The 104,594-nt window shown below is 43.2% G+C and overlaps 1 pseudogene; it reads right to left on the bottom strand.

The window, feature by feature from the left end:
• Window positions 1-12,273: 12,273 nt before the first annotated feature.
• On the bottom strand, window positions 12,274-98,368 carry LOC120050712 (annotated as a pseudogene).
• Window positions 98,369-104,594: the final 6,226 nt, after the last annotated feature.

The raw sequence follows: 104,594 nt of genomic DNA, 5'->3' as shown, positions 1-104,594 counted from the left end.
GCGATATAAAAAAACGTGCCGTCATTTACAGTCACAGGGAGTGCTATGTCATATACAGTCACTCTATGTACTGCTATGGAACACCAGCACTATAATACAACGCTCCAGCTACCCTAGTCGCCCGCGGGTTTAGCCTACTCACTGTACAGAATAACGGCTATTGTGCGATGGGAGCAGGGGCATTCACTCTGGTGATGTGTGGGTCTATTGGAGCTCATTTCATCATCACTACTACCAGCCACACAATGTCAACAATAACAACAACACCAGCCACCACCACAACTCATAAGCTTCCGCTCTTGTTATAGTAGGCCAAATAGAAAATAGCACTCTTTATCTCAGCATTTGAATGGGTGTATTTAACACTTGTCTGTTATTTTTAAACTTCCTAAGTGTGTCTCTTTCAATTATTGAAGGGGCATTTGTAACAGTGGGCTGTAGAGTGTCTGAAGTCAGAATTATACAACTGTGGAGATGGATAATTTATGGCATTTTCAGAATAGAAGTTCTCACAGTTCAACTGTCTCAAAAAGTGTGTATGTCCTGTCCTATATTCACAATGCTGGGAACACATCTTTCTCTTTGTGTGCGGGAGGAATTTCTTCAACATCCTGACGTTGAAGAGTCGCTGTTGTGTCTTCTTCACCACGGTCTCCAGGTGGTTTGACCATATCCGCTCCTCTGAGATGTGTACGCTGAGGAACTTGACGTTTTTGACCGCCTCCACGACGGCCCCATTGATGAGGATGGGGGCGTGCCCAGCCTGGTTCCTCAAGTTCACAATCAGTTCCTTTGTTTTACTGATGTTGAGGGAGAGGTGGTTTACCTGGCACCACGCCATCAGAGTGCCTACCTCCTCCCTGTAGGCCGTCTCGTTGTTGGCAATCAGGCCTACTACTCTCGTGTAGTATCAGCGAACTTGATAATGGAGTGGGAACTGTGTAAGGCCACACAGTCGTGGGTATACAAGGAGTACAGGAGGGGACTGAGGATGCACTCTTGTGAGGCACCCGTGTTAAGAATCAGAGTACAAATCAAATTTTATTGGTTACATACATGGTTACATGTTTAGCAGATGTTATTTTGGGTGTAGCGAAATGCTTGTGCTTCTAGTTCCGACAGTGCAGCAATATTTAACAAGTAATATCTAACAATATAACAACATATATGTCACGCCCTGACCTTAGAGATCCTTTTTATGTCTCTATTTTGTTTGGTCATGGTGTGATTTGGGGTGGGTATTCTATGTTCTATTATTTGTATTTCTATGTTTTGGCCAGGTAGGGTTCTCAATCAGGGACAGCTGTCTATCGATGTCTATGATTGAGAACCATACTTAGGTAGCCCTTTCTCCCACCTGTCTTTGTGGGAGGTTAACTTTGTTTGTGGCACATAGCCCTTTAGCTTCACGGTTGTTTTGGATTGTTTATTGTTTTTGTCGGCGTCATAATAAATAAAGGATGATGTACGCTCACAACGCTGCGCTTTGGTCTACTTCTGTTGACGGCCGTGACAATATACCCTATACACACAAACCTAAGTAAAGGAATGTAATTAAGAATACATAAATATATGGATGAGCAATGTCAGAGCGGCGTAGACTAAGATATTGTAGACTAGTATAGAATACACTATATACATATGAGATGAGTAATGCAAGATATATAAACAATATTGAAGTGACATTATTAAAGTGGCCAATGATTTCAAGTCTGTGTATTTAGGCAGCAGCCTCTCTGTGCTAGTGATGGCTATTTAACTGTCTGATGGACTTGAGATAGAATCTGTTTTTCAGTCTCTCGGTCCCAGCTTTGATGCTCCTGTACTGACCTCGCCTTCTGGATGATGGTGGGGTGAACAGGCAGTGGCTTGGGTGGTTGCTGTCCTTGATGATCTTTTTGGCCTTCCTGTGACATCGGGTGCTATAGGTGTCCTGGAGGGCAGGTAGTTTGCCCCTGGTGATGCGTTGTGCAGACCACACCACCCTCTGGAGAGCCCTGCTGTTGTGGGCGGTGCAATTGCCATACCAGGTGGTGATACAGCCCGACAGGATGCTCTCAATTGTGCATCTGTAAAAGTTTGTGCGGGTTTTAGGTGACAAGCCAAATTTCTTCAGCCTCCGGAGGATGAAAAGGGGCTGTTGTGCCTTCTTCACCACGCGGTCTGTGTGGGTGGACCATTTCAGATTGTCAGTGATGTGTACGCTGAGGAACTTAAAACTTTCCACCTTCTCCACTGCTGTCCCATTGATGTGGATAGGAGGGTGCTCCCTCTGCTGTTTCCTGAAGTCCACGATCATCTCCTTTGTTTTGTTGATGTTGATTAAGAGGTTATTTTCCTACCACCACACTCCCAGAGCCTTCACCTCCTCCCTGTAGGCAGTCTCGTTGTTGTTGGTAATCAAGTCTACTACTGTTGTGTCTGCAAACTTGATGATTGAGTTGGAGGTGTGCTTGGCCACGCAGTCATGGGTGAACAGGGAGTACAGGAGGGGGCTGAGCACACATGCTTGTGGGGCCCCAGTGTTGAGGATCAGCGAAGTGGCGGTGTTGTTTCCTACCTTCACCACCTGGAGGCGGCACATCAGGAAGTCCAGGACCCAATTGCACAGGGCGGGGTTCAGAATCAGGGCCTCAAGCTTAATGATGAGCTTGGAGGGTACTATGGTGTTGAATGCTGAGCTATAGTCAATAAAAAGCATTCACATAGGTATTCCTCTTGTCCAGATGTGATAGGGCAGTGTGCAGTGTGATGATGATTGCATCGTCTGTGGACCTATTGGGGCGGTAAGCGAATTGAAGTGGGTCTAGGGTGACAGGTAAGGAAAGGTCGAAGAGGTTATGTTGCCTACCATCCCCACCTGGGGGCGACCCTTCATAAAGTCTAGGACCAGGTTGCAAAGGGAGGAGTTCAGTCCCAGGTCCGTGAGGAGGGACTGTCAGTGTGTGGGTGTGTCTTGGCAATTGATTGTGTCTTCAGGGACGTGTGTGTGTGTCAGGGCTGTCATGCCTGTGTGTTTGGAGAGAGCTGAATCATACATAGCAGTCTAGGGCCAAACTCTCAGAGGGGAAGTGTGACTCTTCATGCGTCTCCAGCATTGTGTTTGTTTGCTAGTTTACTGGTGGCTGAGTCACAGAACAGTGTTTTCCCATAGGAGCCATCACAATACACAGAGAAAGAGAGGGAGAGAGATATGGAAACTTTCTTCTGTTTCGCTGCAAACACCCACACACACACACACACACACACACACACACACACACACACACACACACACACACACACACACACACACACACCCACACACACACACACACACACACACACACACACACACACACACACACACACACACACACACACACACACACACACTCCCTCCCTCCAACCCACCAGTCCCCATTTGTCCCCATTTGTCCCCTTGAAAAAAGCCTACCTAAAACTTTAGGTTATCAATAAATGTGTATTTTTGTGTGGGTGAACCCTACTCTCCTCTACCGAGCGCCCAACCTCCCCCTCTAAAATCCTGAGATGTCCCTTGTTGTACTAATCCAGTATGAGAGAGGGAGAGAGAGAGCGAGAAAGAGGGTGTGTGTGGGTGGACTTCTAAGCATGGCCAAAACATTAAACAGAACACCATGTGCTGACTGCCACCCTAAGACTCTCCCCCTCTCACACCTCCACATGCATGACCCACACAACCAATGGCCCCCCGCATTACAGTAGGTTAGCATTTTTTCCTCATGAATCTTGTTCTGGAGGCAGCTCTGCAGAGTGGTAACTAGCTGGCACAGACACAAAGTCATACAATAGGATTTTAAACCTAACCCTAACCTTAACCACACTGCTAACCCTAATGCATAACCCTAACCTTAAATCAAAAATGCAAATGTTTGTTTTCATGAATTTTTACAATTTAGCCAATTTTGACTTTAGCGGAAATCTAGCGGAAATCGCTCAGTTCTGCCTCAAGGACAAGACTAATAAACGTCAATCTGCCACATTACATGGAAAATGGTCCATTGTTGCGTGACGCCCCTCTCAATGATTAACAAACAAAAATAAATGCATGGTAATAGGTAACCTTTTTATAGGAATTTTAATTCTATGAACAATACATTTCCTGAGTTAATCATGACTTTCTCTCCCACTGACAGCTGAGGTTTGTGTCAGACCCAATGATGTGTATAAACTCTGGATGGCGGCAGGTACCCTAGCGGTTAAGAGCATTGGGCAAGTAACACCGGAAGGTTGTTGGTTTGAATCCCAGAGCCGAGGTGTAGGTGAAAAATCTGTCAACGTGCCCTTGAGCACTTTCCCTATTTGCTCATTTAAGTCGCTCTGGATAAGTCTGCCAATGACAAAAATATTTCTGCCGATTTCACAACCAACACATTTGACAAAAAAAAAACTAAAAAAACATTGTAAATACATTGTAAACCACTGAGGTGAATTCAGAATACATGTGAATTTTACAACTACATGTAAACCAATGACAGTCAATGCTTCTACCGGTACTTTTTTGTGTGTTTGCTTACACAAAATCCTGTGATTTGCTACACAAAGAACAACTTATAAAGCAATTGGTGATGATGGCAAAAAACCTATATGGAAGGGGAGAGAGGGTAGGAAAGGGATAGAAAAAGTAGCCTAGATGGCATAGAAAGAGGAAAAGGAGGTGGGTGGGTAACAAAGACAACCTAAACAATCATACAGTACAGCGCTTGGGCATGGACAAACTGCATCTGCCACACATCCTCCAATATGTTTCTGCCTTTCATTCCCTCTATCTCTCTCACACACACGGGATCCTTTCTAATCCTGATCAGCTGAAATAGAGGATGTATGCTTGGGAACCATATGGGCCTGAACTAACCACCCCCTCTCCACACATGCACACACACACACACACACACACACACACACACACACACACACACACACACACACACACACACACACACACACACACACACACACACACACACACACACACACACACGCTCACACTACAATGATAGATCACATGTTCTGCGCAGGAGTCCCATAGTATCTAAAATACTCATCACCAAAACAACATGTGCATAACCACGTGTGCACAGACACATGTGGAGCAGGGGCAACCCAGTTCTATAATCGCCTGCTGTGGGGGAATCCAATACAGCTAATTGACACCGGACCTTTTTACATAACCAACTGGCTAAGTGATGGTGGATGGTTCTAGAATTCCCAGAGCACAGCTCTTCATCTCGATGACTTTCTGTCTATGTCCCAAACGGTACCCTATTCACTATGTAGTGCACTATTTAGTGCACTATGTAGGGAATAGGGTGCCATTTGGGATGCACCCTATCTTTTACTCACAAGCTCTCTCCCTCTCTCATCCATAATAGGCTACTAATGTCCGCCGGGATAAAAATACATCCGATAAAGAACGTTGGCATACTAATGAGGATCACAACATTTGTTCTCGAGTGATTGATGACAAGTTGGCTATGATCCTGTAACGTCCTGACCAGAGTTCTTATGTGTTGTGCTTGTTTTAGTGTTGGTCAGGATGTGAGCTGGGTGGGCATTCTATGTTGTGTGTCTAGTTTGTCTGTTTCTGTGTTCAGCCTAATATGGTTCTCAATCAGAGGCAGCTGTCAATCGTTGTCCCTGATTGAGAATCATATATAGGTGGCTTGTTTTGTGTTGGGGATTTGTGGGTGGTTGTCTCCTGTGTCAGTGTTTGTGCCACACGGGACTGTGACGATTAGTACGTTTGTTGTTTTGTATTCTTGTCTAGTTTTCATGTCATTAAATTATGGAAACTTACCACGCTGCACATTGGTCCTCCAATCCTTCTCGCCTCTCCTCGTCCGATGAGGAGGACGACTTAGACTGCCGTTACAGATCCTTTCTAAAGGAGCCCCTCCCTCTCTTCATCTCTCCTCCATCCATCTCTTAATCGCTCTAAAGTGTGGTGTGCCTGTTCAGAGTCACTCTCTCTTCTGTCATCCGTTGCCGTTGCAGCCAGGGCGGTATGTGACAAGTACAGGGTGTCCCCTAGGACCTAGGTCACAGAGGTAACGTACCTACGCCAGCGAAATAGGACTCACTGGGGCCCTTGCTCCCTGCCATCCAGGACCTCTATTTCAGGTGGTGTGAACGGAAGGTCCAGAAAATTGTTAAAGATTCCAGCCACCCAAGCCATAGACAGTTCTTTCTGCTTCTGCACAGCAAGTGGAACCGGTGCATCAAGTCTGACACTAAGTCTTCTGAACAGCTTCTATCTCCTAGCCCTAACACTTCTAAATAGCTAACAAAATGATTACACACACTGAGTTGACCCTTTTTTGCACTGTCTCTATGCAAACTCAAAGGACCCTCTGCCAGGCAGAGACAGCAAGTGCGGTTCGTTGCTCCAGTGCCTTTCCGTTCACCTTCACACTCCTAGGCCAGACTACACTCAATCATAGGACCTACTGAAGAGATGAGTCTTCAATAAAGACTTAAAGGTTGAGACCGAGTCTGCGTCTCTCACATGGGTAGGCAGACCATTCCATAAAAATGGAGCTCTATAGGAGAAAGCCCTGCCTCCAGCCGTTTGCTTAGAAATTCTAGGGACAATTAGGAAGCCTGCGTCTTGTGACCGTAGCGTACGTGTAGGTATGTACGGCAGGACCAAATTGGAAAGATAGGTAGGAGCAAGCCCATGTAATGCTTTGTAGTTTAGCAGTAAAACCTTGAAATCAGCCCTTGCCTTAACAGGAAGCCAGTGTAGGGAGGCTAGCACTGGAGTAATATGATCAAATGTTTTGGTTCTAGTCATGATTCTAGCAGACGTATTTAACACTAACTGAAGTTTATTTAGTGCTTTATCCGGGTAGCCGGAAAGTAGGGCAATGCAGTAGTCTAACCTAGAAGTAACAAAAGCATGGATTAATTTTTCTGCATCATTTTTGGACAGAAAACTTCTGATTTTTGCAATGTTACGTAAATGGAAAAAAGCTGTTCGTCAAAAGAGAGATCAGGGTCCAGAGTAACGCCAAGGTCCTTCACAGTTTTATTTGAGACGACTGTACAACCATCAAGATTAATTGTCAGATTCAACAGAAGATCTCTTTGTTTCTTGGGACCTAGAACAAGCATCTCTGTTTTGTCCGAGTTTAAAAGTAGAAAGTTTGCAGCCATCCACTTCCTTATGTCCACTTCCTAATGTACAGCTGTGTGTCATCCGCATAGCAGTGAAAATTAACATTATGTTTTCGAATGACATCCCCAAGAGGTACAATATATAGGGAAAACATTAGTGGTCCTAAAACGGAACCTTGAGGAACACCGGAATTTACAGTTGATTTGTCAGAGGATAAACCATTCACAGAGACAAACTGATACCTTTCCGAATGATAAGATCTAAACCAGGCCAGAACTTGTCCGTGTAGACCGATTTGAGTTTCCAATCTCTCCAAAAGAATGTGGTGATCGATGGTATCAAAAGCAGCACTAAGGTCTAGGAGCACGATTAATCTGACACAATTAATCAATATTTCAGCTTTTATGACTCCTCTCTTTGGTTGGAAAATCGCTGTATGCTTTCTGTGACTAGTTGCTGACCTAACATAATGATATGTTCTGCTTTCGTCGAAAAGCCGGACACTGTGGTTGGATTAACGAGAATTTTATCATTAAAATGGAGTCTAATACTTGTATGTTTGAGAAAATGGAATTATGAGATTTCTGTTGATTGAATTTGGCTCCCTGCAATTTCATTGGCTGTTGGCGAGGGGTTTAACCAGTCCTAGACAGGTTAAAAGGTAATTTACCACCTCACAAGTGCAGTCTCAGTGCTATGATGGGTTCTAAAACCAGACTGAAGCACTTCGTATACATTGTTTGTCTTCAGGAAGGCAGTGAGTGGCTGCGCAACAGCTTTTTCAACATTTTTTGAGAGGAATGGGAGATTCGATATAGGCCGATAGTTTAAAAAAATATTTTCTGGGTCAAGGTCGGCTTTTTCAAGAGAGGCTTTATTACTGCCACTTTTAGTAGTTTGTTACACATCCGGTGGATAGAGAGCCGTTTATTATGTTCAACATAGGAGGGCCAAGCACAGGAAGCAGCTCTTTCAGTAGTTTAGTTGGAATAGGGTCCAGTATGCAGCTTGAAGGTTTAGAGGTCATGATTATTTTCATCATTGTGTCAAGAGATATAGTACTAAAACACGTGAGTGTCTCCCTTGATCCTAGGTCCTGGCAGAGTTGTGCAGACTCAGGACAACTGAGCTTTGGAGGAATACGCAGATTTAAAGAGGAGTCTGTAATTTGCTTTCTAATGATCATCATCTTATCCTCAAAGAAGTTCATGAATTTATTACTGCTGAATTGAAAGCCATCCTCTCTTGGGGAATGCTGCTTTTTAGTTGGCTTTGCGACAGTATCAAAAATAAATTTCGAATTGTTCTTATTTTTTTCAATTAATTTTGAAAAATAGGATGATTGAGCAGCAGTGAGGGCTCTTCGATACTGCACGGTACTGTCTTTCCAAGCTAGTCGGAAGACTTCCAGTTTGGTGTGGCGCCATTTCCGTCCCAATTTTCTGGAAGCTTGCTTCAGAGCTCGGGTATTTTCTGTATACCAGGGAGCTAGTTTCTTATGACAAATGTTTTTCGTTTTTAGGGGTGCGACTGCATCTAGGGTTGCGCAAGGTTAAATTGAGTTCCTCAGTTAGGTGGTGAACTGATTTTTGTCCTCTGACGTCCTTGGGTAGGCAGAGGGAGTCTGAAAGGGCATCAAGGAATCTTTGACTTTTGATGCTCCTTGGTTGGGGTCTGAGCAGATTATTTGTTGCGATTGCAAACGTAATAAAAAGGTGGTCCGATAGTCCAGGATTATGAGGAAAAACATTAAGATCCACAACATTTATTCCATGGGACAAAACTAGGTCCAGAGTATGACTGTGGCTGTGAGTAGGTCCGGAGACATGTTGGACAAAACCCACTGAGTCGATGATGGCTCCGAAAGCCTTTTGGAGTGGGTCTGTGGACTTTTCCATGTGAATATTAAAGTCACCAAAAATTATAATATTATCTGCTACAAGGTCCGATAGGAATTCAGGGAGCTCAGTGAGGAATGCTGTATATGGCCCAGGAGGCCTGTAAACAGCAGCTACAAAAAGTGATTGAGTAGTCTGCATAGATTTCATGACTAGAAGCTCAAAAGACGAAAACATATTTTTTTTGTTGTAAATTGACATTTGCTATCGTAAATGTTAGCTACACCTCCGCCTTTGCGGCATGCGCGGGGGAAATGGTCACTAGTGTAACCAGGAGTGAGGCCTCATTTAACTCAGTAAATTCATCAGGCTTAAGCCATGTTTCAGTCAGGCCAATCACATCAAGATTATGATCAGTGATTAGTTAATTGACTAGAACTGTCTTGGAAGTGAGGGATCTAACATTAAGTAGCCCTATTTTGAGATGTGAGGTATCATGATCTCTTTCAATAATGGCAGGAATGGAGGAGGTCTTTATTCTAGTGAGATTGCTAAGGCGAACACCGCCATGTTTAGTTTTGCCCAACCTAGGTCGAGGCACAGACACGGTCTCAATGGGGATAGCTGAGCTGACTACACTGACTGTGCTAGTGGCAGACTCCACTAAGCTGTCAGGCTGGCTAACAGCCTGCTACCTGGCCTGCACCCTATTTCATTGTGGAGCTAGGGGATTTAGAGCCCTGTCTATGTTCGTAGATAAGATGAGAGCACCCCTCCAGCTAGGATGTAGTCCGTCACTCCTCAACAGGCCAGGCTTGGTCCTGTTTGTGGGTGAGTCCCAGAAAGAGGGCCAATTATCTACAAATTCTATCTTTTGGGAGGGGCAGAAAACAGTTTTCAACCAGCGATGGAGTTGTGAGACTCTGCTGTAGAGCTCATCACTCCCCCTAACTGGGAGGGGGCCAGAGACAAGTACTCGATGTCGACACATCTTTCTAGCTGATTTACACGCGGAAGCTATGTTGCGCTTGGTGACCTCTGACTGTTTCATACTAACATCGTTGGTGCCGACGTGGATAACAATATCCCTATACTCTCTAGACTCGCCAGTTTTAGCTTTAGCCAGCACCATCTTCAGATTAGCCTAAACGTCGGTAGCCCTGCCCCCTGGTGAACAGTGTATGATCGCTGGATGATTCGTTTTAAGTCTAATACTGCGGGTAATGGAGTCGCCAATGACTAGGGTTTTCAATTTGTCCGAGCTAATGGTGGGAGGCTTCGGCGTTTCAGACCCCGTAACGGGAGGAGTAGAGACCAGAGAAGGCTCGGCCTCTGACTCCGACTTACTGCTTAATGGGGAGAACCGGTTAAAAGTTTCTGTCGGCTGAATGAGCGACACCGGTTGAGCATTCCTACAGCATTTCCCTCCAGAAGCCATGAGAAAGTTGTCCAGCTGCGGGGACCGTGCGAGGGGATTTATACTACTATCTGCTAAACCATGTGGGGTTTAGCTTGCTTGAGCCTGCTAACTGAGGAGTGTTAATTCACATGTTTCCATACATGTTTCATTTTAAAACATTTATCTTACAAAGGAGTTGTTTAATCTAATGGCTTAATTAACTGTACATGGAATTGTATTTGTTGTTTTTTTACTCATTTTTACAGGATCTCATCTTTACAGGATAATGCCATGGGCACTATCTGATGTGTGGAGACATTTCACTGCAGCTGATGTAGAAGGAACAGCTGTGTACATTTGCAAATACTGTGCCAAATCATATGTGAAGAATGCAACAAAGCTGCAGAATCATCTGGCCAAGTGCATAACGTTCCCTCAGCGATCACAACAAGCAACCTCTGACAAACTTCTTTCTACATCTATTCGAGGTGAAAATTATGAATCAGACACCTTATCGATAGTAACAGCTCATGGTCCTCCTGGAATCAGAAGTTTTTTTAACTCAATGGAGGAACGTAGTCAGAGAAATGCTGATGAATGTCTTGCTCGAGTTGTGTATGCAACTGCTTCACCTCTGATGCACACAGGCAATGTGTATTGGAAGAGATTTCTGAATGTTTTTGACCCAGCATACACCCCTCCAACGAGACATGCTTTATCTACTAATTTGATGGATGCAGAGTTCAACAGAGTTCAAGTGAACGTCAAGCAAATCATAGAGAAAGCAGGCTGTAATGCAATCATCTCTGATGGGTGGTCTAATGTTTGTCGGCAAGGAATAATTAACTACCTCAGACAGTATTCTACAAGAGAACAGACACAAGGGACAACAGACACACCGGTCTTTACATTTCAGATGAGCTTAAGGCAATCATCAATGACCTTGGACCACAGAAGGTATTTGCACTGGTGACAGACAATGCTGCGAACATGAAGGCTGCTTGGTCTAAAGTGGAGGAGTCCTACCCTCACATCACACCCATTGACTGTGCTGCTCATGCATTGAATCTGCTCCTCAAGGACATCATTGTACTGAAAACAATGGATACACTCTACAAAAGAGCCAAGGAAATGGTTAGGTATGTGAAGGGTCATCAAGGTATAGCTGCAATCTACTTCACCAAGCAAAGTGAGAAGAATAAGAGCACCAGATTGAAGCTGCCCAGCAACACCCATTGGTGTGGTGCTGTCATCATGTTTGACAGTCTCCTGGAGGGGAAGGAGTCTCTCCAAGAAATGGCCATATCACAGTCTGCCAATATGGACAGCCCCATCAAGAGGATCCTCCTGGATGATGTATTTTGGGAGAGAGTGGTAAGCAGCCTGAAACTCCTGAAACCTATAGCAGTAGCCATTGCATGGATTGAGGGAGACAATGTCATCCTGTCTGATGTTCAGAGACTGCTTGCAGATGTAAGAGTAAACATCTGTACTGCCCTGCCCACTTCACTGTTGCTCCAAGCAGAGGAAACTGCAGTTCTGAAATACATAAAAAAGCGTGAAGAGTGATTTGGGACTGGCTGAGTCTCTTTTATCTCTCCCTCCCTTTCCCTCTCTTTCCCCCCTCCCCCTCTCCTTCATTCACAAAAATACACACAGTCAGGAGCATGTCACTAAGCCCAGTAGACGTATCCCAGGCCCAACAGCATACAGGCTGGATTCCATCACAGTTTCAACCACCATCCTGTCTCCATTTACCAGTGAGGACACAACAGAGGGGCAGAGGCCTTCCCATTTCCATAAAAACATCCCTTGACCCCCGATTCCGATCTGTCCATTTGGTGCGCAGAAACCGTGAGACCGTATCATTGGCTAAACCAAGGGTGGTCATCTGTAGATCACATCTGAGATTGGCTCCTTGGGTTTCCGGCGGTGAGAGCCAGACAGGGTTCAAAGGTGAGAGAGGTGGTCCGGTGGTCCATGGCCAAATTGGAGTCGAGGTTAGGACGACACAGCCGGCGGAAACGCTACAGGTCAACAGGAGAGATGGACGGATTGTTAGTCACACACAACATATGCCTTAATGCACTGTACAGTATGTCTTATATGCTTAGTACAGTCTTGTGCACTGAATTACTGGCCAAACTATTCACTATAGCATGATGGGAAGGTACAAGTTATTTTCAAGACACACTAACTAATGTCTTGTGTAATCATAGGGTAAGTCACAGGGGAGATGGAGGTAAGTGTAGAGTCAGTCCACATAGTGCAGTGTTGGACGGTAGGTGCAAGAGTAACAGTTAATGTGGGAGTCAGGGTTATGGTAGGGCCAAGTGTAGAAGTTGGTTGTTGGTGTAAAAATGTCACTGTGTGACTGACCTGTGTTAGGCTGCAGGGGATGGTGGCCAGGGTGTAAAGTGCACAGGGGGGGCAGCAGGGAGACAGCGGGGAGGGTGAGGAGCCAGCCCAGAGTTGTGGCCCACCCCGGGGCTACTATGCCCTTCCCCAGGGACAGAGGGATCCAGCACACCAAGGAGAACACAAACGTCGCCTGGAGAGAGAGAGAAGGAGAGTTGCACACACAGATTGCTTGTCTGAATATGACCCAATGGATTCATCTTGGACCAGTGTATCAGTCTGATCCCTTTGTCGGGTAAGAAATGCACAGAGAAAAGTCACAACAACTAGATTCTGCAAAAAAAGGTAACCAAATAATTCACACAATTACTCACATGTGTACACAGATATACAATTACAGACACAATTGGGATATATAAAGTTCACAGGACTCTTCCCACACACAGTGGTCAAGGGTTAAAGGTCACTCACCGTGCACATGACTGGCGTCAGGTAGCGCCAGCACAGCTTGAAGAAGGGCAGCGGGCTGTAGCCAATCATGTGCTTAAGGTTGTCATTGAACCTGTCAGTCCCTAAGGAACAGGGCGAGGGGTCAGGGGTTATTACATGGTTCTGTGGTCAAGGCCTGGTTCTGACCACAACAGTGGTTGAACCATGGTTCTGAATTGTAAGGACCATACAAGGTTAATATGAAGTCCAGGCACAATCGTAAAGACTAGTAATTGAAAACTAGAAAATGGTCCTAGAGACCCCAAACCACTTAAATCGGAGACCCATATAAGACGGTAGAACCGTAGAACAGGATCTCGTCTAAGGTCCTGAATAATCCACCTTTAAATCCCACGGAAGTAACGACCATAGAGGAACCACTGGAGACCTGACCGCAGTCTAAACAACCATGGACAAACGCCATTTCCACAGCTCTCCACGGGGATGCTCAGAGAGTAGTAAAGCATGGCTACCTCAACTCTCCCAAGTGCATTCGGGAAGTATTCAGACCCCTTCCCTTTTTCCACATTTTGTTACGTTTCAGCCTTATTCTAAAATTGAGTAAATTAACTTTTTCCCTCATCAATCTACACACAATACACCATAATGACAAAGCGAAAACAGGTTTTTAGAAATGTTTGTACATTTACATAAGTATTCAGGCCCTTTGCTATGAGACTCGAAATTGAGCTCAGGCACATCCTGTTTCCATTGATCATCTGTGAGATGTTTCTACAACTTGATTGGAGTCCACCTGTGGTAAATTCAATTGATTGGACATGATTTTGAACGGCACACACCTGTCTATATAAGGTCCCACAGTTGACAGTGCATGTCAGAGCAAAAACCAAGCCATGAGTTTGAAGGAATTGTCCGTAGAGCTCAGAGACTGGATTGTGTCGAGGCACAGATCTGGGGAAGGGTACCAAAAATGTCTGCAACATTGAAGGTCCCCATGAACACAGTGGACTCCATCATTCTTAAATGGAAGAAGTTTGGAACCACCAAGACTCTTCCTAGAGCTGTCCGCCCGGCTAAACTGAGCAATCGTGGGAGAAGGGCCTTGGTCAGGGAGGTGACCAAAAATCCGATGATCACTCTGACAGAGCTCCAGAGTTTGTCTGTGGAGATGGGAGGACCTTCCAGAAAGACAACCATCTCTGCAGCACTCCTCAGTGAAAGGCACATGACAGCTCGCTTGGAGTTTACCAAAAGGCACGTAAAGGACTCTCAGACCATGAGAAACAAGATTCTCTGGTCTGATGAAACAAAGATTGCGTCACGTCTGGAGGAAACCTGGCAACTTTAATACGGTGAAGCATGGTGGTGGCAGCATCATGCCGTGGGGATGTTTTTCAGCAGCAGGGACTGGAAGACTAGTCAGGATCGAGGGAAAGATGAACGGAGCAAAGTAAAGAGAGATCCTTGATGAAAACCTGCTCCAGAATGCTCAGTACCTCAGACTGGGGCGAAGGCTCACCTTCCAACAGGACAACGACCCTACGCACACAGCCAAGGCAACTCAGTAGTGGCTTCGGGACAAGTCCCTGAATGTTCTTGAATGGCCCAGCCAGAGCCCGGACTTGAACCCCATCGAACATCTCTAGACCGGGCTCCTGAGTGGCGCAGCGGTTTAAGGCACTGCATCTCAGCACTAGTGGCTTCACTACAGACCCTGGTTCAGTCCTGGGCTGTATCATATCTGGCCGTGATTGGGAGTCCCATAGGGCAGCGCACAATTGGCCCAGCATCGTTACAGTTTGGCTGGGGTAGGCCGTTATTGTAAATAAGAAGTTGATCTTAACTGACTTGCCTACTTAAATAAAGGTTAAATATTTTTTTTTTTAAAGATCTGAAAATAGCTGTGCAGTGACGGTCCCCATCCAACCTGACAGAGCTTAAGAGGATCTGCAGAGAAGAATGGGAGACACTCCCCAAATACAGGTGTGCCAAACTTGTCGCTTCACACCCAAGAAGACTCAAGTCTGTAATCCCTGCCAAAGATGCTTCAACAAAGTACTGAGTAAAGGGTCTGAATACTTATGTAAATGTTACATTTCAGTTTAAAATGTTTTATACATTAGCAAAATGTTATAAAAACCTGTTTTTGCTTCGTCACTATGTGGTATTGTGATCCGTCATCTATTTTAGAATGAGGCTGTAACGTAACAAAATGGAAATAGTGAAGGGGTCTGAATACTTTACGAATGCACTGTAGGCACACATGTATGAAGCTAAACGCATGCAGAAACACACGCGTGCTCACACACACACACACACACACACACACACACACACACACACACACACACACACACACACACACACACACACACACACACACACACACACACACACACACACACACACACACACACACACACACACACACACCCACACTTCCCACTGCTTAGGAATCCACCAGAGCAGAGAGACAGCTCCAGTCCCCATCATCATTCCTATCTACAGCCCATGTCTCTACCTCCTGGCTAGGGCTCTTATCGTAAAACAACAATCGTCTCTTACGCTCTCAACTTACATGGAAACAAATTAAAGTAGAACACCCAAAATCCCTCTGCAGTTACACTGCAGATTTTCACCCTGGCTTTTCTGTGTCTGCGCTTGTCTATGCTAGAGACTTAGTGTTATAATTTGAGGCAGATCTATGCCTAGGCTTGTCTGTGTCTGGAGCTTTTGGGATGTTAGCGTTAGAATGTTAGCATGTTAGCGTTCGAAGAAGATTTATGCTCAGGTTTTTCTGTTCCCCGGAGTTTTTCTGTGTTAGCGACTTAGCGTTAGCATGTTATCATCTAAGGGAGATTCATGCCTGAGCTTTTCTTTGTCTATGCTTTTTGCGTGTTAGTATCTGAGGCAGCTACTGTGGGCTCCCTAGGGCCCCATGGCTGAGACTGTGTGGCGCAACGTTCAGCGGGAAGATTTAGGGGCTGGGGAGACAGTGACTCATTTAATAGGGCTGGCGCTGTCTCCACTACACTACAGCTCATACTGAATGTCTGCAGCCCGCAATAGACTACTTCAGATTCATATACTGTTGACCTGAGTAGGAATGTGGAAGGTAAGGGTAGAGGACAGTCAAGATTTGTGCATAGTTAAACACCACTGTTAGCTCACTTTGTGTGTATTTGCACAATTGAGAGAGAAAGCCAAAGCGAGATCTACAGATAAAAGAAAGAAAGAAAGTACTGTGTTCCGAGGCACACGTCAGAGGGTGTGTTCATTACAGGTGTACAGTGTTAAGTCTACATTCGGGTGAAAGATGTTGTGTTAAGGTTGTGATAAGGTATTTATTGTGCACAACCTCTGGACTCACTGTAAACCCAGCCCACGGCCACCGACTGGAAGATGGACAGGAGCAGCAGACTGGCCCCACTGCAGGAGTAGTGGTCATAGATCTGGAACACATAGAGACCACCCTATCCAAAGAGATTGAGAGAACATTACATCACAGATGTATCACCACATCGTAGATCTATACAATTGAAAAGTTAGAGGGAGATAATTGAATTGGGAGAAGACATTTGGATAATGCACTAATTGTAACACAGTGTCTAGCGGTAAGTGGATATGTCAACTAGTCAGACATTAGTTCAAATAGACAGACAGACAAACAGACAACCAATCATGTAGACAGATAGACAGACAGGCAAGCAGACTGACAGACAGTTAGCTAGCCAGCCATCCAGCCAGCCAGTCAGCCACCCAGCTAGCCATGTAGCCAGTCACGTAGACAGCCACCCAAGCTAACCAGCCAGTTATGTGGCCAGTAAAACAGACAACCATCCATTCACCTAGCCTGACGACTCACACTAAATGATTCTGCTGCTTTGCCATTCGCTACAGACTTTAGGGGCACAAGGGGCGTTTTACAAAACAAAGTAATCAGCGATTGGATCGTCTCTAATCAATAGAAGTATCAAAGCCAAAGACAAATTTTCAAACTGCCGCTTTACCCACGTGTGCTCTGGCTGTGGCCCAACCCATCGGTTTCTTGACCAATCAGACGGCCCTGAACGTGTTCGCATTCGGTGAAGGGTTGGGGAGGTACTCAGATTCAGACTTCCAGAGAAGAAACTGGAGAGAAACACACACAGTCAGACATACAGTCAGACAAACAGAGCCATACAACACAGAGTCAGACACTTATAGAAAGTATTCACACCCCTTGACTTTTTCCACATTTTGTTCTGTTACAAAGTGGGATTAAAATGGATATAATTGTACTTTTTGTCACAAAAATACTCTGTAATGTCAAAGTGGAAGAATTTAAAAAAACATTTATTAAACATTTATAAAAAAATAAGAGAAGAAACGAACGTCCATGGGCGTGGGGTAGCTCTTGGCTGGAGCAAGGAGTCTGGGTAGCCAGGCAATCATCTACTCACACATCCATTCAACCAGACTCACCGGGGTGACCATGACCAGGCCAACCAGGAAGCAGACGACACACACCATCAGCAGCAGCAGCTCTCGTCGATAACCGTAGGGTAGAGGTCAGTCACATAGGTCACCAGGGCCTCCAGGCTCACAAACTGGACAGGGGGTGGAAGGGGGAGGGGAACGGGGTAGGTTGGTGTGTGTAAGATGGTTGTTACATTGCAATGCTTGTCTGTTGCATACTGTGTGTGTGTCTGTGTGTGCCGGTGGATACGATGCTCGTTACAATGTAATTCTTATTTGTTATACACTGGATGCATGTGTGGAAGAGACCCTGTGTTTGTGTGTGTGTGTGTATGTGTGTGTGAGGGAGAAGCATCATGGCTACAGCCTGAGGGTATGCTATAAAGGCCAGCCCAGGGCCTGGAGAGAAACACACACAGTCAGACATACAGTCAGACAAACAGAGCCATACAACACAGAGTCAGACACTTATAGAAAGTATTCACACCCCTTGACTTTTTCCACATTTTGTTCTGTTACAAAGTGGGATTAAAATGGATATAATTGTACTTTTTGTCACAAAAATACTCTGTAATGTCAAAGTGGAAGAATTAAAAACAAATAAAACACTAATATATCTTGACTATATAAGTATTCACACCCCTGAGCCAATACATGTAAGAAACACCTTTGGCAGCGATTACAGCCGTGAGTCTTTTGGGGTAAGTCTCTAAAGCTTTGCACACCTGGATTGTACAATATTTGCCCATTATTCTTTTGAAAATTCTTCAAGCTCTGTCAAGTTCGTTGTTGATCATTGCTAAACAGCCACTTTCAAGTCTTGGAAAATATTTTCAAGCCGATTTAATTCAAAAATGTAACTCGGCCACTCAGGAACATTCAATGTCGTCTTGGTTAGCAACTCCAGTGAAGATTTGGTTTTGTGATTTAGGTTATTCTCCTGCTGAAATGTGAATTAATCTCCCAGTGTCTGTTGGAAAGCAGACAAAAAGGTTTTCCTATAGGACTTTGCCTATATGGAATCCTTAGTCCTCGCCCATAACATGCATACCCATAACATGATGCAGCCACCACCGTGCTTGAAGATTTGAAGAGTGGTACTCAGTGATGTGTTGTGTTGGATTTGCCCCAAACATAATGCTTTGTATTCAGGCCAAAAAGTTAATTTCATTGCCACATTTTTTTGCAGTATTACTTAAGTGCCTTGCATTCAGGATGCATGTTTTGGAATATTTGTTATTCTGTACAGGCTTCCTTTTTCCACACTGTCATTTAGGTTAGGATTGTAGGATAACTACAATGTTGTTGATCCATCCTCAATTCTCATATCACAACTAGGGCTGTTGCGGTGACCGTATTATCGCCCCCACCGGCGGTCACAAACTCCACATGACCGTTTAGTCACAGTAATTACACTTGTATACTATACTATTGACTGGGTTTATTGATACACCATCCAAAGTGTAATGAGTAACTTCACCACGCTCAAAGGGATATTCAGCATTAGCTTTTTTTTTTTTAACACTTCTACGAATCGGTGCCTTTCTTTGCAAGGCATTGGAAAACCTCTCTGGTCTTTATGGTTGAATCTGTGCTTGAAATTCATTACTCGATTGAGGGACCTTACACATAATTGTATGTGTGGGGTACAGAGATGGGGCAGTCATTAAAAATCATGTTAACCACTATTATTGAACACAGAATGAGTCCGTCGTGCAACTTATTATGTGATTCGTTAAGCACATTTTTACTCCTGAACTTACTTGGCATAACAAAAGGGTTGATTACTTATTGACTCAAGATCTCTCAGCTTTTCATTTTTAATAAATTTGTAAAAAAAAAAAAAAAAAAAAAAAAATCCACTTACATTATGGGGTATTTTGTGTAAATCAGTGACAAAAAATCTTAATTTAATCCATTTTAAATTCAGGCTGTAACAACAAAATGTGGAAAAAGTAAAGAGGTGTGAACACTTTCTGAACCCGCTATCTATACAACTGCACATGTTACACGCATATATTGGCATAGAAGGGGAGGTGGATAGAAGGGAAGAGTTCCCACAATAGATGAGATGTATACGAAACTGAAAACTATACATTTTTTTTCAAGCCTGATTCGTAGGTGTACTGGAGGACGGGTCTTATTTTTGTACATTCCTAATAACAGATATTTTTTTATGGTCCGGCCACCTTTTTGCATCACCTGCAGTTGAAGGCATTAACTTTAATCAAATCGCATTTTAATGGGAAAAAACATTCATTGCTACAGAATGTAGTAATTTTGTCAAAACACATATCAAATGAGATTTTGTTTTACTACAATGTAAAAACAATTTAAACTGAGCCATGTTGGTTTAAAAAGCTGACTCTTCCAAATAAAAATTGATCACAGAAGCAACCCCCCACCCTCCTGACTGGGCCACATCTGCATGTCCACACCCAGTTCCTGAGCCCTGAAGCCTAACACAGAGAAGATGGCAAAGCCTGCCAGGAAGCTGGTGGCACTGTTCAGCAGGCACAGGGAATAACAGTCCCTGGCAAACCACACAGACAATCTCAATCAATCACTGACTTCAAACTATGTATAAAAAAAATAACAATGAATCAATAAAACAATAAATAAATAAATGAAACAATCAGTCAGTTAATCAATGAATCAAATATCTGATCTGCTAATTAATCTATAAATTGATTAACGAGACAATGTTAAAAAGCACAAAATGGTAAGAAGCCTGTCTGACAGTCAATAAATCTGAATAAATTAATATTTCAAACAATACTATATAGCCCCATACAATTGATCAATCCAATCAATCAATGCAATCAAGACAGATCAATCAAAACAAGACATGAATCATTCCATAATGGTATAAAAAGATGGGATCATGCTCAAAAGAGTCTAATCAATTATCTTCATGGTCCGGTGTCAGCTTCAACTTTCAAAGAGCTGTCCAGCTACAAAAGAAGCCTGGGTCATGTTTATTGTGCACCAAACAAACCCCCCCCAAAATGACTGAAACAGGGAGGGACTAACTGGACCTGTCCAATAAGAAACGCACATTTTAGAATTTCTGTTGCAAAATGCTTTAAAACGTTTTCCATTATGTTCCCTAATGAGCACGACCCTGGGTTTGTAATTGCCAGGACCTGATTGTCAGTGTGGGAAACAGAAGGTGTGGGATTTAGTTCTAAGTGGGGTCTCTGTGTTTTCCTCGTCAATCCAGGCATTCTTTATGTAAAATATCTGGGGACTGTGAGTCGGGGATGCATCCTAAATGGCTCCCTACTACCTATTCCCCGGGTCAAAAGTAGTTCACTACATAGGGAATTGGGTGGCATTTGGAACAAAGGCAGGGAGTACCTTCAAAAGCAAAAGTTCTACAGATAAATTTGCCAAGTCATGAGATGAAAATTGAAAGGTGAAATTAATCCTTTAGTTTATTTGTATTGGTGAGCTAAACTGATGAAATTACTACCACTTTGTGTGTATTTGGTTTCTAAACTCAGCAAAAAAAGAAACGTCCTCTCACTGTCAACTGTGTTTATTTTCAGTAAACTTAACACGTGTATATATTTGTATGAACATTACAAGATTCAACAACTGAGACATAAACTGAACAAGTTCCACAGACGTGACTAACAGGGACTAGCAAGGAAGAAGCCACTGCTCCGAAACCGACATATAAAAGCCAGACTACAGTTTGCAACTGCACATGGGGACAAAGATCATACTTTTTGGAGAAATGTCCTCTGGTCTGATAAAACAAAAATTGAACTGTTCGGCCATAATGACCATTGTTATGTTTGTAGGAAAAAGGGGGAGGCTTGCAAGCCGAAGAACACCATTGCAAACCGTGAAGCACAGGGGTGGCAGCATCATGTTGTGGGGGTGCTTTGCTGCAGGAGGGATTGGTGCACTTCACAAAATAGATGGCATCATGAGGTAGGAAAATTATTGGGATATATTGAAGCAACATCTCAAGACATCAGTCAGGAAGTTAAAGCTTGGTTGCAAATGGGTTTTCTAAATGGACAATGACCCCAAGCATACTTCCAAAGTTGTGGCAAAATGGCTTAAGGACAACAAAGTCAAGGTATTGGAGTTGCCATCACAAAGCCCTGACCTCAGTCCTATAGAAAATTTGTGGGCAGAGCTGAAAAAGCGTGTGCAAGCAAGGAGGCCTACAAACCTGACTCAGTTACACCAGCTCTGTCAGGAGGAATGGGCCAAAATTCACCCAACTTATTGTGGGAAGCTTGTGGAAGGCAACCTGAAACGTTTGACCCAAATTTAACAATTTAAAAGGCAATGCTACCAAATACTAATTGAGTGTATGTAAACTTCTGACCCACTGGGAATGTGATGGAATATATAAAATCTGAAATAAATAATTCTCTCTACTATTATTCTGACATTTCCCATTCTTAAAATAAAGTGGTGATCCTAACTGACCTAAGAAAGGGAATTTTTACTTGGATTAAATGTCAGGAATTGTGAAAAACTGAGTTTAAATGTATTTGGCTAAGGTGTATGTAAACGTCTGACTTCAACTGTAGGTACATAGGCTCCTGTAGGTCAAATACCTTCAAATACTTGGACCGGATAATTGAGCTGCACTTGATTTAGTTTTTACAGTACAATGGAACCATTGGAATAGTTGCAAAAATGCAAACTCCAACCTAATCAACCACACCTCCAATGCTTTCAAGTATTTGACATTTTAACCCATCAGATAACCCATCAAGATCCCCAACTTCCAGTACGGTTCCAGCAACTATTTTGGATGCATAACCAGGCCAGCCAAATATTGTTTGGCTCAGTTTGACTCAGTAGTGTGAAAAGGGTATCAGTGCATGGTGTACCTGTGTTCCAGGTGTTGTTGCAGTGAGCCCAGGGCAGCTCTGACTGGAAGCTGTGGCCCAGGTAGAAGAGAGCCCAGGCCAGGACCACAATGTAGTACACACACCCATGGAGGATCATCACCTGACTGGCAAAGCCCAGACCTGTGGAAACACATTCCAAATACTTTATTTAAATCTACAAATCACATTCCAGGTCCAGGTCTCTCTTGAAACTAACCTGGTTAAATAAAGATTAAATACATAAATAAAACATTACATTCAAGTATTAAAACATTTCAAAAGTCACATGGACACTCATGGATACAAAAGTACCAAAAGTGTCTCCAACTTTGTTAGACCTTTACTGCATTAATAACATCAGTTACACACCCACACACACAGGCACTAAGACACAGCACACACACACACACACACACACACGTGCGCGCTTGCACACACACTCAGGCACACAGGCACATAGACAAAACACACACACCCACACACTCAAACACAGGCAGAGGCACACAGACAACACACACGCCGGCACAGGAAAAAATACTGATACATTCTCAGGGATACACAGTTATAATTCAAATAGAACAGTTAGTGTGCATTTGCTGTGCTATTTCGTGAACAATGCACAGCTTGGCTTTTAACCAATCACATTGAGTGGTCGTTACTAACCGTTTTATAAAACACTAGACAGAACCACCCACACACAAACTTTAACTCCCATGTAAATCATGGATTAACAGGGGTAAAGAAAATGTGCACATACATTTGAGCTACATGCCTGCATAGCGTTCAAGATAGGATTTCACCCTTAAAACTTAGGACACACTAAAGAGCATGCACACATGCACAGCCATAGACACACACACATCTAAAAATCTACTAGTAGCTAGTACTAGATGTACCAAAACACAGATGTAGCAGCAGCAGCAGTGTTTGTCCATCTGCTAACACTTGGCTCTGTTGGCCATCACACAACTCGCTGTAAACACTCCACGCCTGCTGTCTTATCTGGGCTCTGTGTGTGTCTGTACAAGCGTATACAGGGCATTTGGAAAGTATTCAGACCCCTTGACTTTTTCCACATTTTGTTACGTTACAGCCGTATTCTAAAATTGGATCAACTGATTTTTTCCCCTCATTAATCTACAAACAATAACCCAAAACAGGTTTTTTGAAATGTTTGCAAATGTATATATATATATATATTTTTAAATATCACTGTCACGCCCTGACTGTAGAGATCCTTTTTATGTCTCTATTTTGGTTGGTCAGGACGTGAGTTTGGGTGGGCATTCTATGTCTGGTGTTCTATGTTGTCCTTGTTTTGTATTTCTGTGTGTTTGGCCTGGTATGGTTCTCAATCAGAGGCAGCTGTCTATCGTTGTCTCTGATTGAGAATCATACTTAGGTAGCCTGTTCCCACCTGTGTTTGTGGGTGGTTGTTTTCTGTTTACTGTATGTCACCTTGCAGAACTGTTTGTTTATCGTTTTTGTTGTTTTGTTTTAGTATTCGTATTCATTAAAAGGAATTATGAATACTTACCACGCTGCACCTTGGTCTTCTCCTTTTCCTCTATACGACGATCGTTACAATCACATTTACGTATGCATTTAGACCTTTTACTCAGTACTTTGTTGAAGCACTTTTGGCAGCGATTACAGCCTAGAGTATTCTTAGGTATGACGCTACAAGCTTGGCATACCTGTATTTGGGGAGTTTCTCCCATTCTTCTCTGCAGATCCTCTCAAGCTCTGTCAGGTTGGATGGAGAGCATCACTGCACAGCTTTTTTCAGGTCTCTCCTGAGATGTTCGATCGGGTTCAAGTTTGGGCTTGGCTGGGCCACTCAAGGACATTCAGAGACTTGTCCCGAAGCCACTACTGCGTTGTCTTGGCTGTGTGCTTAGGGTCATTGTTCTGTTGGTAGGTGAACCTTCACCCCAGTCTGAGGTCCTGAGCGCTCTGGAGCAGGTTAACATCAAGGATCTCTCTGTACTTTGCTCCGTTCATCTTTCCCTCAATCCTGACTAGTCTCCCAGTCCCTTCCGCTGATAAATATCCCCACAGCATGATGCTGCCACCACCATGCTTCACAGTATGGATGGTGCCAGGTTTCCTATAGATGTGACGCCCGCATTCAGCCAGAGAATGTTGTTTCTTATGGTCTGAAAGTCCTTTAGGTGCCTTTTGGCAAACTCCAAGCGGGCTGTCATGTGCCTTTTACTGAGGAGTGGCACCGACAGAGGAGGCTGAAGAAATTTGGCTTGTTAACCCAAAACCCTGACTAAATTTTACAGATCCACAATCGAGAGCATCCTGTTGGATCGAGAGCATCCTCTTCAAGATTGTTTCGATCACGCGGACTGGGATATGTTCCGGTCAGCCTCAGAGAATAACATCAACCTATACATTGACTCGGTGAGTGAATTTATAGGGAAGTGCATTGGAGATGTTGTACCCACTGTGACTATTAAAACCTACCCTAACATTAGCGCCAAACTGGAAGCGCGAACCACTGCATTTAACCATGGAAAGAGGTCTGGGAATATGGCTGAATATAAACAGTGAAGTTGTTTATCAAACAAGCCAAATGCCGGTACAGGGACAAAGTGGAGTCGCAATTAAATGGCTCAGACACGAGATGTATATGGCAGGGTCTACAGGAAATCACAAACTACAGTACAAAAAGAAAAACAGCCACGTCACGGACACCGATGTCATCCTTCCAGACAAACTAAATACCTTCTTTGCCCGCTTTGAGGATAATACAGTGCCACCAGCTAACAAGAAATGCGCCCCCCTCTTCTTCTCCGTGGCTGACGTGAGTAAAACATTTAAACGTGTTAAACCTCGCAAGGCTGCTGGCCCAGACGGCATCCCTAGCTGCGTCCTTAGAGCACGCCAGCTGGCTGGTATATTTACGGACATATTCAATCACTCCCTATCCCAGTCTGCTGTCCCCACATGCTTCAAGATGGCCACCATTGTTCCTGTACCCAAAAAGGCAAAGATAACTGAACTAAATGACGACCGTCCCGTAGCACACACTACTGTCATCATGAAGCGCTTTGAGGGACTAGTCAAGGATTATATCACCTTCACCTTACCGGCCACCCTAGACCCACTTCAGTTTGCATACCTCCCTAACAGGTCCACAGACGATGCAATCGCCATCACACTGCAGAGTGCCCTATCCCATCTGGACAAGAGGAATACCTATGTAAGAATGCTGTTCATTGAATAGAACTCAGCATTCCACACCACATATTACCCTCCAAGCTCATCATCAAGCTGGAGGCCCTGGGCCTCAACCCCGCCGTCTGCAATTGGGTCCTGGACTTTCTGACGGGCCGCCCCCAGGTGGTGAACACTGGGGTGGTCAAAACTGGGGCCCCACAAGGGTGCGTGCTCAGCCCCCTCCTATACTCCCTGTTCACCCACGACTGAGTGGCAATGCATGCCTCAACTCAATCATCAAGTTTGCAGACGACACAACAGTAGTGGGCTTGATTAGCAACAATGACAAGACAGTCTACAGGGAGGAGGTGAGGGCACTCGGAGTGTGGTGTCAGGAAAACAACCTCTCACTCAACGTCAACAAAACAAAGGAGATGATCGTGGACTTCAGGAAACAGCAGAGGGAGCACCGCCCTATCCACATCGAAGGGACAGCATTGGAGAAAGTTCCAAGGCGTACACATCAACAACAAAATGAAATGGTCCACCCACACAAACAGTGTGGTTGAAGAAGGCTCAACAGCGCCTCTTCAACCTAAGGAGGCTGAAGAAATTTAGCTTGTTACCCAAAACCCTGACAAACTTTTACAGATCCACAATCGAGAGCATCCTGTTGGGCTGTATCACAGCCCGGTACGGCAACTGCTCCGCCCTCAACCGCAAGGCTCTCCAGAGGGTGGTGCGGTCTGCACAACGTATCACCGGGGCAAACTACCTTCCCTCCATGACACCTATAGCACCCGATGTCACAGGAAGGCAAAAAAGATAATCAAAGAAAACAACCACCCGAGCCACTGCCTGTTCACACCTCTACCATCCAGAAGGTGAGGTCAGTACAGGTGCATCAAAGCTTGGACCGAGAGACTGAAGAACAGCTTCTATCTCAAGGCCATCAGACTGCTAAACAGCAATCACTAACTCAGATAGGCTGCTGCCTACATGGAGACCCAATCACTGGCAACTTTAACAAATGGATCACTAGTCACTTTAAACAATGCCCCTTTAAATAATGCCACTTTAATAATGTTTACATATCTTACATTACTCATATCATATGTATATACTATATTTTATATCATCTATTGCACCTTGCCTATACCGCTTGGCCATCGCTCATCCATATATTTATATGTACATTTTCTCATTCACCCTTTTAGATTTGTGTGTATTAGGTAGTTGTTGGGGAACTGTTAGATTACTTGTTAGATATTACTGCACTGTTGGAACCAGAAGCACAAGCATTTCGCTACTCACATTAACATCTGCTAACCATGTGTACGTGACAAATAACATTTTATTTTATTTTATTTGACTGGCCACTCTACCATAAAGGCCTGATTGGTGGAGTGCTGCAGAGATGGTTGTCCTTCTGGAAGGTTCTCTCATTTCCACAGATGATCTCTGGAGCTCTGTCAGAGTGATCATCTGGTTCTTGGTCACCTCCCTGACCAAGGCCCTTCTCCCCCGATTGCTCACTTTGGCCGGACAGCCAGCTCTAGGAAGTCTTCCATTTAAGAATGATGGAGGCCACTGTGTTCTTGGGGACCTTCAATGCTGCAGAAATGTTTTGGTACCCTTCCCCAGATCTGTCCTTGACACAATCCTGTCTCTGAGCTCTACGGACAATTTCTTCGACCTCATAGCTTAGTTTTTGCTCTGACATGCACTTCCAATTGTGGGACCTTATATAGACAGGTGTGTGCCTATCCAAATCATGTCCATTCAAATGTACCACAGGTGGACTCCAATCAAGTTGTAGAAACATCTCAAGGATGATCAGTGGAAACAGGATGCACCTGAGCTCAATTTCGAGTCTCATAGCAAAGGGTCTGAATACTTATGTAAATAATTATTAGTATTATTCTTTAAAAAAAAAATTAAAATAAATTTTCTTTGTCATTATATAGGTATTGTGTGTAGATTGATGAGGATTTGATTTTTTTTAATCCATTTTAGAATAAGACTGTAACGTAAGAAAATGTGGAAAAAGGGAAGGGGTCTGAATACTTTCCAAATGCACTGTATGTGTGTGTGTATTTACGTGTACGAGCATGTAAGTGTGTCTGTGCAGCTGTTGGCCATATGGACAGAGAAGAGCAGCTGTCTGGAGGAGGGGGAGAGGAGGAGGAGGAAGATGCATGTTTATGTGAAAGCTATCCAGAGGCAGAGAGTTCTAACACCAGCTTGTTTACAAGACAGACAACGTTTACAACGTGTCGACCAGGTGGCTAAGAAGCTACAGTCATCTGACTGGCTGCACCTGTAGAAAGTACCACACCTGGGTTGTGTTCAGCAGGCACGAAGCAGAGCCGGCGTACCAGTCTATTTGAGCCATCATGCCACTCACAAGGAGTGGCAAGGCGTGGCATGATGGCACAGACTGGTGCCCAGGGTATGAAACGGGACAGAACGGCACAAAACAGAGAAAACAGGGAGGCAATATCTGAACTTAATAAGAGATGCGTGTTCTTGTTTTACGTTGCAAAATGTTTCACTACGGTGTTCCCTCGTGAACATGTCCCAGGTTGAACAGTTTATACCAGTGTTAGTCACTAATATTTCAGAGGGAATCACTTTTGGAGAATGGAGGTTGGAGGGGGTCACAAACTCAAATTGATTCATTCATGATATTAAATGAATTTATTGTAATGTTCAGGAAAACATCAGGCATGATCGTCAAACAATCTTAAGTATGGTCGTTTATGGAGAATCAATTCATTTCCCTCAGTTATCCTGTGCAGATTCATCACTCTTCATTCTAAAAAGTCCTGCACAGCTTGTGTCTTAGATGGAAACAGAAGACACATACTTGTTCCTGAAAGTCTTAGCTTTCAGGGATGGTAATAGCTCCAACCCCTGAAGATCTAGAACCAAATTTGTAGGAAGAAAACAATTTCAAGATGAGCCAGAGGTGCTAGAAACCGCCACTAATACCACTCCGCCACTGATACCACGGCTCTATGAACTAAGCGCTGTATTCAGCTGACCGAGGAAAACACATTCTTTCAGATTATTGCCACCAATTAAGTCGCAGAGAGACGAATGTGTCTCGCGAGACATGCAATGACTTTGCCTGGTTTAGACAATGCAGTTGGAGTAGTAGGATACAGTGGGTGAGACTGAAAAGTATATCCTAGACTCATCTACTTCTAAAAACGTCTACCGGAGACGAGGAGACTATTTGAGAATAAGATCAAACGAGAGGGTTGAGTGTAGCTTAGTTTAGCTATACCTCTGCTCCACCTGAACAGTTCAATCTAGAGATGTAGCTATCATCATCAAGTCTGTGGCTTTAACTCATTTATTTCAGTCTGTTCAATCCAATCCAACTAAACCCTCTCACTGTTTTGTCAAAACAAATAATAACTCATGGCACCACAGATGAGTGAGAGTGTGTGTGACTTTGAACGTGTGTGTGTGTGTGCTTATGTGTGTGGTTGGTGGGTGGGTGGGTAGAGCCCCACTTGTTCTTAGCCCCAGATACATTATTATTTAAAAAAATTATAATAAATTGTTCTTGGGTTTGCCTGTTTGGCATGAATGAACTGTTTCGCTGCCAGACAAGGCTCCACTGATAGCCAGGTGTAGCAGTGGTATAGTGCAATTAATGTATTGTTTAGTGTTGTGTTGTGTAGTGGCTTTGCTGGCATGCATCCCACATGTTATTCTTTTGCCCCACCAAGATTTACATGCTGAAATCACCACTGCATTAAGGGAAAGATAAAAGTGTCCACTCCAGGGAATGGTCAATTATGGGTAACACACCGGTTTAATCAGGGCATGTGTAAGCATTAGAGATTGTCAGCATGACAATGCATTAAAATCAATGACCATTTTATTCATCAAGTAAGGCATGTATAAAAGGTGTGTGTGTATACGTGTGTGTACGTGCATATAATTTGAGTAACATAATCCATTGGATTACTCGAAATGAGTCATGCAATCTGATTACTTTTGGATTACTTCATTGGTTAGCAAGATGTAGACTATTCAAAGTTTGCAAAAATGTGGATATTTCTGCAAAGAGTTTTAGTGTACTTTTCCCCGCTGAAACTACAGACGGAGTAAATTGATGACTTATTATGTGTGTCATCCCAGTGCTTAGGAAGTGAACAGGAAGGAGCTGTGTTGACAAATCAAAAAATGCCTTTTGACACCAAGATCCTGATGAAATTTGGGATGATTCAGTTCTCACTAAGTAGGGGTCTGACTTCAGTTTTTTGGTTAAAATGGTTTCTGCGGAAAGCCACGAGGAGAGCAAATTTAGCAACAACAACAAAAGAATTCTACACAGATTAGAACAGAAGAGCAAAGCTTCCAATGACTGAAATGGAGTGAATGGAATGTTATCAGACACATGGAAACCATGTGTTTGATGTGTTCGAAAGCATTCCATTTACTCCGTTCAAGCCTTACTATGAGCCAGTCCTCCCCAATTACGGTGCCACCGGCCGCCTGTGATTGCCATTGACAGGTAACTATGTGATCTTTTTCACAGGCTACAAGTGAAGACAGACACATCGGAGACTCAACTGCGTGTGTCCTTATCCAATTCTGAGGCGCATATTGGAGATATTGGAAGAACTGTCCATATTTACTTTTCATCAGCCAACAAGATGAGTAGGCCTAACGTACAGCAAAAGCACTAGCCTATGTCAATCTAACATTCCCCCTTAGTACAAAAGTTGACCTATTCTATTCTGTGCCAGAAACAAATATTCCAAACATAGTCTGGGACAGTTGTGGGATGAGATAGTTCCCAAATGAATAGAACCATTAGCATCAAAAAACATTTTGTAAGCAATGACGTTGACGCAACAGATCAGAACGTTTAGCTTAAATTGTTGGCAAACTATTAGGCTATTTCTTCACATTATAAGCACAGCAATGCGCACACAGCAGTAGGATATCAGCATAAATGTTCCAACATGCAATCAATTAGCTGGAAAACACCCTTCTAATAAGTGACCTCAAATGCGATTATGCATGTAATGCTTTTATTATAAAGGTGCATTTTAAATGGTGAAAATGATCTTCCCCAAACTTGAAACTCATGCTCTGAGTATGTATGCCAGTTAGGCTCTATACCAGTTGTAAAGCGGATTAATGTGCTTAATTTTAAGAAGTTATTTGGCCACTTCAGTTGTGATACAAATCTTATCAAAACATATAGGCCCATGGGCTAGGCTACATGAGTTGTGCGACTATGATTTGAAAAGGCCCTCTAAAGCAAATTACCTGCAATTCTACACATCTTTCCATGGGACTAAAAGAGAATGTGCAGTTTTTAAGCTAATTTCATGGAATTCTACACATTTTGCCATGATCTTATTTAAAAATATATAGGTCCATTATCCTTTCTACATACTTTAGATCTAGTTTTAGTCATTTAACTTTACACTGAAAACATTTTTACATCTCCAAAAATAATAATATGTTTTTTTGATTGTTTGGACATAGGAGGCCTGAAAAAAAACCTAGGCGGCCCACCCAAGACATTTCTAACCTTTATTTAATTAGGCAAGTCAGTTAAGAACAAATACTTATTTACAATGATCGCCTACCCCAGCCAAACACGGACGATGCTGGGCCAATTGTACGCCCCCTTATTAGACTCCCAATCACAGCCGGATGTGATGCAGCTTGGATTCAAACCAGGCACTGCAGTGACACCTCTTGCACTGAGATGCAAGAGGTCTTAGACCACGGTCTAAGACCACGTGTCTTAGACCACGGCACCACTCAGGAGGCAGTTACTCATGGATGTGTTTTGTTGGATTTTCCCCAAACATAAGGCTTTGTATTTAGGCCAAAAAGTGTATTCCTTTGCTGTGTTTTCTTTTTCAGTATCACTTTAGTGCATTGTATTCTATATATTGTTATTGTTCTTTTCACTCGGTCAATTGCGCTCTTAGAAAAAAGTGTACCAAAAGGGTTATTTGGCTGGCCCCATAGGAGAACCCTTATGGTTCCAGTTAGAACCCTTTTTGGTTCCATGTAGAACCCTCTATGGAAAAGGTTCTACATTGAACCAAAAAGGGTTCTTCAAAGAGTTATCCTATTGGGACAGCCAAATATTTTAAGGTTGTAGATTTTTTTCTAAGTGTAGATCATTATTGTGGAGTTACTACAATGTTGTTTATCCACCCTCATATTTTCTCCCATCACAGCCATTGTACTCCGCAGCTGTTTTAAAATCACCAATGGCCTCATGGTGACATCCCTGAGCAGTTTCTTTCCTGTCCTGCAGCTCAGTTCAGGACGCCTATATCTTTGATGTGTCTGTGTGGTTTCATACATTATCTACAGCATTATTATTAACTTGACCATGCTTAAAGAGATATTCAATGTCTGATTTGTTATTGTTACCCATCTACCAATCACTACCCTTCTTTATAAACCATTCAAAAAACACCCTGATCTTTGTAGTTCAATCTGTGCTTGAAATTCAATACTTGACTGAGGGACCTTACATATGTTGTATGTATGGGGGACAGAGGAAGGGGTAGTCATAAAAACATCATGTCAACCCCTATTATTTCACACAGAGTGAGTCCATGTAACTTATTATGTGATTTCTTAAGCCACATTTTACTCCTGAACTAATTTAGGCTTGCCTAAACAAAAGAGGGTGTAACGCAATATAATCCCACTTTGTAACGCAACATAACGTGAAAAAAATCCAATGGGGGTGAATACTTATCATATCCACTGTACATGTAGGCCTACTTTAGTCTCTTGTGACAGACTCTTACCATAACATTTAATTCTGGGTTCCAAGATAAGGCCTACATAGTTTTATGTCTGTACAGTAGGAAGTCACGTGAGATGTTATTCTTAGAGCTCCATAGAGCTCACTCACAAGCTCACCAGCTTGTAGTCCAAAAAAGCTGAAATGATTTACCTCTGGTTCATTCAGCGATTCTTACATTCAAAATTAATGAGGAAAGAATAGGGTTTTGGAATAAACACCAGAAATAAAGCTTGAGGTCCTTTGTAGCTCAGTTGGTATAGCAAGCATGTTGCTTGAAACACTAGGGTTGTGGGTTCAATTCCCAGGACCATCCATACTTATTAAAATGTATGACTGTAAATCCCTTTATTTTATATAATCGTCTGCTAAATGGCAAATATTGTAATATCAACTCAATATGAGTTCTTATAGGTGTTGTTCTATGAGAAAATATCAGTCAGAACATCATCTTTAATAATTATAAAGCCTTTAGGTGCTTTGTTTCTTATTTATTACATAAATGCTTCAAAATTCAAGTTGTTTGCTGATGAAGATTTTCTCATAGAACAAAACGTATAAAATCTCATAAACCTGTGTTTACCACAGACTTTATTTTCTGCATTTATCCAAAAACCCTACAAAAACGCCATTCATTTTCCAATAGGCTTTGTCTAACGAACCATGGCAGACATAGTGTCTAGGAAAGACACCGTTACTATTGCTTTCTATTGTCAGCTGGGTTACTCAAACTGCAACTGTCATGTGACTACTATGTTGTTACCACAGTCTGTGGTTGTTACATGTGTCTAGTGAGATAGTGATGTAAGTCAAGTGCACCTATATAACCCTGCTTTTTTAAAATCCAGGAATCATATAGATTGAGGGAAAGAGAGAGCAAAGAAACATGTTAAACATTAGGAGGATTTTCACCGTTTACAACGGATATGCAATAGCCTAGTCAGAAGACAACGGTCCCATTTTTGCATCCTTTTACAACCAATATGCAGGGGGCTAGAGGCGTAGCTTTCAATTATTTTGGGCAACAGTGTAGCTACACTATTTAAATTATTATATATATTTTTTAATTTAACTAGGAAAGTCATTTAAGGACAAATTCTTATTTACAATGACGGCCTACCACGGCCAAACCCAGACGACGCTGGGGCCAATTGTGCACCGCCCTATGGGAATCCCAATCACAGTCGGATGTGGTGAAGCCTGGATTCAATCAGGGACTGCAGTACCTTAGACCACCGCGCCACCCGGGAGCCCTATTAGGCAACAGAAGCGTAGTTTGCAATTATTTTGGACTACAGTGTGGCCGCTGTTGCTACACTATTATCTATATCAGTTCGTATTTGACCGTTAACGATACACAAAGATGACATTAGCTTTCCTATCAAATGTAAAAGCAGTTAGTGAAAAAAACTTTGCCTACTGTACCTGGTATGATAGCCTACAATGAATGTAGATACGGATCTCCACTTCCTAGATTGAGTAACATGTCTTCCTTGTGTCTTTCATAACACACCTCATGGGCAACACACATAGTTATGTGAGCATATGCGAACGAATGTAAATGGTGAACTTCATAATTATTGGGTTAATAATAGATGTATAATAATCCGGTTTAATTTGGTACGGTAAGCGAAAACTGTCCTGCGCCATACAACAGAGCACGGCGCAAATTAAACCACACAAATAAATAGCCTAAAAACAATGCGTTTTTCGTGGACAACATTTAGCATCTCACAAGGATTAAGACAGGTATGAAGTCACACACACAGCATATAATACCCCCAATAGATACAAGACAAAGCATGAGCCCGTTTAGAGCCACTGTAATGCCACAGGTCGATTATGATCACTCTACTCTTGGTAAAACTGAACCCCCTAAAACGACGCAGCAGGTAGCCTAGTGGTTAGAGTGTTGGGCCAGTAACCGAGAGCTGACAAAGTACAAACTGTCCTTCTGCCCCTGAGCAAGGAAGTTCCACATTGTAAATAAAATGTATGCTTAACTGACTTGCCAAGCTAAATAAAAAAAAACTGTTGGAAATGGGACCCTAACTCATCTTTAATGCCCTTCTCATCTCGTCTTCTCTAAATCCCCTAATATGTACTTTGGCAATTCACGATTCTCTTCGCAAACCAAATGAGGCGTTGTTCTGTGAAAAAGACTTGTATAGGGTATTACTTTTTTTAACTTTTCCATTTTTTTAAAGGGGGAGGCAGGTAGCCTAGTGGTTAAAAGTATTCGGCCAGTAATCAAAAGATTACTGGATCGAGTCCCCGATCTGACTAGGTGAAGAATCTGTTAATTTGCCCTTGAGCAAGGCACTTAACCCCAGTTGCTCTGGATAAGAGTGTGCTAAAAATGTTTTAAAAATTATATATATATTATTTTCAAAATGTTCCCCTTTTTTTTTATAGATGTCATGCAATTGTCAATAGTGTTCACACTGCACTTAGCCCAGGGCTAAGAGCCTCCTTAGCCCTGGACTAAGAGAGCTTTTAGCCCAGGGCTAAGCGACTGCTTACACATATTAATGTAGGATAGCGCCAACCTTAGCCCAGAGCGAGCCAATCACAGTCACCTAATATGAATACTCTACTCCAGAAAAGTGACCGTCGGTTTCAGTTAGACCTGCTTGTGTGAACACAGGCTAAGCTAGCCCAGGGCCAGTCTTAGCCAAGGGCTAAGGCAAGCCAGGGGCTAAGAACAATGCAGTGTGAAAAGGCCTGAATAACTGTGCACTGAGTGGATTCAACTATAAGCCTTTAAAAAATGTCTGTATTTGCACTCTCTCCCCATTCCCCAAGCATGCGAAGCTCATAGCCTTGTAGGCTCTAAAATGTATTGACCAGTATATTGCCTACCCATTTTATTTATCCAAGATTGAGACCTTAAATGGATTACTTAGTGTCTTGACTCAAAGTCCACATGAAATCTAGTGTGTATATTCAATATTAAAGTAACCGTATATGACAGCCTTTCTATTAATTCAGAATAGCTCTTCGCCAGCCCAAAAGCCATAAAAAAAAGTACAAGAATGTTGGTGGATGGATGTAGGTTGAGCAACAGCTGAACGAAGTGTTAAGGCCAAAATGAAGTGAGGTCGCTGTCACCCGTTGCTTTATCCAGTTTTTGCCACCTGCAAAGGAAGTGAACATAAGGTTCTGACTAGACTATAGTGTTGTAGGTTAGGTAGTGCGTAGACATTTGTGTCAACGGCGTTCTCCTCCAGGTGTCCCCAGCCACGTGTAAGACTTCCGAGACACCCATTACCCATTTGAATAGAACAAACAACTTGGTTAAGATAAATATCTGCTTTTCCAAGTTTAGCATACATTCTCTACTGAATCAGTTTTTGGCTGATGACGATTCTAAGCTGAGATCATGTCTGGATTCAGTATACTAGCTTCAGTGTGATCTTACATTCATTCCATCCCTAGTGCACCTAGCATAACATGCCACAACTACATACAGGTGACCTTAGCGGCCTAGCTGCCAGGGCCTCCTGCTACCGCCATCCCCAATGTCAACATCCTGTCATCCCCAATGTCCACCAGGGACAGAAGGAACATAAGAGAGAGAACCAATGTACCAAAATGCACTTCCACCTTCGACCTTCGACTGCAGTTGTTATTTCCATGTCAGTTGGTGTTATTTTGGAAAAGCTCACATAGCTTCAATAAATTCCATCTGCCTGCTCTTACAAAGTGCAGGCCTGTGGACTTGCTTGTACTGTGAGGTTGGACTTGCTTGTAACGCATGCATGCACACACACTAGACACTGACCAACTTAGATGTGTTACACCATCTTTCTGTCATTTGCTTTGTGTGCTATTTGTTCTATACAAGACCAAGGTAATGTTGATTAGAAAGTCTTTACTTAAGCATCACTTGGTAGCATGCATACAGCTCCATTCAGTGCATAGGAAGTCATTCCTAACTTGGCTCACTAATACTATCAGGGCACAAGGCGAGACCCAGATGCAGACACAGGAGACAGACGGTTGGAGTCTTAGATGTTTATTGATCCAAAAAGGGGTAGGCAAGAGAATGGTCTTGGACAGGCAAAAGGTCAAAACCAGTTCAGAGTCCAGGAGGTACAAAGTGGCAGGCAGGCTCAAGGTCAAGGCAGGCAGACTGGTCAGGCAGGCAGGTACAGAGTCCAGAAACAGGCAAGGGTCAAAACCAAACTAGCAAAAAGTGAATAGAAAAGGCAGGAGCACGGGAAAACCACACTGGTTGACTTGGACATACAAGACGAACGGGCACAGAGAGACAGGAAACACAGGGATAAATACACTGGGAAAACAAGCAACACCTGGAGGGGGTGGAGACAATCACAAGGACAGGTGAAACAGATCAGGGTGTCACAAATACTATATAGTATCACACTCAGACACACATAACAGCAGCACCATCTTTTGGCTTGGCGACATCTCGTAACATCATTAACGCATCACTTTTCTGATCTATCATCAGTTTCTTGTTACAAGTCTGTCATCTACTCTTTAATACTCGGTTAGATCATTGGCTGTTTACAACAGGGATCTGTCATATGGGGCCCTTAACATTCTGAGCTGTTATCGTCTCACCATCCCAAGCTGTCAGTTTGCCTGGGATGCTAATTGCTAGCCTCAGTGCTAAAACTGTCTCCATTCCTATTTATTTATATTTAACCTTTATTTAATTAAGAACAAATTCATATTTACAATGACGGCCTACCCCAGCCAAACCCTAACGATGCTGGGCCAATTGTGCACCGCCCTATGGGACTCCCAATCACGGCCGGTTGTGATACAGCCTGGAATCAAACCAGGGTCTGTAGTGATGCCTCTAGCACTGAGATGCAGTGCCTTAGACCGCTGCGCCACTCGGGAGCCCCAAAATGTTATTAAATTAAGCAAAATAATAGGACAGGAGAGAAGCCAAATAGATGAGAGAGGAACGCCATCTCCAATCTGATGGGTTGAGAATAAAGAGTCCATCTGTGAAGACGAAGCTAGCTATAAGCTAACTATAACTTGAGAAATTCTTAATAAGTTGCTCTTAGTTTTGGCTATTGTGGAGCCTGTCGTTCTATAAATAGCGTCTTTGCCATTTAGGCCATCCCAGGCAATTCTCAACAAGTTAACAAGCTGTGTCATTGGCTGTGCTCATCCAGCCTGCTTTTTATAGGCACTGTAAAACCAAGACTCCAGCCCATAATGTAAAATATATACACTGGAGTTGCTTACCAAGACAACATTGAATGTTCCTGAGTTGCCTTTTTCCAGTTTTGACTTAAATTGGCTTGAAAATCTATGGCAAGACTTGAAAATGGCTGTCTAGCAATGACCAACAACAAACTTGACAGAGCTTGAAGATGTAAAAAAAATAATGTGCACAAAATATTGTACAATCCAGGTGTGCAAAGCTCTTAGAGACTCACCCAGAAAGACTCACAGCTGTAATCCCTGCAAAAGGTGAGTCTAACATGTATTGACTCAGGGGTGTGAACACTTATGTAAATTAGACATTTCTGTATTTCATTTTAATACATTCTCGAAATTTTGTCATAATGGGGTATTGTGTCCGAGATAATTAAAAAAATATTTAATCCATTTTAGATTCAGGTTGTAACAACAAAATTAGCAATAAGTCAATGGGTATGAATACTTTCTGAAGGCGGTATGAATACTTTCTGAAGGCATTGTAGATGCTTAAATCCTGAACTAATATATGGAAAATCAAGCAAGAACATGAATGTTGTATATTACTGGTGCAAGAGCAAACACAAATAAGGTTGCAAAATTCCTGAAATTTTCCCAAAATTCCCTGATATTCATAAAATCACAGCTGGATGTTTCCCGGAATCAGGAGGGAATAAGCTGGAAATCTGGAATCCTTCAACCTGTGCAGGATTTATTTTTGCTTGATATACAGTGCATTCGGAAAGTATTCTGATCCCTTCCCTTTTTCCACATTATGTTACAGCCCTATACTTAAATGGATAAAACATTTTCCTCATCAATCTACACACAATACCCCATAATGACAAAGCAAAAACAGTATTTTAGCAAATGTATAAAAAATATAAAATATAAATACCTTATTTACATAAGTATTCAGACCCTTTGCTATGAGACTCGAAATTGAGCTCAGGTGCATCCTCTTTCCATTGATCATCCTTGAGATGTTTCTACAACTTCATTGGAGTCCACCTGTGTTAAATTCAATTGATTGGACATGATTTGGAAAGGCACACACCTGTCTATATAAGGTCATACAGATGTCAGAGCAAAAACCAAGCCATGCGGTCGAAGGAATTGTCCATAGAGCTCAGAGACAGGATTTTGTTTAGTCACAGATCTGGGGAAGGGTACCAAAGAATGTAGGCAGAATTGAAGGTCCCCAGGAACACAATGGCCTTCATCATTCTTAAATGGAAGAAGTTTGGAACCACCAAGACTCTAAACTGAGCAATCGGTGGAGAAGGGCCTTGGTCAGGGAGGTGACCAAGAACCTGATGGTCACTCTGACAGAGCTCCAGAGTTCCTCTGTGGAGATGGAAGAACCTTCCAGAAGGACAACCTTCTCTGCATTACTCCACCAATCAGGCCTTTATGGTAGAGTGGCCAGAAGCCACTCATCAGTAAAAGGCACATGACAGCCCACTTGGAGTTTTCCCCGAAAGGCACCTAAAGGACTCTCAGACCATGAGAAACAAGATTCTCTGGTCTGATCAAATGAAAATTGCATCACGTCTGGAGGAAACCTGGCAACATCAATACGGTGAAGCATGGTGGTGGCAGCATCATACTGTGGGGATGTTTTTCAGCGGCAGGGACTGGGAGACTAGTCAGGATTGAGGGAAAGATCAACAGAGCAAAGTACAGAGAGACCCTTGATGAAAACCTGTTCCAGAGCGCCCAGGACCTCAGACTGGGCTGAAGGTTCACCTTCCAACAGGACAACGACCCTTAGCACAGAGCCAAGACAGCTTCGGGACATGTCTCTGAATGTCCTTGAGTGGCCCAGCCGAGCCAGGACTTGAACCTGATCGAATATCTCTGGAGAAATCTGAAAATAGCTGTGCAGCATTGCTCCCCATCCAACCTGACAGAGCTTGAGAGGATCTGCAGAGAAGAATGGGAGAAACTCCCCAAATACCAGTATGCCAAGCATGTAGCATACCCCAGAAGACTCAAGGCTGTAATCGCTGCCAAAGGTGCTTCAACAAAGTACTGCGTGAAGGGTCTGAATACTTATGTAAATGTGATATTTAAGTTCTACATATTTTATATATTTGCCCAAATTTCTAAAAACCTGTTTTTGATTTGTCATTATGGGGTATTGTGTGTAGAGTAATGAGGGAAAAAAACAATTTAATCCATTTTAGAATAAGGCTGTAACGTAACAAAATGTGGAAAAAGTCAAGGGGTCTGAATAATTTCCGAATGCACTAGGCTATGTTTCTGCTTATAATTTCCAACATTTTGGTAGGTTATTTATTAGTCTACTTGTCTATTTTTAGATACATGCGGCTTTTCTCCTGTCATTACAGAATTTTATGTGGTTGAAATACTATCAGCTTTTTTCAGTGCAGTCTTTGATGTTATTGATCATAATTTGTTGTTGAAAAAACTCACTTGTTATGGCTTTACATCACCTGCCGTCACATGGTTGGAGAGTTACTTATCCAATAGAACTCAGAGAGGATTCTTCAATGGAAGCTTCTCTAACATCAGATATGTTCACTGCGGGATCCCTCAGGGCAGTTGCCTTGGTCCGTTACTCTTCTCTATTTTTACAAATGATCTGCCCCTTGTCTTAGAAGAAGCTAAAATCATTATGTATGCTGATGATTGCACACTACACATCAGCACCTACAGCCACCGAGAGTCTTAGCAAAGAGTTACTGTCAGTGTCAGAATGGGTAATTAACAATACACTGTTCTTAAATACATCTAAAACCAAAAGCATTGTATTTGGTTCAAAGGATTCTCTTAGATCTAAACCTCAACTGGAGTTGTGCATAAAGGGTGTGCCCATTGAATGAGTTGAAGAAACTGAACTCCTAGAATTATGATTGGATGGTCAGTTATCATGGTCAAGCCATTTTGACAATGTGGTTGTGAAGATGGGGAGAGGTATGTCTGTTATAAAAACATGTTCTGCATTTTTGACACAAAGATCAACTTTACTAAATGTTCAGGTTATGATATTGTCTCATCTTGATTACTGTCCGGTAATATGGTCAGGTGCAGCAAAGAAAGACCTAGCAAAGCTGCAGCTGGCTCAAAAAAAAGCAGCACGCCTTTCCCTAAACTGCACACACAAAACTAACATCAACAACATGCACAATAGTCTTTCATGGTTGAGGGTAGACTACTTCTCTTCTAGTCTTTTTAAGAAACATTTGTGTGTTAAAAATGCCTAACCACTTGTATAATCTATTTGCATACACTTCAAACAAACATACATACCCCACCAGATACGCCACTATGGGTTTCTTCAGGGTACCCAAACCAAAAACAGATTTAATGCGTCGCTGAGTTATTTATACAGCCTTCGTGGAATGCTCTGCCACCAGAGGTTACTCAGGCAAAAAGCAAGTTTAGCTTAAAAACATCTTGTATCACAGTGCCTCTCCTCTTTCTAAACATCAAACTTAACTGTACTGGATATAAGAATATGAATATGTATATATGAATAGTGTGTAAATAGTATTTGTGTTGTGTCTTGGTGTCTTTCCCATATATATATAAAAATAACTTTTGAATTTAATATAATATCTTATGTTGTTCTTGTCTATTACTGTTCTGTACTTTGTCATGTATTTGTACGTTTTATGTGGAACCCAGAAAGAGTAGCTGCTGCATGTGCAGTAGCTAATGGGGATCCTAATAAACTAAACTAAACTAACATATCTGGCACTGTTATCATCCTCTATTACCACTTCACCAAATCTTTCCCAAACATCACTTTTCAGGCCCTCCCTTCTCCTTATTTTCAACTCCATTTCGCAGCTTTTTCTCTTATTGAATTCTACTCTGACATTGTCCCTTTTGCCTTTGTGGATATATTTTTTTGCCTGTTCCCCAAAGCATTTGGTGATTGGCGTGTAGGCTATTTGGTGCACATACAGTTAGGCTCTAAAGCTTAGACTTACGCACTAATGCCAGATAGCTTAATAATGAAATAAAAACCTCATTGTAGCCTATAGATATAAATTGCACAAGAATGATACATTTATTTATTTTAGGCAAGTCAGTTTAATTCTTATTTACAAGATTTTGTATGGTATTGTTTTCTCTTTATTCAACCCACCAGCCCTTCATCCACACAATATTTAATGACCATAAAACTGCCTGCTCAGCAGATATTAAGGTGGGGACTGCAGGTTTTGAGTCAACCCGTGCATCACAACAACACGTACTACCATAACATGACTCAGTGGGAATGCCATTCATCCACAGCAAAGCTAACTATTGACCTACACAGGCTGGTCTGCACTGGGCTGGTCATTGAGGGTCAAGAGTAAGGAAGTCCAGAAAACAACACACACAAACACACACGATGGCAATTCAAGATCCTCTTCAGACTCTGTTTTTGTTAATAGTTGTGTACCTGTTAAACATTTCTGTTTGACAGAAAGACACACACACACACAGAAATCCCCCCCCCCCCCCAACACACACAGACCCCACCCCACACACTTTTTCATATCCACATTCCAAACCCAACTCCAGACTCCATTCAGCTACTTGGGACAAATCAAATAGCAGCGTTAAGAGTCTTTTCACACAGTGGCCATTGTTCTATGCAGGACAGACCTGGAGTCCCTGTAAATTAGTGGCATAATTCAGCCCAGGCCCAATCGTGGGCCTCGACTAGCATCCCACTGGGCAGAAACTGGTTGAATCAACGTTGCTTCCACGTCATTTCTACCAATATATTCAATGTGATGATGTTGAATCAACGAGGAAAAGTAAATGGACTTGCAAAAAGCAATCAACATACAGGAATGTTGTATTTTTTCACACTTTTAACCTAAGTCCAATGACATGGTCCATTTTTTTGTTGATTTTACGTTGAATTCACATTAGTTGCCAACTCAAATGTAAATCAAATCTAGACATTGAACTGACGTCTGTGCCCAGCGGCATTCTTTATGGTGCCTTTAACTGGTGTCTGGCAGGCAGGGCACTGGTTCACACATTCCCCACCTCCCCCTTCCCCATGTTTACACTTCTAGACCCCCAGCATCACTCACCTGGATTCGGCGCTATCCATCACCACAGAGGTCTAGCCATTGGGGTATTGCGGTATTTTGGGGTCGTTAGGGGTAGCTGTGTGAGGGATTTTCGTGTTAATACTAGTCCTGAAAATGTTTATTTGAAATCTTTGTGAGAACTGTAGCTGTGCTTGATTGAGTTTACCTGGATGAATGTAACCAATGGAATAGTCCTAGAAGTGCAAAGCCTGCCCACCTGGTACTCCAGGCAGACTCAAGCAAACAAACAAAGTATAATAACAACAACAAAAATACTGAATACAGTTGGTCACAGCTGGACATAGTGTATTTGCTCTTCGTAGGTCCCGATTCAACATGTGATGCTAGCGCTTTGTTCTGACAAAACTCACTGAGCCACTGTATCAACTTAAGGTGCATTTGCTACATACAGTGCATTCGGAAAGTTTTCCGCCCCTTGACTTTTTCCACATTTTGCTACATTACAGTCTTATACTAAAATGTATTAAATAGTTTCCCCCCCTCATCAATATACACACAATACCCCATAATGACAATGCAAAAACATATATATATATTTTTTGCTAATTTATAAAAAATAAAAAAACTTAAATATCACGGTTACATAAGTATTCTTTACTCAATACTTTGTTGAAGCACCTTTGGCAGCGATTACAGCCTCAAGTCTTCTTGGGTATGACGCCACAAGCTTGGCACATCTGTATTTGGTGAGTTTCTCCCATTCTTCTCTGCAGAACCTCTCAAGCTCTGTCAGGTTGGATGGGGAGTGTTGCTGCACAGCTATTTTCAGGTCTCTCTAGAGATGTTCGATCGAGTTCAAGTCCGGGCTCGACTGGGCTACTCGAGGACATTCAGAGACTTGTCCTAAAGCCACTCCTGCGTTGTCTTGGATGTGTGCTTAGGGTAGTTGTTCTGTTGGAAGGTGAACCTTCGACCTAGTCTGAGGTCCTGAGCAGGTTTTCATCAAGGATCTCTCTGTACTTTGCTCGGTTGATCTTTCCCTCGATCCTGACTAGTCTCCGAGTCCCTGCCGCTGAAAAACATCCCCACAGCATGATGCTGCCACCACCATGCTTCACTGTATTGATGGTGCCAGGTTAACTACAGATGTCTAGCTTGGCAATCAGGCCAAATAGTTAACTTCTTATGGCTGGGGGCAATATTGAGTAGCTTGGATGAATAAGGTGCCCAGAGTAAACTGCCTGCTACTCAGGCCCAGAAGCTAAGATATGCATATTATTATTAGATTTTGATAGAAAACAATCTGAAGTTTCTAAAACTGTTTGAATTATGTCTGTGAGTATAACAGAACTCATATGGCCGGCAAAAACCTGAGACAAAATCCAACCAGGAAGTGGGAAATCTGAGGTTTGTAGGTTTTCAAGTCTTTGCCTATCCAATATACAGTGTCTATGGGGTCATATTGCACTTCCTAACTCTTCCACTAGATGTCAACAGTCTTTAGAACCTTGTTTCAGGCTTCTACTGTGAAGGGGGAGAGAATAAGAGCTGATTGACTAAGAGGTCTGGCAGAATGCCATGAGCTCAGTCAGGCGCGCGCCCATGAGAGGTAGCTGCGTTCCTTTTCATTTCTAAAGACAAAGGAATTGTCCGGTTGAAACATTATTGAAGATTTATGATAAAAACATCCTAAAGATTGATTCTATACATCGTTTGACATGTTTCTACGAACTGTAATGGAACTTTTTGACTTTTCGTCTGTCCTGCACTTCGTGAATTTGGATTTGTGAACTAAATGCGCGAACAAAAAGGAGGTATTTGGACATAAATTATGGACTTTATCGAACAAAACAAACATTTATTGTGGAACTGGGATTCCTGGGAGTGCATTCTGATGAGATCATCAAAGGTAAGTGAATATTTATAATGCTATTTCTGACTTCTGTTGACTCCACAACATGGCGGGTATCTGTATGGCTTGTTTTGGTCTCTGAGCACTATACTCAGAATATTGCATGGTGTGCTTTTTCTGTAAAGCTTTTTTGAAATCTGAGATAGCGGTTGCATTAAGGAGAAGTGTATCTATAATTCCATGCAAAACACTTGTATCTTTTATCAATGTTTATTATGAGTATTTCTGTAAATTGATGTGGCTCTCTGCAAAATCACCGGATGTTTTGGAAGCTAAACATTACTGAACATAACGCGCCAATATAAACTGAGATTTTTGGATATAAATATGAACTTTATCGAACAAAACATACATGTATACATGTAAGCCGTTTTGAAATCGGACACTGTGGTGGGATTAACAACAAGTTTATCTTTAAAATGGTGTATAATACTTGTATGTTTGAGGAATTTTAATTATGAGATTTCTGTTGTTTGAATTTGGCACCCTGCACTTTCACTGGCTGTTATCATATCGATCCCGTTAATGGGATTTCAGCCGTAAGAAGTTTTTAAGTATGATGGAGGCAACTGTTCTCGGGGACCTTCAATTCTGCAGAAATGTTTTGGTACCTTTCCCCAGATCTCTGCCTCGACACAATCATTTCTCGGAGCTCTACGGACAATTCCTTCGACCTCATGGCTTAGTTTTTGCTCTGACATGCAATGTCAACTGTGGGACCGTATATAGACAAAACAAAGGAGATGATTGTGGACTTCAGGAAACAGCAAAGGGAGCACCCTCCTATCCACATTGATGGGACAGTAGTGCAGAAGGTGGAAAGTTTTATGTTCCTCGGCGTATACATCATGGACAAACTGAAATGGTCCACCCACACAGACAGTGTGGTGAAGAAGGCGCAACAGCCCCTCTTCAACCTCAAGAGGCTGAAGAAATGTGGCTTGCCACCTAAAACCCTCACAAACTTTTACAGATGCACAATTGAAAGCATGCTGTCAGGCTGTATCACTGCCTGGTACGGCAACTGCTCCGCCCTCAACCGCAAGGCTCTCCAGAAGGTGGTGCGGTCTGCACAACGCATCACTGGGGGCAAACTACCTGCCCTCCAGGACACCTACACCACCCGATGTCACATTAAGGCCAAAAAGATAATCAAGGACAACAACCATCCGAGCCTCTGCCTGTTCACCCCTCTACCATCCAGAAGGCGAGGTCAGTATAGGTCCATTAAAGCTGTGACCAAGAGACTGAAAAACAGCTTCTATCTCAAGGCCATCAGACAGTTAAACATCCATCACTAACACTGAGAGGCTGCTGCTTACATACAGACTCAAATCATTGGCCAAATGGATCACTAGTCACTTTAAATAATGCCACTTGATAATGTTTACATATCTTACATTACTCATCTCATATGTTTATACTGTATTTTATACCATCTATTGCAGCTTGCCTATGCCCCTCGGCCATCGCTCATCCATATATTTATATGTACATATTCTTATTCCATCCCCTTACATTTGTGTGTATAAGGTAGTTGTAAGATTAATTGTTAGATATTACTGCACTGTCGGAACTAGAAGCACAAGAATTTCGCTACACTCACATTAACATCTGCTAACCATGTGTATGTGACCAATATATTTTGATTTGATTTAGACAGGTGTGTGCCTTTCCAAATAATGTCTAATCAATTAAATTTACTGCAAGTGGACTCCAATCAAGTTGTTGAAACATCTCAGTGATGATCAATGGAAACAGGATGCACCTGAGCTCTATTTCGAGTCTCATAGCAAAGGGTCTGAATACTTATGTAAAAATAAGGTATCTGTTTCATAATTTAAAGACATTTGCAAAAAGTTATAAAAATCTGGTTTCACTTTGCCATTATGGGGTATTGTGTGTAGATTCCTGAGGAAAATGTTTTATTTAATCCATTTTAGAATAAGGCTGTAACGTAGCAAATTGTGGATAATATCAAGGGGTCTGAATATAAGGCATTGTATTGGTGGTCTAAGATGTTACTTCAGGTGTCCAGACACAACTGACATTAGCAGAGTACCAGGCTGGGCCGGCTCCAGGGATCTCAACTTACTTTTGACAGTAAAAATTCTAGAATACTCCAGTTGCAATTCTTGGTTGTCCATAATTCAACAGTTTTCCTCTTGTTATGTCAGTCACTGACAGAACTAAATTAGCCATGTCAGCTAACAATTTTGAGATTGGTAGTTAGTCTAGCCAACTATCTAAATTTACCATAATCATGGCCGATGCAGATTTTTTTTGTGACTGCGGTACAGATGGCTATATCTGTCCGCTGATACAGGACTAGTAAAGGCCCAGTGCACTACTTTTGTTTTTATTTAGATTTTTCAGGTGGTGCTGCAGCACCCTCAGCAACCCTACTTCACGCGGCTATGCTCATGAGCTGTCCTAACCAGTTAAGAGTTACCAGCAGGTGTCCTGATAATAGAAAAATGCAGCAAGTCAGTAGTTCCTGTGCCACATGCAATTGCTTTGGAGTTGTTCAAATAATGTTTTGATATTTCTATAGGCCTATGATCAATCCATAAATAATCTAGACCTACATGCGAAAGCATCTCTTGCGCATTTGACAATGATTTCACATTAGGTCCATTTGTCAGGGCTGTGTTTTAGCATCATCTTAAAACATACTCTGAGCTGGGATTTTTTTTGTCTTAAAACAGGTTTTAACAGGATTCCTAAGACCTTTTCTGAGATGTTGTGGATACAGACCCGTGCTCTTCCCTCACCACTGCTCCCCTGTCTCCGACCCCTTCACACATTTCCTCTTTCTCGGATGTGGTCAGTATGGTTGGTAGCTCCCTTACTCTCTCCCGCCCTCCACGTCAAAAAGGGGGAACGCATTAATCTAATATTCCCTTGTTGCATTTTGCCCTAAAAGTTTGCCGTTGGGCAGGGCTCCCCTGAGGCGATCGAGGGAGGCCATTTAATGTTGTTTTTATTGTGACTGACGCTTTAATGCTAATAGTCCTTCCTTTGGATTTTATGTGTGAAGGGGCTGAGATGGAGGGTGACTGACTACTACCCCTCAGTCTGGAGTTCCTCTGAAACAATGGTCTCTCTCACTCTCCTTGGATTAGAGTGTACAAACCCACTCCCACACCCCATCCTCTATCCAAGAGGGCTAATTGGGGTTAGGAGCTAGTTTAATGAGGCCAGACTAAGCAGGCTGGCCTATAGGCTGGAGACATTTGAGTAGGAAATTAAGCTCACTCTCTCTCTATGGAAGTACATTGGGTAGGGACAGCAAATCTTCCGTTGACATAAAGCATGGTTTACAGTCTGAGTTATGAGTGTCGATCTCAAATTAGGAGTCACAAGTGTTGATCTCAAGTTAGCGGTTACAGGTGTTGATCTCAAGTTAGGGGTTACAGGTGATGATCTCTTAGGTTCCAGTTGCTTCTCAGAGTCAAACTAAGACCATGGTTCTTCTCAAGGAAGTCAAACCCATCAGTAAAGTCCTGTCAACATCCAGTCTCTTCTGCAGCACACTATGCCACTGCTTTCAGCAAGACCATACATTACACAGTGCAAATACTGACACAATTAATGGGGCCATACACAAAAACATCAACATGGATGATGGAGGTATGCGTGTGTGTTGGTGTGTGTACATGTGTGTCTGTGTACATGAGTGTGTGTGCATGTGTGTGTGTCTGTGTACATGAGTGCAGTGTGTATTTGTGTATGTGTTCATGTACATGTGTCTGTGTGTTTGTGTTGAATATACACTTTGTGTCGATGTACTGCACAAGCAAGATGGATGAGGACGAGAGGCAGCATTTCCAGTTCCCAATTTATCGAATCCTATAGGACTCCCAGGAACGCTAGTGATCAGGAAGACCATGGATGGGGCAATATGTACAGACCACAGACCCACCTGGTGGTCAAATTCCCATCCCATGCTCCAGTGATCCGGGCTGGGAAGAGACGGATCCAGAGAAGCCAAACAAACACAGATTCCTACTGCTCACTGATCCTGGAGCCCAGGTCTAAACAGTCTAACCACGAGACCAGGCTACGAACCGACACACACACATGCACACACACACACGTACACACACATGCATTTACACTGTAATGCATGTACACATACACAGGTATGCACGCAAGCACACACACAAGCACACACACACTAAGTTCCTCGGTGTCCACATCACTGAGGGCTTAACATGGTCCTCTCCCACCAGCACAGTCGTGAAGAAGGCATGGCAGTGCCTCCTCTCCCTCAGGAGGCTAAAACTATTTTACTTTTATTTCACAACATTCCTAAAGAAAATAATGACATTTTTACTCCATACATTTTCCCTGACACCCAAAAGTACTCGTTACATGTTGAGTGCTTAGCAGGACAGGGAAATGGTCCAATTCATGCATTTATCAAGAGAACACGTGGTCATCCCTACTGCCTCTGATCTGGCAGACTTACTAAACACAAATGCATCGTTTGTAAATTATGTCTGTTGGAGTGTACCCCTGGCTATCCGTCGTTTTAAAAATAAGACAATGGTGCTGTCTAGTTTGCTTTATATAAGGTATTTGAAATGATTTACATTTTTACTTTTGATACTTAAGTATATTCTAGCAATTACATTTACTTAAGTATATTTAGAACCAAATATTTTTTGACTTCTACTCAAGTAGTATTTTACTGGGTGACTTTCACTTTTAATTTCTATTAAATGTATCGATACTTTTACTCAAGTATGACAATTTTGTACTTTTTCCACCACTGCCAGGAGGCGTCTGAGAAAGGTCCAAAAATTGTCAAAGACTCCAGCCACCCAAGACATGGACTGTTCTCCATGCTCCTGTCCGGCAGGAGGTACCAGTGCATCAAGGCTCATATCAACAGACTCCTAAACAGCTTCTATCTCCTGGACATAAGAGTGTTAAATGGCTAACAACTGCTGCTCCCCCTCACACTTACACTGTACAAGTGTTTAGGATGTGAACACATAACTAAACACTTTTCTCTAACACTTTTTAAATGCGTCAAGGCATTTTGAATTTCAATGAAAATGTATCATACGGTTTAGATTGTAAACACCAGAACATGTTTATTCGCTGTAACACTTTTTAAACACATGAACACGTTTATTCTGCACAAGGCGGTTAAGTTTTAAACAACACTCCGGGTGTCATTTTAACACTGTAGGGTTAAAATGTATATATTTCCCAGCATGCCTTATGAGTGAATGTGAGAGATACACAACCATGACTGTGTTTATTAGTGACAGAGACATGGTTGTTGCATTCAATAAATTATTCTATTCCTGAAGCCTTAACCAAATGACTGCCTAAGTGAATGTGTTTCAATTGCCCTTTATGACCATATATTCTAAATTTCTTAAGGCCTTAGTAGTTATGGCCTAGTTATTCTCACATTCTGGTCTGAAAATTCTGGCTTATGGGCCACATAAGACCTGCAAGTCACAATATGCTGGCTAGTGAAGTGATTGGTAATTTCTATCAGAATCCAACCAGAGGGAAGATATCCAACAATTTTAAAGTGTTATCACCCACAACCTGCACTCAGAATGACTGCTATGGTGAAGGACTTAACAAATAAGACTACCTAAACCATCTAAACTGGAACAACCATCTCAGTAATAGGTGCAATAAATCCAACAGATTGGATTAATTTAGAAAGTTATTTATCTGTATTTCTTTCTTTCTATAGTATAAGATCAATTCATCAATCAAGGTCAGAGGTGGAAAAAGTACTCAATTGTCATACTTGAGTAAAAGTAAAGATACCTTAATAGAAAATGACTCAAGTAAAAGTGAGTCACCCAGTAAAATACTACTTGAGTAAAAGTTTAAAAGTATCTGGTTTTAAATGTACTTAAGTACAGTGGTGGAAAAAGTACTCAATTATCATACTTGAGTAAAAGTAAAAAGTAAATGCTATACATCAAATTCCTTATATTAAGCAAACCAGATGGCACGATTTCCTTATTATTATATATATATTGTTTGACAGCCAGGGGCACACTCCATCACTCACACATAATTTACAAACTAGGCATTTGTGTTGAGTGAGTCTACCAGATCAGAGGCAGTAGGGATGACCAAGGACGTTCTCTTGATAAGTCATTGAATTGGACCATTTTCCTGTACTGCTAAGTATTCAAATTGTAAAGAGTACTTTTGGGTGTCAAGGAAAATGTATGGAGTAAAAAGTACATTATTTTCTTTAGGAATGTAGTGAAGTAAAAGTAAAAGTTGTCAAAAATATAAATAGTAAAGTACAGATACCCAAAAAACTACTTAAATTGTACTTTAAAGTATTTTTACTTAAGTATTTTACACCCCTGATGAGGAATGAGGAAATATAGATACTGTATTATAACAAACTATTCTAAAAATCAACCTGCAACAAAGCATGCTGGGAAATATGATAATGTTCCCCCTCCCACTTATTTTTCACTCTGAGTTAACAGAAATTTGTATTTTATTTTGTATTGAACCTTTATTTAACTAAGCAAGTCAGTTAAGAACAAATTCTTATTTTACAATGACGGCCTACCCCTGCCAAACTCTCCCGTAACCCGGACGATGCTGGGCCAATTGTGCGCCATCTTATGGGACTCCTGATCACGCCGGTTGTGATACAGCCTGGGATCAAACCAGGGTCTGTAGTGACACCTCTAGCACTGAGATGCAGTGCCTTAGACCGTTGCACCACTCGGGAACAACAACAACACTACACTATTGAAAACATTTCTTGAATCAATTGTCCTGTTCAGCTGAAACGTTGGTAAATTGACAGACATTCCTAACACTGATCTGAATAAAAAGCATGGAAAGTCACATCCCATTTCTAATGAATAAATACACTATAAACAGGATGATGGGATAGTAAACACTAGTGTTTAAAATCTGAAAACTTAGGAAATATACATAGGTGTTCTCCTGCTTGGAAACTGACTGGAAAAAGCTGACTAGCATGTTTAATCTTACATTCTAAACACTTGTGTTGAATATGAGAACACTTTTTGGCTAATCTAAATGCCTAACGTTTAAGTTTCAAAGATTTATGTTTAGCTTATAAATGTGTCACATGTTTCATGGTTTTACAGTGTACGATACTGCTAAAATAATGATTGATTAGATGTGTTACTACCACTGTGCTGCTGTTCATTGAATTGAGTATCTATCTATTTATCCTGGTACTGGTCACTATTACTCGAGTTTACATGTAAAATCCTTCTATAACCTGTGTCCTCCCCTTCATCTACACTGAAGTGATTTAACAAGTGACATCAATAAGGGATGATAACTTTCACCTGGATTCACCTGGTCAGTCTTTTTCGTGGAAAGAGCAGGTGTTCTTAATGTTTTGTACACTCAGTGAATATTACCATAAGTATATTACCATAAGTGTTTATACATTCCTGCTACCAGTCACTTTTCAACCCTGTTTACACGTTTACTGAAAAATATATATAAAACGCAACATTCAATAATTCTACAGTTCATGAAATTAAATCAGTTAATTTAAATAAATTCATTAGGCCCTAATCTATGGATTTCACATGACTGGGAATACAGATATGCATCTGTTGGTCACAGATACCTTACTAAAAAAAGGTAGGCGCGTGGATCAGAAAACCAGTCAGTATCTGGTGTGACCACCATTTGCCTCATGCAGCACGACACATCTCCTACACAGAGTTGATCAGGTTGTTGATTTTGGCCTGTGGAATGTTGTCCCACTCCTCTTCAATGGCTGTGCGAAGTTGCTGGATATTGGCGAGAACTGGAACACGCTGTCGTACACGTCAATCCAGAGCATCCCAAAGGTGTCACGCTTTTTCTAAAGTAGAACCCAGAAGCAGACTAGGACAAGGAGAGTAGGACGAAGGTGAGTATTTATTTACAAGTTTAAACGTAGCGGTAGAAAGATCCAAGTGGCGGAGCGGGCAGTGGAGGTGAGTTGATGGGAGTGAATTGGGAGATCCAAGGGAGTAACTGAAGCCACCGACGACCAGGCAGGGATGGGGTGAGTGTTCCGGGTGAATGACTGTAGACAGAACAAACGGAGGTAAGTTCAAGGCAAGCAAGACGTACAAAACAACAAAACAAACTCTATCAAACTGGAGGCTGATACGCTGGCACAACATACTGTTCATGGCTAACGATCCGGCAGGGAATGGATGTCAGGTCAGAGCTTATGAAGTGGAGGGGTGATGATCAGGACCAGGTGTGCAGATAGCTGATGGGATACAGGTGCGGGTAATCAAAGATCTCCCAACTAGCTACGTCGCCCGGCAACCAGACAGGGTGCGTTCCAGGACACCGGAAAAACACTCCAGGACAGAACACAGACAAAAACAGACTCAGGAAGCGGGATTCGTGACAAAAGGTCAATGGGTGACATGTCTGGTGAGTATGCAGGCCATGGAAGAACTGTAACATTTACAGCTTCCAGGAATTGTGTACAGATCCTTGCAACATGGGCACGTGCATTTTCATGCTGAAACATGAGATGATGGTGGCGGATGAATTGCATGACAATGGGTGTCCGGATCTCGTCACGGTATCTCTGTGCATTCAAATTGCCATTGCTAAAAAGCAATTGTGATCGTTGTCTGTAGCTTGTGCCTGCCCACACCATAACCCCACCGCCACCATGGGGCAATCTGTTGACAACGTTGACAGCAAACCGCTCGCCCAAACGACACCATATACGTGGTCTGTTGTTGTGAGGCCGGTTGGACATACTACCAAATTCTCTAAAACGACGTTTGCGGTGGCTGAGAGAAATTAACATTCAATTCTCTGGCAACAGCTCTGGTAGACATTCCTGCAGTCAGCATGCCAATTGCATGTTCCTTCAAAACATGAGACATCTGTGACATTGTGTTTTTTGACAAAACTGCACATTTTAGAGAGCCCTTTTATTGTCCTCAGCGCAAGGTGCACCTGTGTAATGATCTTGCTGTTTAATTAGCTACTTGATATCCCACACCTGTCAGGTGGATGGATTATTTTGGCAAAGGAGAAATGCTCACTAACAGGGATATAAACAAATTTGAGAGACATAAGCTTTTTGTAATTATAGAACATTTCTGCAATCTTTTATTTCAGCTCATGAAACATAGGACCAACACTTTACGTGTTTCATTTATATTTTTGTTCAGTGTATATCCGACTATCATACCTACACTCACACTTAAACTAACACCCACACACTCCCCCTAACACCCACACGCTCACACCCACACACGTACACTAACACCCACACACTAACAACCACACACGTACACTAACACACTTACACTAAGACTAACACCCACACACTTACACTAACACCCACACACTTACACCCACAGACTTACACTTACACAAACACACACTTACATCCACACTTACACACACACACACACTTACATCCACACTTACATGCACACGCTTACACTAACACCCACCCACTTACACTAACACCCACACACTTACACCCCCCCCCCCCCCCCCCCCCCCCCCCACACACACACACACACACACACACACACACACACACACACACACAGACACACACACACACACACACACTCACACACACACACACACACACACAAACACCCACACACTTACACACACTCACCACCACCATACACCCACCCACCACTTATGCTCCTGCCATACTGTTTACTATTATTTCCTGCATACATGTACTGTGCATATCTACCTCAAATACTCCAGTATCCCTGCACACTGTAATTTCGGTATTGGCACTGACCCTGTATATAGCTTCCTCTCTAATTTCTTTTTTCTCGTGTTTTATTTAAATATTTTATTAGTTATACTATTTTGATATTGAATACTGCTTGCAAGTTAAGCATTTCGTTGCACCTGACAAGTAAAACTTTAAACACACAGACACGTATCTTGGTTTAGCAATGCACAACTCCCCATCGTTGACCACAAGACCAACCAACAGGTGCATAAAAGCACATAATCCCTTCACCCAAATACTAATCAACCATGAACTAATACTACTACACATGACCAGCCAATATCCTTTCACTGCACCAGTACACACTTACTGTACAACGCAACCGACCACCAAATACATTGTGTCCTCAATGAAAACGCATCACACGGGTCCCAAGCCCATTTGCTAATGCTAATATGAATGTTTCACCCAGATACATTTTGTAGCCCTCTAGCAGTATTCACCCACACATCCTCAACAAAGCCCTCAGTACAACCCACCCCAAAACACCTGTTCAGAACTGGGTCAGAAGGTCTCTGCTGGAGGTCTCTGGGGGTCTAGATGGTGGTTTGTAGGAGGTATGGTAGACTTACAACCAGGGTAGCCGTTGTATGTAAGGAATGTCGAACTAGTCCTCCGAGCGCAATTGGATTATCTCGAGAAATTAAATAACAATCGCTTTCTCTGCCAGCTTCCACCACCACCGGTGAATAGAAAGAGTTTGTTTGTCCCTCATACTGGATGAACAGGGAGAGTAAATAAAGCCTTCTGATTGTGCCAACACAGACGCCATGAGATCAAGTGTTTGTGCAACCAAGGAGGACCATGGGAAATTGAGGGTATACAACCAGTCCTTTAAATTAAGAAGAAAATAGCACACCAGGACTCAAGTCCTTGTTGAGGTAATATTTGGGTGTCGTGTTTTATTTTTTGGAAGGCACAGAATCTACAATGTTCACCCAGACCAGCACCCCATTCCCAAAGAAATGTTTGGTAACCTACATACTATTAAAGTCCTTATTCTAATTCGGTAAGAACTATTATTGGCACGCGCGTTTCCATACTGTAAAGATGATGTGGGGGGGGGGTTCCTATATAATAAGTAAATAGTTTAATTAGCGTCACTCTGCTTTCATTAGAGCAGGTAATTATTTATATTTTTTTCGAGACCCAAATGAGAAATTAAACGCTTCTCCCATGATCCAAATTGTCCTCCAACTACCAAAATTAAGAATAAATACTGTGTAATTATAGATGTATTCTTATAACTCGTGACCCACCTTTCCCGACCCATAGTTTAAGAAACCCTGCATTAGAGTGTTATTGGATTATTGCATGAGTATAGTCTCCGGCTCGCTTGGCAGGTTCGCCTTGGTTTTAACATTCCACAGACAGGGCCTATTGATATGCCTGGATACCAGGACCTTACAGTTTTTTTACAGTCACTTTGGCACTAATTTCGGGAACCTTGATGTCATTTTTCAAAACTCTAAACACAAAACTCACAACCAATGATCAAAATGATCAAAACACTTTTTCCAATTGCTTGGATACAATACACATAAAGCTAAGATCATTTGTTCGTTGAACTAAAATCACCTGTTCAAAATGACACAACTTAACATCAAAGTATTACCATTTCAAAATGCAATTCACACATTACATCTGAGATGACTGTCTATTCATTTCATTACAATGATCTAACTATCAATTGATACAACTGCTCAAAATGATAAGTAACTGTTGCATTACTCTTAATGCATAGTTTTATGGAAACTGACAAACAATATTCCATGTTTAGATCATGAAAGTTTCAGGATAACGAGATCCATTGACACCAATTACCGTGTAATATGAACCAATTGGACTACATTATCTATGGCTGTAATATTTCATCATCATTCTTTATGAGACACTGTTTCTATGGTCCCATGTACCACTTTTCCAGACCATGTTTTCAGATTTGACATTACTGTACACTAACCGGCCACTTTATTAGGTACACCTATCTAGTACTGGGTAGGACCCCCTTTTGCCTCCACAACAGCCTGAATTATTCATGGTGTTGTATGTTAAGAGATGCCATTCTGCACACCACTGTTTTAAACAGCTGTTATTTGAGCATTTGTGGCCTTTCTGTTAGCTTGAATGAGTCTGGACATTCTCCTCTGACCTCTCTCATTAAAACTTCTTATGGCTGCAGGGGCAGTATTGAGTAGCTTGGATGAAAAGGTGCCCAGAGGTGCCCAGAGTAAACTGCCTGCTCCTCAGTCCCAGTTGCTAATATATGCATATTATTATTAGTATTGGATAGAAAACACTCTGAAGTTTCTAAAACTGTTTGAATGATGTCTGTGAGTATAACAGAACTCATATGGCAGGCAAAAACCTGAGAAAAAAATCCAACCAGGAAGTGGGAAATCTGAGGTTTGTAGGTTTTCAACTCATCGCCTATCGAATACACAGTGGGATATGGGTCATTTTGCACTTCCTACGGCTTCCACTAGATGTCAACAGTCTTTAGAACCTTGTCTGCTGCTTCTACTGTGAGGGGGGACCGAATGAGAGGGGATTGTGTAAGGTCTACCATGACCTGAACATGCGCTTACCATGCGCGTTCATGTGAGAGCGAGCTCTGTTCCATCGCACTTCTGAAGACAAAGGAATTCTCCAGTTGGAACATTATTGAAGATTTATGTTAAAAACATCCTAAAGATTGATTCAATACATCGTTTGACATGTTTCTACTGACTGTTACGGAACTTTTTGACATTTCGTCTGCTTTTAGTGAACGCGCTTCGTGACTTTGGATTTGTTTACCAAACGCGCTAACAAAAGTAGCTATTTGGACGTAAATGATGGATAGTACCGAACAAATCAAACATTTATTGTGGAACTGGGATTCCTGGGAGTGCATTCTGATGAAGATCATCAAAGGTAAGTGAATATTTATAATGTTATTTCTGACTTCTGTTGACTGCACAATATGGCGGATATATTTTTGTCTTGATTGGGCTCTGAGTGCCGACCTCAGATTATTGCATGGTTTGCTTTTTCCGTAAAGCTTTTTTGAAATCTGACACGGCGGTTGCATTAAGGAGAAGTGGATCTAAAATTCCATGTATAACACTTGATCTTTGATCAACGTTTATTATGAGTATTTCTGGAAATTGATGTGGCTCTCTGCAAAATCACTGGATGTTTTTGGAACTACTGAACATAACGCGCCAATGTATACTGAGATTTTTTAAAATATAAATATGAACTTTACCGAACAAAACATACATGTATTGTGTAACATGAAGTCCTATGAGTGTCATCTGATGAAGATCATCAAAGGTTAGTGATTAATTTTATCTCTATTTCTGCTTTTTTGTGACTCCTGTCTTTGGCTGGAAAAATGGCTGTGTTTTCTGTGATTTGGCGGTGACCTAACATAATCGTTTGTAGTGCTTTCGCTGTAAAGCCTTTTTGAAATCGAACACTGTGGTGGGATTAACAACAAGATTACCTTTAAAATGTTTGAGGAATTTTAATTATGAGATTTCTGTTGTTTGAATTTGGCGCCCTGCACTTTCACTGGCTGTTGTCATATCAATCCCGTTAACGGGATTGCAGCCCTAAGAAGTGTTTTTGCCCACAGAAATATCCGCTCACTGAATGTGTTTTGTTTATCGCACTATTCTCTGTAAACTCTAGAGACTGTAGTGCGTAAAAATCTCAGGAGCGCAGCTGTTTCTGAGATGCTGGAATCACCAAGTGTGGCATCAACAATCATACCACGGTCAAAGTTGCTTAGATTACTCATCTTGCCTGTTCTAATGTTTGGTCGAACAACATCTAAAGCTCTCTACTCTATATACTCTATATATTGAGTTGCAGGCAGCCACATGATTCACTGTTCGAATGTAACCTTCCTTGATGAGCTAAATCAGGTCTGTAGAGCTGATGGCTGACCTATGTCATTGTGTGGGATAATGTCAGGTTCCACCATTGTCAAATGGTGCAAGCATGGTTTCAGGCCCAACCACAATTTACCACCCTGTACTTACCCCCATACTCTCCTTTCCTTAACCCGATTGAGGAATTTTTCTCCACATGGAGGTGGAAGGTATATGATAGGCGCCCTCACGAACAAGCCACCCTTTTCCAGGCCATGGATGACGCATGCAATGACATCACGGCAGACCAGTGTCAGGCCTGGATTCGCCATGCCCAAAGATTCTTCCCAAGATATTTGGCTAATGAAAACATCCATTGTGATGTGGATGAGAACCTTTGGCCAAATCCACAAGACAGGGTTGAGGGAAATATAGAAGTACAGTAATCAATCCTTTGTTTTGCTTTTTACAGTAAGCCAGGTGAGGAACACTGCAGTTGACGTTTTACTGTACTTTTTTTCTTTTTTTGTAGCTAATTATTTTTGCTTTGATTCAAAGAAACCTATATTGTGATTTTATTGTATTTCATCAATAAATTTCATATTTTGTTCAATGATTCCACTGTGTCTGTAGTATTCTCTCTACTAGTCCTTTTATAGTAATGTATTTACGTGCAGTAGCATAATGACACATGTGTCAAATATTTTGTACTACAATATTTAATGATTGTACGAACAACTACACAGTGAAACTATCGGTATCTTGAATAAATTAATGTTCCTATTGTATTTCATGATAAATAAGTTATTTGAACCAATGATTCTGCAAGTGCAAGGTTTCTTTAAAGATATGAATGCACAATGCAATGTTTTGAACATTGGACAGCCTGTGTTACAAGTGATGACCGTTTTGAGTTTTGTGTCTAGAGTTTGGAAAAATGACCACAAGGTTCTGAAATGAGTGCCAACGTGATTGTAAAAAACTGTAATTGAGGTTAAGCACCTTGAGGTCAAGGGGTATTGGCGCGTCGCCCCATTGAGTTATGGGGTTTTGAGGTTTCTTTTGGAAAGCCCCCGTGGCCTTGTTGACTAGGGGCTGAAACAATAACATTCTCTCATCAGAGGTTGAGAGGGGCACTCAGCTAAAGGCTGAGTCATGGCCTCTGATCAAATGAGTGTGTGTGTGTGTGTGTGTGTGTGTGTGTGTGTGTGTGTGTGTGTGTGTGTGTGTGTGTGTGTGTGTGTGTGTGTGTGTGTGTGTGTGTGTGTGTGTGTGTGTGTGTGTGTGTTTCCAACCCAGTCCAGTGTGCATGTTGGGGGGTGTCCATGTGATTTAGAGAACAAAGAAAACATCCGCATTGTTGCCATAAGCCCTCCTGCAGTATATGATCATAACTCCTGAGCTTTCCACTATTATTGCCCATGTGATCACCTCAAAGCCAGTTCCCCTATTTTCTTTCATTGTTCCCCTCTAAGAAGGAACTGACTTGGACACCAGGTAGTTGCAATTAATTATTAGGTAGAACAGAAAATCAGCAGGCTCCGGACCGCGTAGGGTAAGAGTTGAATACCCTTGCGTATAGTATATGACTTTTCTTGGAAAGAGAATGGAGGGTTAGGGGTAGGATTTCATGAGAGTCACACCTGGGTCTGACATGAAATGTCTTCACTCTCAGTTCCCCCTCCAGACAGAAAACACGAACAAGATCTTGTTGTTGGGGCCAGGAAGTGGAGGGGAAGGGAGCAGCGTGCCAGGGCCCGAGGCTTAAGGCCTAGGATAAAGGAACCAGGTAGGGGGGTCATGGAGGGGTGGTGGGAGACTACGAGGAATGGGGCTTTGTCTGTTATTCCAAGCTGGGTTGGAAAACTCGGGTCTTGTTAGAAGATACCTTGGTGAGTGTTTCCTACTAGCCATACAACAACACATCCTCCGGCCCGATGTACAAATAAAAACAAGGCAGGAGTGAAAGCGGAGCCGGCTTCAGAGCTGGAGCTGGGCCAGAAGCCTGGTCTCGTAGACTAGACGTAACATAGTAAACGTAAATCCGGTACACTCAAATTAGTATGATATGTTACGTTTGGTATGGTTACATAAGACAGATGGTTACTTAAGTCAAAAGCTAAAGTAGGGTGGTTGGTCGAGGTGAATGGGTTAGCCTTTAATGAAAACGTCTATCAACCCAAAGGTTGAGAGTTTGAATCTCATCACAGACAACTTTGGCTAATTAGAAACTTTAACTACTTACTACTTTTTTCAGCTACTTTGCAATTACTTAGCATTTTAGCTAACCCTTTCCCTAACCCTCACCTTAACACTTTAACCTAACGCCTAAACTTAACCCTAACTTTAACCCTAAGATACATATCTTACCTAAAACAATAAAACACAACCTCATATGACCCTCAAGGCAGTCAAACCGTAACAGTACCGTTACCATTGAATTCAGTAGGAAGGATAGAAGTAGAAAATAGCTCCAGCATTTGACTCAACATTGTCCCCAAGGGGAACCCTATGCCTTCAAAAGATCTACGCATTCATTGTCCTCCCTTGCACTCTGGTTGCTCTTCCAAACCGAGACCAGTTTTTTAGCTGAAGGGCTCAGCTTCCATCGCTTTCAGTTATTACTTTACAGTTCAGCCAGAAATGCTCAAAGACAGCGTTTCAAGAGGCATCTTTCCCACTGCTGGCCAGGGTCCCACTACACTAGGCCACTAAATAGTGAAGTTAGCAAACACGGAGCATGTGACTGCAGAAGCCAAAGAGCTGCATCAGCAGTGTGGGTTTAAGAGAAGAAAGAAAACCCAATGGAAAGTCACTCGAACCAAACATATGTGGTTGGTTCTCGATCCTGGCTCAGAAAACTTAAATAGGACCACAAATAAAACACACATGCTGTAAGACAGAATTATGTCACCGCGTAGTAGCACTGTGAAGAAGGGGGGGGGGGGGGGGGTGAAAATGCTGCTTCGGCACAACCATACAGTCATTCGATTTCATGTGTAATGTACATGTATTGTGTATGGTAATTGGCACTGCAACACCTTTTTCTTCCACAAAATTTGTGAACTATACCTTTAATACTCCTGTATGAGCAGTGAAAAATACTCCTTAGCACGCTGGCCCACAGTCGACATCACTCCCAACCCAAACCATGTTCCCGCAGCCATGGTTGTGGTTACGGCCCGTATGCATGATTATATTACATTTCACTCAATGCCTTAAACCAGTACCAATCTAGTGTTCTTTCTTACACTTACTACGGCTAAGGTTGAACGTTTTGAACACCATACAGTCTACAAGGGCAGGAAAAACATTGATTTTGTTTCACATACATTAGGTATACATTGTACATTACTTACCACCTTTTGTCCCCCAAGCTGTCTGGACAATCCATTGGTAAAATGTCAAACGTATAGACAAAGGAATGGAGAATGGTATATCATCTCGATATCAGGTTTCCCTCTCTAAGATATACTGTTGCGGTAAGTAACCTAGCATGGTAATCAGTAACCACCCACTTTAACGAGGAGGAACTAAACTAGAGCCACACGCTAGGCCAGAGACAGCAGAGAGATTGGGATCTCCTTATCGTTCATCTCACACTGGGCTGAACTGGAGCCAAAATGGTCGCTGAGGGGCTAGGTAATGACTCAGTCATTTGACGTTCCTCTGGTAATCCAGTTTTACAAGGCCCAAGGTATGAATAAGACATCTTAGAGAGAGGGCTGTCAGACTCCGATACTACACGCTATACAATAAACCTCACTCCTCAAGTTCAAGGGCCTCCTTTGGCCAGACAGTGATGAATGGAGCGTGTGTGTGTGTGTCTGTGTCTGTGTCTTTGTGTGACAAAAAACTACTATGCTGCTGATGTGTTGTATCTGGAGAATGTCAAGCCCCAAGATAAGGCTAGATAAGATAGGGGGTCATAAGCTGGGGGATCAAATAAGGTCCATGGTGGTCCAACCCAACTCTCCCTCGACTGACATTTGTTTTTCCAGTAAAAAAGACACAGCCTTACCCTGCCTCACTGAAAATCTGTGGTCTCTCAGTGTGTATGTGTGTGTATCCATCAGCGGTTAGAACCAAAATTATTTTCCAATTGTTTAGTTCTGAACAGAACAACTGTATTTTTTATTAATTTCTTTCCACTGTTCCGACCAGCTCTGAACCGGTTCGAACCCAAAACAAGTACCGGTTTATATCATTTATACCGTTACTTTTTTAACCTGTGAAATTAAAAGTTTTTTTTACATTTAGCTCATTATATTACTTCACCAATCAGTGTGAATAGAGCAGGCAAGCTAGTTGTTTATATGGACAGACAAGTATTGCCTATGCCGCAAGAGGCAACTTACATTTTTGCGAGTGGGGAGAGAGCGAGATAGGGTTGAGGAAGAGGTTTGAAGTGCTGTGCATCTTGTTATGACATGCATTATTTGAATTAGTTCCACAACATTATACCTAAGAACAGCGGCTTCTATGAAGGAACATTTAATGTCCTTTGAGCTAGCTAGCTAACAAGCCTGTGTGTGCAAAGCGGCACCAGAATTAAAAACACATCCTAGATTTTTGTAGTTGATAAATCCAACGTGAAACATAATAACTCTAATAGTATCCTTACCTAGCATTGAAAAAGTGAATCCATTCTTCTACAGCTAATAAAAAGTATCTCTCCCCATCTTCTGATTAAAGCTTGTAACTGTGATGCAGTGCCTTAGACCACTGCGCCACTCAGGATGCCCATCATCAAGTTTAAAGTTAATTTGCCATGTGTGATTTATTCCTTTCAGCTCCCAGCGCACTGTATATAAAAATAAGTTGAGTCAACTATGATTATTATAATATATTTTTTATTGAACTAACGCAATGACTGGAAGTCTACAGGAGCAACTAACATGCTAGCTGTTCCTGCAGACTTCCAGTCATTGTGCTAACGCAAGTGCTAGTGCCAACTTCCTTCAAACTGTAAGCAGACATAAAAGCGGTATCCATGAGTTCATTTGACTATGGCTAAGTAGAAAAAAGCCTCAGTTTCCAAAATGTCGCACTATCCCTTTGTTAGATGTTTTAACAACTATGGAAATTATTTTGGTTTTTAAGATGGCTGATATAGATTTTTATTTTGCTTGAGACAAATAATGTCAATGTTGTACTTAGAGTCCCATTTGACTCCTTTCCAGTTTCAGTCATGGTCCAATTAATGGACCAGACATCCGTAACTCAGCTATTTGTGTTGCAAAGGCAAACAATATTTAATTTCACATAATAATTTTTCAAATTGAACTGACACTGAACAGAAATCATTGGGTTGATGGAGTATTTGATGTCAGCGCAACAATTTCCCAACTTCCCAACTTTTGGATGTCTAAGTTCACTGCATTTTTATGGTGTGGAGCAAAGGGCTTCATGTGTAATAAATAAATATATTGGATGTTTTACTCACCAGAGCACTGATAATACTAACAGCATACAAACAGCAAGAAACTCACAATATACAACAACTAGCAAGTAAATGGTAAAGCTGATATACATTTTGTAGTAGTCCAGTTAAACATGCCTTTTTGCAATCAGCCATTCAGTCCGCAATACTGCCTGTGGGAAACTCTCTGGGGCCATACTTGCAAACATCAGAAAAAGTAAGAGTCTATTGCATCAATCTAAGCAACTGTCACGATTGTCAAAAGGACTGAGAGAGGACCAAGGCGCAGCGCGTGGAAAGTACATCTTTTTATTTCAAGAAGGAAAAACAAAACAGACGACCGTGAAGCTATCAAACATAAGTGCTGACACAAAACACTTCGACATAGACAATTCCCCACAAACAGCTAAAGCCTATGGTTGCCTTAAATATGGCTCCCAATCAGAGACAACAATAACCAGCTGTCTCTAATTGAGACCCAATTCAGGCAACCATAGACTTTCCTAGATACCTACACTCAACCATAGACACAGCTAGACTTCTATACTAAACATAAACCCAACTACTCTAATAAACCCCCTAAACCTTACAACCACCCTAGACACTACAAAAAACACATACATTCCCCATGTCACACCCTGACCTAACTAAAATAATTAAGAAAACAAAGAATACTAAGGCCAGGGCGTGACATAACCCCCCCCTTAAGGTGCGAACTCCGGGCGCACCAGCACATAGTCTAGGGGAGGGTCTGGGTGGGCGTCCGTCCACGGCGGCGGCTCCGGCACTGGTCGTGGTCCCCACCCCACCATAGTCACTACCCGCTTACGTAGCCTCCTCCAAATGGCCACCCTCCACATTAACCCCACTGGATTAAGGGGCAGCACCGGATTAAGGGGCAGCACCGGACTAAGGGGCAGCACCGGACTAAGGGGCAGCACCGGACTAAGGGGCAGCACCGGACTAAGGGGCAGCACCGGACTAAGGGGCAGCACCGGACTAAGGGGCAGCACCGGACTAAGGGGCAGCACCGGACTAAGGGGCAGCACCAGGATAAGGGGCAGCACCAGGATAAGGGGCAGCACCAGGATAAGGGGCAGCACCAGGATAAGGGGCAGCTCCGGACTGAGGGACGGCAGCTCCGGACTGAGGGACGGCAGCTCCGGTCTGAGGGACGGATCCTGGCTGGATGACTGCTCTGGCGGATCTTGGCTGGACGGCTCTGGCGGATCCTGGCTGGACGGCTCATGGCTGGCTGACGGATCTGGCTGCTCATGGCTGGCTGACGGATCTGGCTGCTCATGGCTGGCTGACGGATCTGGCTGCTCATGGCTGGCTGACGGATCTGGACGCTCATGGCTGGCTGACGGATCTGGACGCTCATGGCTGGCTGACGGATCTGGACGCTCATGGCTGGCTGGCGACTCTGGCAGATCCTGTCTGGTTGGCGACTCTGGCAGATCCTGTCTGGTTGGCGACTCTGGCAGATCCTGTCTGGTTGGCGGCTCTGGCAGATCCTGTCTGGTTGGCGGCTCTGGCAGATCCTGTCTGGTTGGCGGCTCTGGCAGATCCTGTCTGGTTGGCGGCTCTGGCAGATCCTGTCTGGTTGGCGGCTCTGGCAGATCCTGTCTGGTTGGCGGCTCTGGCAGATCCTGTCTGGTTGGCGGCTCTGGCAGATCCTGACTGACGAATGGCTCTAGCGGCTCCTGACTGACTAACGGCTCTGACGGCTCGGGACAGACGGGCGGCTCTAATGGCTCGGGACAGACGGATGGCTCAGACGGCACTGGGCAGACGGATGGCTCAGACGGCGCTGGGGAGACGGATGGCTCAGATGGCGCTGGGGAGACGGATGGCTCAGATGGCGCTGGGGAGACGGATGGCTCAGATGGCACTGGGGAGACGGATGGCTCAGATGGCACTGGGGAGACGGATGGCTCAGATGGCACTGGGCAGACGGATGGCTCTGGCCGGAATAGGCGCACTGTAGGCCTGGTGCGTGGTGCCGGAACTGGAGGCACCGGGCTAAGGACACGCACCTTCAGGCTAGTGCGGGGAGAAGGAACAGGGCATACTGGACCCTGGGGACGCACATTAGGCCTAGTGCGTGGTGCCGGAACTGGTGGTACCGGGCTGGGGACACGCATCTCAGGGCTAATGCGGGGAGCAGCAACAGGATGCACAGGACTCTGGAGACGCACAGGAGGCTTGGTGCGTGGTGCCGGAATTGGTGGTACCGGGCTGGAGACACGCACCATAGGACGAGTGCGTGGAGGAGGAACAGGGCTCTGGAGACACACTGGAAGCCTGGTGCGTGGTGTAGGCACTGGTGGAACTGGACTGGGGCGGGAAGGTGGCGCCGGAAATACCGGACCGTGCAGGCGTACTGGTTCCCTTGAGCACCGAGCCTGCCCAACCTTACCTGGTTGAATGCTCCCCGTCGCCCTACCCGTGCGGGGAGGTGGAATAACCCGCACCGGGCTATGTAGGCGAACCGGGGACACCATGCGTAAGGCTGGTGCCATGTATGCCGGCCCGAGGAGACGCACTGGAGACCAGACGCGTTGAGCCGGCTTCATGACACCTGGCTCAATGCCCAATCTAGCCCTACCAGTGCGGGGAGGTAGAATAACCCGCACCGGGCTATGAACACGTACAGGAGACACCTTGCGCTCTACTGCGTAACACGGTGTTCGCCCGTACTCCCGCTCTCCACGGTTAGCCTGGGAAGTGGGCGCAGGTCTCCTACCTGCCCTCAGCCCACTACCTCTAAGCCCCCCCCCAAGAAATTTTTTGGGCTGACTCACAGGCTTCCTACCGCATCGTCGTGCTGCCTCCATTCGCCGGTATCCCTCCTCACACTGCGCCAGAGAATCCCAGGCTGGCTCCGGCACTCGCCCTGGGTCGATCGCCCACCTGTCGATCACCTCCCACGTAGTGTAGTCCATATTATGCTCCCATTTCCATTCCTCCTTGCGCTGCTCCTGTTGCCGCTTTTCACGCTGCTTGATCCCGCATTGGTGGGGAATTCTGTCACGATCGTCTTTGGGTGAGAGAGGACCAAGGCGCAGCGCGTGGAAAGTACATCTTCTTTTTATTTCAAGAAGGAAAAACAAAACAACAAACAAAACAGACGACCGTGAAGCTATCAAACATAAGTGCTGACACAAAACACTTCGACATAGACAATTCCCCACAAACAGCTAAAGCCTATGGTTGCCTTAAATATGGCTCCCAGTCAGAGACAACAATAACCAGCTGTCTCTAATTGAGACCCAATTCAGGCAACCATAGACTTTCCTAGATACCTACACTCAACCATAGACACAGCTAGACTTCTATACTAAACATAAACCCAACTACTCTAATAAACCCCCTAAACCTTACAACCACCCTAGACACTACAAAAAACACATACATTCCCCATGTCACACCCTGACCTAACTAAAATAATTAAGAAAACAAAGAATACTAAGGCCAGGGCGTGACAGCAACATAATAAAAAAAATCCCCATAAAAATCTGTCCGTTTAAGCTGTGTCTCAATCGACTGCATCCGCCTTTCGGGCTTCCGCATCTGCAGTGGAAGGTGGCCGAGCTACAGCGATGTTTGTCAGACCATGAGACGTCCCGAAAATTGGTCTTCTCGCGAAAATGTCTGTAGCGTCTGAACCGTTTGGGCTACAAACTAATATGGGCTACAAACCCCACTGTGGAAAGGGGCTACTCTGAAGGTAAGCCATACAAATTAAGGGAACAATGGAGGTAATTTTGCGGCAAGAAAAATAAGGGGTTAAATATGTGTCCAAAAAAATACAAATATTTCCTGAGCTTTCTTATAATTCCCAGATATAGGACAGACACTTCAAAACCTTATTCCTTATAATTGATATTTTTTGCAATTTATGAATGTGTTATTCAATGCGTTTCTATGGGCTATAGTAGTAAAGGCCCAATTCAATATTGTATCAAATTATTATACAGTACCAGTCAAAATTTTGGACACAACTACTCATTCAAGGGTTTTTCTTTATTTTTACTATTTTCTATATTGTAGAAAAATATTGAAGACGTCAAAACAATGAAATAACACCATATGGAATCATGTAGGAACCAAAAAAGTTAACAAATCAAAATATATTTTATATTTGAGATTATTCAAAGTAGCCACCCTTGCCTTGATGACAGCTTTGCACACTCTTGGCATTCACTCAACCAGCTTCATGAAGTAGTCACCTGGAATGCATTTCAATTAACAGGTGTGCCTTGGTAAAAGTTTATTTGTGGAATTTCACTCCTTCTTTGAGCCAATCAATTGTGTTGTGACAAGGTAGGGATGGTTCACAGAATATAGCCCTATTTGGTAAAAGACCAAGTCCATATTATGGCAAGAACAGCTCAAATAAGCAAAGAGAAACGACAGTCTATCATTACTATAACACATGAAGGTCAGTCAATGCATAAGATTTCAAAAACGTTTAAAGTTTCTTCAAGTGCAGTTGCAAAAACCATCAAGCGACATGATAAAAATGGCTCTCATGAGGACCGCCACAGGAAAGGAAGACCCAGAGTTACCTCTGCTGCAGAGGATAAGTTCATTAGAGTTACCAGGTTCAGAAATTGCAGTCCAAATAAATGCTTCACAGAATTCAAGTAACAGACACATCTCAACATCAGAGGAGACTGTGTGAATCAGACCTTCATGTTTGAAATGCTGCAAAGAAACCCCAACTAAAGGACACCAATAATAAGAGGAGACTTGTTTGGCCCAAGAAACATGAGCAATGGACATTAGACCAGTGGAAATCTGTCCTTAAAACCTCTTTGGGCTAGGGGGCAGTATTTTCACATCCTGATGAAAAGCGTGCCCAAAGTACACTGCCTGCTACTCAGGACCAGAAGCTAGGATATGCATATTATTAGTAGATTTGGATAGAAAACACTCCGAAGTTTCTAAAACTGTTTGAATAATGTCTGTGAGTATAACAGAACTGATTTGGCAGGCGAAACCCCGAGCACAATCCATCCAGGGAAAAGTGTTTTTGAGCTCAATCTGTTTTCCATTAGGTTTCTATGGCAATCCCTTTTTAATAGAAATATGCTTACAGTTGCTATGGCTTCCACTAGATGTCAACAGTCTTTAGAAATTGGTTGATGTTTTTCCTTTGAAAAATGAAGAAGTACGGCTATTCAGAATGAGTGTCAAGCCAAGTGGACTCTTTTGTTTGGGGCGCGCGACCTGGAGCTCGAGGACAATGACCCAACATACCTCCAGGCGGTGTAAGGGATATTTGACCAAGAACGAGAGTGATGGAATGCTGCATCAGATGACTTGGCCTCCACAATCACCCGACCTCAACCCAGCTGGTTTGGGATGAGTTGGACCGCAGAGTGAAGGAAAAGCAGCCAACAAGTGCTAATCATATGTGGGAACTCCTTCAAGATTGTTGGGAAAGCCTTCCAGGTGAAGCAGGTTGAGAAAATGCCAAGAGTGTGCAAAGCTGTCATCAAGGCAAAGGGTGGCTACTTTGAAGAATCTCAAATGTAAAGTATATTTTGATTTGTTTAACACTTTTTGGGTTACTACATGATTCCATATGTGTTATTTCATAGTTTTGATGTCTTCACTATTATTCTACAATGTAGAAAATAGTACAAATAAAGAAAAACCCTTGAATGAGTAGGTATTTCCAAACGTTTGACTGGTACTGTATATATTTTTTGATACGTAAAGGTGTCCTAAAATTCTAAATCAAATAGCTAAATGATCCATGGTATGATCATCTTAAAACAATTCCATTCAGTATGTTAGCTTAGTAGAACCCTCCCCCCAACGGCTTAGACTTTTAAAGGTTAAGCAAGGTTAAGTTTAATCATCAGCCAATTGAAATAGTCAGCGTAGTGTCATCTGATATAACGCTACATTGTAGCTGGTCCAATCAGATAACCTGGCACACGTTAGCCCTATGTTATCATCACCAGGTGGCAGTGATTATTTCCTGTAACAACTTCCTCATCAGCCTATCAAAAATCTTAAACTTGTATAGGTGGTAGAACAATGTTTCATGAGAGCGTCCTTAACAGAAATCAAATGGCACAATCTGTTATTCAAATGTACTAAAACACACTTGAGATTTCAACTTTATGTTTTCATAACAGTGTAGTAAGCCTGGCTCCTGGTACTTTTTGCCGTTTGCAGCAAGTCCGAATCCCAGGTGAGATATATATTTTCCTTTGACATTTTTATTGTATTCATTCTGAAGGGAATTGCAGCCAAAACCTTGTAAATTATACTGAAAAAAATATAAACCCAACAAAAGTTAAAAGATTTTACTGAGTTACAGTTCATATAAGGAAATAAGTCAATTGAACTAAATTCATTAGGCCCTAATCTATGGATTTCACATGACTGGAAATACAGATATTGTAACGCTCGTCGGAAGGATGAGACCAAGGTGCAGCGTGGTACGTGTCCATGATTATTTATTAAATCCGAACTCCAAACAAAAGAACAAAGAACGTCACGTTCCGTAGGCTACGCAGAGCTAACAAAAACAACATCCCACAACCTAAGGTGGCAAAACAGGCTGCCTAAGTATGATTCCCAATCAGAGACAACGATAGACAGCTGTCCCTGATTGAGAACCATACCTGGCCAAAACATAGAAACACAAAACCTAGAAATAAAGAACATAGAATGCCCACCCAAATCACACCCTGACCAAACCAAATAGAGACATAAAAAGGCTCTCTAAGGTCAGGGCGTGACAGATATGCATCTGTTGGTCAAAGACACCTTAAAAAAAGGTAAAGGCTTAGATAAGAAAACCAGTCAGTATCTGGTATGACCACCATTTGCCTCGTGCAGTGTGACAAATCTCCTTTGCATAGAGTTGATCAGGCTGTTGATTCTGGGATGTGGAATGTTGTCCCACTCCTCTTCAATGGCTGTGTGAAGTTACTGGAAATTGACAGGTCCTGGAACACGTTGTCGTACACATCGATGGCGGCTCCTGAATGGCACGACAATGGGCCTCAGGATCTCGTCACGGTATCTCTGTGCATTCAAATTGCCATTGATAAAATGCAATAGTGTTCATTGTCCATAGCTTACACCCTGTCTGCATGAAGAGCACACTTCTCCAGGTTCTCCAGTGGCCATTGAAGGTGAGCATTTGCACACTGAATTTGGTTACGACGCAGAACTGCAGTCAGAGCCTGGTGAGAACGACGAGCAAGACGATGAGCTTCCCTGACAGTTTGGGCAGAAATTGTTTGGTTGTGCAAACCCACAGTTTTGTCAACTGTCCGGGTGGCTGGTCTCAGATGATCCCACAGGTGAAGAAGTCGGGTGTGGAGGTCCTGGGCTTGGGTGGTTACATGTGGTCTGCGGTTGTGAGGCCAGTTGAATGCACTGCCAAATTCTCTAAAACAATGTTGGAGGTGGCTTATGGTAGAGAAATTAACACTAAATTATCTGGCAACAGCTCTGGTGGACATTCCTGCAGTCAGCATCCCAATTGCACGCTGTAATGATTTCGCTGTTTATTCAGCTTCTTGATATGCCACACCTGTCAGGTGGATGGATTATCTTGGCAAAGGAGAAATGCTCACTAACAGGGATGCAAACGACACAATTTGAGAGAAACAACATTTTTCTGGTTATGAAACATTTCTGGGATCTTTTAATTCAGCTCTTGAAACATGGGAATAACACTTTACATGTTTTTTGTTGTTGTTGTTCAGTATAAGTTTACACATATTTAATGAGGAGCTTCTTGGAGTACCCCCGTAAAATGCTAACCTCCCCTGTTATTATAATGGTGCAAGGTTAGCATTCCATAGGGGTATGATATTTGTGCTTCTGTAACTTTCTCACAAATCATTAAGGATTATCCATAGTCATGGTAGTGTCGACATTAATGTATAAGGGTTTTGAAACATATTATATTCTTATTTACAATTACGTTTGTAACTGGGCACAAAATAATCTGAAACACAACCAAAACAAACAGCAAATTTGTAGAGTCACAAGCTTGATGTAGTCATCGCGTGCTATGAATATGGGACAAAAAAAGTAACTTTAATACAGATATAAGTGCACTTGTCCTAATACTATTGATTCCCTAAAATGGACTATGTACAAAAAGTGCTGTAATTTCTAGATGGCTAACCTGATATGGATGAAAATACCCTCAAATGTAAACTGACAGTCTGCATTTTAACCTCATAGTCAAATCCAATCTTTTGGTGTATAGAGCCAAAATAATATAAAAATTCTTCACTGTCCCAATAATTACTGAGGGCACTGTACTTCCATTCATTTTTTAAACTGGGCTACCTTCAAATGAGTTTGGTAAGGCTTGTGGGCAGCCTAGAGCAAAACAAGTCACCTTTACATAGAGTTTTCATATTAGTGGGTAGCCCACACTGTTTGGATGCTACAGACAGAAGTTGGCAGATCGGCGGTACCGACTTCAGACAAGTCCCATGACGGTTGTGGGGGTCATAGAGCAAAACACAGAACACCATTGTGTTAATGTTATCTATTATGTCATGTTTTATGTTTGGTGTAGACCCCAAGAAGAGTGGCTGCTGCTTTAATAAAATACAAAATATTAGGGGTCATGGTCTTAATAATACTACAGTATCGTAGTAATAGTGATTTTACAGTATCATAGTAAAATACTTCTAACACACAGTGAACTCACCTGGGGTCAGCTGAACAATATCCTGAAGGAGTGATTGATTAACAGATGGTGTTGGGTATTAGTCTGTAGCACACACCTGTCTGATAAGAACCTTCCGGAGGAAATGGAGGTGACTTATGTCTCAGGTATTTTGGGAGGGAAGGACTATAAAAGTTACACCTAAAAAGTTATTCCTACTTTTATGGTAAGTCATTGGCAGGTAACTAACCAGTTGCTTGTTTATGTTGTCAAAAGGGTTGAAGCATGATGAATGTGCTGATTGATGGGACAACATGAGAGAGTAAGTTGTTTGAGAATAAGTTGTTTAAACCACCTGAAACCAATTTAGGCATACATGGGAATAACAGCTAGAGAAGGCTCTCACCACTAGTGGGTGTGATGAAATGCTATAACATCCTCAAACATGTTTAGGAACATGTAGTTCCAAAATGAAAATACTTTTTTCTGTTGTGTGCCAACACTAAAGGTACCTATGGAGGGAGGGAAACACTGTCAGGAAAATAGAGCTGTTGTGAATATAGGTAATTCTGTTGGAACTTGCAGTACAACTCCTCTGACTATCATTATGACAATAATCATACTCGCCTATATTCACAACAGCCATTGATTATTTTACAATTGCATGAAAGAAATCGTATGGAGATGAAACTATTTTCCTGACAGTTTTTCCCAAGGAGGCATAGGGCCAGTATCAATCCACACCTAGGAACACAACATTATTGAACACACATGAACACACACATGCACCCTAACCCACACAGATTCTGACACAACATTAGGACATTAACACGCGCAGTCAGATAATAACCCCTGGATTTTACGGGAAAAACGCTGCATTTTAGCACTCACTACTTCATGGCTCTATACTAACTTACAGGTATGTTCACTTCCCTGAAGCATATGCAGATTTTAAACCAGGCTAGGTCTGTGAGACTACACACTCCTTATACACTTTGCACACACTCCAGCCATGCGATCTGAGTATGTGCAATTGTGTGTGTGTGAGCGTGTGTGTGTCTCTTTGTGAGTGTGTGTGTGTGTACTTCAGCAGATGTTAGGGGATACCCCGGCTTTGTCTATCCTCCTCAGTCTGTCTGATGTGGCTACATCGCAGTACAGGAATGGACAGCGTGGGGGCCCTGCAGAGTTCATTCTGGATGGAGTAAACCATGCAGCTGCAAGCGCCAAGTGGCTTCCAACTGCTATCTTCCAACTGCCTCTGCCGAGTGCATTACAGCAGACCTAGTCTGCGTCCCAAATAGCACCATATTCCCTAAAGTGTACTACTTTTGACCAGCCCTATGGACCCTGGTCAAAAGTAATTCACTACATAGAGAATCCGGTTACATGTGGGACGCAACCAGTCTCTCCAGGGAAGGACATCTGGTGTGACACTGAGATCTCTGATGTCACCCATCATGACCCATGTTTTCCAGGCTGCTCATCCGATCCTAAAGTATTTGGACTATCTACGGCCAGTAGTTGGACTCGTTGGGTCAAAACATCTGCATTTGAGGTGTTATACTTCATATAAGGCAGTGCAATTCACCCCTGGTGCTGGAAAGCCACAGGATTATCTACAACCTATAGTTTCACTGGTTGGGTCAAAACATCTGGATTTGAGGTGTTTTACTTTAATATTTATTTTGAAGCAGTGGTCTTCTCTGTTGGTATTGGAGAGCTGCAGTGTGTGTGGGTTATTGTTTCCAGTCTAGTAACCTTAATAAAGAGCCTAGTGCCATAACACCTGAACACAGTTACACCTAACATTTTTAGAAGCATTGGACCAGAACCTTGATACTGTTTGACATCTAAGTTTGAACATTAGTCATGAAGATTAGGCTATTTTGTATTAACAAAAGTATCAGTATGCATGTTTTTGTGAGAAGGACAGGGTCAAAAGGCATTTCATTTGATGCATAAAAATGTTTAATTTGTGTTTGTATTATTTTGTGAGTATTCAAAATAACCAACCTGAGTATTCAAATCAGATGTCTTGGTGCTGGGCTGGAACAAAAGCCTGCACATACTGCATTTTGACAGCACAAGAAGTGACGAGTCTTACTTTAGAGTGGCGTAAAAGCTAAACAAATTGTTATCTGCATAGTGGCTATAGCACTTGCAACTACTCAGTACAAGCTTTGTCACGGAAGTAAACAAAAGATGATGCCGTGACGGATCAATGTCCCACAGTAACAGCTGAATCCGTTATCAGTTTCCCCATACACACTCTGATGCATAACCGCTGTGAGAGTTTTTCTGCACAAAAATCATTCCGTAGGCATTGTGGAGACACCGCACAATGGTTGTTTAAATATATTTGTGCAAAAGAACTCTCTGTTGTATCACACAAATATTGGTTGTATCAATTAGTCCTCTGTAGCTCAGTTGGTAGAGCATGGCGCTTGCAATGGCAAGATTGTGGATTCCATTTCCTGCTGGGACCACCCGTACAAAAATGTAAGCATGCATGACTGTAAGTCGCTTTAGAAGTGTCTGCTAAATGGCATATATAGTCAGGTCCAAAAGTATTGGTACCCTTGATAAAGATGAGCAAAACGGCTGTATAAAATAAATACAATTACTGAGATATATTGCATGCTCAAAAAAAAAGGGAAAAATAATACCAATACAATTGCTCAGAGAAAAATATATTTTTTATTAAAGGTCCCGCGCAGTCATCCTATTTCCCAAGTAAAAAGTTCCTTTAAATGACCAAAACATCACCCATAATATTTTTACACTATTAAAATGCTCAGAAGTGAAGAAACTGTTCTCTCATCTCTAACTATCAGGAAGCCTGAAAGAACAGGCTGAGTGGGTGGGGAGCTTCATGAGCTCGCCTTGATTTACATTTACATTTACATTTAAGTCATTTAGCAGACGCTCTTATCCAGAGCGACTTACAAATTGGTGCATTCACCTTATGATATCCAGTGGAACAACCACTTTACAATAGTGCATCTAACTCTTTTAAGGGGGGGGGGGGGGGGGGGGTTAGAAGGGTTACTTTATCCTATCCTAGGTATTCCTTAAAGAGGTGGGGTTTCAGGTGTCTCCGGAAGGTGGTGATTGACTCCGCTGACCTGGCGTCGTGAGGGAGTTTGTTCCACCATTGGGGTGCCAGAGCAGCGAACAGTTTTGACTGGGCTGAGCGGGAACTGTACTTCCTCAGAGGTAGGGAGGCGAGCAGGCCAGAGGTGGATGAACGCAGTGCCCTTGTTTGGGTGTAGGGCCTGATCAGAGCCTGAAGGTACGGAGGTGCCGTTCCCCTCACAGCTCCGTAGGCAAGCACCATGGTCTTGTAGCGGATGCGAGCTTCAACTGGAAGCCAGTGGAGAGAGCGGAGGAGCGGGGTGACGTGAGAGAACTTGGGAAGGTTGAACACCAGACGGGCTGCGGCGTTCTGGATGAGTTGTAGGGGTTTAATGGCACAGGCAGGGAGCCCAGCCAACAGCGAGTTGCAGTAATCCAGACGGGAGATGACAAGTGCCTGGATTAGGACCTGCGCCGCTTCCTGTGTGAGGCAGGGTCGTACTCTGCGAATGTTGTAGACATGTTGTAGTTGATTGACAGCGCTTTAAAAACGCTTGTGGTCGTTGCCAGGCAACAAGGTAAACAAATCAAAATTGAATCAAATCAAATGTTATTGGTCGCGTACACATGTTTAGCAGATGTTATTGCGGGTGTAGTCAAATGCAATGGGCCACATGTCATTGATGACAAGGTAAACAATGGACCCACATGTGATGCCTAAATAGTATGCCTCAACCCATTTTCCATGCAAAATACTCTCATGGTCAACAGAGCTGATCATGGACTGTTGCAAATCAGACAAACAGCAGAGATACACAATTGCATTTCTACTGTTTTTTAAAAACTAATTAAATAGTACAGTTAGTTCACTGATACATTTCTTCACAAGAATTAGTAAAGCTTGAGTCACCTTAGAAGCTTAGACATAAGGAAATGTACATGAAAACAGCATACAATAAGTGTACTGGACAATGTATTGGTGCCTCTGCATTAGCATTATAAATGACAATATGTTCAGAATTGTAGGACATTTATTTATCAGATTTTATCAGACATTTATTTTATAATTCACAATAGACCAGCATAGACTAAATGTTGATCAACATAAACACTCAAGAGAAATAAAGGTGAGAAATAATGGTGAGACATCATTTGACATAAAAACAAAATTAAAGGCATACGCTTAATACATGCACCTGGCTGCCCTACAGTGTGCAGCACCCATTGATTTGTACAATTTGTAACACTCATCTCCAGTCTGAATGCTTGAAAATATATATATACAAAATGTGTTATCATATCACGTAAAAGTGAATTAACTAGACTTTAGGAAATGCAACCAACTACAGAGATTGATGGGGAGGGAGGGAGACTCATGAACCCTGCTTCAATCAAGCAGGCTTCAGTCACCCACTTTGCTTCAGTCACTCCAAGATTGAAGCGGGAGCCAAATCCAGCTGTGGCCTCCTCCTTGTCGAGCGTCTCACACTGGACAGACAGTGCTGGATCAAGGGTGAAATCGTTGAACAGGAGATCCAGGAGCCTGTTTACATAGCCTGTAATGCTTTTGAAAAGGGAATTGTTTGTTAAATGGGTAGTGTATTTAATTTCCTTTTATTTACTGTTATGATGCTATCAATTCGTTGATGTAGTGATCTACTCACTCTACAATGTGTTTTCTGGTGTTTTTGAGGTACTCAATTTGCAATATCTGGTCTTTTTTTGTGAAACTTTCAATGTTTGTATTTGGAAATGTTTGTGTGCCTGAACTGCTCAATTGATGCAGATTATAAATCAATAACAATGACTTACAGTATGTTGGATCTGTCTTCACAGGCTTTACAGCATATCCCCCCTTCTTTGCCTTGGGAAAGCTGATTGTGGTGGTTGCCTGGGAAGCTGAGCAGAGAGAGTAGATGTATCATTTTCTAAAATGTCTATCATTACTGCTTGATGATAGTGGAAAGACAAAAAGGAGATGGAAAGTGAATTATTAATATCCCTAGTCATCATGATTACCTAAATCAGCTGTAAGATAACGATCCACACAATGGAATGGGAAAATATGATATTTAAGGTGTAAATACAACATTCCATGCTGTCAGCTGTGTGCTGGCAGTTCTCAGACTCAACGTAGGGGGCTTAGGGATGGAAGAACAAAAACCATATAGTGATTACTAGGTGTGTTACAGAAAATATACCGTTCACAAGTCAAAGCAGCCACAGTTGCATTATCCAACGTTAGCCCTCCAATCCCCTCAAAACTTTGGCAACCGTGTCAGACTCATCAAACTCTGATACTTACATTACGGTCAGCACTTGCAAAATCCGCTGCCAATGATGGTGCAGCATCTGTCTTCAGGATTAGCTTCTCAGCAAGACCCATTGAATGTTCTCCCCAACTGATGAAGCAACTTTGCTTGAAATGCGTGACATGATCGTCATTATCGGTGCAGCCTCTCCTTCCGAAATGAAAAGCTAGCTAACAGTCACACCACAGATAAAAGGTTACCAGTTTCTTTGGTCATACGTTCTCCTTGAGCTAGCTATGTGGAATGGTGAGTCTCTCAAGAACACATACAGTACATGTCTGTTGTTTTGCTCTACGCACACAAGCCTAACAAGACTTGTCTGAAGGTCCCCCGGTACCAGTAAAAAAATAATAATTTAAGTATATTTGGAGATTGTTTAGTTCCAAAAATAAGGGGTCAAATACACTGAACAAAAATATAAACGCAGCGCGCAACAATTTCAAAGATTTCAAATCAAATCAAATTGTATTTGTCACATACACATGGTTAGCAGGTGTTAATGCGAGTGTAGCGAAATGCTTGTGCTTCTAGTTCTGACCATGCAGTAATATCTAACAAGCAATCTAACCTAACAATTTCACAACAACTACCTTATGCACACAAGTGTAAATGAATGAATAAGAATATGTACCAAAAAAATATATGAATGAGTGATGGCTGAATTTTACTGCGTTAAAGTTCATAAGGAAATCAGTCAAATTAGATAAATACATTAGGCCCTAATCTATGGATTTGACATGACTGGGAATACATATATGCATCTGTTGGTCACAGATATCTACCTAGAGAGTTTTCATCTGTATTTTCGTAGCTGTCTACATACAACCACAGACCGATGCTGGCACTAAAACCGCACTCAATGAGCTGTACACTACCATAAGAAAACAGGACAACGCTCATCCAGAAGCGGCGCTCCTAGTGGCCGGGGACTTTAATGTAGGGAAACTTAAATCAGTTTTACCTAATTCTATCAGCATGTTAAATGTGCAACCAGACCACCTTTACTCCACAAACAGAGATGCAAACAAAGCTCTCCCTCGTCCTCCATTCTATCCTCCTGATTCCTGCTTACAAGCAAAAATGAAAGCAGGAAGCACCAGTGTAAAAAATGGTTAGATGAAGCAGATGCTAAACTACAAGACTGTTTTGCTAGCACCGACTGGGATATGTTCGGGGATTCTTCCAATGGCATTGAGGAGTACACCAGTCACTGGCTTCATCAATAAGTGCATCGATAATGTTGTCCCCACAGTGACTGTACGTACATACCCCAACCAGAAGCCATGGATTACAGGCAACATTCGCACTGAGCTAAAGGCAGAGCTGCCGCTTTCAAGGAGCGGGACTCTAACCCGGAAGCTTGTAAGAAATCCCGCTATACCCTCCCAAGAACCATCAAACAGGCAAACCGCCAATACAGGACTAAGATCGAATCATACTACACTGGCTCTGAGTGTCACATTCGTTATAATGAATGGACCAAGGCGCAGCGTGCGTAGAGTTCCACATGTTTATTTAAATGAAACTCCCAGAAAACAATAAAGAAACAAACGAAACGTGAAGAAATGGAGTACTCACAGGCACTACACAAAAACAAGATCCCACAAGGCACAAAGGAGAAATGGCTGCCTAAATATGATCCCCAATCAGAGACAACGATAAACAGCTGCCTCTGATTGGGAACCATACCAGGCCAACATAGAAATATACTCACCTAGATGACCCACCCTAGTCACACCCCGACCTAACCAACATAGAGAATAAAAAGCTCTCTATGGTCAGGGCGTGACACTGAGGCTCGTCGGATGTGGCAGGGCTTGCAAACTATTACAGACTACAAAGGGAAGCACAGCAGAGAGCTGCCCAGTGACAAGCCTACCAGACAAGCTAAATAACTTCTATGCTCGCTTCGAGGCAAAGAACACTGAAACATGCATGAGAGCATCAGCTGTCCCAGGCGACTGTGTGATCACGCTCTCCGCAGCCGATGTGAGTAAGACCTTTAACAGGTCAACAGATTACCAGGACGTGTACTCTGAGATTGCGCTGACCAACTGGCAAGTGTCTTCACTGGCAATTTCAACTTCTCACTGTCTGAGTCTGTAATACCAATATGTTTCAAGCAGACCACCATAGTCCCTGTGCCCAAGAACACTACGGTAACCTGCCTAAATGACTACCGACCCATAGCACTTACGTCTGTAGCCATGAAATGCTTTGAAAGGCAGGTCATGGCTCACATCAACACCATTATCCCAGAAACCCTAGACCCACTCCAATTTACATACCGCACCAACAGATCCACAGATGATGCAATCTCTATTGCACTCCACACTGCCCTTTCACACCCGGACAAAAGGAACACCTATGTGAGAATGCATTAATTGAGTACAGCTTAGGTAAGGACCCTAAGGATCCTGGGACTAAACACCTCCCTCTGCAACTGGATCCTGGACTTCCTGACGGGCCGTCCCCCATGTGGTAAGGGAAGGCAACAACATATCCGCCACGCTGATCCTCAGGGGTGCGTGCTCATTCCCTTCCTGTACTCCCTGTTCACTCATGACTGCACAGCCAGGCACGACTCCAACACCATCATTAAGTTTGCCGATGAAACAACAGTGGTAGGCCTGATCACCGACAACGATGAGACAGCCTATAGGGAGGAGGTCAGAGACCTGACTGTGTGGTGCAAGGACAACAACCTCTCCCTCAGTGTGATAAAGACAAAGTAGATGATTGTGGACTACAGGAAAAGGAGGACCGAGCACACCCCCATTCTCATCGACGGGGCTGTAGTGGAGCAGGTTGAGAGCTTCAAGTTTCTTGGTGTCCACATAACCACCAAACTAACATGGACCAAGCACACCAAGACAGTCGTGAAGAGAGCACGACAAAACCTATTCCCCCTATGGAGACTGAAAAGATTTGGCATGGGTCCTCAGATCCTCAAAAGGTTTTACAGCTGCACCATCGAGAGCATCCTGACGGTTGCATCACTGCCTGGTATGGCAACTGCACGGCCTCCAACCGCAAGGCACTACAGTGGGTAGTGCGTACGGCCCAGTACATCACTGTGGCCAAACTTCCTGCCATCCAGGACCTCTATACCAGGCTGTGTCAGAGGAATGGCCTAAAAATTGTCAAAGACTCAAGCCACCCTAGTCATAGACTGTTCTCTCTGCTACCACACAGCAAGTGGTACTGGAGCGCCAAGTCTAGGTCCAAGAGGCTTCTAAACAGCTTCTACCCCCAAGCCATAAGACTCCTGAACTGCTAATCAAATGGCTACCCAGACTATTTGCATTGCGCTCTTCTACGCTGCTCCTACTCTCTGTTAGTATCTATGCATAGTCACTTTAATAACTACCTACATGTACATATTACCTCAATTACCTCGACACCGGTGCCGCCACACATTGACTCTGTACCGGCACCACCTGTATATAGCCCCGCTATTGTTATTTACTGCTGCTCTTTAATTATTTGTTATTATTATCTCTTACTTTTTTGTAGGTATTTTCTTAAAACGGCATTGTTGGTTAAGGGCGTGTAAGTAAGCGTTTCAATGTAAGGTCGACACCTGTTGTATTCTGCACATATGACAATTAACATTTGATTTGATTTGATACCTTTAAATAAAGGCAGGGGTGTGGATCAGAAAAACAGCTAGTACCTGGTGTGACCACCATTTGCCTCAAGCAGCACGACACATCGCCTTCGCATAGAGCTGATCAGGCTATTGATTGTGGCCTGTGGAATGTTGTCACACTCCTATTCAATGGCTGGGAACTGGAACACGCTGTCGTACAGTACCCGATGTCACAGGAAAGCCAAAAAGATTATTAAGGAAAACAACCACCCGAGCTTCTGCCTGTTCACCCCGTTACCATCCAGAAGGCGAGGTCAGTGCAGGTGCATCAAAGCTGGGACCAAGAGACTGAAAAATAGCTTCTATCTCAAGGCCATCAGACTGTTAAAAGGCCATCACTAACACAGAGAGGCTGCTGCCTAAACACAGACTTGAAATCATTGGCCAGTTTAATAAATGGATCACTAGTCACTTTAATATTTATTTAACTAGGCAAGTCAGTTAAGAACACATTCTTGTTTACAATGACAGCTTATTAACATTGGGTTAAGTGCCTTGTTCAGGTGCAGAACAACAGATTTTTACCTTGTCAGCTTGGGGATTCAATCTAGCAACCTTTCAGTTCCTGGCCCAACATTCGGCTACCTGCCTAGTTTATGTGTCTTGCGTTACTCATCTCATATGTAGATGCTATATTTTATACCATCTACTGCATCTTGCCTATGCCGCTCGGTCATTGCTCATCCATATATTTATATGTATGTATTCTTATTCCATTCCGTTACTTAGATTTGTGTGTATTAGGTAGTTGTGGAATTGTTAGATTGCTTGTTAGATATTGCTGCACTGCTGGAATTAGAAGCACAAGCATTTCGCTACACTCACAATAACATCTGCTAACCATGTGTATGTGACCAATAACATTTGATTTGATTTACACCTCGATCAAGAGCATCCCGAATATGCTCAATGGGTGACATGTCTGGTGAGTATGCAGGCCATGGAAGAACTGGGACATTTTCAGCTTGCAGGAATTGTGCACAGATCCTTGCGACATAGGGCTGTGCATTATCTTGCTAAAACATGAGGTGAAGAAGCAGATGAATGGCACAACAATGGGCCTCAGGATCTCATCACGGTATCTCTGTGCATTCAAATTGCCATCGATAAAATGCAATTGTGTTCATTGTCCGTAGCATATGCCTGCCCATACCATAACCCCACCACCACCATGGGGCACTCTGTTCACAAAAATGACATCAGCAAACCGCTCACACACACAACATCATACACGCTGGTTGCCATGTGCCTGGTACAGTTGAACCGGTGATTCATCCGTGAAGAGCATACTTCTCCAGCATGTCAGTAGCCAATGAAGGTGCGCATTTACCCACTGAAGTTGGTTACGACGCCGAACTGCAGTCAGGTCAAGACCCTGGTGAGGACGATGAGCACACAGATGAGCTTTCCTTCGGTTGTGCAAACCCACAGTTTCATCAGCTGTCCAAGTGGCTGGTCTCAGACAATCCCGCAGGTGAAGAAGCTGGATGTGGAGGTCCTATGCAGGCGTGGTTGCACGTGGTCTAAGGTTGTGAGGCCGGTTGGACGTACAGCCAAATTCTCTAAAACGACGTTGGCGGCGGCTTATGGTAGAGAAATTAACATTCAGCTCTCTAGGAACAGCTCTGGTGGACATTCCTACAGTCAGCATGCCAATTGCATACTCCCTCAAAACATGAGACTCCTGTGGCATTGTGTTGTGTGACAAAACTGCACATTTTGGAGTGGCCTTTTATTGTCACCAGCACAAGGTGCACATGTGTAATGATCATACTGTTTAATCAGCTTCTTGATATGCCACACCTGTCAGGTTGATGGATTATCCTGGCAAAGGAGAAATGCTCACTAACAGGGATGTAAACAAATTTGTGCACACAATTTGAGAGAAATAAGCTATTTCTGTGTATGAAACATTTCTGGGAATTTTTATTTTAGCTCATGAAACATGGGACTAACACTTTACATGTTGCTTTAATGTTTTTGTTCAGTGTTCATACACAAACTCACATATACACACCGGTCCTCTGACCAATTGCAGAGAACATTCCAAATTGGAAAGAAAACTCATGCCTTTAGAGGCCATGCAGCTCAGTACTCATCTCTAAAACAAAAGCAATTTAGGTCAAAAAAGTACATATTAACAAAGGAAATGGAAGGACTAATTGTACAGGTAAATAGCAATAAAAACTGTACCATAGAGGCACAGAATAAGTTAGAGGAAAAACAGGAAGAAATGGAGGAACTTATTCAAGACATATCTAGTATAATATACTATAAAAAAATATGTGAACTGGATGGAATATGGGTAAAAATTCTACGATCTTTTTTTTATTGAAACTTGTTACAAGTGATGGAGTCACCCATGATTCACCAAGTGATATTTTGAAAGAGGAAGCAAAGTACTTTAAGCATATGTTTTCGTTTCAGTCTCCTTCATCTCCACTAACTGAAGATAATTGTATGGATTTTTTTTCTATTAATACTGTAAAATTAACAGCTGTACAGAAAGAGTCATGTTAAGGCCAAATTACAGAGGAGGAACATCTTGATGCAATTAAAGGCTTACGTCTGGGATAACTCCAGGGTTGGATGGCATACCAGTGGAGGTATACCACACCTTTTTTGATATATTCAGAGGACCGTTATTAGCACGTTTTAACCACTCCTACAAAAATAGTAGATTATCAGATACTCAACAAGAAGGTCTGATTTCATTATTACTGAAACAGGATCCAAGTGGTAAATAGAAAGATCTGGTCCATTAAAAACATTTGAGGCCCCTTACACTTTAGTGGTGTGATGTAAAGATTCTAGCAAAATGCATTGCGCATATAATTAAAAAGGTATTGTCGGATATTATTCATCCTAATCAGACAGGTTTTTTTTACATGGTCAATACATTAGAGACATTATATGACAAGTACTGGAAACAATAGAACACTATAAAAAAATCTGAGAAACCAGGCCTGGAACATTGCAATTTGGGTTAAAGTAATGTACAGTATAGTAACCCTAGGTGTAAAATAGTGAATAATGTCTACTTCTCAGAAAGTATTAATTAAACTGTCAAGAGGAGTAAAACAAGGTTGTCCACTATCAGTATATCTATTTTTTATAGCCATCGAAATGTTAGCTATTAAAATCAGATCCAACAATAATATCAAGGGGTTAGAAATCAAGGGCTTGAAAACAAAGGTGTCATTGCACACTGATGATGAATACTTTCTTTTAAATCCACAATTTGGATCCCTCCACAGCCTCAGAGGATCTAGATACTTTTTCTAACCTCTCTGGATTACAACCAAATTATGATGTGTACTATATTAAATATAACTGTTACATTTACCGTGTAGTTTACCAATAAAATGGTCTGACAGGGATGTGGACAAACTCTGTAAAGATATCACAAAAGAAAGAAATTCTCACTACAATGCATTTTAATAGAAAGTTAGATACAATTTTGCTACCATGGAAAGGAAAATAATTGTCTATTTGTGAAAAAATCACCCTGATTAACTCTTTAGTCATATCCCAGTTTGCCTATTTGCTTATGGTCTTGCCTACACCTAGCGACCTGTTTATTAACTTATATTAACTTATATGAGCAAAAAAGATTCCATTTTATTTGGAATGGCAAGCCAGACAATTTATATAATTAATATGAATTCGGAAGACATAACTTATTAATTACTAAAGCATTAGACCTCTCACTTAAGGTGTCATTCATACAAAAGTTATACTTAAATCCGAACTGGTTCTCTAGCAGATTAGTAATAATGTCTCACCCCATGTTCAAGAATGTCCTTTTACCCTTTATTCAGATTACAACCTCATACTTTCAGTTATTTGAAAATTAAATAATCTCCAAAATGTCGCTATTTTTAAACAAGTAAGTCTGCAATTTCAGTTTAATCCACCACAAAAGACAAAACAAAAAATACAACACATTTTGTGATTAAACTCAAGTGGAAGGGGAAAAAGTAAGGAACTTGTCTGCAGAACCTGCATTAAAGACCAAAATTGGTTTAAAGAAAATTGTGATAAATAAAAAAAGTATACCAGTTTTATTTAATTATTTATTAAGGACCAAAAAAATCGACCATATAGATTGCAAAATAGTTGGGAAGAGATTTTTGATGTACCGGTTCCATGGCACCTGGTTTATGAACTGATACACAAAACAAGGCCAGATTCAAAACTTTTTCAATTTAAATTATTAAACAAAATTCTTGCAACCAATATAATATTATATATGGGGGTCTCTTTTGCTGCGAAGAGACCGAATCATTAGATCATTTGTTTTGGTACTGTCCATATGTAGCTTGTTTTTGGTCGCAGGTCAAGGAATGGTTGAAGAAGTGGAGATAACTCTGCAGATGTTGTAGCACTACTGGGTGATTTGAAAAGTCATAGTCAATCGATCAATAATTTAATAATACTTTTTGCAAAAGTGTTTATCTTTCATTTACAATCTGAAGAAACTATGAGAATAGAAAGATTGGGAACTTCTATGAAACATCACAGCACACTTGATCAATATATGGCAAATATACTTTTTTTATGGTGTTAAGAGATAGATGGGAGGGGTTGATGGTAGCTGAAGGATGGAACAAAAACAAACAAAACAAACAAAACATAACTATTGTAAAATACACAGTGTCCGTAAAATTTATATAGTATGTATAAACTGGAAGTAGAAGCCTAAGTGTTGTTATCTATTAGTTTAATCCAATTATGGAAAGGAAAGGGAGGGGGGTTATGCGAAAATAATAAAGGAAAATATACTGTATTTCAAAAAGATATATATAGTGCATTCGGAAAGTATTCAGACCCCTTGACTTTTACCACATTTTGTTACGTTACAGCCTTATTCTAAAATTGATTAAATATATTTTTTTCCCTCATCAATCTACACACAATACTCCATAATGCCAAAGCAAAAACAATTTTTTAGAAATGTTTGCAAATTTATATATATACCCAAAAAATGAAATATGACATTTACATAGGTATTCAGTCCCTTTACTTAGTAATTTGTTGAAGCACCTTTGGCAGCAATTACAGCCTTGAGTCTTCTTGGATATGATGCTAAAAGCTTGGCACACCTGTATTTGGGGAATTTCTACCATTCTTCTCTGCTGATCCTCTCAAGCTCTGTCAGGTTGGATGGGGAGCGTTGCTGCACAGCTATTTTCAGGTCTTTCCAGAGATGTTCGATCTGGATTAAGTCCGGGCTCTGGAATGGCCGCTCTTTGTCCCAAAGCCACTCCTGCGTTGTCTTGGCTGTGTGCTTAGGGTCACTCTCCTGTTGGAAGGTGAACCTTCGCCCCAGTCTGAGGTCCTGAGCGCTCTGGAGCAGGTTTTCATTAAGGATCTTTCTGTACTTTTTACGGTTCATCTTTGCCTCAATCCTGACTAATCTCACAGTCCCTGCCGCTGATAAACATCCCCACAGCATGATGCTGCCACCATCATACTTCTCCATAGGGATGGTGACAGGTTTCCTCCAGACGTGACGCTTGGCATTCAGGCCAAAGAGCTCAGTCTTGGTTTCATCAGACCAGAGAATCTTGTTTATCATCATCTGAGAGTCTTTAGGTGACTTTTGGCAAACTCCAAGTGGACTGTCATGTGCTTTTTACTGAGAAGTGGCTTCCATCTGGCCACTCTACCATAAAGGCCTGATTGGTGGAGTGCTGCAGAGATTGTTGTCCTTCTGAAAGGTTCCCCCATCTCCACAGAGGAACTCTAGAGTTCTGTCAGAGTGACCATTGGGTTCTCGGTCACCTCCCTGACCAAGGCCCTTCTTCCCCGATTGCTCAGTTTGACTCTAGGAAGAGTCTTGGTGGTTCCAAACTTCTTCTATTTAAGAATGATGGAGGACACTGTGTTCTTGGGGACCTTAAATGCTGCAGACATTTTTTGGTACCCTTCCCCAGATCTGTGCCTCAACACAATCCTGTCTCGGTCCTTTGACCACATGGCTTGGTTTTTGACCTGACATGCACTGTCAACTGTGGGACATTATATAAACAGGTGTGTGCCGTTCCAAATCATTCCAATCAATGGAATTTACCACAGGTGGACTCCAATCAAGTTGTAGAAAAATCTTGAGGATGATCAATGGAACAGGATGCACCTGAGCTCAATTTCGAGTCTCATAGCAAAGGGTCTGAATACTTATGTAAATAAGGTACCAGTTTTTTATTTTTAAAACATTTGCAAACATTTCTAAAAACCTGTTTTCTATTTGTCGTTATGGGATATTTTGGTAGATTGCTGAGGACTTTTATTTAATTTAATAAATCTTAGAATAAGGCTGTAAAGTAACAAAATGTGGAAAAAGTGAAGGGGTCTGAATACTTTCCAAAGGCACTGTATAATTTACCCCCAAAAATATGGTGGAATTGGAAATATAAATACAGACAATTACATCGATGGAAGCTACCATCTATCTGCAATATTGAAGCTGATCTACCCACCACCTGAAAATAATAAATAATAATAAAGTAAACCCATGGACATACTTTGTGATGACATCCTCTAATGGCATCATTTGCACATTGGACTCTTCTGTACTGAGGCTCAGAATACAAAAAAACAACACTACTTGTGCCTTGAAGCAATAACAAACCATGCTCTTACAATTGTGTACATTTGACATAAGGATTACAGAGGCTAGATATGTCAACTGGCCCATGTCACAACTGAGCAAAGCAAGACAAACTGCTTGCAACCTTTTTATGTCAGTGGGAAACTTGAGTAGGCCTGATCCCGAGATGTTTTTGGTTTGATCCAGTGAACCCTCGCTGCAGTTACTAGGGCTTCTTATATAAGAACTGGGTGGAGTAGGAAAATTAAATGAATTCCAAATGTAGCACTTCATCACACATTCTTGTACATTTACACACTGAAAAATGTATTCTGCCAAAGTAACCAGTCCCTCTCTTTATGGGGTCAACCAAGGGTGGTGCATGTGAACTCTGACCTTTGGTATGTCTCTGGTCGTCCGGTTATGACAAGTGGAAGGGGAATCTTGACCATATCTCTCTGTGTGACACATCAGTGACTTATGTTTGATATTGTTTGCAGGACAAAGGACAAGTCATCATTCAATAGGCTACAGTATATCTTACCTTTGTGTGTTCAAACAAGCTGATCTGAAGACAGACTAAATGTCTTTCACCCTCGAAAGCTCTTCTCTCTTTCTTTTCTTCTCTTCTTTCTTTCTTCTCTCGGTCGTCCGGCGGTGTTTTGGTTTAGGGTGTGCACTTCCATTTGCTGCGCCTACCATGTCTCAAGAGGTCTCAACTAGCTAACCTTCTTTATTTAAACTAATTAAGCACAGTCAGTGTGTGTGCTTGCATGCGTGTGTGTAAGTGTGTGTGTGTGTGCACAGTAGGAACAATGTACTTCATCCAGTAGGTCTGTTGTGCATGTTAACGTAGGTCTCTGTGTGTGTGTTCCTGTACGTTTTTGATGAAACAATGTATGTGTCAGTATGTGTCGCACTACAAGCTACTTACAGGCCCTTCCTACAGGACCTGTAACACAATAAACAGAGCTTGAGGAAGGGAGATGGAGTGGAGGGAGTGGAGGCATGAGGATGGGTGTGGTTGCCAATGTTTCCTATAATCCACTTTAGCACCCCCAGGCCACAGCCTTCTTTCTACGAAACATGTTACAGGAGGGCTGGGGAGGAACCAATGTATATTGCTTCCTGTTCCCGATCCCTCATGAAGGACATTCCCGGCCTCTCTCTTTAACCAGATGGTTTAATTTTGACCCTTACACACTCCCCATAACACCATACTAAGCAGGGCTGGTGTCAATTCCATTTCAATTAGTCCGTTTAAGAAGAACACTGAAATTCCAATTTCCTTACTTTTCAATGTGGCAGGTAGCCTAGTGGTTAGAGCATTGGACTAGTAACCGAAAGGTTGCAAGATCGAATCCCCAGGCTGACAAGGTAAAAAAATCGGTCGTTCTGCCACTGAACAAGGCAGTGTTCTTACTGTTCCTAGGCCGTCATTGAAAATACGAATTTGTTCTTAACTGACTTGCCTAGTTAAAAAAATATAAAATAAATGCTTTTCAATGAGGAAAATGTGGAATTGGAATCTGGTTTACTTTCTAAATTGACTAGAACTGACATTGATTTGATCCCAACCCTGATACTCAGTAGCTTACATACTTGAAACTAGCTGCTACACCCTATAGGCACTTGTGTCACTAGGCTTAAGCAATATGGCGAATATTCCATCTCGTCAAATTCCATCAAGTTAGATCAAATCAGAGGGATAGGTGTAGCTACTACCATATTGCTTATACCAATCCCATTCTTTCAGAGCTACACAAGTACCAAGAGGGCTAGGGGCTAGTGGCTAAGGGCTGTTTCTGGATAGGGCCACTGACTCACTTGGCTGAAGAGGAGCCAAAAGCATTCATGTAGTGTAATGTAATGTAATAGACAGAACAGGGCAAGGAGTCCAGCCTCATGCAGTGAAACACAGCAGATACACAGAAGGCAGCTCTGATGTCATGTGAGGTGTGCTACACTCGTGAGGCCCCTCCTGCCGGGGCAATCATTACTAGTTACCTCGGCACAGTGAGTTTTTCCCCATACATACCAGGAAACGAGGCTACAAGGAAACACACCGAAGGACTCCATTGTGTGCTGAATGCATACATGGTTTGCATCAAACGTGCTTTTGAGTGAAACTATCTAAGATTTGTTTCTTTCTTGTTTCTGCTATTTCTGTGTGGAATCCGATGTAAAAAATAAGGAAGTAATTACCTGAGCCGAGTGCTCTGCAAGGTTGGATTTTTATGGCTGTTTAATGTATTTACGACAACAGCTGTTTACAATTGGGAGCAAAATGAAACCGTTGGCATATCAAATCTCTTTTTTGCCAAAAGAGGAATAAAGTCCCCAAACCACTTTGATTAGCGATGAAATAGCATGGGGATGTCACTTGTTAGCGATAATGCTATGTGTGTTAAAATAGTTTATTTTAGTTTTATTGGAATCCTTTAAGAAATCACTAACTTCCTGAGTGGTAAAACGACACTTTATGTTGAATAAATACAACTTTATTGTCCATGACTCCAATGTAAACGGAAATCTGTTACCAAGCTGTCATTGCTGCTTCACAAATGTTGCGGAGTAGCTCTCATGGAAAATTACATAGAATTGAATTTAACAGTCACTCAATGTCAACTGGTGCTCTATAGACACTGTAAACACAGCTCTAATCAATGCAGTGTTTAACAGAGATGGTAGATAGTGGACATCATGCCAGGTCTATGTTACACCCTCTGACAAACAATTCCTCTGACCCTGTTAGCCTGATGAGTGATAATGTGTATGACACACACACACACACACACACACACACAAACACACATACACAATACCCCCCCCCCCCCCCAAGCAAACACACACACACTCTGTCACTGTCAGTATTGCCAGAAGTGACAAGGCCCATCAACACTTAATAAACCGGAGTGTGCCATGATGACAAGGGTTGACTGTAAATGCTCTTGTCTCCGTCCCTAATGGCACCCTATTTCCTACAAAGTGTACTACTTTTGACCAGAGACCTATGGTCCTGTTCAAAAGTAATGCAGTATAAAGGGAATCGGGTGCCATTTGGGATGGAGACAAGATCAATTACAGCAAACCGCATCTCTTTACACTGATCATCATTATTCAGTGATGACATCACCCCAATCAAGCGAGAAACCTCACTGTGGGGAAATGTGCTTTATCTCCCATCATAGACGTTGTTAATTCATCATCACTGCCAGGGAATGAAAACACCACCAGTCATATTAACTTTAACACAATAGGTGCTATGAGTGTTTTCAGTTGCTCACTGAAGAGATGGTTTGTTTCTTATCCTGGCATGCTTCCTTTAGAATCTCCCTCTTTGAGTGGTTCTCAAGTACTGGCCTGTTGGGCACTGGCATCGAGGTCAGATGCACACAGAGAGAGAGATGGTGACCCCCTGGCAGAGAGACAGACAGATATTGGCCTACAAGGCGAGGCTTTGTCCGCTGCCACAGCTTACTGCAGAGAGCTACAGTAGAGACTAGAGAGAGGCTACTGTCTGAGTGAGTGAGTGAGTGAGTGAGTGAGTGAGTGAGTGAGTGAGAGAGAAACACGTCAGAAATCAGCTCAATGTAAATGAAGAATCCATAGAATCTAACCACTTCTGGGTAAATTGGAACACACAAAGACAACAACACAAAGATTTATCTATTCAAAATGGAGATTTGTAGATAAACCACTTCTCCAATCTCTCTCCAACCCAAAAAAGGCCTGTGATGTTGATGGTATCCTACATAAAATGATAAAATATACAGACCACAAATTCCAATTGACTATACTTAAACTCTTTAACATCATCCTCAGCTTTGGAATCTTCACCAATGTTTGGAAACAAGGACTGATAACCCCAATCCACAAAAGTGGAGACAGATTTGACCCCAATAATTACTGTGGGGTTTGCATTAACAGCAACCTTGGGAAAATCCTCTGCATTATTATTAGCAGACGTTTACATTTCCTCAGTGAAAACAATGTACTGAGCTAATGTCAAATTGGCTTTTTACCAAATGACCATACGACAGACCACGTATTCAACCTGCACAACCTAATTGACAAACAAACAAACCAAAACAAAGGCAAAGTCTTCTCATGCTTTGTTGATCTCAAAAAAGCTTTTAACTCAATTTGGCACGAGGGCCTGCTATACAAATTGATGGAAAGTGGTGTTGGGGGAAAAACATACGACATTATAAAATCCATGTACACAAACAACAAGTGTGCGGTTAAAATAGGCAAAAAACACACATTTCTTTACACAGGGCCATGGGGGCAGGGATGCAGCTTAAGGGATTCAGCTTAAGCCCCACCCTTTTCAACATGTACACTACCGTTCAAAAGTTTGGGGTCACTTAGAAATGTCATTGTTTTTGAAAGAAAAGCACATTTCCCCCCCCCCATTTAAAATAACATCAAATTGATCAGAAATACAGTGTAGATATTGTTCATGTTGTAAATTACTATTGTAGCTGGAAATGGCTGATTTTTAATGGAATATCTACATAGTCGCACAGAGGCCCATTATCAGCAACCATCACTCCTGTCTTCCCAATGGCACGTTGTGTTAGCTAATCCAAGTTTATCATTTTAAAAGGCTAATTGTGTCACGTTCCTGACCTGTTTTCCTTTTTCTTGTATTTATTTAGTTGGTCAGGGCGTGAGTTGGGTGGGTTTGTCTATGTTTGATTTTCTATGTTGGGATGCTTGTGTTCGGCCGGGTATGATTCTCAATCAGAGACAGCTGTCAATCGTTGTCCCTGATTGAGAATCATACTTAGGCAGCCTGGGTTTCACGTGTGTTTTGTGGGTGTTTGTATCTCGTGTCAGTGTTCGTGCCACACGGGACTGTTTTCGGTTTGGTTACGTTTGTTGTTTTGTGTCTTGAAGTGTTCTGTTTTACTTTCATTAAATAATGAACACTAACCACTCTGCGTGTTGGTCCGATCCATGCTCCTCCTCGTCTGAGGAGGAGAACGACTATGACAGCCGTAACAGAAACACCCACCACCAATGGACCAAGCGGAGTGGAGAAGGGCGGCAACAGCAGCGGAAAAAAACCCAGGACTCCTGGACTTGGGAAGAGATTCTGGACGGCAAAGGACCCTGGGCTCAGCCAGGGGAATATCGCCGTCCCAAGGCAGAGTTGGAGGCAGCGAAGGCAGAGAGGCGCTGGTATGAGGAGGCAGCGCGGCGACGCGGTTGGGAGCCCGAGAGTCAGACCCAAAAATTTCTTGGGGGGGGGCACACGCGGAGTATGGCAAAGCCGGGTAGGATACCTGAGCCAACTCCCCGTGCTTACCGTGGAGTGAGAGGGCGTCGTACTGGTCAGACACCGTGTTATGCGGTAAAGCGCACGGTGTCCCCAGTACGCGTGCTTAGCCCAGTGCGGGCTATTCCACCTCGCCGCACTGGTAGGGCTAGGTTGGGCATCGAGCCGGGTGCCATGAATCCGGCCCAACATATCTGGCCTCCAGTACGTCTCCTCGGGCCGGCGTACATGGCACCAGCCTTACAGATGGTGTCCCCGGTTCGCCAGCATAGCCCAGTGCGGGCTATTCCACCTCGCCGCACTGGCAGGGCTACGGGGACCATTCAACCTGGTAGGGTTGGGGAGGCTCGGTGCTCAAGAGCGCGTGTCCTCCTTCACGGTCCGGTATACCCGGTGCCACCTCCACGTACCAGTCCTCCGGTGGCAGCCCCCCGCACCAGGCTGTCTCTCCGGGTTCTCTCTCCAGCTGCTCCCACCTGTCCAGCGCTGTCAGAGCCTTCCTCCTCTCCAGCGCAGCCTGAGTCTGAACTGTCTGCCTGTCCAGCGCTGTCAGAGCCTTCCTCCTCTCCAGCGCAGCCTGAGTCTGAACTGCCTGCCTTCCCAGCGCTGTCTGAACTGCCTGCCTTCCCAGCGCTGTCTGAACTGTCTGCCTGCCCAGCGCTGCCCGTCTGTCCTGAGCCTTCAGAGCCGTCTGCCAGACAGGATCCGCCAGAGCCAGCCAGCCAGGACCAGCCAGAGCCGTCCAGCCAGGACCAGCCAGAGCCGTCCAGCCAGGACCAGCCAGAGCCGTCCAGCCAGGACCAGCCAGAGCCGTCCAGCCAGGACCAGCCAGAGCCGTCCAGCCAGGACCAGCCAGAGCCGTCCAGCCAGGATCCGCCAGAGCCGTCCAGCCAGGATCCGCCAGAGCCGTCCAGCCAGGATCCGCCAGAGCCGTCCAGCCAGGATCCGCCAGAGCCGGCCAGCCAGGATCCGCCAGAGCCGGCCAGCCAGGATCCGCCCCTCAGTCCGGAGCTGCCCCTCAGTCCGGAGCTGCCCCTCAGTCCGGAGCTGCCCCTCAGTCCGGTGCTGCCCTTTGGTATAGTGGGATTGACATGGAGGGTGGCCATTGGGAGGAGGCCACGGAAGCGGGGTTTGACTATGGTGGGGTGGGGACCACGACCAGCGCCAGAGCCGCCACCGTGGACAGACGCCCACCCAGACCCTCCCCTAGAGTTTATGCTGGTGCGCCCGGAGTTTGCACCTTAAGGGGGGGGGTTATGTCACGTTCCTGACCTGTTTTCCTTTATCTTGTATTTATTTAGTTGGTCAGGGCGTGAGTTGGGTGGGTTTGTCTATGTTTGATTTTCTATGTTGGGATGTTTGTGTTCGGCCGGGTATGATTCTCAATCAGAGACAGCTGTCAATCGTTGTCCCTGATTGAGAATCATACTTAGGCAGCCTGGGTTTCACGTGTGTTTTGTGGGTGTTTGTATCTCGTGTCAGTGTTCGTGCCACACGGGACTGTTTTTGGTTTAGAATAGAAAGTTGTGCAACTAGAATAGAAAGTTGTGCACCGGGCCTCCCACTCCTCTTTCTATTCTGGTTAGAGCCAGTTTGATGTTATTTTAATGGACCAAAAATTAGCTTTTCTTTTAAAAACAAGAACATTTCTAAGTGACCCCAAACTTTTGAATGGTAGTGTATATCAACGAATTGGCGAAGGCACTAGAATAGTCTGCAGCACCCTGCCTCACCCTACTAGAATCAGAAGTTAAAGGTCTACTCTTTGCTGATGATCTGATGGTTCTGTCCCCAATCAAGGAGGGCCTACAGCAGCACCTAGATATTCTGCACAGATTCTGTCAGACCTAAGCCCTGACAGCATATCTCAGTAAAACAAAAATAATGGTGTTCCAAAAAAGTACAGTACCAGGACCACAAATACAAATTCCATCTAGACACGGTTCCCCTAGAGCACACAAAAAATGATACACACCTCGGCCTAAACATATTAATGTAATTATCTGTCACGTTCTTGACCTTATTTCCCTTGTTTTGTCTTTATTTAGTATGGTCAGGGCGTGAGTTGGGGTGGGCAGTCTATGTTATTTGTTTCTATGTTTAGGTTTGTTAGTTTGGCCTAATATGGTTCTCAATCAGAGGCAGGTGTTTGTCATTGTCTCTGATTGGGAACCATATTAAGGTAGGCTGTTTTCAATGTTTGTTGGTGGGTGATTGTTGCCGTGTCTGTGTTTGTTCGCCACACGGTACTGTTTTCGTTCGTTTGTTCACGTCGTTTATTGTTTTGTATTTTGTCAAGTGTTTTTCGTCTTCGTTGCTATAATTAAAATATGTATTCAAACCACGCTGCGCTTTGGTCCGATCCTTGCTCCTCCTCAGACGAGGAGGAAGACGAGCGTTACATTATCAAAATCCAGAAAAGAGACATTCAATTCTACAACCACCTAAAAGGAAGCGATTCCCAAACCTTCCATAACAAACCATCACCTACAGAGAGATGAACCTGGAGAAGAGTCCCAGCAAGCATGGCCCAGTTTCACAAAACCTCCTTAAGAAGAATTTCTTCTTATCTGCCATTTCTTCCTTAACTATAGACTCAAGAAAGTTAAGCAAAGTTGCTATTCCTCAAAAAGGCCCTTTAAATGTTCTTGTGCTATTTCTTATGTTTCTCTAAAAAGTTAAGAAGAAATTAGATTATTGAAAATAAAGTTATTTGTTCTTAATTCCAAGATAGCTAAACCCTTGTCTTAAACTCAAGGCAGTGAGAGAAAAAGCTCATGAAAGCAGTTGAACATTCACTCAAACTTCATCTGAAGGTTTCAGTATTGATTATTTTAAACCCAAGAACATGTTTTAGAATAGTAATCTCAGTAAGAAATATGCTAACATGATTGCTATTGCTAGCTAGTTAAAACAGTTGCCTAGCAACAAATATCTTCAGAAGATTTGAGAAGTTTGTGAGAAAATCTAAATATTTTGTGATTAAGGGCCCTGGTCATGAGGCAAACAGACCCACCAAACACAAACAGACCCCACAGAGCCCCAGGACAGCAACACAATTAGACCCAACCAAATCATGAGAAAACCAAAATATAATTCCTTGACACGTTGGAAAGAATTAGCCAAATAACTAAGCAAACTAGAATGCTATTTGGCCCTAAACAGAGAGTACACAGTGGCAGAATACCTGACCACTGGGGCAATGGTACAGGACGGCAGGCAGGCTCAGGGTCAGGGCAGGCATAGCGTTCAAACCCGGGAAAACTAGAAAAACAAGTACTATAGACAATACAGGAGCAAGGGGAAAAATGCTGGTAGGTTTGATGAGCAAAACTAACTGGCAACGCACAAACAGAGAACACAGGTATAAATACACAGGGGATAATGGGGATGATTCAACCCACACCAGCTGCTGGCTCCAGATGTTGGGGTTGGCGGAGACCAGGCAGCGCAGAGTAGTCTCTAGGTCCTGGTTCGCTCACTCCGACTGGCCATTGGACTGGGGGTGGACAGGCTGGCCGACGACCCAATGAGGGTGCAGAATGCCTTCCAGAACTGGGACGAGAACTGAGGACCCCGGTCGGAGACTATGTCTACTTGTAGTCCATGGATCCAGAAGACACGCTGCACCATGAGCTGGGGCATCTCTTCGGCAGAGGGTAGTTTGGGGAAAGGAATGAAGTGGGAAAACCGATTCACCACGGTCAGGATGGCGGTGTTGCCATCAGACGGGGGAAGACCCGTGACAAAGTCCAGGGAGATGTGAGACCAGGGACGGTGAGGGACAGGCAGAGGTTGGAGGAGACCAGCTGGAGCTTGCTGAGGAGTGTTGTTCTGTGCACAAACCGTGCAAGCGGCGACGACGCAGACACGTTGGGGACCATGGTAGGCCACCAAAAGCGCTGTCACAAAAAAGCCAGGGTCCGACGGGAGCCCGGGTGGCAGGTAAGCCTTAATGAGTGGGCCCACTCCAGGACCACGGAGCAGACGTTGTCAGGAACGAACATCCGATTCTCAGGGCCCCCTCCCCAGGTTCAGCTGGGAACGCTACACCTTACGGACCTGCTTCCCTATTCCCCAGCTGAGTGCCCTCACCAGGCACAAAGTGGGAAGGATGGTCTCAGGTTCCTGGGTTGTAGTTGTGGGGCTATAGTGGCTTGACATTCTTGGATCCCGGCCGGTACGAGAGGGAGAAGTTGATCCGTGTGAACAGCAGGGCCCATCTGACTTGCCTGGAGTTGAGGCGCTTGGCGGTGTGGAGATTCTCCAGGTTCTTGTAGTCGGTCCACACGATGAACGGATGTTCCGCCCCCTCCAGCCTGTGCCTCCATTCCTCCAACGCCATCTTCACCACGAGAAGCTCACGATTCCCCACATCATAGTTATTTTCTGTGGCATTGAGGCAATGGGAGAAGAAGGCGCAGGGATGTAGCTTGTGGTCCAAGGCAGAACGCTAGGACAGAACAATCCCCACTCCGACATCTGAAGCATCGGTCTCCACCACGAACTGACAGGATGGGTCAGGATAAACCAAGATGGGAACTGTGGTGAAGCGATGTTTGAGGTCCCGGAACACCCGGTCAGCAGCTGGAGACCATCTGAACGGAACCTTGGGCGAGGTGAGTGCTGACAGGGGGGAAGCCAGGGTGCTGTAACCCCGGATAAAGCGATTGAAGTTGGTGAACCCCAGGAAGGCCAAATGGCATGACCAGATACTCGTAGTGACCGCTGATTGTGTTGAAGGCGATCTTCCACTCGTCCCCTTCCCGTATCCGCACCAGGTGGTAGGTATTCCGTAGATCCAGCTTGGAAAACACGGTGTCCCCCTGGAACGGCTCGAAAGCTGAGGAGACGAGGGGTAGCGGGTAGCGGTTCTTCACCGTTATGTTGTTGAGACCCCGGTAGTCGAAGCATGGGCACAGGTTCTTGTCCTTCTCCTCCACAAAGAAGAACCCGGCGGGAGAAGAAGAAGGTCGGATGAATCCTGCAGCTAAGGAGTCCCCAATGTTGGTCTTCATTGCCTTGGTCTCTGGTCCCGATAGAGAGTCGTCCCAGGGGCGGAGTCGTGCTAGGGAGAAGGTTATTCCCGCAGTCATAAGGTCGGTGCAGCGGGAGTGAAGTGGCCCGGGCCTTGTTGAACACCTCCTGGAGGTCATGGTACTCTGTGGGAATGGCGGAGAAGTCCGGGGCGACTTCCGAGCCCCCAGGAACACATCGCGGGGCAGGTTGTGCTGACTTCAGGCAATGGGCCTGGCAGAACGGGCTCCAGCCCATGATGGCACTAGTAGACCAGTTAATGAGGGGATTGTGTCGCTGGAGCCAGGAGAATCCCAATACCACAGGAATCTGAGGAGACTCAGGAACTGGATAGCCTCGCTGTGATTTCCTGACACACGTAGATTGATGGGAGTGGTGTTGTGGGTGACCCGGCCTATAGAGCGCCCGTCCAATGCTTTAACATCCATGGGAATGGAGAGGGGCTGAGTGGAGATGCCCAGCTTGGAAGCCAGGGTAGAGTCCAAAAAGCTCACATTGGCCCCAGTCGATGAGGACCCTGAGCGATCTCGCTATTACCGGTGAGCCTGGTTTTAGTGGACACAAAATGACCACGAGTCCCGCAATACAGGAAACTCTTGCTTTGGAGCCTGTGTAGCCATTCAGCTGGAGACAACCCAGCTCTGCCTAGTTGGATAGGCTCGGGAAGAGGTGGATCGACAGTCTTCGGTGACTCTCGGGGGATCTCGGGTAGCCTCGGCTTCTCTTGGCAACGGGGCCGTCGGAGACATCCGGCATGCCTCGGAGGCGAGGTAGAATCCTTGGACGGGCGAGTGCAATCGAATATCATCTCCCTCATTCATTCCCGTAGTCGCCCATCGATCCTGATGGTCAAGGCAATGAGGGAATCGCAATCTGTCTGTAGTTCCCAGGCTGCAAGCTCGTCCTTCACTTCCTCTGATAGTCCGTGTAGGATCATGTCGAACAGCGCTTCCGTGTTCCAGGCACTCTCTGCTACCGAACGTGCAGAAATCCACCGCATAATCTGCAACACTGCGGGATTCCTGCCGAAGCTGGAGTAGCTTCAGGGCAACCTCTCTCCCAGACTATGGGGCATCGAAAACCTTCTTGACCTCTACCACGAACTCCTCCAGACTGAAGCTGTTGTTCCCATACCGCTGTAGCCCAGGCAAGAGCCCTACCACACATCAGCGTGACGAGGTACGCTATCTTAGAGTGGTCCGAGGGCTGGAGGAGGACTGAAGCTCGATGAGGGCCTGACAGGTGCCCGGCTCTCCATCGAAGCATTCCGGGGGAGGTAAGCGGGGTTCCCGGGAAACTGGGATGACCGGTGAGGTGGCGCCGCTAACAGCTGGGCTACTGAGGGGCTGTGAGATTACCGTCGTGGTAAGCTGCCTTCCAGACAACCCACGGAATTGCTCCAGCAATGAGTTCAACGCTTGGTCATGGCGTTTGGTGAAGGTCTGGACCCCTTCCACAAGGCCACGAAGCAACTCCTCATGCCTACCAATGGTGGCTCCTTGGGAGGAGATGGTGTTGCGAAGCTGGTCCGAGTCTGCTGGGTCAGTCATGGCCAGTTCGTACTATCAGGTTCGAAGGTAAGACCCAGGTGCAGACAGTGTCAAAGTACTCTAACAAAAGTTTATTAAATCGAATACGGGATGGCAATAATGGGGAAGATGGGCGACACATGGAGGGGGGTGGAGACAATCACAAAGACAGGTGAAACAGATCAGGGTGTAACAGTATGACCATATTAGACATATATTTCCTTCTGATCATACAGACCCACAATGTTTTGATAAACTGGGTGAAATACCACAGTGTGCAATCACAGCAGCAGGATTTGTGGGCAACCAGTGGGAAATCAGTGAAGAACAAACACCATTGTAAACACAACCCATATACAGTGGCATGCGAAAGAATTCACCCCCCCTTGGCATGTTTCTTATTTTGTTGCTTTACATCCTGGAATTAAAATGGATTTTGGGGGGGTTTACACAACGGGCCTACCACTTTGAGGATGCAACATATTTTTTATTGTGAAATAAACAAGAAATAAGACAAAAAAACTGAAAACTTGAGCGTGCATAAATATTCACCCCCCCAAAGTCAATACATTGTAGAGACACCTTTAGCAGCAGTTACAGCTGCAAGTGTCAACGCTACAATGCAAGACTGGATTTCACAAGCCTGAGTGGTAACCACAAAGTATACAGTAGGACTCCAAAAGGTGTTTCTATAGCAACTCCTTCTGTCCGTGTGACATTGTACTTGGCTGATTGAGTGGTGGTATGACTGTGGTCATATGGCCAGAAGGATTGTTGTAATGGATAAATTGTTCCGGAAGCGCCCATGATTCCTATTGGAATCTAGCAGAAGTTGGCGGGGAGGATATGGACCCATAGGAGTTATGTCTACACTTCAGACTTTGGTTTGAGTCAATTCATCCGCCATTGTGCATACTGACTGTACTGTAAAATAAAGGGATACTAAGAACTTTTTCTGTTTTGAAATAATACTGTATACATAAACAACAATGGTCCATGTAGTCTTTAGTAGCAGGTTTAAATTCTCAAACTTTTGTGCAGGTCTTTGGAGAGTGGTCCGCCAGGAGGGTGGTACCTAAGAACCCAATTAGGCTCGTATCTGTTTCAGCTCAGCAGTTCTCTGTGAAGCTAAGCGCCAGACTCACTGTGGAGGGAGGGATTGAGAGAGAGAGAGAGAGAGAGAGAGAGAGAGAGAGAGAGAGAGAGAGAGAGAGAGAGAGAGAGAGAGAGAGAGAGATCCGGGCTAACAACCTGGGCTGTCATTAGGAGAGGAGGCTTGTCAACAAGACCAACATGCTCTATTAAGCAGAGCTCTCGCAGACACACATTCCTTTAATACCTCATATTATCCACACTATGGGAAGGTCTGGCATAGTTGGGCTAGCCATGGTAGCCAGTAACATGCTAATTGGCTATCTGGGTCTTTTGTCAAAACAACATGAACAGCTAGCATGGAATGGCTAACTGTCGTCGTGATTGCTGCGGTCTCAGTCAACACGGTTTGAGAGGCTTGTATGGAATTCAGACATCAGACAGCAACAGTTGTCTTTTCCCACCCTGACGAGTTGCAACGTTACAATGTTCTGGATGCCTCCTAGTGTTGCCCCAGTCAATTTCCCTCTCAGGATGTTGGCAAAGCGCTACAGTAACCATCTCTTTCCCAACAGGGTGTTGTACAGTTGGCAAGGCTAGTTCTCTCGATGTCACTGCGATTTCCTATCTTCCCCTTCTCTCCCTCCCTCTCTCTGCCTCATCTCCCTCTCGCTCCCTAGCTCTTTCGCCCTCTCTGGCTGGTGTTGAAAGGATGTCCTATCAGGGAGTTGCATTTGTCCTCTCCCCCTAACCCCTCATTCGGCCCTTCCTGTCCCACAGGCCCTGTCTGTATCTCTGTCCAGTCTGGGTGACAGACACATAAGCTCAGTGGGCTGGAATGTGTGGCGAAGTTCAGACAGCAAAACAATGCACTCACTTGGCACATAGTGGGTGCTCTGCATGTTAGAGCCAGCAGAAGAAAAGTGTAGAGAGATGGAGAGAGCGAGAGACAAACAGAGGGAGAAGCAGAAAGTTGGCGCTGGCTGGGCATCATGTGGGTGCAGAACTGTAGAAGAGAGAGAGAGGGATGCAGAGAGAAAAATGCAGAGAGGAAGAGGGGAAAAATAAGAGAGAGAATGAAATGAGAAAGATTGAGTGTAAGGAACACTGCCAGCGGACAGTGAGAGAGAGAGACAGAGAGAGACAGAGACAGAGACAGAGACAGAGAGAGAGACAGAGAGAGAGAGAGAGAGAGAGAGAGAGAGAGGAAAACACAGTGAGAGTGGAGAGCGAGAGGGAGAGGTATGCAGAGAGTCAGAGGGAGAGAAAGAGAGACTAGTGAGGCCAGAGAGAGATAGAGACTATCCCAAAAAAAGAAAGGGAAATGATCTCTGGAGAGTGACAGAAAAGTCATAACACCTCTGCAAGATAGGAGCGTTGCTATCCACATCACCCTGGGTTCCATCCCCACGTGTACGGTCCAAATATGTCAGCCTTAATTAGTGTTTTCAGAGCAATACAGAGTAATGTTTGGAGTAATTACACCCACACCCTTTCCTTCTGGGGGCAATACATTCCAGTCATCTCTCTATCAACAGCGTTTACTACAGTCTGTTGCGCTAATCCTATCTTTATTTTAGAATTTTTTTAAATGATTGTCAGCTGAAGCCACAAGTGAAAACAGGAAAACGTGGCTACCCAGAGGCATGGATCCAATCGCAGTGTGGCATTATTGCACTAGCGTTGCATGTTGAATTTTGTAAATGTATTTGCATGGTTAATAACATTGAGTCTTTTGTCAGTCTATTTGAGTCCTTTGACAGTCTAGCTATTCGAGAAAATGCATTGAAAATGCATTTAAAACAGCTGCACAAGGAAGATAGTTCTGTTCACAGCTAGTATTGAAATGCTACTTTTCAACAACCCCCCTTCACTTACTCCTTCCTCTATTCATTAGATGGAAATTCAAACTCCTCCCTTCTCATTCTATTCTATGAATGAGCTTCACTTCACTCCCGAAACCACAGACACGGTGAAGACCGTGGACCGCTGAAAGTGACAATGTCCTCTTTAAAAAAAACAGCCCGTCATCGTTCTGTCAGAGGGTGTCTGTTTGGAGAGAGACCGCTATGCAACCGAACACATTCCAGCATGAGTACAAAATGCATAGCTCTGCATGTGCACCTGCAGAGTACTACGGTATTTACCAGGACTTAATGCCATGGAGGACTAGCACGACAGCTAAAGCATTCACTGCTAAAACAATGGCCATTATAGACTCTGTTATTTATTTGTTTTGACTGGGTGGAGGAAAAATCTGACAGCAAACACACACGCGCACACACGTACTCAAGACAGTCAGCACCCTTGGTAAATAGAGCGGAGACGGACACAGACATACAGGCAGACAGACTAACACACTCTGGAGACAGACCTATTGTTTATAATAACTCGTTGCATTTCAGAGGTAAACAACAGCCATGGGATCTCGTTTCCAGAAGATGACTTCAGTGTCTTAACATAATTGTTTTTAGGGGGTAGATCAGCTTTAATATTGCAGATAGATTGTAATTGTCTGCATCATTTCCAATCCCTGTAAAGGTTGTCGTAGTCGTTCTCCTCCTCAGACGAGGAGGAGCATGGATCGGACCAAGATGCGGATTGGTAAGTATTCATGATTTAATGGCAAACCAACAAACACTACAATTTAACAAAACAACAAACGTGACTAACCTGACACAGTCCTGTGTGGCCCAAACGCTGACACAGGAACAAACACCCCCAAAACACAAGTGAAACCCAGGCTGCCTTAGTATGATTCTCAATCAGGGACAACGATAGACACCTGTCTCTGATTGAGAATCATACCAGGCCGAACACAAAATCCCAACATAGAAATAGAAAACATAGACTGCCCACCCAAAACTCACACCCTGACCAATAAACACATACAAAACAAGAGAAAACAGGTCAGGAACGTGACAATCCCCAATATATTATTTTTTGTAAGTATATATATATTCATTTATACAGTACCAGTCAAAAGTTTGGACACCTACTCATTCCAGGGTTTTTCTTTATGTTTACTATTTTCTACATTGTGGAATAATAGTGAAGACATCAAAACTATGAAATAACACATATGGAATCATGTAGTAACCAGAAAAGTGTTAAACAAATCAAAATATATTTTAGATTTGAGGTTCTTCAAAGTTGCCATCCCTTGCCTTGACGACAGCTTTGCACACTCTTGGCATTGTGTTGTGTGACAAAACTGCACATTTTAAAGTGGTCTTGTCCGCAGCACAAGGTCACCTGTGTAATGATCATGCTGTTTAATCAGGTTCTTGTTTTGCCACACCTGTCAGATGGATGGATTATCTTGGCAAAGGACAAATGCTCACTAACATGGAATCTACAGGCTAGGAGGTGCAATGCTTTCTGTGAGAGTGAGAGAGTGAGCGAGTGTGTGTGAGAGAGAGAGAGAGAGAGAGAGAGAGAGAGATAGAGAGAGAGGCAGAAACAAACAGAAACAAACAGAGAGAGAATCCCTCTCTTCTCTCCGAGAATGTGTTGACAACAGCGCGGCTGCTAGAAAACTTTGGCTGCTCTTTGGCTCTGCCACGACAGAGTGCAGATCGCGACCAGCCCTGGCCAAGAGAAATGGGGATTAGCGGGTCATAAATCCTGGGTCCGTTCTGGCTCCAAGAGGGCTCCAGCACAG

This window comes from Salvelinus namaycush, chromosome 7, assembly GCF_016432855.1.
Source record: "Salvelinus namaycush isolate Seneca chromosome 7, SaNama_1.0, whole genome shotgun sequence".
Taxonomy (NCBI): Eukaryota; Metazoa; Chordata; class Actinopteri; order Salmoniformes; family Salmonidae; genus Salvelinus; species Salvelinus namaycush.
This window is presented reverse-complemented; position numbering and strand designations above follow the sequence as displayed.